We start from the raw sequence: 107090 nt of genomic DNA, 5'->3' as shown, positions 1-107090 counted from the left end.
TTGCCGGGGTTCCGGTGGCTGCAATGGCAACCGGAGGCCTAATACTGGCCTCCCGGTCTGCCTAGCACCGAAGCCGGTCAAGATCCGCCCGGCGGCGGAGCCTGATCGGCTTCCGTAGCTGCCGGCAAGATGGCGCCGGGTCAGGAGCTGATCCGGCGTCATCAGCCGTGGAAGTCAGCTGTACTGTACAGCTGACATCCACCTGTAACGGCAGGAACCGGAGCTAGCTCCGATCCCTGCCATTAACCCCTTCGATGCAGCAATCGAAAGCGATTGCTGCATCGTAGCGGTTACTAGCAGATCGCCAGCCCTGACAGGCAATCAGGACTGGCGACTGCTGTTATGGCAACAGGAGACACAATGGTCTCCTGCTCTGCCATTACGGAAGCCGATTTAGGCCCCGCCGGGAGGCGAAGCCTAATCGGCTTACTGTCAGTGAATGACTGACAGATCTAATACATTGTACTACATAGGTAGTGCAATGTATTAGAAAAAAAAAAATCTGACCGTTGGACCTTCAAGTCCCCTAGTGGGACTTGAGAAAAAGTGTAAAAAAAGTATAAAAAAGTGTAAAAAAAAGTGCAAATAATAAAAGTTTGAAAACAATAAAAGTTTCAAGTAATCAAATAAAACACAATTCCCCTTTTACTCTTATCAAGTCCTTTATTATTGAAAAATAATAATAAACCATATGTATTTGGTATCGCCACGACCGTAACGACCTGAGGTATCAATATTATATTATTTATTGCACGCGGTGAACAGCGTAAAAAAAAACGTAAAAAACGTTACCAGAGTTTCTGTTTTTTAGTCACTTTGCCCTACAAATGTTAGAATAAAAAGTGATCAAAAAGTCGCACGTATCCAAAAATGGTACCTATAAAAACTATAGCTCGTCCCGCAAAAAACAAGCCCTCATACACCTCCGTCGACAAAAAAATTAAAAAGTTATGGTTCTCACAACTTGGCGACAGAAAAAATACATTCTTTTTACAAAAGTAATTTTATTGTGCAAAAAGTTGTAAAACATAAAAAAGTGCTATAAATTAGGTATCGCCGGAATCGTACTGACCCTCAGAATAAAGTTAACATGTAGTTTATAACGCAAGGTGAACGCTGTATAAAAAAAACGAAAAAAGCTGTGCCAGAATTGCGTTTTTTTGTTTACCTGGCATCCCAAAAAATAGGATAAAAGGTGATCAAAAAGTCACATGTACCCCAAAATGGTACCAATAATAACTACAGCTCGTACCGCAACAAACCAGCCCTCATACCACTACGTCTATGAAAAATAAAATTAGTTATGGCTCCAATAAGTCAGGAAATAAAAAAATATGCAGTTATGCCCAAGGGGAACATTTCTTCTGTTTGAAGAGGCGATTTATCAAGGACCTAAAATTAGGGAACCAGGAAAGGGAGGGCCCAAACATATCCGCTGGAAGCGACGGTGCCCGTATTATACCAGGACAACACTTCCTAGCAAAATTCCCCAAACTACAAAGGCGCGGAGTGTGGATCAAAAGGGGGATAATAAAGGACGCCATATATCAGTGCGACACCGGCCTGTGCAGAAAGGATTGCTTCACAGCGTAACACACATCTATGGATTATTTTATTGTTTTTTTTTACCCCATTATTATACCACCTGACTATGCCCCTTATATACTCCGCCCGGCTTACATATGCCCTACATTATAAACGGAAACACCAGTAAGACTCCAAACAAAACTACTACCAAGCAAAATCCACGCTCCAAAAGCCAAATGGCATTTCCTCCCATCTGAACCCTACAGCGTGCCCAAACAGCAGTTTCCTTCCACATATATGGCACCGGGAGAACCCTTTTAGCAATTTTTGGGGTGTGTGTCTCCAGTGGCATAAGCTGGGCACGACATATTTGCCACTGAATGGAATATCTAGGGAAAAATATAAATTTTAAATTTGCACCATCCACCGCGCATTCATTTATGGAAAAGACCTGTGTGGTGAAAATGCTCACTACACCCCTTAATAAATGCCTTGAGGGGTGCAGTTTCCATAATGGGGTCACTTCCCAGGGGTTTATTTTTATTATTTCACATCTGAGCCTCTGCAGTTGTGAACCAATACTTTGTAAATCGCCAAATTAGGCCTCAATTTTACATGGTACGCTTTCACTCCTGAGCCTGGTCGACTGTCCAGGCAAGAGATTAGGGCCACATGTAGGGTGTTTCTAAAACCAGGAAACCCAGCATAATAATTAGAGAGCTGTCTTGTTATGGTGGCACAAGCCGGGCACCACATATTGTCCACATATCTGTGGAAAAAATCCCATTTTCACTCTGCAACATCGAGTTCACACTAATTTCTACAAAACACCTGCAGGGTTAACATGCTCACTACACCCCTAGGTAAATGCATTGAGGGGTGTAGTTTCCAAAATTGGGTCACTTCTGGGGGGTTTCCACTGTTTTGGGCCCACAGGCGCCCAGAAACCAATCCAGCAACATCTGCACTCCAAATGGCGGTCCTTCCCTTCTGAGCCCTGCCGTGTGCCCAAACAGCAGTTTATGACCACATATGGGGTATTGCCGTACTCGGTAGAAATTGCTTTACAAATGTTGGGTTCTTTTTTTTCCTTTATTTGTTGCGAAAATGAAAAAATTGCCATAAAGCTACGTCTTATTGAAGAAAAAGGATTGTTTTTATTTTCACTGCCCAATTCTAATAAATTCTGTGAAACATCTGTGGGGTCAAAATGCTCACTACGCCCCTAGATGAATTCCTCAAGAGGTGTAGTTTCCTAAATGGTGTCACTTTTTGGGCGTTTTCATTGTTTTTTCCCCTCAGGGGCTTTGCAAATGTGACATGGCCGCCGCAAACCATTCCTGCTCAATGTGATCTCCAAAAGCCAAATAGCGCTCTTTCCCTTCTAAGCCAAGCCGTGTCTCCAAACAGCCGTTTATTACCACATGTGGGGTATTGTTTTACTCGGGAGAAATTGCTTTACAAATTTTGTGGTGCTTTTTCTCCTTCAGTCCTTGTGGAAATGAGTAAAAATAAGCTAAACCTACATTTTCTTTGAAAAAATGTTGATTTTTATTTTCAGGGCCTACTTCCAATAATTTCTGCAAAAAACCTGTGGTGTCAAATCGCTCACTATACCCCTAGATAATTTCCTCAATGGGTGTAGTCTCAAAATGGGGTCACTTGTGGGGGGTTTCCACTGTTTTGTCTCCTCAGGGACTTCGTAAATGTGACATGGCCTCCGCAAACCATTCCTGCTAAACTTGAGCTCCAAAAGCCAAATAGCGCTCTTTCCCTTCTCAGCCCTGCCATGTCTCCAAACAACCGTTTATTACCACATGTGGGGTATTGTTTTACTCGGGAGAGATTGGTTTACAAATTTTACGGTGCTTTTTCTCCTTCAGTCCTTGTGGAAATGAGAAAAAATTAGCTAAACCTACATTCTCTTTGAAAAAATTTAGATTGTCATTTTCAGGGCCTATTTCCAATAATTTATGCAAAAAACCTGTTGGGTCAAAACGCTCACTATACCCCTAGATAATTTCCTCAATGGGTGTAGTTTCCAAAATGGGGTCACTTGTGGGGGGTTTCCACTGTTTTGTCCCCTCAGGGGCTTTGTAAATGTGACATGGCCTCCGCAAACCATTCCTGCTAAACTTGAGCTCCAAAAGCCAAATAGCGCTCTTTCCCTTCTCAGCCCTGCCGTGTCTCCAAACAACCGTTTATTACCACATGTGGGGTATTGCTTTACTCGGGAGAAATTGCTTTACAAATTTTTCGGTGCTTTTTCTCCTTTAGTAATTTAGTAATTTCTGTAAAAAACCTGTGAGGTCAAAATGCTCACTGTACCCCTAGATAATTTCCTTGAGGTGTGTAGTTTCCCAGATGGGGTCACTTTTGGGGGATTTTGACTGTTTTGGCACCGCAAGAGCCCTTCAAACCTGACATGGTGCCTAAAATTTATTCTAACAAAAATAAGGCCCCAAAATCCACTAGGTGCTCCTTTGCTTCTGAGGCCGGTGCTTCAGTCCAGTAGCACGCTACGGCCACATGTGGGATATTTCCTAAAACTGCAGAAACTGGGCAACAAATATTGAGCATTTCTCTGGTAAAACCTTCTGTGTTATAAAAAAAATTGTACTAAAAATTTATTTCTGCAAAAAAATATGAAATTTGTAAATTTCACCTCTACTTTGCTTTAATTCCTGTGACATGTGTAAAGGGTTAAGACATTTTCTAAATGCTGTTTTGAATACTTTGAGGGGTGAAGTTTTTAAAATGGGGTGACTTTTTGGGGGTTTCTAATATACAAGGCCCTCAAAGCCACTTCACAACTGAACTGGCCCCTGTAAAAATGGCCTTTTGAAATTTTCTTGAAAATGTGAGAAATTGCTGCTAAAGTTCTAAGCCTTGTAACGTCATAGAAAAATAAAAGGATGTTCAAAAAACGATGCCAATCTAAAGTAGACATATGGGGGATGTTAATTAGCAACAATTTTGTATGTTATAACTGCCTGTCTTACAAGCAGATACATTTAAATTGAGAAAAATGCTATTTTTTGCAATTTTTCGCTAAATTTTGGTGTTTTTCACAAATAAATACTGAACATATCGAGCAAATTTTGCCAGTAACTTAAAGTCCAATGTGTCACGAGAAAACAATCTCAGAATCGCTTGGATAGGTGAAAGCATTCCGGAGTTATTACCACATAAAGTGACACATGTCAGAATTGAAAAATGAGGCTCGGTCAGGAAGGTCAAAAGTGGCTAAAGAGGGAAGGGGTTAAAAAAAAGGCTTTTGAAATTTTTTAAAAAATATGACAATTAAAAGAATGTTCAAAAAACTATACCAATCTAAAGTAGACATATGGGAAATGTGAACTAGTATCTATTTTGGGTGGTATAACCGTCTGTTTTACAAGCAGATGCATTTAAATTCTGAAAAATGCTATTTTTTATAAATTTTCTCTAAATTTTGCAATTTTTCACCAATAAACATTGAATATATCGTCCAAATTTTACCACTAACATAAAGCCCAATGTGTCCCGAGAAAACAATCTCAGAATCGCTTGGATAGGTTTAAGCATTCCGACGTTATTACCACATAAAGTGAAATATGTCACATTTGAAAAATGGGCTGTGAGCCTTAAAGGGTTATTGCCAAGTTGACTCAAATTTTTTTTTTTAGACATTCTAAGCAGGAAATGAATTTTAAAACATTTGCTGTTAAAATGTTTTAAAAATTCATTCCCTAAGTACCTTTTTTTTACACTTGATAACTCAGCAAGTGCTGGTTATCTTTTCTAAAAAGGGGCGTGAGCGGCTCGATGTCAATCAAGCCTCTCTGCTCTACAGTGTGCGCGCTCTCGACGTTGCTAGATACTGTAGTTCTAGCAACATCGGGAGAATGTTCGTCTTTACCGTGAATGTCAAATACGCTACACTTCACTACACTACACTACACTACAGTATATTCACCCCGTTTCGGCAAACAACTTTCCCCCCCCCACCCTGTCACTACATGTAATGTTTGTATCCGCCGCACCGGTGCTGCATCAGCACCCGGCGAACAAAAAATATATAAAAAAAATAAACTCACCTAAGACATTCCTACGGAGCTCTGAACGCTCCCGTCACTTGCCATCTTCCTTCTTCTTGGCGCCGCTCGCATTCATAGTAACAATGCGTTGTGGCGCTGATGATGTAATCATATCAGGCACACGTGATTACGTCATCTGCGCCCACCGCTCTGTTATTGTGAATGGGAGCATTAGAAGAAAAGTGACGGGACCTTTCAGATCTTGGTGGGAACGTCTTAGGTGAGTTTATTTATGTATGTATGTGTATATGTGCGTGTATGTTTGCATGTATGTATGTTTGCATGTATATATGTGCATGCTTGTATATATCTATGTATGTTTGTATGTATGTTTGTTTGTATATATGTCTGTATGGCCATGTATGATACTGTCTGCTGGCGCCCTGTATCTAAGTCAACTTGGCGGCAGGCTTCTATACATGGTATAACAGTCAGTATCACACATGAAACTGAAACTAAGCCTACGACATGTTTTATTTCTTTTTTTTTTATATATTTTTTTTACAGGTTTGGTGTTTGGACTACGTCGGTTTCGAGGACTACGTAGATGACGTGTTTTTTTTTACAATAAAATGGTTAATGAGGGTTGTGTTGGGGGTGCTTTATTTCAATAAAATATTTTATCTATATATTTGTCTTTTCTTTTCAAGTTTTATTACTACCACTTTAGTAATGGCCGCGGTCTGAGTGACAACGTCCATTACTAAGGGGAGGCTTAGTGTTAGCCGGTGCAGAGGCTAACACTAACCACCATTATTACCCCGGTACCCACCACCACCAGGGGTGCCGGGAAGAGCCAGGTACGATCCAGTACCCGACCATCTGTGGTGATGGTCGGGCTCTGGGGCGGCCGCAGGCTGATATTATGAGGCTGGGAAGGGCCAAAAACAGTGGACCTTCCCACCCTTGTAATGCTAGGCTGCTGCTGCTGCTGTGTTGTATCTGGCTGGTTATAAAAGTGGGGGGGACCCCACGTCATTTTTTTTTATTATTTATTTTTTTTTTTTATTAAAAAGACATGGGGTTCTACCCAATTTATCATAACCAGCCACAAACAACACAGTGTTATTAGCCTGGGAATGTACTAAACCAGTGGCCCCTCCCACCCATGTAATGCCAGGCTGCTGCGGCCTTGTATATGGCTGGTTATTAAAAATGTGGGGAACCCGTCTATTGTTAAATGTAAAAAAAAAACGACGTGGGGGTCCCCCCCATTTTTATAACCAGCCCGATACAACACAGCAGCAGCAGCCTAGCATTACAAGGATGGGAAGGTCCACTGTTTTTGGCCCTTCCCAGCCTCATAATACCAGCCTGCGGCCGCCCCAGTTCCCGACCATCACAACAGATGGTCGGGTACTGGATCGTACCAAGCTCTTCCCGGCACCCCTGGTGGTGGTGGGTACCGGGGTAATAATGGGTGGTTAGTGCTAGACTCTGCACCGGCTAACACTAATTACCGCCTTAATAATGGACGCTGTCAATCAGCCAACTGCCATTATCTAGGCACTAATAAAGTTTAAAAAAAAACACAAAGACAATTTTTTTTTATTGAAATAAGAAATCCCCAACAAAACCCTCGTTAACCGTTTTATTACAATTTGCAAAAAACTTAGATCTACGCAGTAGTCCAACGAATCGAAGATGTAGTCCAATCGGTACATCAAAATCTGCAACAACATAAAAAAAAAGTTATCAATGTGAACAATACCGATACTTATACTCACCTACACACACACAAACAACCACACACAAACATATACACAAACACATATAAACACACACCCATATATTACACAAACACACACATAAACACACAAACACATACACACAAACACATACACACAAACATATACACAAACACACACATATACACACCAACACACACATATACACACAAACATATACACAAACAGATGTACACAAACACCCATATATACACAAACACATAAACACATACACACACACACCCACATATACACAAACACACCCATATATACACAAACACACACATATACACAAACACACACATATACAAAAACACACAAACATATACACACAAACATATACACATGCACAAACACACCCATATATACACAAACACACACACAAACACAAAAAAACACACATATACACACAAACATATACACAAACACATGTACACAAACACACCCATATATACACAAATACACATACACAAGCACACACACACACACACACACAAACATATACACAAACACACCCATATATATACAAACACACCCATATATACACAAACACACCCATATATACACAAACACACCCATATATACACAAACACACACACACATATATACACAAACACACACACATATACACAAACACACATATACAAAAACACACAAACATATACACACAAACATATTCACATATGCACAAACACACCCATATATACACAAACACACATATATACAAACACACATATGCATATACAAAAACACACAAACATATACACATATGCACAAACACACCCATATATACACAAACACACACACATAAACACACAAACACACCCACATATACACAAACACACCCATATATTACACAAACACACCCATATATACACAAACACACACATATATACACAAACACACACATATACACAAACACACATATACAAAAACACACAAACATATACACACAAACATATTCACATATGCACAAACACACCCATATATACACAAACACACACACATAAACACACAAACACACCCACATATACACAAACACACACATATACACACAAACATATACACCAACACATGTACACAAACACACCCATATATACACAAACACACACATATATACACAAACACACCCATATATATACAAACACACACATATATACACAAACACACATATACAAAAACACACACAAACATATACACACAAACATATACACACAAACATATACACACAAACATATACACATATGCACAAACCCACCCATATATACACAAACACACACACATAAACACACAAACACACCCACATATACACAAACACACACATATACACACAAACATATACACCAACACATGTACACAAACACACCCATATATACACAAACACACACATATATACACAAACACACCCATATATATACAAACACACACATATATACACAAACACACACATATACACAAACACACATATACAAAAACACACACAAACATATACACACAAACATATACACACAAACATATACAAATATGCACAAACCCACCCATATATACACAAACACACACACACATATACATATACAAAAACACACAAACATATACACACAAACATATACACATATGCACAAACACACCCATATTTACACAAACACACACATAAACACACACACATATACACAAACACACACATATACACACAAACATATACACAAACACATGTACACAAACACACCCATATATACACAAACACACATACGCAAACACACACATATACAAACACACACACAAACATATACACAAACACATGTAAACAAACACCCATATATACACAAACACATAAACACACAAACACATACACACACCCACATATACACAAACACACCCATATATACACAAACACATACACACATATACAAAAACAAACAAACATATACACATGCACAAACACACCCATATATACACAAACACAAAAAAACACACATATACACACAAACACATACACAAACACATGTACACAAACACACCCATATATACACAAACACACATACACAAACACACACATATACAAACACACACACACAAACATACACACAAACACACCCATATATACACAAACACACCCATATATACACAAACACACCCATCTATACACAAACACACACACATACAAAAACATATACACAAACACATATACACAAACACACCCATATATACACAAACACACACACACATAAACATACACATATACACAGACACACAGATATATATATATACACACACACACACACACAATTACCTTTAGCGGAGCGCAGACTTCTCCTCGCGACGGGTGCCTTCCACTGCATCTCCTGCGCATGCGCCGAGATGCGCGTTCACGAGTAAATGACATCCTCTGCTCAGGACGCAGAGGATGTCATTACGCATGCGCGGCCACTGCTAAAGGTAAATAGCGGTGGCCGGGAACCTAGGCAACGAGCAAGATACAAAGAGGGACCGACCGCAACTTCAATCAAGAATATCAAGAAAACGACATCGCTGGACGACGGACAGGTAATTAGAAAAGTTCTTATTTTTACATGGGGGGGCTTTATAGCTCTATTTATCAACTTGGGAATAACCCTTTAAGGCCAAAACAAGGCTGCGTCCTTAAGAGGTTAAGGTGTTAAAAAGGACTTGTCTGTTAAAGTACATACTTATATTCCATGACGTAATGCTGGGTCATTTTTTCTTAGAAATCTGCATTCATCTGTTAGGCCCCATGCACACGAACGTGCTTATGCGGACGCAATTCCCCCGAAAATCCACGGGAGTACTGCGGCCCCATTCATTCCTAAGGGGCCATACACACGACCGTGGTTTCCAGGAGCCCGGACCGCAGAAAGAACGGGCATGTCTTATTACACTCTGCCCCCCGCCGCCCCAAACATCACGGCTGTGCACATGGCTACGGTCATGTGTATGAGGCCTTAGGGTATGTGCACAGGGCCGCCATCAGGAATTTCAGGGCCCCCTACAGCTACATTTTCTGGGCCCCCCTACCGTGGAACCGCCTGTTAACGGTACTCCGTCCAGTACTATATCATGGTACCCAGGGCCGCCATCAGGGGGGGTATTATGGGTACTGATGTGAGAGGCCCGGCCAAACCTAATTGAAAGGGGGGCCCGGCAAACTGCCGCGACTTGCCTTTGGTAGAAAAAAAACAGGCCCCTGCAATGGGGCCCGTTTTTTTCACCAAAAGAATGTCATGAGCTGCGGGCCCCCCTTTCAATTAGGTTTGGCCGGGCCTCTCACATCAGTACCCCTAATACCCCCCTGATGGCGGCCCTGGGTAGCATGGGGGCCGTCAAACACCGCCGCCCGTGCGACCGATCACGCGCACCCGCAAACTCCCAAGCATGCGCACCGGCGACCGCCTGGAACCGCGCACCGAATTTTGAGGCAGATATTGACCTGCCCACACTATCTTGCCGCGTTTTTTGCCTGCGGCGATTGAGGACAGCAGACAGAAAACGCAGCGAAAAATGCATTTTCTGCCTCCCATTGATTTCGATGGGAGGTCAGAGGCAGAACCGCGGCAAGAAAGGACGTGCTGCTTTTTCTTTTTTCCGCGACTGGCTCCCATTGATTTCAGATTAAATCAATGGGAGGCGGTTTTGGAAGTTGTTTGGTGCTGATTCTGACGCAGTGTCCGAGTCAATATCAAGGCCCAAAAACTCTGAACTGGGCCTTATTGTTAGGGCTTATTCAGACGAACGTGTAATACATCCGTGCAACGCGCCTCGCACGGACCTATGTTACTCTATGGGGCCGTGCAGACTGTCAGTGATTTTCACGCGCCTCGCACGGACCTATGTTACTCTATGGGGCCGTGCAGACTGTCAGTGATTTTCACGCAGCTCGAGTCCGCTGCGTAAAACTCACGACATGTCCGATATTTGTGCATTGTTCGCGCATCACGCACCCATTGAAGTCAATGGGTGCGTGAAAATCACGCCCAGCGCTTCCGCAGCCGTATAAACTATGAATGAAAACAGAAAAGCACCACGTGCTACAAACATACAAACAGAGTGTCATAATGATGGCGGCTGCGCGAAAATCACGCAACCGCGCATCATACGCTGCTGACACACGGAGCGGTTATGGACCTTTTGCAAGCGCAAAACGCCACGTTTTTGCGCGCGCAAAAAGCACACGCTTGTGTAAATCCGGCCTTAGGGTAGGAACACACTAGGCATGAACACTGCGGATTTTATGCAACACATTTTATTGTGTAAAATCCGCAGCGTATCACAGTCGCAGCAGAGGGGATGAGATATGAACAAATCTCATCCACACGCTGCAAAAATAATGGACCTGCAGTGTGACTTTTTGGCTTTTTAAGTCGCATGTCAATGTATTCTGTGGAATCGCTGCTCCTCTGTTGTGGAAATGCTGCGGTTCTGCCGCAAAAATCACAAATGAGAAAAAAAAAAAAAGGCACTTTTTTAAATTTATAAAAAAGTTTAGACTTGCCCCGGCCGTAGTCCTGGTGACGCGATCCTCTATTCTTAGCGCAGCTCGGCCTCCTGTCATGACGTTTCATCCCATGTGACTGCTGCAGCGGTCACATGGTCTACAGCGTCATCCCAGGAGGCGGGGCTACGTTCAGAAGAGAGAGATGCGTCACTTAAACTACGGCCGGGGTAAGTCTAAACTTTTTTTTCCCTGCAGGATTCCCGCAGCGGACACGCCTCACGAAACCTGCGCCACTATTTGGTGCGGTTTTGCTGGCGGAATTCCCTGCGGCTCCCGGGATAAGCTGTGTAGTTTTACTCAGCATATCCGCCTAGTGTGTCCCTTATGATGTCGCTCCTGGAGCTGCTGCCGCTCTCTAAATAGGCAGTTGGTCCAGTAGAATTTGGAATTATTTTTTTTTGTGAACCAGCTTAAAAAAATACAAAACTTTTGTGTTAGGGCCTGTTCACATCACCGTTCGCTTCCGCTCCGGGGTTCCTTCTGAGGTTTCTGTCGGGTGAACCCCGCAACGGAAAGTGAAAGTGATAGCACAGCTTCCGTTTCCATCACCATTAGCGCAGTCGACTGCGCTATTAATTCCGTCCGAAAACCAGCCGGAATGGTGACGAACGGAAACCATTAGCGATGTTTCCGTCACCATTGAGATCAATGGTGACTGAAACGGAAGCTGTGCTGTCACTTTCACTTTCCGTTGCGGGGTTCACCCGACAGAAACCTCAAACGGAACCCCGGAGCGGTGGTTCGTCACCATTCCGGCTGGTTTTCGGACGGAATTAATAGCGCAGTCGACTGCGCTAATGGTGATGGAAACGGAAGCTGTGCTATCACTTTCACTTTCCATTGCGGGGTTCACCCGACAGAAACCTCAGACGGAACCCCGGAGCGGAAGCGAACAGTGATGTGAACAGGCCCTAACACAAAAGTTTTGTATTTTTTTAAGCTGGTTCACAAAAAAAAATAATTCCAAATTCTACTGGACCAACTGCCTATTTAGAGAGCGGCAGCAGCTCCAGGAGCGACATCATAAGGGACACACTAGGCGGATATGCTGAGTAAAACGACACAGCTTATCCCGGGAGCCGCAGGGAATTCTGCCAGCAAAACCGCACCAAATAGCGGCGCAGGTTTCGTAAGGCATGTCCGCTGCGGGAATCCTGCAGGGAAAAAAAAGTTTAGACTTGCCCCGGCCGTAGTCCTGGTGACGCATCTCTCTCTTCTGAACGTAGCCCCGCCTCCTGGGATGACGCTGTAGACCATGTGACCGCTGCATCAGTCACATGGGATGAAACGTCATGACAGGAGGCCGGGCTGCGCTAAGAATAGAGGATCGCGTCACCAGGACTACGGCCGGGGTAAGTCTAAACTTTATCAATTTAAAAAAGTACCTTTTTTTTCTTCTCTTGTGTGATTTTTGCGGCAGAACCGCAGCATTTCCGCAACAGAGGAGCGGCGATTCCACAGAATAAATTGACATGCGACTTAAAAAGCCAAAGCCACACTGCAGGTCCATTATTTTTGCAGCGTGTGGATGAGATTTGTTCATATCTCATCCACTCTGCTGCGACTGTGATACGCTGCGGATTTTCCACAATAAAATGTGTTGCATAAAATCCGCAGTGTTCATGCCTAGTGTGTTCCTACCATAAGGCCGGATTTACACAAGCGTGTGCTTTTTGCACGCGCAAAAAACGTGGCGTTTTGCGCATGCAAAAGGTCCATAACAGCTCCGTGTGTCAGCAGCGTATGATGCGCGGCTGCGTGATTTTCGCGCAGCCGCCATCATTACGACACTCTGTTTGTATGTTTGTAGCACGTGGTGCTTTTCTAATTTCATTCATAGTTTATACGGCTGCGGAAGCGCTGGGCGGGATTTTCACGCACCCATTGACTTCAATGGGTGCGTGATGCGCGAACAATGCACAAATATTGGACATGTCGTGAGTTTTACGCAGCGGACACAAGGACACACGCTGCGTGAAAATCACTGACAGTCTGCACGGCCCCATAGAGTAACATAGGTCCGTGCGAGACGCGTGAAAATCACGCGCGTTGCACGGACGTATTACACGTTCGTCTGAATAAGCCCTAACAATAAGGCCCAGTTCACAGAGTTTTTGGGCCTTGATATTGACTCGGACACTGCGTCAGAATCAGCACCAAACAACTTCCAAAACCGCCTCCCATTGATTTAATCTGAAATCAATGGGAGCCAGTCGCGGAAAAAAGAAAAAGCAGCACGTCCTTTCTTGCCGCGGTTCCGCCTCTGACCTCCCATCTAAATCAATGGGAGGCAGAAAATGCATTTTTCGCTGCGTTTTTTGTCTGCTGTCCTCAATCGCCGCGGGCAAAAAACGCAGCAAAAAAACGCGGCAAGATAGTGTGGGCAGGTCAAAATCTGCCTCAAAATTCTTTAAGGAATTTTGAGGCAGATTTTTTTTTTGCCTGCAAAATACTGTGTGAACAGGGCCATACATAAACAACACTTTGAGATAATTTACTCACTGTCAGAAGAGCTGCTCCCACTCCAGTCCTCTTCCGGCGATGTCTTCCAGGGGAGGTCTTCGGTCCAGACGTCCAGTCCTTCACCTCCAGCCAGGTTCCAGGTAAGTTTTGTCCATGTGGGTCCGCGGCTGCGCGCGCTTCGTTCGCGGGTGCGCGGGCGGCCGGTCGCGGGTGCGCGCGCGGTCGATCGCGGGTGCGCGCGCGGGCGGTCTCCAGTGCGGGCGTTCGTGGATGCGCGCTCGCGAGTGCGCACGCGCGGGAGTTTCATTGTGCGCGCGATCGGGTGCGCGCGCGCGGGCGGACGGTTTGACGGCCCCCCATGACGAGGGGAGGGGGCCCGCAGCAGCAGCAGCAGCAGCTCACGACATTCTTTTGGTGAAAAAAACGGGCCCCATTGCAGGGGCCCGTTTTTTCCTACCAAAAGAATGTCGAGGCAGTTGCCGGGCCCCCCTTTCAATTAGGTTTGGCCGGGCCCCTCACACCACTACCCCTAATACCCCCCTGATGGCGGCCCTGTATGTGCACACACACTAATTACGTCCGTAATTGACGGACGTATTTCGGCCGCAAGTCCCGGACCGAACACAGTGCAGGGAGCCGGGCTCCTAGCATCATACTTATGTACGATGCTAGGAGTCCCTGCCTCGCTGCAAGACAACTGTCCTGTACTGAAAACATGATTACAGTACGGGACAGTTGTCCTGCAGCGAGGCAGGGACTCCTAGCATCGTACATAAGTATGATGCTAGGAGCCCGGCTCCCTGCACTATGTTCGGTCCGGGACTTGCGGCCGAAATACGTCCGTCAATTACGGACGTAATTAGTGTGTGTGCACATACCCTTACTCTGTTATTACTTCTGGAAATGTATGAAGAAATTATCATTCCACTTTTGTCAACACTCCACGTGTTGAGCATTTATTGCCAGATATACCATTTTGTAGACTTCACATGTGGATCTGGTGGACAGTTGACGGATATTTGCAACTATCCAATTAACACATTAATGGGCACGGTGCTGTTATTTTAATTTTTTTAATTTGTTGTTTTTTAAAATAGTATTCTTTGTGTCAAAAAGTTGTTGTGTGACAAAATACTATTCTGTGCCACAAAATGACAGCAGTGTCATCGTGTCACATAATTACAGTCACATATAATTTGGGTTTACAAATATATTTTGAGGTAGAAATTGCACTGTTAACAAAGGGCACCCCATACTTTCACATCCATTTGTCATCTTCTCAATTGTTTGGTTATTTTCGTGGGAATGGATGACAAACGTGTAAAAAAGTGATATGACTGATCACGAAGTTGTATCAGTTTTTTCATATGTTGTCTCATTCAAATCAATACATAGAAAAACAATTCCTTTTTTCCATTGAAGTTACGTCAGATGTTACACCAATCAATTTATAATTAAATTAATGAGACGATCAATGAGCTTCTCAAAAATGGCAGCTACTACAGACATGAATCAGACACTCAGTCCTCTAGCGTTTCGAGTGACGTAAGTTCTGAGGAACCGCCCACAAATTCCAATAATGGCCGCGCCGGTCTGAGCTTCACCTGTATTGCTATAACGTGAAAAAGACACGCCCACTGCCAGGTTGATGAGCTCATATCCGCCCCGTGGTAGCTTATAAGCGGCCCCGTAGCAGAAGGAGGTCCTCTTTCCTTGCGGCGTGCTCTCTGAGAAGGTGAGTGGAGTGGGAGTCGCCTGCGGAGGTCATTGTATGTTCCCGCTGATTTGTCTATGCGTAGATATAGCAGGGCTGGATTTATTTAGTTTTTTTTAAAGAAGTGCAGTTCTGAGCTGAATGCGCTGTATAAACAGAACCAGTTTGCTTGCTGCTAAGTGCCATGTAGAAAGTGGCGGTAGATCAGTTGCACATGGGGACTGGTTTTAAGGGAAAAAAAAAATGGTGTTCATTGCTAAATTTGCCCCGTTGTCCTCCAGCATGGTAGTGTTAAATGACAAACTCAGTGCTGCTACATCTCTAGAGCTGAGACCTCCTAAAGGAGGCGTGCTGCTAAATAGAGGGTTATTAGTAAAGAGATTTTGGAATCTCCTCTTCTCCCTCTAAGGCCTCATGCACACGACCGTATTTTTTCCCACCCGTAAATACTGGCGTAAATACGGGTCCGGTGTCACACGTATTCCACCCGTTTTGCACCAGTATTTACGAACCCGTGCCCGTAAATATGGGTCCGGTGTCACCCGTATTCCACCCGTATTTACGGGCACGTTTTTGGTGGCAAAATAGCACTGCACTAATCGGCAGCCCCTTCTCTCTATCAGTGCAGGATAGAGAGAAGGGACAGCCTTTTCTGTAATAAAAGTTAAAGAAATTCATACTTACCCGGCCGTTGTCTTGGTGACGCGTCCCCCTCTTCACATCCAGCCCGACATCCCTGGATGACGCGGCAGTCCATGTGACCGCTGCAGCCTGTGATTGACCTGTGATTGGCTGCAGCGGTCACATGGCCTGAAACGTCATCCAGGACGTCGGGCCGGATGTCGAGAGGGACGCGTCACCAAGGCAACGGGCGGGAGACCGGACTGGAGGAAGTTGTCGGTAAGTATGAACGTCTTTTATTTTTATTTTTTACAGGTTTATACTGATCGGTAGTCACTGTCCAGGGTGCTGAAAGAGTTACTGCCGATCAGTTAACTCTTTCAGCTCCCTGGACAGTGACTATTTACTGACGTCGCTTAGCAGCGCTGCCGTAATGACGGGTGCACACATGTAGCCACCCGTTATTACGAGAGCTCCATGCACTGTCCGTGCCGTTATTACGGCCTGAAATAGGACATGTTCTATCTTTTTCAACGGCACGGGCACCTTCCCGTGAGAAAACGGGAAGGCACCCGTCGCCAATAGAAGTCTATGAGCCCGTTATTACGGGTCGTGATTACGACCCGTAATAACGGGAGTTTTTACGGTCGTGTGCATGAGGCCTATGTGTGAGGGACAGGGCAACATCTTGGTGCTGGTCGGCTCCAGGGCTTGTGCCGCTGGAGGGTGACGTTCCTGCATTTACATAGGTGGGGGCAGGGCTGATGTCATTACTGTATTTAAAACTTATTTTTTTTCTTTAGGATTTTCTGCTTTTTGGCACTATTGATGGAAATGGACCGAAAATCAGAGTGGCCAGCTGCAATGCACAGGTACTGGAAGTTATTGGGTGGGAGATCATGCACAAAGATACTAATGACTCGTGGGTGGGGTGGAAAATCTGCACATGCTGGGCACTGCCATGCAGCTTTGTTCTGTTTGCAGAGTCTGTAGGTCAACTTTTAAAAGTGATAATTTTGTATGAATGATGAGTTCATGCTCACAACACCAGTGACCCTATGAAATGCCTCTGGGGTAGACTTAGTGCTAGAAGGTTCCCAGAAGCAGAGTTGAGTGGGGTCTTTGCCTGGCATGCAGCTGAACCGGACACTTGGTATGAGCTTAGAAGAGAAGTCTGTCTGCTGCCCCACCCTGGGTGACTTGCTGATCTCTCCTCCCAAATGTCATCTTTAGCTGGATGCAAATCAGAGTATAATTACCTGAACTATGATGAGTCTATTCCGAACCTGACTGTCTGATGACACTACTATGGATCTGACTGCTGAGTTCAATCAGGTTAAAGGCGCACTGGGCAAAGTGGTGAAAGTTCAAGCATGTGGCACTCACTTGGGTGTTTAACTATGAAGTGAAGACCTGGTAATGTGGGTGTGTGGATCTCTGGCTAGCTTGGCAAGATACTGGGGTGAAAAAAATTATCTAAGCCCCATCACTGGACAGAACTCTCTTATCCCCCTATATGTGACATGATTCTCATCTTTGTATCCCTCATATACTGCACCACAAGGCGGTATGTTCACAAGCAGTGTTTTCAGATGTAATTTGGGTGTATTACGCCTGAAATGGCTCCATTGCGCCTACAAACATCTGCCCATTGCTTGCAATGGGTTTTACGGTCTTATGATCCTACAAGCCTTAATTTTACACGGCGCTGTCACAATACAGCGCGTAAAATGGCGCCTGCGAAAAAGTGCATGTCACTACTTGGGATTTTTTTGGAAGTGTTTTTCATTGACTCCATTGAAAAACTGCTCCAATAATGGCCGTAAAATATGCCGAAAGAAACGCGAGTTGCTACAAAAACGTCTGAAGATCAGGAGCTGTTCGCCTGAAACCAGCTCTGTATTTTCAGACTGTTTTGGTCACTATGTGTGAACGTACCCTTAGTCTGCAAACTTATCCAGTGTAGCATCCTGCCCCTTCATGTAATGGTGTGGGCTGGAGCTTTGCATGGACCATCATAGCTTGCTGTAACAGCTGTTTGGAGACTCCTCTAATCCAGGCGGTTTAACCCTTTAAGGTGCTCGGATATTCCAGTCAGCCCCATAGACTTTGAATAGGGCAGCAGTGCGCATGTGTGACCAGCGCTCTATTTAAATGCATTTTCACTTGTCCAGGGATGTGGGGCTTTGAGGTCACTGTTCTAGTGATCAGTTGGGGTCCCTGCAGTAGGCCTCCAATAATCAAATGTTTACCTGTTCTGCAGGTGTCCTACATGGGATAACCTCTTTAAAGGGAATGTGTTGCTTGAATTTTTTATTTTGTTGTAGTTTATTATTATTATTATTATTTAAGTGATTACAGTTAACTTTTTATTTTTTCACAAGTCAGGAAATATTATAAATTAGATTCTAATTTATAACATTTCCATGTGCTGGCCACTAGAGGGAGCAGTTCCCAAAATTGCAGCATGGTCAATGTGGTAAAGCAACCTCATTGCTTTATGCTGCAAATTTGGGGTAGACACACTTTCTAGTGTCCTCACACACAATCCCCCCTCCCTTATCCTCTCTAGTGCCAGGAGAAGGAGGGTGTTGAATCTTCAAACCTCCTACACTGTGTGCTGCCATTTTCTGAGCAAATGCAGTGTAGGAGGATTAGATACAGGGCTCAGCAGACAGTATCACATGAACATAATACACACCACATACATGAACATAAATTGCCTGCCTCTGCTGGTCTACACCCCTATTCCGTGCGCCAGAAGCCGTGGCCGGAAGTCATCTTACTGTCCGGCAGCGGCTTCTGGTGCACATGAGAATGGTGCTGGATTTCGCTCTGCTAACTAGCTTCGTTTTGGTCTCTGTGGGAGCAGCGCATGTGCCGTTCCCACACAGACGGCGTACGCTGCAGAGAATGGAACGGCTCCCGTTCGCATTCTCTATGGGGATGTATGTGCCGTATTCCATCTGTATGTGGCGTTAATCGACACATACAGAGATGCCAATCAAATGGCAGCCCCCATAGAAGTAAAAAGTAGAACACAAATAAATAAAATGTGTTTAATATATTAAAAGCAATATGATAAAAAAAAATCATGACGCCTACCCTTTTAAGGGAGTAATAGTACAACATTATATAGCGGTGAAGGACACGTAGTTACATGGGCCGATTAGCAGAACAGTTTACAAATCATTATTGGCCCATGTGAACAGTGCAGCAAGTAGATGACAGATGAGTGAACACTGAGGATCAGTTTATGCAGCCGATATAATCAGTCGTTGTCGGCGCTTGTATGAAGGTTGTGTTGATGTTTTGATCGTTTTCAACAAATGTGTGAATCCAGCTTAACTCCTTAACGCCGAAGGACGGATATATCCGTCCTCAGCAGCTGCTAGTTCGCGCAGGAGGACGGATATATCCGTCCTGTGATGGCGCGGGTACTGACAGTTTACCCACGCGATCAGCGGCAGGAGCACGGCTGTTATACACAGCCTGGCTCCTGCTGCAACTGCCGGAATCGAAGCACGCGCCGATTCCGGCAGTTTAACCCATTAAATGCCGCTGTCAACAGTGACAGCGGCATTTAATGTGTTTGACAGAGGGGGGAACTCCCTCTGTCTCCCGATCGGCGCCCCCGCAAACAAATCGCGGGTCGCCGTCGGGTTTCCATGACAGCCGGGGGTCTAACAAAGACCCCCAGGTCTGTCTTCAGCATCTGCCTGTTAGGCGATGCCAGAGGCATGACCTAACAGGTTGCCTGTCAGTTTTACACTGACAGGCAATAATGCTTTGGTATACGAAGTATACCAAAGCATTATATATGCGATCGGCACATCGCATAGTGAAGTCCCCTGGTGGGACAAAAAAAAAAAAGTAAAACCGTTAAATAAAGTTTGTGAAAAAAAAAATAAAAAAAATTACAGTCAAAGTCAAATAAAACTACTTTTTTGCCCCAAAAAGTGGTTTTATTTAATAAAACGGTCAAAACAAATCACACATACACATATATGGTATCCCCGCGATCGTAACAACTTGACCAATAACATGAACACATTAATTAAACCGCCGGATGAACGGCGTCCAAAGAAAACGCAAAAAACAATGGCAAAATTCTCTCTTTTCTCCCATTCCCCCCATAAAAAATAAAATAAAAGTTCATCTATAAGTCCTATGTACCCCAAAATAGTACTAATGAAAACTACACATTGTCCCGCAAAAATCAAGCCCACGTACGGCCACATCGATGGAAAAATAAAAAAATTACGCCTCTTGGAACGCGGCGATGCAAAAACAAGTAATTTTTTTCTAAAAGGGTTTTTATTGTGCAAACGTAGAAAAAACATATAAAACTTTACACATTTGGTATCCCTGTAATCGTGCCGACCCATAGAATAAAGTTAACATGTTATTTACGCTGCATAGTAAACGGCGTAAATTTATAACGTGAAAATTAATGCTGGAATAGCTGCTTATTTTCAATTCTCTCCTAAAATAAAGTTAATAAAAGTTAATCAATATGTTATAAGCATCTAAAAATGGTACAATTACAAAATACAACTCGTCCCGCAAAAAACAAGCCCTTATACGGCTATGTCGACGGAATAAAAAAAGAGTTACGACTCTTGGAATGCGACCGTGAAAAAACAAAAAATAATCCTTGGTCATTAACGTGCAAAATGGCCCGGTCATTAAGGGGTTAAAGGATCGGCCTGTGTAAAAGGGCCTGTTAATGTGTAAACTGCTGTTGGTTATTGCTTGCATATTTTCTTGCGGTAGTTGCGAACACGAGTCTTGTCTAGGAGTTCCGCTTGGTAACATGATTTTTTTTAATTTATTTTTTTAGGCAAAAACATGGCTGTACAACATGAAGGATCAGAATGTAATCTAAGGTAAGATTTATAACTGCAGATTATTTTACTTGGTGGTTAAAATGCAAATGATGTTCATTCTCACGATGGTCTTCCAAGCCTCATTGACGAGGTTCTGACGACAATGCCAAATGGCTTTGCTGATGCCGTATAGGGCACTGGATAAATCATAGGCAGCAATTCCAAAATCTAACTATAGTTTTTTATGTTGTAGGTTGTCACAAGGTGACCTGAGAAGCTGAAGATGTCGTCATTGAGCCGGGTTGTTGACAGGTATGAAGAGTTCTGATTCCTAAAGGTGTATCCAGCTGCCTCCATAACTCCCATAGTTTGTATGTAGCAATGATGGTGATTGTGGGGACCCAGCGGTCTAACATTGATCACCGGTCCTGGGAAAACCCATTAAGCAATTGAGTAAGGGGCTCAAACTTGGCATATTGTACTTCTGTTGCCACACAACAAGCCACAGGTTTTAGGCTATGTTCACACGAGTTTTTTTCAGGTGGAATTTCTGCCCCAAAATCCAGTCTGGAAGTTTGAGGCAGATTTTCATCTCCCTGCACGCCTATTTTCGCTGCGTTTTTCACCCGCGTGCATAAAACGCTGCGACATATGCTTTCTCTGCCTCCCATTGAAGTCAATGGGAGGTCTTCGGTGTAAACGTCCGAAGATGGGGCATGTCCCTTTCTCCCGCAAGGCGGTTTTACTGCTCGCAGGAGAAAACCGACCCGCCTCCCATTGATATCAATGGGAGGCATTTTCAGGCCATTTTTGACGAGTTTTGCGGTGCGGTTTCCGCATCAAACTTGTCAACTGATTGGATGTCTTGAATTTGCCCCTCGTCTACATAGAACTGTCAGTACAGCTTGAACTATGATGAGTCTATCCCGAACCTGACCTGTCTGATGACACTACTATGGATCTGACTGCTGAGTTCATTGCTAAAAACACCCTGAGCAAAACTGATCCTGTTCTACCTAATGAAGGGACTGGGGCTGGTGTGACAAACCAGCTTAAGTTCTCTTCAAAATCCTGTTATGCACCACCCCGTCAGACCCTGACAAGTCTTGGTTCTGTTATGGAGTATTAATTTTTTTTACACTTATTAGTACCCCTAGGGGACTTGAATCTACTTGGCTACATGTGGAGTTAAGGAAACAGTGTAGTTACGCTGTTTGAGTAACTCTCATAGTGAATGGCAGTTACGGAAGCAGCGTAGCATGCGAGCTACGCTGCTTCCGTAACTACTGTTCAGTTCTATGGGGGTTAAGGAAACAGCGTAGCTCCGCCAGTTACGCTATTTCAGTAACTCCACATGTAAAGTGGCTGGGAGAGCACAAAGCTATATCTGGGTTTAGGGGGCCCCGTTCTAGAGAAATGCAGGTCCCACCTCTGGGACCGGCACCCATCTGCCATTTATGACATCCTGTTATGTCATGTCCTTCGAAAAAAAACTATAAATGCTGTGATCGCTAATGTCCATGGCATTTAACTAGTTAAAGGGGTTTGCCAATAAACACATATCCCCCTATCCACAGAATAGGGACTACATGTGAGCGCTGATAAGAACAGGGGACCAAAAGCCACCCAGAGCGCTACATGATGAGCCTGGACTTCTGGGTTCTGTGTCCATCTTATCTGTTCCACAGCTCCATAGAGATCAATGGAGAGCCGCTCGCACATGCGCAGAAGAATCCCACTGATCTCTATGAAGCTGCTGGACACAGAACGCCGAAGTCACAGCTTCTCATGCAGCGCTCTTGGTTACTTTCGGTCCCCGTTCTCGTCGTTCACACATGTGGATAGGGGATACATGTGTTTTATGGCACAAGCCCTTTAACCCCTTCCCGACATACGCCGTATATATACGGCGCTGTCGGGAGGTGGTTCCCGCAAAGCGCCGTATATATACGGCGCAGTGATGGTGCGGGCTCAGAAGCAGAGCCGGCACTATCACTGCGGGGTGACAGCTGTATTATACAGCTGGCACCCTCCTGTAACTGCCAGGACCGGAGCTACTCCGATCCGGCAGATTAACCCCTCAGATGCTGCGCTCAATAGAGCGCAGCATCTGATAGGTTTTCACCCGATCGGCAACCCAGTGATGCAATCGCTGGGTTGCTGTGGCAATCGGACGCCAGAAAATGGCGTCCGAGTCTGCCTTGTACGGGAGCCGATGAGGACCCGCCTGCGGCGTGTCCTCATAGGCTTGCTGTCAGTGAATAACTGACAGCGCTAATACACTGCACTACGTATGTAGTGCAGTGTATTAGAGTAGCGATCGGGGCATCAGGCCCTCATGTCCCCTAGTGGGACAAGTAAAAAAAGTAAATAAAAATGTGGTAAAACAATAAAAACACACACATTTCAAATAAAAATAAAGCTAAACTGACTTTTTTCCCATAGTAAGTATTTTATTATGGGAAAAACCGTAAAAATAAAAAAACCTATACATAATTGGTATCGCCGCGTCCGTAACGACCCAAACTACAAAACTATTATGTAATTTATCCCGCACGGTGAACGCGGTAAAAAAAAAACATGAAAAACAGCGCCAGAATCTTTGTTTTTAGGTCACATCTCCTTCCAAAAAATGCTATAAAAAGTGATCAAAAAGTCACATTTACTCCAAAATAGTACTAATAAAAAACGCCAATCCGTGCCGCAAAAAATAATCCCTGACACCGCTTTGTGCACGCAAAAATAATAAAGTTATGGGTCTTAGAATATGTCGACAGAGAAAACAAATGATTTTATAAAAAAAGTGATTTTATTGTGCAAAAGCCGCAATACATAAAAAAAACTATATAAATTTGGTATCGCCGTAATCGTATCGACCCGCAGAATAAAGCTAACATGTAATCTAGGGCGCACTGTGGATGCAGAGAAAAAAAAACAATAAAAAACTATTCCAGAATTGCTTGTTTTTGGTAATTTCCTTTACCAAAAAATGAAATAAAAAGTGATCAAAAAGTCGTATGTGTTCTAAAATGGTACCAATAAAATCTACAGCCCGTCTCGCAAAAAACAAGCCCGCACACCGCTCAATCAACTGAAAAATAAAAAAGTTACGGCACTAGTAATGCGGTGATGAAAAAACATCTCAATGCGCAGGCCGGAGGGGAACCTTTCTTCAGTTTCAGGGCCCTAGTATTTAGGAACTAGGAAAGGGCAGGGACATAGCACATCCGCTGGAAGCGAGGGCGCCCGTATTATATCAGCGCAAAACTTTCCCAGTAATATTTCCCAAACTACGAAGGAGAAAAAGTCCCCAAAAGGTGCAGAGCGTTACAAAGGAGGGATAAGAAAGAAAACCGTTTATCAGTGTGACACCGGCCTGCGCATAACGGATTGCTTCACAGCGTAACACACATCTATGGAGAATTGTATTATTTACCCCATGATTATACCCTCCTATTATGCCCTGATATACTCCGCACAGATTACATATACCCCTGATATACTCCGCACAGATTACATATGCCACCACATTATAAGCTGAAATACCAGCAAAACCCCAAACAGAACTACTACCAAGCAAAATCCATGCTCAAAATGGCGGTCTTTCCCTTCTTAGCCCTACAGTGTGCCCAAACAGCAATTTATGGCCACAAGTTAGGCATTACCATGCCCGGGAGAACCCGCTTAACAATTTATGGGGTAAGATTCTCTAGGGGCACAACATCTTGTGCGGTGAATGGGCAGATCAGTGGAGAAATTGCAATTTTCACTTTGCACCATCCACTGCGTATTCATTTCTGAAAAACACCTGTGGAGTCTAAATTGTCACTACATCCCTTGATAAATGCCTTTAGGGGTGTAGTTTCTAAAACGGGGTCACTTTTGTTTGGTACATCAGGGGTTTTGCAAATGCAACATGGCATCCGCAACCCATTCCAGCAAAATCTACGCTCCAAAAGATAAATACCGCTCCTTTTCTTCTGAATGCTCCCATATATGTAAACAGTCGATTCTTAACCACATATGGGGTGTTACCGTACTCGGGAGAAATTACTTTACAAATGTTGGGGTGCTTTTTCTTCTCTATTCCTTGTAAAAATGAAAAATGTGTATCTAAAACGACATCTTGTTGGAAAAAAAAAATTTTTTTCATTTTCATGGCTTAATTCTAATTAATTCAGCAAAAAACCTTTGGGATCAAAATTTTCACTATACCCCTAGATGATTCCTCAGGGGGTGCAGTTTCCCAAATGGTGTCACTTTTGGGGGGTTTCCACTGTTTTAGTTCCACTAGACCTGTTCAAAGCTGACATGGTGCCTAAAATATATTCTAATAAAAAGGAGGCCCAAAATCCACCAGGTGCTCCTTTGCTTCTGAGGCCGGTGCTTCAGTCCAGTAGCACGCTACGGCCACATGTGGGATATTTCCTAAAACTGCAGAACCTGGGCAATAAATATTGAGTTGCATTTCTCTAAAACCTTCTGTGGTACAAAAAAAATGGATTCAAAATGAATTTCTGGAAAAAAATAATGAACTTTGTAAATTTCACCTACTTTGCCTTAATTCCTGCGCAATGTCTAAAGGGTTAAGAAACTTTCTAAATGCTGTTTTGAATACTTTGAGGGGTGCAGTTTTTAAAATGGGGTGACTTATTGGCGGTTTCTAATATCTAAGGACCTCAAAGCCACTTCACAACTGAACTGGCCCCTGTAAAAATAGCATTTTGAAATTTTCTTGAAAATGTGAGAAATTGCTGCTAAAGTTCTAAGCCTTGTAACGTCCTAGAAAAATAAAATGATGATCAAAAAACGATGCCAATCTAAAGTAGACATATGGGGGATGTTAATTAGCAACAATTTTGTGTGGTATAACTGCCTGTCTTACAAGCAGATGCATTTAAATTGAGAAAAATGTTAATTTTTGCAATTTTTCGCTAAATTTTGGTGTTTTTCACAATAAATACTGAATGTATCGGGCAAATTTTGCCAGTAACATAAAGTCCAATGTGTCACGAGAAAACAATCTCAGAATCGCTTGGATAGGTAAAAGCATTCCGGAGTTATTACCACATAAAGTGACACATGTCAGATTTGAAAAATGAGGCTCTGTCAGGAAGGTCAAAAGTGGCCAAAGAGGGAAGGGGTTAAACTGCAAGGAACAGCGAAATTGCTGTTCCTGGCCGTTATAGCAGCGTGTCAGAATCTGACACCTGCAGTGTATGGAGCGGGCTCAGCGCGTGAGCACGCTCCATACATAACCCCCTCCATTTCCATGATTTGCCGGGAAGGGGGTTAAGTAATGAAGCGGTCATGGCGCCTGGCGATGCCGGGTCCCTTGACTGGATTATAAGACAGACTTTTTATCAAGTTTTATTCTTGCTTAAACTGCGTCTTATAGTCCAACAAATATGGTAATATTTATTCCTGGCCAACCCCTCGGGGTGCAACGGCAAAATTCTGTAGTGCAGGAAAGTGTGTATACAAGATACCTGCTCATTCGTTTGTTACTCGCATATTTGCACAAGATAATGGTATGAACATAGTGTGCTGACCAGGCATTCACCTAATTTTTTTTTTATTTATTTTTTTAAGGCAGTCATCGTTGTACGTATGAAGAATCAGAATAGAATGAGGTGAGTGATTATCAGCTTTGCAGATTAAACATCTTTTATAGATATTAATGCAAATGATGCTCATTCTCACGATGGTCTTCCAAGCCTCGAGGCTCTGACGACAATGCCAAATGGCTTTACTGATGCTGTACATGACACTGGATATGTCATAAACATTAAATCCCAATTGTAACCGTTAATTTCATGTTGTAGGTTGTCAACGCAGCCTGAGAAACAGATGTCCTCATTGAACCAGATTCACAGGTATGAAGGAATTTTCAATAGCTATCCACCCCTTTCAATAGTCAGGGCTGGGTGCTGTGTAAAATGCATAATTTGGCACCTGAGCTTCTAGCCGGAACTGACTGCATAAAGTCACTTAAAATTCTTACACGGCCTGTGTGGCCGTCTGATTGGAGCGTTAGTCTTCGTTAACTCCCATTTGCTGAACTATGATGAGTCTATCACAAACCTGAATGTTGATGACACAACTTTATGGATCTGACTGCTGAGTTCACCTTTATCTAACAAAATCCTGATCACCTATCCACCAGAAACAGCCATGTGCTATACTTGGCTAGTAGAAAAGTCACACACTAAAGTGGAAAGAGCAAGGCAGCCCAACAAATTTACTGTCATTTGCATAATAAATTACACTACTCCAGCTCTATACAAGACTGATATGAAGTGCCAGTCTTACTAAATTCCCCGATTGAATGGAGCAGCAGGACCCATGGCTAAAGAGGCTCTGTCACCAGTTTGCGCCCTATCTCCTACATAATCTGATCAGCGCTGTAATGTAGATAACGGTGGTTTTTATTTGGAAACTTTTTTTTAGCAAGTTATGAACAACTTTAGATTTGTTAGTTTGTTTTTTAATACACAACTGGGTGTTTAACTTTTTACTGATTGGGAGTTGTAAAGAAGTGTATGATGCGGACCAATCGGCATCATACACTTCTCTTCATTCATGTTTAGCTGTACTCTCAGCACAGCGTGATCTTGCGAGATCGTGCTGTGAGTAAGTCCCACAAACTTTACTGAAGTGTCAGGAGTGAATAGAATCTCATCCTGGCTGGAGGTGATGTCTAGTCACTCAAGACCCTTCGGTAAAGTTACTGGGAGTATGTGACTGCACAGCGTGATCTGGTGAGATTGGCTGTGAGTACAGCTAAACATAAATGAAGAGAAGTGTGATGCTGATTGGTCAGCGTCATACACTTCTGTTTACAACGCCCACTTGGTAAAAAGTTAAACGCCCAGTTGGGCATTAAGAAACTAGCATAAATCTAAAATTGTTTATAACTTGCTCAAATAGGATTGGTTTTCAAAATAAAAACCACTAATCTACATTACAGCGCCGATCAGATTATGTAGGAGATAGGGCACTTATAATCTGGTGACAGCCTCTAACCACTGCTTGATACTCATTGTCAGGAGAAACCTGGAACTTGGGGTCCCTTAGAGATCAGTAGTGACTCACTCCAGCAGGAAGACCTTTATTACCTAACCTGGTAATTGGCCTTTGCTAACCAACCACCCCCCCCCCCCTTAAATCTTGTACATGTCCACTTTGTAGCCAAGGGACTATTTAATCCGGCTTCTATTTAGAAATGTTGCTTTTTTTAGAGATGCCTTTTAAAGTATATCTGTCGCTAGTTTATTTCCCTACCTTCTCACTAATGGGCACTCTGGATAAAATTACACTAATTGGCATCAAAAACCTTTATTTGCATAGTTATGTGCATTTTTCTAAATATGTTGTACTTGCCGAATGGGAGGTGACTCTTCCTTACTCTGGGCAGTGTAATTTCTGTATAACTGTCCAATCGGCGTCATACAGGTCTGTCGTCATATATTCTACAGCTTCCATTCCTGACTGTTTTGAACTGGTGGTCTCCAGTTTCAAAGCTAAAACTGATCCTGGTGCCATATGAAAGATTAGAATCTCTTTATATTCTAACTATATTCTAGGTGGTCCACAGCTGGAGATATGGCCATTTGAAGTGATCCACCCCTTCCCTCCAGCCTCAGTCTCTCACACTGTGTGAAGCAGCTTCATGCTGATAGGACAGCGTCAGAAGCTGTGAGGTAGCTCCACCTCAGGAGAACCACCGGTGTTGACACCTACTTGGCAAGTATAGCCTCATTTTCATATTTAGACAGGCTTATAACTTAAAGAGGCTCTGTCACCAGATTTTGCAACCCCTATCTGCTATTGCAGCAGATAGGCGCTGCAATGTAGATTACAGTAACGTTTTTATTTTTAAAAAACGAGCATTTTTGGCCAAGTTATGACCATTTTTGTAGTTATGCAAATGAGGCTTGCAAAAGTCCAAGTGGGTGTGTATTATGTGCGTACATCGGGGCGTTTTTAATACTTTTACTAGCTGGGTGCTCTGAAGAGAAGTAACATCCTCTTCTCTTCAGAACGCCCAGCTTCTGACAGTGCAGATCTGTGACGTCACTCACAGGTCCTGCATCGTGACGGCACCAGAGGCTACAGTTGATTCTGCAGCAGCATCAGCGTTTGCAGGTAAGTCGATCTTACCTGCTGATGCTGCTGCAGAATCAACTGTAGCCTCTGGTGCCGATGTGGCCGTCACGATGCAGGACCTGTGAGTGACGTCACAGATCTGCACTGTCACAAGCTGGGCGTTCTGAAGAGAAGAGGATGTTACTTCTCATCAGAGCGCCCAGCTAGTGAAAGTATTAAAAACGCCCCGATGTACGCACATAATACACACCCACTTGGACTTTTGCAAGCCTCATTTGCAGAACTACAAAAATGGTCATAACTTGGCCAAAAATGCTCGTTTTTTAAAAATACAAACGTTACTGTAATCTACATTGCAGCGCCTATCTGCTGCAATAGCAGATAGGGGTTGCAAAATCTGGTGACAGAGCCTCTTTAAGTTTTGGGACACCACTTTCTCTAGCAATATCCGTGACTGCGCCTATTAGAGTAGTTAGGAGATGGGGCATTACTAAACTAGTGACAGATCCTCTAACTGCTTTGATCTCAGAAGTAATGTCTGCTAGATTGTGTACTAATGCTACATCTCCACAAAATAATCACCTTATTTACCTCCCATAGACTCCTGGAAGAGGTTGTGAATGGAAGAGCTTTCAAAGGTAATTCTGGGATGTCTGGTTTATATAAGGGTGCTGTGCTGGGGCAGAACTACGCAGTGCAAATGATGTTTTTCTCACGATGGTCTTCCAAGTCTCACTCAAGAGGCTCTGACGATAATGCCTAATGGCTTTGCTGATGCCTATTCAGTAGCCTAAGGAGTGTTTGAAACTGTAGTTGAATGCTAATTGCGTTTTGACCTCACTTTAGGTACTGGAGCTAGTAAAAGTCCAGCAACTTCTGAGATGGGACTTGTTCCAGAGACAGGTGGCTGCTGGCTGTTCTAGGTATGTTGTACTGTAGTAACTGTTCACTTTAGGTTGTAATGGTAGCGGGGGCCACTGCACAGTAGCTGGTGAGAACTGACTTCATGTGCCTCTTTAATGGGATAGTCCCATCTGGACAACTCTTCTATCCAAATTGGTGTATAGGTATCTCCCTTCATGAGCCAAAGCACTGTGTATGAAGTTTAGTATTGCATGTCAGTTAACTGCACCATATGCCAAAGGATCAAGTGCTTTCTGGGTACCAGACTGTCTGACCCTACAATAAAGTCTAGACAAGAACACTGGCATATTTCTTTATAGCCGGCCATGAATCTGTAATGTAGCTGAACTATGATGAGTCTATACCAAACCTGAGTGTATGATGACACTAATGGATCTGACTGCTGAGTTCATACTTTTCCCTAAGTTTCCTGTTTTGTTTTTTTAGGTTTTTGCATTGGTTACTGATGTCTGTTTTATTTTTCCAGTGTTACAAGGATTGAGCTTTCGCCAGCCTCTTGTCTGGTAAGTTGCAGCTCTTGACTGTCTCCACAATAGAAACCTGTCAATGATGCTTTGTATTTTACCTACATTGTTTGATTTCCAGTGAGAACATTCTTACACACTGAGACAGATGATATTCCTCTGCTAGTAACATCCTGCTGGTGGTAGAATCTTAATTTTTACTTTCTTCCCTAGGGATATGGAATGGAGAATATTCCCAGCTATCTGGTCCCTACCACTAGTCTACAAGGACACTGGCATGTGGATGGTGCAGCGGAATTCCTTGCATGCAGAATATTTTGTTTGATCTGATTTAATAAAACTAATGAAATATCAGATGTCTGGCTTTTCTCAAAAGGAGTGAATCACTCCATATTTGCTGTTCCATAGGCCACAATGGGGAAAAATTGGAATGCTTGTTTAACATGTCTGTCACCAGTTTAATACTTTATCTCCTACCTAATCTAATACACTTTGCTGTAGATAACTACTGGTTTTGAAAAACATTTAGTGACAGCTGATTTGTATACGTTTATGCAATTTTTTTTGTATCTCCACTGACATCTTATTTCTGCAGTTCCTTCATCTGAGTGACCAGACACTGGCTCCAGCTGTGCCAGTGCTGCTGCTGTTGAGGATGGCAGTCCTGCAATTGCTTTAACCAATGTCTGGTCATTCTCTCACTCCGGTGAAGGAACTGGGAGTAAGTGACGTCCCAGCCGTGATCTTGCGGTTGTAGTGGAGATCGCATAACTGCTTGAATGAAGAAGTGTATGATGCTGGTCATACACTTTACAGTGCCCATCTGGTGAAACTCAAAGTATGCCCAGTTGGGCTTTTACAAATAGTTTGCGTAAATGTAAAAATGATCAGAATTGTCACAATGTTTTTCAAATAAAAACCCAGTAGCTATCTACAACAGAGTTTATTAGATTAGCCAGGAGATGGGAAGTATTCAACTGGTGGCAGCCTCTAACTTTGCTAAAAGTCTCAAACCTGGCAATTCCATTAATAATGCAGCCAAATGGTCTGCTGTTCTGGCAAGTGTTTCTCACCTTGTGATTAGTCTCAGGCTCTCTAATGCCTGGTTGAATGGTTTGTTTTTTGTAATGTCAGTAGCTGTTTCTAGCAGTAATTGCTGGTGGCCCTGTAGTGGCATGAACAGCTCTTCACTGGGGTGAAATCGGGTTTGACTGGCCCTGAACATGTTCAAATGTGGTTTAACATGGCTTTGGATTGGCTACCTATAAATGCTCTGGGTCGTCATTATGGCATAAGATTAAAATCCCTCCACCCAACCTCTGGTGGCTAATGATGGTGCTCGTTTAAAAGTGACAGATTAGTAAATAACCAGACTATTGTGGCATTTTAGGCTCTGTTAGGTATGCAAGTCACATTTTTCTATGGTGAGTACTCTGTAAGGCAAAGGGTGATATCTGTGGTGTGAACTCAGCCTGAGGATCAGTGCCTCAAGATTTAAAGGATGGCTGCAATTTAAGGGTGAGGAGGAACCATAAAACTACTGTCCAGTGAGTTTGACATCTGTTGTATGTAAAATCATTTGCAGGTTTGTAGATAAGCTGCAAAGGTGTGTAGTGACTAAAAATAATAGCCATCCATGGATTCATAAACTGGTTTTGTCTAACAAACATGCTCAATTGCTTTGGAGAGTAGTGCAAATCTGATTGTTGGTGATGCAACTGATGTGATATCTGGTAGTGTCACATTATTTTGCAAAATCGAAACTGCCTCGTACTAAAGCTACAGTTGCAGAAAATGAGAATGTAAGCACGTGGGTCGAGAATTGGTGAACTCCAGTGACTTTAAACCAGCAACTCTTCTTCACCCTTAGAGGCTCGGTGTCACCAGTTTAAGTGCCTTATCGCCTACCTAATCTGATTGGTGCTGTAACTGGTCGTTGTTTTTTTAAACTATCATTTTTGAGCAAGTTATGAAATTTTTTTTAGATTTATGCTAACAAGGTGATTACCAACTGGGCATTTAACTTTTTACTAAGTGGGTGTTGTAAAGAAGTGTGTGACTGACCCCTCAGCATCATGCACTTCTCCATTTATGCCGATCACGCTGTGATAGGGCTTCCTCCCACAGGTTCTTCATTGGAGCCATGGAAAACTGAACAGACCTAGCCTCCATCCGCTGCTGATTTGGATAAATGTCCTGGCACAGCTGGAGGTGAGGTCTGTTGGCTCTGCCATTGCTCTGGTGAAGGACCTGTGGGAGGAAGTCCTGTAACAGTCAGATCTCGCTGCAGTGAAAGGCTGGGTTGGAATGATGTGTATGATGCTGATTGGTCAGTGTCCTACACTTTGCAACCCAATTTGTGGAAGTTAAGTGCCCAGTTGGTCATTAAAGGGGTATTCCAGCTTCTAATGACTTATACACCAGAGGTCATCAGTACATTATCTGCAGGAGTTGACACCTGGGCCCCACACAGATCAGCTGGTCTGATGCCGCTGTGCACCGGACCTACAAACCAGAAGCAGTTGGCTCTGGCCACAGAACAGCGGCTGAGCTGCAGCTCTGCTCCTATTCAAGTGAATAGAAGTTCTGCAGCATGGCAGCTATGTAGGGAGCAAACTGCTTCCAGGCTCTGTACATGGCATTATATGCCACATCTGGTGCCCATAGGCCACTGGAGCAGCTTATTGGTGTGGGGTCCGACCTGCACTGATGACCTATCCGGTGGATAGGTCATCAGAAGTTGGACCATCCCTTTAAGTAATCAGCATAAATCTAAAAGGTCAACTTGCTCAATTGATTTTCAAAATAACCACTTACCTACACTAAAACACATCAGATTAGGTAGAGGCTCTCACCAGTTTATGAGCGCCCTTAGGCTGGGTTAACACAAGTTTTTTTTACATGGAAACTGCTGTCAAACGGCCTGAAAATGCCTCCCATTGATTTCAATGGGAGGCGTCTCTTTCCCACGAGCGGTAAAACCGTCTCACGGGAGAAGGGGACATGCCTGGTCTTTGGGCGTTTACCCCTCTGAGCTCCCATTGACATCAATGGGAGGCAGAAAGAGCCTATTTTTATGCCTGTGGTGCTCAATGGCTGCAGGTGAAAATCAGCATGCAGGGAGAGGAAATCTGCCTCAAACTTCCAAATGGAATTTTGAGGCAGAATTTACACCTGCAAAAAAAAAAACTAAACCCAGCCTTAGTCTTTTATTGAAACGAAGCAATACATTCCTATTGCTTCATCAGTAACAACCCAAAACTTTAACTATAACTAGTGAATGCTGTAAAAACACCAGAATTGTGGTTTTGGTCCTAGTCTATAAATCAAAGTTGTGTTACAGAAATAACAGCCCATCTCACAAACAGCCCTCACTGCTTGGGCAACCAGAAAGTAAGTTTGTATTGAGCTGTAGAATAGAGTTGTAATGTAATTTATAGAGCATGGTGGATGCCCCTGAAAAATGGAATAAGTGATAAATGTGGCATGTACCAATAAACAGAGCTCGTCACAAAATAAGCGCTTAAATGGAAACTAGGGATGGGCAGGCCCAAGCACATCTTGAAGTGAGGCAACGCTTTCCCTGCAAAGTTCCCCAAAATAAAGGGAAGGTGCATGGTGTTCCAAAAGGGATAATAGCCACATCAGTGCGACACTGACCTGTGCATAAAGGATTTCTTCAAAGCATATCACACATGGATTGTTTTTGTCCTATCATACCACCCATATTATGCCTTGCAAAAATGTGCCCCAAACAAAGCTACCATGCAAAATATGTTCACACCAAATGTAGCGCCTTCCCTCCTAAGACCTAGTGTGCCCAAACAGCAGTTTACAGCCACATACTACATTTCAATACCTGGGGGAACCTGTATAACTTATAGTGTGTGCCCCCAGAGGCACAAGCTGGGCATAAATTGTGCACTGAAATGGCATAGCCGAAAACCAAAAAAATGCAATGTTCACGTTCTACCATCTGCTGTGCAATATTGAGAAGACACCTGTGGGGTCAAAATGCTCACTCCACCCCTGCATTAAGGAGTGTAGTATCTAAAATGAGGTCACTCATCAGGGGCTTCTATTTGATCTCAGACCCTCTGCCATTGTGATCCAATACTCTGCACATCACCAAATTAGGCCTCAAATGCACATGGTGTTTCACTCGAGCCCTGTCATATGTCCAGACTAAGGCCACAGGGGGTGTTTCTTAAACTGGGAGACATGGTATAATTAGAGAGCGGTCTTTAACCCCTTCCTGACACTCGACATACATAGGTCATAGCCAGGTAGGGGAAATATGGAACGGGCTCACGGAGTGAACCCGTTCCATGCGATGCAGGTGTCGGCTGTATGTTACAGCCGACTCTTCACAGTAACGAGCGGGATCGCACTCGAGCGCAATCCTGCTAGTTTAACCCATTAAATAGCGACCGCAGCATTTAAATTGTTACAAAGAGGGGGGTGACCCCCTCTAGCAGCTCATCGCAACCCCCACAATGCAATTGTGGGCTGGAGATGGTTGCCTGTGGGCCTAATGAAGGCCCCCAGGTCCGCCATCTTTGTGCTTCTATTAAGCGTGGCTTAAGTATTGCAGTATATCGTGCAAGTAAAATAAGTTGTTTTTTTTTATGTAATAGTTTAAACGTTCAAAAAAATAATTTTTCCCCTAGAACATAGTGTACAATTTTTGTTTGTAAAAATACAGTATCGCTGCATCCGTAAAAGCGTAAACTACTACAATATATCATTATTTAACCTGCACGGTGTACACCGTATAAAGAAAAAATTCTAAAGCCCAGAATCGCTATTTGTCACCTGGAGGCACCAAAATCCAGAAGAAGCGTTTTCATTTTTTAAGGCCTGAAGCACATGGTAGTGCCCGTAATCATGGGCCACAATTGCAGACACGGCCACAGACAGCTGCCCAGATTTTCGCCACGTGCTCCCATACAAAAGTATGGGAGCACAGCCTGTAAAACGCAAGAGATGACATGTTCTATCTTTTGCGGTACAGTTCTACGGCACAGATACCTATCCGTAGCGGTACGAAAAAGTGTCAGCGGGCCGATGGATCAGAGTGGGTCTGTAACTATGGACCATATTACAGAGATTTTTTACGGTCATGTGCATATGGCCTAATCCTTTCTTTAACCAGTTAGTGACCACCCATTAGTGTTTTTACAGCGGCCACTAACGGGCTTTATGCCGATGCAATTGTCTTTTTATGGCGCTGCCTCAGAATAAATAAGTAGAGCAGGGAGCTGTTAAATCTCCCTGCTCTCAGGGGTAGCTAAGGACTAGGAGCATCTCTGCTCTAACAGGTGGGATCGATATCAATATCCCCTGTTTAACCACTCAGATGCCACGCTCAATAGCGAGCGCCACGTCTGAGTGGTTTTGGAGAGAGAGAGAGAGAGAGGGAGGGAGGGAGTCTCCTCTCTCACCCCACCGGCACCCTGCGTGTGATCGCAGAGTGTCGGTGTCTTCTATGGCAGCTGGGGGGGCCTAATAAAGGCCCCCAGGTCTGCCACTGGTTATGCCTGCTAGGCCATGGCCTAAGAGATGCCTGTCCGTTTTACACAGACAGGCACTAATACACTGCAATAGTTTTGTATTGCAGTGTATTATAAAATCGATCGGACGATCGCATATTGAAGTCCCCTAGTGGGACTAGTAAAAAAAAAAAGGGGTTAATAAAAAAATAAATAATGAAAAACCCACTTTCTCTCTACAGAATGCTTTATTTGAAAAAAGTAAAAAAGCTACATATATTTGGTATTGCTGCACCTGTAACGACCCCAACTATAAAGTTATTACATTATTTACCCCGCACCGTCATAAAAAAAAAAAAAAACAATGCAAAAATTGCTGTTTTCTGTGAATACTGCCATAAAAAAAATGATAAAGTCGCATCTACTCCAATACGATACCAATAAAAACTACAAGTTGTCCCGCAAAAAGAGCCCTCATACAGCTGCAGACAGAAAAATATGAGATATGGAGACAAAAACAAATTAAAAAAAAAAAGTGTTTTTACTGTGTAAAAGTAATAAAAAAACAACATACAAAAGCTATATAAATTTGGTATCGTATCGTTACAGTCGTAACAATCAAATGAATACACTTAGTGTTATACCACACGGTAAATTTAGGACGCTAAAAGTGTGGCGAAATTGTGGTTCTTCTAATCCCCCGCCAAAAAAAGTTAAGTTAATCAATAAATTATATGAACCCCAAAATGGTGCTAATAAAAAATACAACTTGTCCTGCAAAGAAACAAGATCATATACAGCTACGTCGACGCAAAAATAATTTTTTATAGCTCTTTGAATGAGATGGAAAAACTTAAATAGCTTGGGTCATTAAGGGGTTAAATAGAGTAGCAACTGGGGACACATGGGCTATTTCTAAAAACTGCAGAATCAGGGTTTGTTGTGTTTCTCTAACAACAACTGCAGTGTAAGGCTGGGTTCACACGACCTATTTTCAGGCGTAAACGAGGCGTATTATGCCTCGATTTACGCCTGAAAATAAGGCTCCAATACGTCGGCAAACATATGCCCATTCATTTGAATGGGTTTGCCGACGTACTGTGCCGACAACCTGTCATTTACGCGTCGTCGTTTGACAGCTGTCAAACGGGGATAAATTATATATCTGCTAAACAAAGTATGAATTATTACAGTACGCATTAGTTTGTGTGAAGTACCTATAGGACTAACAAACTTCCAAAAAAACGGTTTTGAAAACTTAAAGGGGTGCAGTTTTTAAAATGGGGTAATTTGTGGGGGCTTACTCATTTATAGGCCAAGAAATTCTGTTTTGGAAATTGGCTTTAAAATTTTAAAAATTGCTGCTTAACTTCTAAGTCTTCTACCACCCTAAACAAAATAAAAAGGACATTTAAAAAATTATGCCAACAAGAAGTAGACACGTGGTAAAATGTTTAATATGGTTAATGAACTATTGTGTGTGATAGGATCATCTGCCTTTGCAAGCAGAGTAATTAAAATCTTCAAAAATGTGCATTTTTCTAAATGTTCAATCCAATTTTTGGTTTTTACAGAGAATATATCGACCAAAATATACCACTAACAAAGTACGATCTCACAAAAAAAAACGCTCAGATAAGTAAAAGCATTACAAACGTATTCCCACAAAGTGGCGTTTATTTTCCCATGAAGGTTATTTGTCACTTATCCACAGCATATGTGATAAATGTATGATCGCTGAGGGGGTCTACCACTGGAACCCCCACAGATTTCTAGAACAGGGTACCCATCCCTCCTCACTGCACAATTGCAGTGGGGAGGCTTTTGAATGAAGCGGTGGTCACGTTTTTTCGCTGCTGCTCATGAAGTGGTAACACGCACGCATGCGTGTGACCTCCATTCAAAATCCTCCTTGCTGCAATCAAGTAGTGATGTGGAACGGGGGTCAGGACCCCTCATTCTAGAGATCGGAGGTGGTCTCGGTAGTAGTAGGGCCCCCAGCAAGCTTACATTTATCACCTATCCTGTGGATAGGTGATAAATGTCCTTAGTGGGAAAACCCCTTTAAGAGACAAAAAAACAGTCATTGTAATTGGTACATATCAAAAATGAGCTGAAGTCAGCAGTGAGGTACCACATGTATCTGTGTTAAGACCAATTCTTTTTAATCTCTTTATTCACGACCTTGTGGATGGGATTTATAACAATGTGTGAGTTTTTGCGGTTGATACAAACCTATGTAGGATTGTAGCTTGATTGTAAAATATTAAAAGGAAGACATAGATAAGCTAGCAGCATGGGCAAAAACATGGCAGATGCATTTTAATGTTGATAAATCTAATGTAATGCACTTAGGACGCAATAATAGCATTTATTCATATACATTAAATGGAATAAAACTGGGGATAACGGAACAAGATAAGGACCTGGGTATTCTGGTTACAGGTAAGCGAAGCAGCAGCACTCAATGTCAATAAAAAACACAGAAAATTGAGTGTAAGGGCTTATTCAGACGAACGTAAAATACGCGCGTGCAACGCGCGTGATTTTCACGTGCGTTGCCCGTAGCTATATTAGACAATGGGGCCGTGCAGACATGGCAGCGTTTTTTGCGCAGCGTTGCTCCGTTGCAAAAAACTCACGACATGTCCGTTGATTCTGCGTTTTCAACGCATCACGCACCCATTGAAGTCAATGGGTGCGTGAAAACCACGCATGTCGCACGGAAGCACTTCCGTGCGAACTGCGTGTTTGCGCAACAGCTGTTAAAAGGATGAATGTAAACAGAAAAGCACCACGTGCTTTTCTGTTTCCGAACATCCGAACGGAGTGTCTTTGCGATTAGCGAACCCCGACAACCGAAGCTAACTTCACCGGGTTCGGCCAAACTCGTTTTGCCCGAACCCGGCAAAAAAAATTCCGGTCCGCGACGTCGGGAGACATTCACTGTGCATGGTGCTGAAAGAGTTAAACTGTTTCAGCACCATGGACAGTGACTTGCGATCCCAAAATACATGAACCTGTAAAAAAAACCGAAGTTCTAACTTACCGATTATTCCTGTCTCCTTCCTGCAGTCCGACCTCCCGGGATGACACTTCAGTTCAAGTGACAGCTCCAGCCAATCACAGGCCAAGCACAGGCTGCAGCCAATCACAGGCTGCAGCGGTCACTTGGACTGCCGCGTCATCCAGGGAGGTGGGGCTCGATGTCAAGAGAGGCGCGTCACCAAGGACGCGTCACCAAGGACGCGTCACCAAGGCAACGGCCGGGAAGTTCTCGGTAAGTAGGAACTTTATCTTTTTTTTAACAGGGTTTTTGCTGTTGTGTTCGGCATTCACTGTCGAGGGTGCTGTAAGATTTTGCTCTTTCAGCACCTTGGACAGTGACGGGCGTCGACAAGCCTCATCTCTATGATGCCGGCTGCGCGAAAATCACGCAGCCGCGCATCAGACACGGATGACACACGCAGCTGTCAAATAGTGTTTGCGCGCGCAAAACGCTGCGTTGTTTGCGCGCGCAAAAACGCAACGCTCGTGTGAATCCGGCCTAAGGCTGGGTTCACACGACCTATTTTCAGACTTAAACGAGGCGTATTATGCCTCGTTTTACGTCTGAAAATAGGGCTACAATACGTCGGCAAACATCTGCCCATTCATTTGAATGGGTTTGCCGACGTACTGTGCAGACAACCTGTCATTTACGTGTCGTCGTTTGACAGCTGTCAAACGATGACGCGTAAAATGACTGCCTCGTCAAAAGAAGTGCAGGACACTTATATATATTATATGCAGGACACTTCTTTCAGACGTAATTTGAGCCGTTCTTCATTGAACTCAATGAAGAGCAGCTCAAAATTTACGGCTGTCAGAGAAGCTTCGCAAAATGCGAGGAGGAGCATTTACGACTGAAACAAGGCAGCTGTTTTCTCCTGAAAACAGGCTGTCTTTTCAGACGTAAAAGCCTGCTACCGTGTGCACATACCCTTAAACGACCAAGAGAGTTCAAGCGTATAAAAAAAAATTCATGATTTTATTGAGACATCTTAAAAGTTACAACACAATCATAAAAAGAAGGGTTATCAAAAATAGTCCACACAGACAGACGTATACTGAGTGGGCTACTGGCAATAACACCTATGCCATGGATTGATACATTGTAAATAGTCTGCAAAAGAGGATCCAAGAGAACATGTACGAGGGTGAAACAAATTTGTACTGGTTACCCCATTGTTCCTCTGCATTTGATCTTACCCGTTTCTCTTTTACCTTTTGCCATTCTGCCTTTACACTGTACCCTTACCTTGCTGGACAAATATATCTGTTTGTCTGTGTGGACTATATGTGATTCCCCTTTTTAATGCTATTGTAACTTTTAAGATATGTCTTAATAAAATCATGGTTTTTGTATGCTTAAACTCTCTTCGTCATTTAACTGTCAATTTTCAGTGTTTTATGATTTTTAGTATAGACTTATATACTTTTAGGGCTCATATTTCTGTGTTTAGTACTCAATGTCAAACAGCAGCTGTAAAAGCACATTTTGAGGGTTTAAAAGGGTTGCAGTCAAACTTGGCAGGTTTTGTTGAAGAAGTTTCTGCGACTGAAAATTAGTTCCATTCCTCTGAATGTTGTTGTTTCAACAGGAGGTGCATGGATGGATGTAACGGATTTTCACTTCCAGAGATTTCTGCAACAAAATCTGCCGCAAGGGACAGCACCCTAAAAAGGGAGATACAAACTTGGGATTCAAATGTAATATTACCCATCTATAAATCCCTTGTAAGACCACATCTAAAATATGGGTGTAACGTCCGTGGTCGCTGACCACGAACTCCTTCCATCCAGTCAATGCCCTTCTCTCCAGAGATGTCTGCACATACGGCCATCCTGTTCCACAGTAACCAGCAGGGTGTGCTCAGGAGCTCAGTCCAGACTTAAGAAGCCAAAGTGCACACAGGTGGGAGATTGAGCTGATTGCTCCCAGAGCACCCTGGGCTATAAGAAGGACTGTACCCCTTCCTCCCATGCCTGAGCATTGTTGTCGTACCCAAAGTTTGTCTATGCAAATGGTCGCCTAGTGTTTTCCAGTTCCCAGTGTTCCCCGTACCTGTATCCCGTGCTATCCTGGTCAAGTGCCGCGCTGAGCTGTAGTCGTGCTGTGCTGTATTCCACGCCTGTCCTGCTGCCTAGTCCCAGCCGAGCCTGCCTTGCTACTGTCCGAGCTGCCACAGGTACACTATATGAACTATAGACTGTGACCTGCGCCCTGTTGGCCAGCTGCCATAACATCAAGGCGGTCCAGCCCAGTGGGTCCACGAACCCAACGTGACAATGGGATTCAGTTTTGAGCTCCACACTGTAAAGCCAGATTTACATGAGCGTGTGCGTTTTTCGTTAACAGCTCCGTGTGTCATCATATGGTGCGCAGCTGCATGATTTTTGTGCAGCCGCCATCATTATGACACTCGGTTTGTATGTTCATTCATACTTTTTACTGCTGTTGCGCGAATCACGCGCGTCCAACGGAAGTCCTTCCGTGCGCTGCGCGTGATTTTTACACACCCATTGACTTCAATGGGTGCATGATGCGCGAACAACGCAGAAATATAGGACATATCGCGAGTTTTACGCAACGGACTCACGCTGCGTGAAACTCACGGACAGTCTGCACGTCCCCATAGACTAACATAGGTCCGTACGAGACGCGTGAAAATCACGCACGTTGCACGGACGTATTACACGTTCATCTAAATAAGTCCTTAAGAAGATATAGGAGAGTTAGACAGGATTCAAAGGCGGGTGATTATTAAATGCAATCGGAGATCTCTCTTCTAATGAGAGGCTAGCAAAATCAGGCTTGTTCAATTTGGGGAAAAAAAAAAAAGAGGCCTTAGAGGTGATCTTATTATCATGCATAAGTATATGTGTGGTCAATATAAAGAACTGGCATTTTTTTTTTTTCCAAGGACTTTACAAAGGACAAGGGGACATTAGTTGCGTGTGGATGAAAGATGTTTCAGACATCAATGTAAGAAAGGGTTCTTTACAGTTAGAGTGTCAAACTATGTTATGCCCTAACCCAAGAGGTAGTAATGGCAGATACTATGTCAGTATTTCAGAAAGGGCTAGATGCTTATCTAATCATGAATGATGGACCAGTGTCTTTTTTTTAAACTTATGTAAAAAAATAAAAAGGGAACTAAAGCGTCCTTTTTTAGGGATCTATGATGTTGTTACTACGGTTCATTAGTTACGCATTTGCAATGGAATTTGCGGAGATAATATGTTTGTCTATGACGGGGTCTGAGGCCAGTTTCTCACAGGCGCATGTCCCAGCCCGACCACAGGCCTAATGATGCAAACTAACAGCATCTTAAGCAGTAATATGAGCGCAGAAATGCACCTGTATTACACTTGTGTGAACCTGGCCTAAGTTAACTCCTTTAATATTCCCTTTTAGGACATATGAAATATCGTAATTGAGGGGATCCACAGCATTGTGCATTACATGGACTGCTTATTGTGTTAAATGGGCACCATATAATGCTTTTGTGACTAGGCAGCAGCTTTCCGTGGTGATAACAATTGATCACAGGGGTCTTAGCTGGAGGTCAAGGGCGCTTGCCTGATCCAGATGTTCGGCCAGAATGAGAGCAAACAGATCTTGAAAATTCAAACACACAGCTGGATATCAGGTTAGCATTCAAATGGGGAAACAGGGACATGGCTATTCCTAGATCTGCATGTTGCAGCCTAAGATGTTAATGTAGCACTTTTTGATTCACCATTCATTCATCGGCCACCAGCTATATTGAAACACAAGGAGAAGAAGCTAGCTACTTCAATCCTATGTACCAGAGAGACGCTTCGGGTCTGTCTCATGTATCCTTGATGGTCAATTTATACCCAGGTATCAGTAAACCAAGGTTATTAAATTAAAGTCAGGAAGACCCAAAACGAAAGAGCGTGGCCGATCTTCTGATTAACTGGGTGACAGAAAAAGCAGCCCTACAAAGAGGTATTATAAGTAACAATGGTAGATGTCAGACAGCTACTTCCTGTCCCAGAATCAGAATACTGATGTATTGAGCTATAAGAAACGGCAATTGCTGCAGTTACTGCACATATGGATTCATCGAAATGTTGATTTCATTTTTGTCTGGAGGTAAACTATACAACAAGCTACCAGTCAAGTCATGGTACAGATGTGGAATGTTTTCCAGTGCTGATGATTACGTCCATCACAGAATTATTCAGTATCTTCTGAAATAAACATTTATTGATGCCTTTTGGACAAAGTCACACTTCAGTCTTTTATTCCTTATTCTTATAGATACCGAGTTGAATATAGACCTCTTCCATGATGCTGGCCAACAGCTCACTCTCCGCTAGACTCATTATTGGGCTTTCTTTCAAACCTGAAACAAAATGGTGATGCACAGCTGAATGTAGGAAGCTACAAATACTATCATCATCATCATAAGTTTTTGAATGAGACATAAGAGATTTTTTTTGTTGCAAGCTTGGATTTTTTTAAGGCCTCATTCACATATGCATTGGAGGCTCCCTTAGGAGCTTCTTTCGCAGATATAGCCAACATAATAGCGCAGCATGCTGCGTTTTGTCTCCAGTAAAGTCACGGACACCCGATAGCACCTATTAAAGTCAATGGGTTCCGTCAGCCGCCGGTCAGTGTCCATTGTGCAACAGAACCTGCTTCTGTTATTCCCCTGTTCTGCGCCTCTGACGGAGCAGACCGGCGCACACACTGACGCAGGTGTAAGCTAAGCCGAATACTTCTAATAATTTCAACAGTTTAAAAATGTTCTCATGAAGACAACTTCTGTCCATCAGACGCCACTTAGGACCCCCTTCTATGAGCCAGAACAGGAGAGACACGTGAACTTAAGTCATCCATGTATTACAAAGACGGACATTTATGTGAATGGTCGCAATGTAATACTAGACTTCCAAATGTCTAGCATGGCTTCACCCAAAGTTGACTAAAAAAAATGGAGCCAAAAACTGCATCAACTGTCCATGTGATCCTGGCCTTAATGGCTCTTTTTGATGAAGTTTTTTTTTTTTAGACAAACACGAGGGCAACCAAAATGAAAAACGTATAAGGGTAACTTCACACGTAGTGTAAATACTGCAGATTTTCTGCATCGTATTTCATAGTGGAAACCCTGCAACATGATACAGTAGCAGCAGAGTGGATGAGAATTTAACAAATCTCATGCACAAGCTGCATTAAAAAAAAACAAAAAAAAAAACAGCCGAACAAACATTCATGAATTGACCTGCTTTTTGGTTTGACCTGTTTTTTTTTTTAATCCGCAGCATCTCGATTTATGCTGCGGAATTACTGGTTTTCTGTTGCAGGTTCTCCTCATTGAATTCAATGGAGAGGTAAATATTGAGATTTTTGCGGCAGAAAAGCTGCGATTCTGTCGCAAAAATTGCAACGCAGAAAAATATTTTTAAAAAAAGGCTATACTTACCCAGATCTCTATGCTTTTCCTTTCAGGCCGGCCTCAAGGAATGACGTTTCATCCCATGTGCTGCTGCAGCCAATCACAGGCTGCAGCGGTCACATGGGATAATAAAATGTCATCTCAGGAGGCCGGGCTGCAGGACATCAAAGGGATGCGTCGCCATGTCTACGGGTAAGTATAAACTTTTTTTTTTTAACCTGCTGTTTTCCACAGCGGACATTCCACCTGAAAAACTGCACCACAATTTGGTGCGGTTTTTCAGCCGGAGTTCCCTGCGTACTTTATATTCGCCCTGTGTGAACTTAGCCTAAAAGGAAAGACGGATATGTCTATGTTTTGTGGCATTACATATCCATATTCTGCTGAACATTTTCCACACAGAAATCCGAGCATGCTCATTCTGTTGTGGATGTCAACTGCAGATTTCACCCTCTCCAATGTAGAAGTGAAATCTGTGGTACAATCTGCAGCAAAATTCACACGCATGGAAAATCCGCAATTAATCTGCTACATACGTGGGTACCCTAAACCTTCGATAGACAGTCACACAGTTTAGCGCTTTAAAATACATATGTGAAAATATTTTTAAGTGTAACATGCGTTTTATCACTTAGTGTCATTTTGTACGTGTTTTTTGAATAGCCTATGGGAAAATCTTAGGGAAAAAAAATACCATACCAAGCTGCGTTTTAAAAATTCTACTGATCCCAAATGCGTCATAAGTCCAAACGCTGTGTATGGTGCCATTTCAAAAAGTCACTATAAAGTAACATCTGGCTGCTGCATTTTTTACCTTAAAATACTAAATATAAGAAAATGCCACAGAAAAACGCTGTCTGTATATCCAGTCTAAGTCCCTGTTCACACAGGGTATTTTGCAGGCAGAAAAAAAATATTGCTTCAGGAATTTGAGGCACATTTTGACCTGCCTGAACTTTCTTTCCGCGGTTCTTGATGCATTTTTGCAGAAACTGCGGCAAGAAAGGACATGCCACCTTTTTTCCCCGGCGAGCGGCTAAAAGGCCTCCGCCTCCCATTGAAAGCAATTGGGGGAGATTTCAGCCATTTTTTACCACTGATGCCAACGCGGTTTCCGCGTAAAAAAAAAAAAAAAACTTTGTGGTAACTGGGCCTGAGGCCTCTTTCACATGCCGGTATTATGGTTCAGTATTTGTAAGCCAAAGCAGCAGTAAGGGTATGTTCACACGCTCAGTAAAAAACATCTGAAAATACGGAGCCGTTTTCAAGGGAATACAGCTCCTGATTTTCAGCATTTTTTAAAGAGGCTCTGTCACCACATTATAAGTGGCCTATCTCCTACATAAGAAGATCGGCGCTATAATGTAGGTGACAGTAATACTTTTTATTTAGAAAAACTATCTATTTTAAACCACTTTGAGCGATTTTTAGCTTTATGCTAATGAGTTTCTTAATGCCCAAGTGGGCGTGTTTTTACGTTAGACCAAGTGGGCGTTGTACAGAGGAGTGTATGACGCTGACCAGTCAGCATCATGCACTTCTCTCCATTCATTTACACTGCACTAGCGATATAGTTATATCGTTATGTGCAGCTACATACACAAGCCCTAACATTACTGCAGTGTCCTGATAATGAATACACATGATCTCCAGCCTGGACGTCATGTTTATTCAGAATCCTGACACTTCTGAATCTTTTCTGTGAGATTCCAGCAAGGCAAGCGTAATCTCAAGATTACGATGTAACCTGTCATTTCAAACGAGATTACGCTTGCCTTGCTGGAATCTCACAGAAAAGATTCAGAAGTGTCAGGATTCTGAATAAACATCACGTCCAGGCTGGTAGTAATGTATATTCATTATCAGGACACTGTAGTAATTTTATAATGTGTGTATGAAGTTGCACATAGCGATATAACTATATCGCTAGTACAGTGTAAATGAATGGAGAGAAGTGTATGACGCTGATTGGTCAGCGTCATACACTCCTCTGTACAATGCCCACTTGGTCTAAATTAAAACACGCCCACTTGGGCATTAAGAAACTAATTAGCATAAAGCTATAAATCGCTCATAAAGTGGATTAAAATAGATCGTTTTTCTAAATAAAAAGCACTGCTTTCACCTACATTACAGCGCCGACCTTATATAGGAGATAGGGCACTTATAATGTGGTGACAGAGTCTCTTTACGCAAACTCGCATTTTTCACGGTTGTTTTTGGAGTGGTTTTTCTATAAAGTCACTAAAAAACGGCTCAAGAAGTGACATGCACTTCTTTTTACGCTCCGTTTTTTTAAAACGGCCGAGTAAAAAAAATGGCCGTCAGAACAGAATGCAGTTTTTCCCATTGAAATCAATGGGCAGATGTTTGGAGGCGTTCTGCGGCCCGAAAAACGGCCGAAAATAAGCAGTGTGTACATACCCTAAGTAATGAATTAGAAACAACTTAGAAGCGCTTTCCATTACCTTTCAGCAGACACTGCCGCACATGTTCTGCTTCATAACTCAGTCCTGTGCTGTTTTTGAAGTGCAGGTGTTTTGTAGTAGTAGGAAGAGTGTATTTAGTTTCTTTTCCGTTAACGATTAGGGACGTTGGTGACCACATATAAGAAGGGATCTGGAGATAAGTAAATTACATTCAGATTATGCATCTATAAATCTTGCCAATGCTATTCACAGAAAACTCTAAAGTCTCACACAATTATGTTTATGAACAACCAGATACAAACTTATTATGAATTACATAATTAAAGGGTCCGGTGACAAGATAACAGGGTGTCCTGCTGCTGAGATCCCCAGCAATCAATTCTTATCTGTAGACGAGCCTTCCAGCAAGTGCTCAATTCCTGTTCAGCGCCACCACAGGAGAAATGATGCATTACACAGTTCCCATTAAAATCAATTTGCTGATTGTGTAATGCTCAAACATGTGGAGTCCTCCAGAATAAGGAATGCCCTTTTCAGCTGTTCTCAGCTCGGACGAATACATTAGGGGCTCCATTTTTTACCTCAGAATTCGCTCATAGGGCATTTAAAGTTGGGGTTTCCAAACCAGAAAACCTCTTTAAATTGAAACCAGATGTTAAATGATAGTAGGTACCCTTTGCCCGCCAATCATTTGCCTTCCAAAATAACACAGTATTATAACTAGCAATGCAGTTCACAACAATCCCTCCCAAGCCCTTACGTTACAAAATAAACTGATACCGTCATTAGAAGAACGATCATTTACCATTGTTCTCTTTATAGTGGCATTTCATACCTGAATCATTCCTTGGGTACCAGAGATAACGGCTTGATTTGGCAATTCAGTCACTATAGTGCTGGTAATTATGGCCTGGCATTTCCCAGGGTACTGCAGAATAATAGTCACCGTCTCATCTACACCTAAGAATTTGATAAGAATATATTGGGTTCAATCTGCATCCCCCATGTTTATATTTTTGTATCAAACTGCCATGTAAAAGAACGCACCAGACAAAACGGATCCACTGTATTACACCTAGTGCAGGGCCTGAGGGGGCAGCGTATGACAGAGAATCAAGGACCACCAAAGAGAAAATCCTTGTGTCATGTCCTGCCCCTCAGACCCTAAACTAGACATGACACAGTGGATCAGTTTTGCCAGTACATTCTGTAAAAAGGATAATCTACTAGCACGTAGTGAGAAAAGCTTACCAGTGTCATGCAGAAATCCATTGGCAGTTACGGACTCTGGGTTTTCTCCATTAAACGCCATTGAGGCAAACTGAATACCGTAACAACCAATGTCCAGCAATGCTCCTCCGCCAAGTTCCTTTTCCACTGCCCGAGGAACACCAACCAGATTTGCACCAAATTCTGCCCGTACAACTTTAACCTCTCCAAGAACCTTCTGATCGAGCAGGGAACGGATCTCTTCATAGACTGGGAAAAAGCGGCTCCAGAATGCCTATACACCATGGAGAGAGGGTAAAGCAATGCAGAATATTAATGATAAACGACACACCTTGATTCATGCATTTTGAGGGCTGTTGGGAGACAGTCACAGTGGACCCCTATCTACCCCACCCTCTTAGATCCACCTACTATGCTTTACTTTAAACAGTGGGGCTGAACTGTGATGGAGAAAAAATTGCATCCGTGTAGGAAATTAGTCAGGATCATATAGAAGGTAGAGAATTTAGAAGGTAGGAAGAACTTACCTCCATGAAGAAGACATTGTGTTTCCTTGCAGCTGACGTGAGCTCCTTAACTTCTGTGAGATTCATAGCCATAGGCTTTTCACACAATACATTTTTTCCATGGTTAAAAAAGAGGAGAACCAGATCCCTATGGGCAGGATGAATGGCCCCAACATAGACAATATCTGAGATAGAAAATGGCCATGTGCAAAGAAAAAACAAATATGTTATCGGTGATCTTAATATGATAATTAACCTTTATGTATATACGTCCCAGACCATTCTAAGAATAACTATTTACTTGTTTCTGTTGTAGCATATTACCTTTGGTAGTCATTTAAAGAATTACACCCAAAATGCTAAATCGTGGTGTATTAGTAAGCCTGAAGTTGGTGCATTTTTGCAAGTGACAACAGGAAGTGCAGCCATATTGGTTGTCACCTTTGAAATAGCCTCTTGTAAACTGATGAAAATAAGGTCACTTTGTAACTGACTGTACATGCTGACAAAGTCATATTAGATATTAATGTTCTACTTGAGACCCCTCTAAACAGTTCCCCCTCTGGGCCCCACCAGATGTAGTCTTATGCAGCAACTGCCATTTTGATTAAAGTTTTCAAGGAATTGTCTGGCGTAGAATATCCATTTTCAAATACCCCATTAGAGAATTCTAAGTTAATAGGGGGGTCCACTTTTAGGACCCTCATGTATTGTTTAGAACTGAAGTTGGCTACATAGAGCATCTCTCGCTCTAGTTAGCCCAGCAAGTCTGGCCAATACACTCGGAGTCTAGGGATTTGAATTGGAACAGTGTAATGCTTGATTTCAACTGTGATGGCGCTGCAGGGTAATTGAAAACTTGCTCTTAGATACCCCACAACATCTAAAATTCATACTAGTCAAAGTGGAAAGACCAAGACCATGCCACAGATTTAGCTTCTTACCAATGTCTGGATCTTCGGCAAGTTCTTCGTATGTACCGTAAGCTTTAGGAATGTTATGGCTTTTGGCAAACTCCTTAGCGCGGCTTAGATATCTGGCAGCCACCGCTACTGCCTGAAAAATTCAGAGCAAAACGTCTTATCCCGTTCACAGCAGATCAAGGTAATGCAGACTTAGGCCACATGCACACGACCGTGTTTGGTCCGTGATATACGAATCGCATGTCGGCCGTATTTCCCGGACCAAACACAGTTCAGAGACCCGGTCTTCTAGCATCATAGTTTCAGTACGGAATAGTATTCCTGCCGGGAGGCCTAGCGTCATACATAACTATGATGCTAGGAGCCCGGCCCCCTAAACGGTGTTCGGTCCGGGAAATGTGGCCAACATATGGTCCATATATCACAGACTGAACACGGTCATGTGCTAGAGGCCTTAGGGAGAAATAGAATTATTAAAGGTGTTGTCTTATAAAATCAGCCCTGTTTTTAACTGAAGACCGCAGAGCGATAAGAGACACCCTTGGGTCCAGATTCTAGAATCTCTAGTGAAAAGCTTATATTGCCAAGGGGAGTTATGGAATCCCATACATTTCCCGCAGCAGCCAGTGTATGGGAAATATCAACAATTCAAACCATGTGTTACAGTGACAGGCCGGGTTCACCAGAGTAAGAGCCGCTATTTGTTGGTGGCCCTCCACTCTAGCTAATAGAGGAGGGTCTCAAGCAGGGGGTGCCTCTTGATTATATCCTTATGCCTTAACAGAGTGGCAGGAGGCAACCCAATTTAAAAAATTTAGAAATCAGGAGCAGTCGCAGCCAAAGTTTGGTTAATATGTTTTATTTACACAGATATTTGCGTTCTTGTGTTCTGAAGTAGCAGCCATATTGGTTGTCATCTTTGAATTACTTTCTCAGTAAATTGCCACTTTGTTTGTTAGAACCCGCTGACATAATGACAGAAGATCTGTTTCTGACGAACCAATACAAAGATAATAAGCCAAGATGGCTGAACTTCCGGTTATCACTTTTGTAAAATAGGCAACAAAACATAAAAAATGTCAATAACACTAAGGCCTTATTCACACGGACATATGCAATTCAATGGGGCCATTCAGACATGCAGGGTTTTTCATGCAGCATGTTTCCGTTACGTGAAACTCACTGCATGTCCTATACTTGTGTGTTTTTTTGCGGATCACGCATCCATTGAAGTCAATGGGTGCGTGAAAATCACGGACAGCACATCCGTCTGCTGTCCGTGATTCACGCAACAGTTCCTTGAAATGCAGAGAAAAAAAAAAAAAAAAAGATAGATATGTGCACCAAGACGGATATCAAAAGCGGATGCCACACGGAACTGCAATGAAAAACGTTTCAGTTTTTTGCGAATGCAAAACGGAAACACTCGTGTGAATATAGCCAAAGTAGAAGAAACATAAAAAAACGACAAGTCGTCCCACAAAACAGAAAGCCCTCATACAACTGCATCGGCGCAAAAATAAAAAAAAAGTTGTGGTTCTTCAAATATGGAGGCACAAAAATAAATAATTTTGAAAAAAAAAAAAAAAAAAAGTGTTTTTACTGTGTAAAAGTAGTAAAACATACAAAATCTATATAAATCTGGTAACATTGCAATCGTAACAACCCGCTGAATAAAGTTATTTATACCACATGGTAAACTACGTCAATTTAGGACGCAAAAAAGTGTTGTGAAATTGCTGTTTTTCTATCCCCCGCCCCAATTTTTTTTTCTATAAAAGTTAATCAATAAATTCTATGTACACCAAAATGGTGCTATTAAAAAATACATATTCTCCTGCAAAAGAAACAAGATCTTATACAGCTATGTCGACGCAAAAAAAAAAAAAAAAGTTATAGCTGATTGAATGAGACGATGGAAAAACTTAAAAAATAGCTTGGTCATGAAGGCCTAAAATAGGCTGGTCATTAAGGGGTTAATGATTTTACCATCATATATAGTTTACAGCTGATGTCGTTGGGTATACACTACATGTATACGCTTTACTACAGGATGAGCTACCGTTGACCTGATCACATATGCGCTACAGTTGTGACCTATGGATTTCAATGGGACGGACTACATCAAGGTCAAAGTTGGAATCATTTTCTGCCCATCTGTATTGAGATTTCGGAGCTGTGCTAAGTGCATTGTTCACATTAGGTCAGGTAAGGACACACTACGTTACTGCTCAGCATGGAGCTGCACCCACCTGGTGGTCCTGAGCCGGCAGCGTCTGCAGAGCTACCACAAAATCATTGCTTATCTTCCCTGCAGAGCAGATGCCCCATTTTGTAGCCATTGTTGACTGACTGAATCCGGGCTCTTTTACAGGAAGGGGAATAGTCTGTGTCTGCATTTATAGGGCGGCCAAAGGGGCGTGACCCACATTCTGCTGATCACTTGCTGAAACCCAGCCAAAATCCTCAAAAGCTTTTGTGTGACGCGTGTAATGCTGCTGGCTCCATGAGCTCGCTGTGTGTTCAGACTACTTAGTTACATTGTGACCGCCCTTTATATAGAAGCGTTTGGAATCCATGGACAGCAGGTTGTGCGTTGTGCAAAACTTATTTAGACGGGGAGGCGAAAGGTGTTAATTAAGCTTAATCACTGCAAAATGAAAAGTTCTGCAACTTTCTTATATACTTTGTGTATCAATTCCCAACCATTTTCCACAGCTCCTATTGCTGTCAGTGAATGGAACCATTCTTGTTTACATCAAGAGGCTAAAAAGCTATACAGACTTAATTCTTCTCACAGCAGAGAGTTTGCTACAATTGTGTCCAACCTGTGAAATCCTCTGCAAGCTTATTCATTGTACGATGAAAAGTTATAGAACTTTCGAATATTTTTTTGGCTTCATTTCCTCCCTTTTGCAGGAAATCTTCCCCTTTGTAGGATATTGCATCTCTCTCTCTTTGTAGGACACCTTTTCTCCACCAACTTGCTGGACATCTCCCTAATAAAAGAGGACATTGCTAATTCTCTGTGTGCAGGATATCTCATCTCTTCCAGTTTACAGACATCTTATCATATTCACACGGCTAGGAGCAAAAGAGTGTGTCTGAGCTGCAATACCAGTAGCATACATGGAACAAGAGTGGCGCTGTTTCTATACAAATGCAGACCCTTTTTTCTAATCTCATACAACCCCTTTAAGTGCTACATTCTTAAGCTGATCATACACATTAAATGTGCCGATTTTGGCGGGACCAGCCGACCATCTAATGTGTAAGGCAGCCTCCCGATTCTCCCCTGATGGCAGATGTCAGGGGAGAGAAGGGACGAGCATATTGAATTTCAACATGCCCGATCCTTTTGTTCGTTTGGGATTAAACCGCCACCAGAGGAGTCTGGCAGCAGCGTTCTACCTTCTCTCTATTGAAAACACATGCACGCTCGGCCGAGCAGGGCTTGCATGTGTATAGAGGAGTAGTTAGGAATAGCTGTCGGCCAACAGTTATCTAAAGTGCGTGGCCAGCCGTAAGGCCCTTTTAAACCGGCCGGCCGCTGAAGCGAGCGCCGATCAACGAGACATCGTTGATCGGCGCTCGTTTGCTCCTGTCACACGGAGCTATGGATGGGGACGAGCGCTCGTTACTCCGATCGCTCGTGCCCATACATTCTTATCATGTCGGCAGCGCGTCTCCCTGTTTACACACCAAGAAATGCTGCCGACAACGATAATATTTTACTTTTTTAAAACGATACGACCAGCAGATGATCGAGCGTTTGCTCTGTCATCTGATGATTGTTCCCCTGTTTACACAGAGCAATTATCGGAAACGAGCGTTATATTGACGCTCGTCTGCCCGATAATCGTCCTGTGTAAAACCCCTTTAGAGCTGACCTAGATGGCATTACCATCAGTAATGGATATCCAGGTAAATAAAAGTGCAGTGCATACATGAACATAAGTATTCAGACCCTTTGCTATGACACTCTATTGTACCCTGTTTCCATCAATCATACTTGAGATTTTTCTACAACTTGAGTCCATCTGTGATAAATTCAATTGATTGAGCATGATTTGGAAAGGGGAACACACACCCGTCTCCCTAGGGTCTCATAGTTTACAGTACGTATCAGAGCAAAAACAAGCTATAAAGTCAAATTAATTGTCTGCAGACCTCCAAGACAGGATTATGTCATGGCACAGATCTGGAGAAGAGTACAGAAATAGTTCTGCAGCACTGAATTTCCCGAAGAACACAGTCACCTCCATCATTCTTCAATTGAAGAAGTTTGGAACCCCTAGGACTGTTCCTAGAGCTGTCCGCCCCACCAAACTGGGCAATCACGGAAGGGGGTCCTTGCTCAGGGTGGTGACCAAGAACCTCATGGTCTTTTTGACAGAGCACTAGAGTTCCGCTGTGGAGATGAATCTTCCAGGACAACTATCTCCACAGTTCTCCGCCAATAAGTCTTCAAATCTATGGTAGAGTGGCCATACAGAAGATACTTCTCAGTAAAAGGCACATGGCAGGCTGTTTGGAGTTTACCAAATGGTGCTAAAAAGACTCTCGGACCATGATAAACAAGGTTCTTTGGTCTGATAAAATTAACTCATTTGATCTCTTTTGCTTTATTGTCAAGCATTATGTCTAGAAGATATCAGGCACTGCTCTTTACCTGTTCAATACCATCTGTACGGGCAAGCATGGTGGTGACAACATCATTTAGCTGGAGAAAATTCAGGATCGACTGAAGGGAGCAAAGTACAGACAACAACCCCTAAGGGTATGTTCACACGCTTAGCAAAAAACGTCTGAATATACGGAACTGTTTTCAAGGGAAAACAGCTCCTGCTTTTCAGGCGTTTTTTTAGCAACTCGCGTTTTTCACAGCGTGTTTTACGGTCGTTTTTTAAGCTGTTTTTCTATAGAGTCAATGAAAAACGGCTCCAAAAATGGCTCAAGAACTGACATGCACTTCTTTTTTGCGGCCTTTTTTTTACACGGCCGTTTTTCAAAACGCCCTGTCGGAACAGAACGCCATTTTTCCCATTGAAATCAATGGGTAGATGTTCGGAGGCGTTCTGCTTCCAATTTTTCGGTCGTTTACGGCCCTGAAAAACGGCAGAAAATAAGCCGTGTGAACATACCCTAACACACAACTTAGGCTGGGTTCACACGACCGTGCTACGTTCGTAATGTACGGAACATATTTTGGCCGGAAGACCCGGACCGAACACACTGCAGGGGGCCGGGCTCCTAGCATCATAGTGATGTACGATGCTAGGAGTCCCTGCCTCGCTGCAGGACAACTGTCCCGTACTGTAATAATGATTACAGTACAGGACAGTTGTCCTGCAGCGAGGCAGGGACTCCTAGCGTCGTACATCACTATGATGCTAGGAGCCCGGCTCCCTGCACTGTGTTCGGTCCGGGTCTTCCGGCCGAAATACGTTCCGTACATTACGGACGTAACATGGTCGTGTGAACCCAGCCTTAGACAATTCAGCAGTGTTTTCGGGACAAGTCTTTGAATGTTCTTAAGTGTCCATAGAATTAAACAGAGCAGGGAATAATGGCTGGCCGGTGGCAATTGACAGGCGTGTGTGTGCGCCCCTTTTTTAAACTCACTTTGCTAAGCACCTGACAGCAGTACCACCTGTTGTGCCCTAAAAGCGGCGCTCCTCTGAAGTATTAACGTCTGACCTTGCTTGTTCCCGGGTATATAATACAGCCAATTCCATATTGTCAGGGATTCCATGAGAGGTATCCTTCAGTGGCATATCCATGGGAGGCTATTTGCTAGGCGACTTCTCTAATGGAGCAGCTCTTGAGACTTGCAGCAGAACAAATCCTCAGCCAAATATCAACAATATTAATATGGAATTGATCGACAACTCCCATGTAATCTTTGCGACATTTGAAGTTAAAAAGTCAATATGATTTCAATAACTGCATTACCTTTTTTTTTATTAAACTTTTAACATTTACACCTATTAAAGAAGGTTTAGGCTTTGTCTTGGGGAAATCTAACTCCAAGTTGTTTGCGAACTTCCTCCATAATGGTGGCCAGTAGTTCACTATCTGCCAAGGTCATTAGTGGACTTTCCTTTAATCCTGTAACACCATAAGAAGCCATTAGAGCAGAAAATATTGGACTCATTGGTAGAATGTAATGACATTTGATCACTGATGTTACCTTTACGCAAACACTGGCGCACGTGTTCAGCTTCATAGCTTAGTCCTGTGCTGTTTGTGAAATGCATAGATTTCGTAGACTGGGGGAGAGGATATTTGGTTTCTTTCCCATTGAAGATTATTGAGGTCGGGCACCACATGCAAGAGGGAACCTGAGGAGACACTTTGGATTCAGACTCGTGACAAAGCTACGATAACAGAATATTAAATAGAGAATGTGATTATTTGAAAGCCCTCTGAAAAGGTCTACAAGCTCCACCCCATAGACTCAAAGGGATTGTCCCCAAAAAAGTTTCCTTACTTGTATGACCTGCCAATTGGACAGGTTATAAAAAGTATGATAGATAGGTGTCTGATATCTTTGATTCCTACCGTTACCTAGGGCCCCAAGTCCCGTTCCCAGGCACAGAGTTGGCTGCGCGTGTGCTGACACTTTTCTGAGAAAAGAATGGGACTGTAGCTAACAGCCCCCTGTTCTCAATGATAGTGGGGGTCCCAGAGCTCACCTATCAAGTCTTAAAAGTGAAAAAGAGTTGTCACGGGACAGCCCCTTTAATGTAGAGAGATTGCCAAACCCTTTAGACCTGTTCTTAAAATTTCCTGGATAAAAGGCACAAGAGGACACTAGAAAGGTAAGAAACACAATTTCATTGAATAATCTTTTTCTGAATCTATCACATAAAACAGATGTTCTGAAATGTAAAAACGTTGAAGAAGAAAAACTTCCAGGTTTTTAGAAGATGAAGAGGAAATATATACATTTTTCAGCCTGTGTTCCATAATTTTCCATAAAGCTACAATGATGCTTTTATCTAGCGACTGGGAAGATTATGGAAGAGGTCAGACATCTACCTGGCCTTCATATACCGTGAAATTCATAGAATTTAAAAAAAATAAGAGACTTATTTTTGAAGATCTTGAATTCTATAGCAGTCCTGTCTTCATTAGCGGCCTCATTGACTGTTTTTTTTTTAAATTCATATATTAATTCAATAACTAAATTGGCAATACCTGAATCATGCCCGTAGAACCACAAATGGCAGCCTGGTTTGGCATTCCAACCATAATAGTGCAGGTGAGGATGGCTTGTCTTTTACCGGGGTATTGAAGAATAATGGTTACGGTTTCATCGACCCCTAGAAGACAAGAAGCAATAATGATTCTCGCAATTTTTTCCTTCTATATTCTTTTGAATTCTTGTTCTATCCAGACGTACCGGTCTCATATAGAAAACCTTTTGCTGTCACAGACTCTGGCTTTTCACCATTGAATGCCATTAATGCAAACTGGATACAGTAACAACCAATATCCAGGAGAGCTCCACCACCCAGCTCCTTGCCCACTGCTCGAGGAACATGATATTGGTTGGAGCCAAATTCTGCACGCACAACTTTGATATCTCCTATTGCTTTTTGTGATAGAAGAGTGCGGATCTCATCATATACAGGGAAGAAGCGACTCCACATTGCCTGGGGTACAATAAGAAATCTTAAAAATAAATAAGTAAAAAGTTTCTGTTTCCCTAAAATCCATGGATGAGTGCAAGTGGTATCCACAAGGTGTTCTGAGGCCAACTCTCCATCTAGTTACTCCGGCTCGCGTCAAACATCATGACTGGCCTAAGTAGAGTCATGCCATGTTTTACCTAATGAACCTGTTCACCCCTTTCTCCTGCCCATCTCCCAATAACGACACGTGACAACCGAGGTTGGATATGAAATTGGCCACAGCAGCCGTTTATTTATTTACATTATTTAAATGAAATTTAATCCGAAACATTCGGATAACTCCACTTCTAATTGACATGACCCAACATGGGCCAGAATCAGAATTAACCATAAACATATTTTAATACTTTAACAGAGCAGGGGAAGTCCTTGAAGCCATTTTAAAACCGAATTTTTCTTTAAATTAGCCATCTGCAAACCACCACCAACTCTTTACCTCCAGCCGTAAACCAGCTCGGAGGCACCGCTCACCTCTGCAGATGGCTCCAACCACAAGAAGACCACTTCAAAGGGATAACACCCGATGAAGTCTTCAAATGATATACTTTCCACCAGAAGACCACTTCAAAGGGGTAACACCCTATGAAGTCTTCAAATGATCTACCGTTTTGGGGGATGCATACCCCCGATGCGACCCCCCCACCATTTTGTTCTGACCAACCTCAAGGACTCCCCCCGCCAGCTGCCATGACATCCGAACCTGCTCCAAAGAAAATGAGAAACACAAGTTATGAAATTATACAACATAAATCAAATAACAAAATCATAGCCACCCCGATCCCCAGGCCAACCCCTAACTTAAGGGCGGGAGGGTGGGAGCTCAGCTAGCTACCTGTTGTTCCTCCCGATGCTTCCGGCTCAATGCCGAAAACAGCGGGAAGAACTGATAACTCCCCCCGTCCCCTCCCCTCTCCGTTCCCTCCCCTTCCCCAACTACCTCTTCCCCTATTGGCTCTCTTCCCTCCTATGGCAGTCATGGAGGCTTCCCCTTAAGCCCTCCGCGCTACCGTCCAGCCTCTTCTGTAGTGGAATGGATTAAACCTTTTCAGGCCAATAAAGTGCGATAGTATAAAACTGTAAGTCACTTCTTATAGGAGCAAGGATAATTTATTATACTCATAAAATGTACTTTTTATGTACTCCACCCCCATTAATTTGAATGGGGGTGGAGAACCCGTGCACGGTTCCCTCTCCACAGCCCTGACAACATTAGCAAACAAGAGTGTGGCGAATCAACCCCCGATCATGGAAAGGAGGTAGGGTTAATCAAGCACCAAGTCTCGGTTGGTTAGGGGTGTAGGAGTGTTACCCAGCACCAGAATGGAGTCCCATTTTAATATTTGCTTTAGGGGTCCCGTTCCTCCTGACAGTCACAACTGAATGTATAGGCTTAGACTGGAGTTAGGCTCTATTTAGGGCACTGTGCAGAACAGCAGGAAATATGTTTTGATTTTTACCAGGCACATGGATTATAAACACAAATTCTCGGAATTCTTTGCAGCAACCAAATTTACTGTGTGCGTAGTATCTTTAGATAAAGCGACAAAAAAATAAAGGATGATACCTCCATGAAAAAGACGTTGTATTTCTTTGCAGCTGCGGTCATCTCTTTAACCTCTGACAAATTAATGGCCAGTGGTTTTTCACACATGACATTTTTCCTGTTCTGCAGGAACATCAACACTACTTCTCGATGGACTATATGCAGGACGCCAACATAGATGATATCTGCAACATATAATAATGATAGGGACTATTCATCTCATGTGATTTGTATAGAATTCTTACCTACTGTAGTTTCTGTAGACTACTCACAATTCAATGGAAACTCCAGCAACGAATGGCATTACCTATTATAATTATTCAGTATATAGATCTTATACAGAATGACAGTGGTTAACAAGCCATCAGTGATTGAGGGAAAGTGTAGCTTTTTGATTTTGAGACCCATTTGCCTTAACCTCTGCCCCTTTCACGCATTTTGATCTTCTGGCCATCACAACTAGGATTCACATAGATGACAGGAAAATGTATGTAGCCTGGATATTGAGACATATGAGCTCATTCATTGCTTCCCAGTAGCCGAGATGGTTAGGAGAAAATGGGATGCTTCCTGGCCGATGTATATATTGTATATATTGCATGCTGTTCTGCAGCCCCTGTTCAGTGTAACAATGCCCAATATTGCATTATTTCATAATCTCTTTACAAATACAATCCCTTACCAATAATTGGGTCCTTGGCAAGTTCCTCATATGAGCCATACACTTTTGGTATATTGTGAATTTGGGCAAATTCCTTGGCACGTTTCAGATCTTTAGCTGACACAGCCACAGCCTAAAGGGAATAATGAAACGGATCATTTAGTCTTAGGCTGTGTTCACATCAGCGTTGTCTCTCCGTCGAGGGGTTCCGTCTGAGCTTTCTATCGGGGGGAACCCCTCAACGGAAGGGCAAACGGAAACCATAGCTTCTGTTGGCATCACTATTGATCTCAATGGTGACGGATACTTTGCTAATGGTTTCCGTTTGTCACCGCTGTGAAAGGGTTCCGTTGTTTGGACGCAATCAATAGCGCAGTCGACTGAACGGAAAGACAACGCTGATGTGAACAGTCCCTTATTTACACACCTGTAAAAAGGTCAGCCATTATATTTGGACATTACGTTCCTGTTCTACTCATCACATACATACAGCATTGTCTACCTCTTGTATTATGTAGACATCCAAGTTCATGTAAAATATTCCAGCACATATTATCTATATTGTATATTCCAGCTAATGTCAAATTCCACTTTTGGTGACAGCACTAGTATTATACATTGGGTTCCTGTAAGATACAATATTACTGCTGTAGGTAAGCTTATACAACCAGCTCATATACGCATAACCAGCGTTGGCTCCTCTCCCTCCGTCAGGCTCTTCTAGTGGGTAGTGGTGGGCGGTACTTGTAGCAGACGTGCGTGCGTCACGTCTGCTACTGGCAAAAGCTATATATTTTTTTTTGCAGTGGCTGAGCAGGGTGTCGCGGCACCCCTGGACGGTTCTCACGGCTCCCCAGTGCCGCGCCACCCTGGTTGGGAACCACTGCTCTATGGTATACAGTAGGCATAACTGACTGCATGGCGTACTCTATGGCGGCATTAGTGTGGAATAGATCTAATAAAAAGTATTGCCGTCAAACCTAAACAAAATCATAGCTTTCCTAAGAGATTGGGGCATATTTATATATGTAATTTTCAGGCACTGTTGCATTATAAAGAGTAGGGTTCAGGCTGGAGAACATATTTATTAAGCCCAAATTATTTTTTTTCCAACAGATGGGAAGTGTAGAAAAAGGGCGAGTGGTTTTATAGTTGCATTCAGTGTAATACATTTAGAAGAAAACGCATCACCTATTTACTCACATAACTTGTGCTGAGCTACGACAGGTAAGACTATGCCATGGGACTGATTAACCCTTTGCAGCTCAGTAGAATAGCACCAGTATTAGTAAATATGACCCAATCTGTCATCAGATTATAGATCTCTTTAAATCAGGATATGTATTAGGCCTCGTTTACACGAGCGTATTATACGCGCGTGCGACGCGCGTGCTTTGCACGCATGTCGTACGCACCTATATTAGTCAATGGGGCTGTTTAGACGATACGTGAATTGCGCTCAGCGCGTGTGCGCAGAAAAAAACTCACGACATGTTCTATAATCGTGCGTTTTTCGCGCACTCACGCACCCATTGAAGTCAATGGGTGCGTGAAAACCACGCATGCCGCACGGAAGCACTTCCGTGCGAACTGCGTGATTCGCGCAAGAGCTGTCAAACTCCTGAATGTAAACAGAAAAGCACCACGTGCTTTTCTGTTTACAAACATCCAAACGGAGTGTCAAATTCGAGATGAGCGCACCGAACTTCACCGGGTTCGGCCAAACTCGTTTTGACCGAAACCGGTAAAAAATGTTCGGGTACGCGACGTCAGGAGACAGTCACTGTCCACGGTGCTGAAAGCGTTAAACTGGTTCAGCACCATGGACAGTGACTTCCGCTCCGAAAATCCATGAACCTGTAAAAAAAAAAAGACGTTCTGACTTACCGATAACTCCGGTCCGACCTCCCGGGATGACAGTTCAGTCCAAATGACAGCTGCAGCCAATCACAGGCCAAGCACAGGCTGCAGCCAATCACAGGCTGCAGCGGTCTCATGGACTGCGGCGTCATCCTGGGAGGTGGGGCCGGATGACAAGAGAGGGACGCGTCACCAAGGCAACGGCCGGGAGCCCGGACTGGGGGAAGCAGGAAGTTCTTGGTAAGTCTGAACGTCTTTTTTTATTCACAGGTTGGTGTATATTGTGATCGGCATTCACTGTCGAGGGTGCTGAAAGAGTTACTGCCGATCAGTTAGCTCTTTCAGCACCTTGGACAGTGACGGGCCTCGACTACCTCATCTCTATGATGGCGGCTGCGTGAAAATCACGCAGCCGCGCATCATGACACACGGAGCTGTCAAATGCCTTTTGCGCGTTTAAAACGCAACAAGGCTGCGTATACGCAGTGCATACGCCATACAAACGCGCGCAAAACGCAGCGTTTTTTGCGCGCGCAAAACGCACACGCTCGTGTAAACGAGGCCTTAGATGACCTAATAACAGTTAGCAAGTGGAGAGCATGTGCTGTACGTAAAACAGTAACTTTCTCAACTAATCGACCGAGACGAATCATGTGACCTGCTCTACAGACGCATAAGAAGGTTTATTCTGTAAAAAAAAATTATTGTACCATGCTACATCAGATACTGTATGTACAGAGGTATTTTCTACAAGAAGCATTGCTTCTAGGGTTTAATATCTCTGTACATGTAGCACGCAACAGAGGCTGTGTGGCAGCACATGGCGGCTGTGCGCTCCGTAGTAAGGAGCTGTACAACCTCAGTGCACTGACACAGGCTCCATGCACAAGGCTCTGCAATGTATTTCACTTTTTAAAGAAAAATATTTGAATGTACGTGTGAGTCTATGTGTGAGTGAGCGCACGAGTGAGTGTGTGAGTGTATGTGTGAGTGAGCGTACGAGTGAGTGAGCGTACGAGTGAGTGAGCGTACGAGTGAGGGAGCGTACGAGTGAAAAATTGTTTTCCAACAGATCAGAAATTAATTTCAACAGACATTAGATATCCATTATTTTTCCTATTGTGAGCACTGGGTATCACAATTATTTCTGCCATAATTGTAGTCACAATTATAACTTCAACAATAATTTCCCAATCTTCAGAAACAATGGCACCAGCTTTATGCGAACCTTGGTAGAACTCACCTGGTGGTCCTGAGCTGGCAGTGTCTGCAGCGCTACCATGAAATCATTGCTTATCTTCCCTGCAGCACAGATGCCCCATTTTGTGGCCATTGTGGTAGGAGAAATCTCAGCAAAGATTCTCTGATCTGTTCGCCAGATAACCTGAGTTTATATTATTCTGAGGGTGGGAGGGTCTAGTTTGCCGCTAGTAACATTTTGCTAATAAGTCACTGACACAACCCAAGACCCCACACAACCTGCATCGAGTGCTGCCAGCAGAGGGCAGTAGGTAGATTGTGAAAGACATTGTTTTACTGTGTTATGAAGTTATAGAGGTACGGCAATAAAACAAAATCAAAACTTTATTTTATTTTGTAGTGAATTTTATATGTCATCAATAATTCATAGAAAAACCATACAGAAGATAAATATATATGTATTGTACAGCAATGTTTTTCCAGGGCTGTACCCTTTGTGCATCGGCTATTGGTGCTGCGTGACTTCTATTCCTGATGTTGTTGCCCTGAGTCATTTCTAAAGCCTGGGAGCGGTGGTTCGTAGATGCCTTCTTACTTCATATGTCTTAGCCTTATCATCAAGTGGTGCAAGGACATAGATGGCGGAGATTTAACATCTCCAAAAAGGTCCCCCTCATGTCACCAACCCAGCTTTGACCCATCGAAGCATGGAGCTCTGAGAGTATTCTGCGGTCAGGGTTGATTGTAGCTTTTCTGCTGCTTAAGCCGAAAATTAAAATGGCGCCCCCCAGATCTTGATTGACATCACCCTGGCTGTTCTACATCACTAGCAGCCTCACAAAAAAAATATCATACCACCCATCATCTCGCTGCAGTTTATACAGTGACTACAGTACTGATTAGAGGCAGAATAAACATTTACATTAAGTGACTCACCGGTGGGGTCTCCATCCGGTCCAGACCTCTATGATGACTTCTCCTGGCCATGGCCCATTTCTGCAGTTTTCCGCCCAGATGTCTTCATCTTCTCACGTTCTGCACTTATAAACTAAAATAAAATTCTCATGGTGCCACATACAATGCCCCTAAATATAATGGCGCCACACACTGCACCTCTAATTATAATAGAACCATACACTGCATCCCTGATTATAATAGCACCATACACTTTGTCTCACACACACAGTGCACCCCATAGAGCCCCCTATATATAGTGCCCCTGTAGACAGTGTCCCTCATAGAGCCTCTGTAGACAGTGCCCCACATAGAGCCCCCTGTAGACAGTGCCATACATAGAGCCCCCTGTAGACAGTGCCCCACATAGAGCCCCCGGTAGACAGTGCCCCACATATAGCCCTCTGTAGACAGTGAACCACATACATAGCGCCCCCTATAGAGCCTCCGGTAAATACTGCCCCCATAGAGCCCCTGTGGATAGTGCCCTCCTGTAGATAGTGCCCTACATAGATCCCGCTGTAGATAGTATCCCTTGTATATAGCGCCCCACATATAGCCCCCTGTAGATAGTGCCCCACATATGGCCCCACTGTTGTGTCCCACATATGGCCAACACTGTAGATATTGCTCCACATATAGCCCCCACATATAGCCCCCACCCCCTGTAGATAGTGCTCCACATATAGCCCCCACCCCTGTAAATAGTGCTCTACATATAGCTCCCACATACAGCCCTCCCTGTAGATAGTGCTCCACATATAGCCCCCACATACAGCCCCGATTGTAACGTCCGTGGTCGCTGACCACGAACTCCTTCCATCCAGTCGACGCCCTTCTCTCAAGAGATGTCTGCACATACGACCGTCCTGCTCCACAATGACCACCAGGGTGCGCTCACGAGCTCAGTCCAGAGCGCACGCATGTTGGAGATTGAGCTAATTGCTCCCAGAGCACCCTGGGCTATAAGAAGGTCTCAGCCCCATCCTCCCACGCTTGAGCTTTGTTGTCATATTCCAAGTTTGTCTTGCAAATGGTCCCCTAGTGTTTCCTGCTCCCAGTGTTCCCTGTTCCTGTAACCTGTATCCTAGTGCCGTTTTGATCTGTAGCTGTGCTGTGCTGTATACCATGCCTGTCCTGCTTCTCCACGCCTGACATCTACCTGCTGCCTAGTTCCTGCCTACCCTGCCTTGCTACTGTCTGAGCTGCCACAGGTACCCTATATGAACTATAAACTCTGACCTGCGCCCTGTTGGCCAGCTCCCATACCGCCAAGGTGGTACGGCCCAGTGAGTCCACGAACCCTACGTGACACCCCTTTAGATAATGCTCCACGTATAGCCCCCAAATACAGCCCCCCTGTAGATAGTGCTCCACGTATAGCCCCCCTGTAGGTAGTGCTCCACATACAGACCCCCGGTAGATAATGCTCTACAAATAGCCCCCACATACAGCCCCCCTGTAGATAATGCTCAACATATAGCCCTCACATGCAGCCACCACTGTAGATAATGCACCACATATAGCCCCCACATACAGCCCCTGTAGATAATGCTCTACATATTGCCTCCACATACAGCCCCCTGTAGATAATGCTCCACAAATAGACCCACCCCCATAGGTAGTGTTCCACATATAGCCCCTAACACTTTTAACAGAAAAAAAAACTTTACACACTCGGTGCTGTCCTCTTGCAATGCAGGCCTGCTGGGGCTGAACAATGCAAGCGGTGCTAAGTGGCAGGGCAAGTCATTCTGCCCGGCTATTCAGCACCTTACAACGTTGATTGGCAGGCTACTTTGCCCTGTCAATCAACGACTCAAGCGGCACGCTGATTGGCAGGCTACCTTGCCCTGTCAATTAACGACTCAAGCGGCACGATGACGACATCGCACCTACATCATTGAAATTCGCTTATGTATGTTCAGTGTCCCACCATTCATGTATGTAATTGTATCTGGGTCCTATAGACGCAGGTAAAATTATAGTGCAGGAGAGGGTGGCGGCGGCCCTGGCTGTGGTATCTGGCAGCAAGACGTTAGCAGCAGATCCTCTAAGCCCTGTAAGTTTCAATTTGGATCTGCGTGGATCAGAATTGTTTTTCCAGCACATCAGACAGATCCTCGATCAGCTTGAGATCTGAGGAATTTGGAGGTCAAGTCAAGATCTTGAACTCTTTGTCATGTACCCCAAACCTTCTCTGAACAATTTTTGCAGCGTGGCAGGGGCATTATGCTGCTGAAACAGGGCACTGCCATTAGGAAATAGCATTACCATGAAGAGATGTACTTGGTCTGCAACAATGTTTTAGGTAGGTGGTACGTGTCAAAGTAACATCCGCATGAATGCCAGGAGGCAAGGTTTCCCAGCAGAACATTACCCAGAACATCACACTGCCTCCGCCGGCTTGTCTTCTTCCCATAGTTCATCCTGGTGCCATCTCTTCCCCAGGTAAAAGATGTACATGCACCTGAACGTCAACATGATGTAACAGTAAATGTGATTCATCAGACCGGACCACCTTCTTCCATTGCTCCATGGTCCAGTTCTGATGCTCACATGCCCGTTGTGGGCGCCTTCGACGATGGACAGGGGGCAGCATGGGCTCTCTGACTGATCTGCGACTACGTAGTCCAATTATCAGATATTTTTCATTACTGGATGGTCATAGATAAACTTAATTGTATGAGTAAACAACCTTCAGGAAGAAATTCTAAAATAAGATGTTAACATAAAATTTAAGAATCTTACTGGTTCTCTGCTCAGTCTTCTGCTTCAGCTCTTGTGAAATTCCACATTATATTGCTGACGTTATGTATTAATTGATGCCGGATTAAAGGAATTTCACTGGATGTATAATTTGTAGACCTTCTCATTTCATCATTTAATGAATATGGATGTATTATTCTTATTATACTATTACTGCTAGTAGTAGTTAGTATGTTTTTTCTCCACAAATTAATGCTAAATGTTGTTCAGCGTGTTTTATACAACTATGAAAATTGCTACTTCCAGTGACTGATTATCAGGGCTGGCCTTAGGTTGGATGGTGGTGCCCGATACATTTCCTTTCTATTGACGCACCCCCCCCCCCTCCCCTCCCATGGTGTACCATATAATGCCCCAAAAATACAATGATACAGTGTACAGATAACATTACCACATGGTGCCGCGATAGCACTGCCAGACAGTTTCCGAAAAAAACCACTGTCCATTTAATAAAGAAGACATTGTAGCTACAAACTGTGCAGCAGCCTTTTCATAGTTGTGGACACCAAGTTTAGGATTGGGGTGCAAGCATCAGCGCCACTGGTGCCCCCCCCCCCTTAGTAGTAATGAGTAATTCACCCTGTGCAACTGCAAATGATGCACACCCCTAAGGCCAGCCCTACTGCTAATGTACAACTTTTGGTAGAAATGCCCACAAATACTAATTTAGCACATGTCCCTGGTACTAGAAAGTATTTCTGCCACCAGGACTGGACATCATTAGGTGAAATTGCATCATGTAACTGCTACTAAAGTCGCAATCACGGCGCAAAATGCAGCACCCCCCCCCCCCCCTCCTAGTAAACTTTCATGGTTCATCACAGGTCTTCGTTTCACTGACGGATTCCCAGGCTGGGGCTCCATGGTGATTTGATGCAACACAATTATTTACTTATTCCAGTGCAATATTGCACAGTGTTGCTGGTAATGTTAACCTATTGGGGGGAGCATGAAAGCCCATGTGTATGTGCTGTTTCATGCCCACATTATTTAGCATTCCTAAAAATTCTATATGGTTAGGTTCTTTATTCAACTCTCAAACGGCAGGCAAATTAAATACACAGAGAATAAGGTTAACATTAATAACGCACAATATCGCACTGTGATCTACTGCAATGATAAAGTGTGACGGTTGTGCCTCATTCGCCATGAAGCCCTGATAAAATATCTGGAATATAAAATAAATATATATATATATATATATAATGTAAAGTAAAATAGAAAAATCCATAAGGCTATGTTCACACCTGCATCATGGGTTGCAGAACGAGGGGAAACCGGAAGAGTCGGTTCCGTTGCACCACTGACTCCACCGGCATCCAACGAAACCCTTTGACTTCAATGGGTTCCGTCGGAGTGTTTGTACCAAACAATAGCAATAGCAATATCTTCCAGTAATCTCGGACGGATCTGAGACGGAGGCCCCTAATGGATGTGAACAAGGCCTAAGGTGCTTTCATCTAGTCTCCATGTTGATGATAAATACATTTACAGAAAAGAGCGGCACAATATTTGGGTAAACTTTATTCCTTTATTTACAAAATTCAATAATTTACAATATTGTATGTGCACATCATATTACTTAAGAAGTTTTTCAACCGCTACCTTTTAACAGGCTCCCAATATAAAAAATATTAACCTTATATTAAATATACCGTTAAAATTAGATGTCGTTCCCACACCACCAGTCACCAGGGTCCCTTTCTGCTTCGTGTTGACATCGCTGAGTAATGATGTGCTGTCTAGTGCTGTTCCACGTAACTGGCATCCAATCACTGACCTTCTTTTTGACATTTTGTCCATAGTGACGTCTCCACGTGACACAGACTACAAGCCATAAAGCAGTAGGTTTGATACCACCAGGTTTAGGGTGTATTTACACATGTCAGCTTTGTGCAGCTTTGTGGCACTTGCTATTGCTAGTAAAAAAAAGTATTTTTTAGTAAATACTTGTATTCATAAAATAACAAATCTGGATCATCTTCTCTTAGAACAATTCGTTGTGCCGCTCCTCTTTTATTCCTCCTGTAAATTTATAAATTGACCACTGACGATTGATCCTTATTGGTTAAATATGATCAGGAATTGAACACCTATCAAACTGTGTAGAGACAGTCATCAATTCATTCATGCATTTCCGGGAGGAATAACAGAGGAATGGCACAATGCAGAAAATGGGCTCCAGAATGGTTATTTTATGAGGAATACAAGTTTTTAATTAAAACAGACATGTCAGGAAAGCAGACTGGTCCTCTTTCATTTCCATGTGCATTGACTGTTTAGTTTCCTCTCAAATCCAAATGCTACTCGCAAGCGAGTTTGCTGTCAAAGCTGGACAGGCAGATGGAAAAAGCTTGTAGGGCGCTCAGTGGATAACTGAAATCCATGGTGAAAACATCCTCTGCAACGCGGCCAAACTGCATGACAATGTGCTCCTCTGCAACAGAAACCACACTCATTAAAAAAGGCTCCTTAGGCCGAATTCAGACAACCGTAGTATACGTCCGTGTGACGGCCGCTAAAACAACGGCCAACACATGGACGCTTGTATTTCAATGGGGCCGTTCACACGGCTGTTGTTTCATGTCCTATTTTCTTCCGTTTTCACGGATCCCTCGATAGACTCAAATCTATGGGGATCCGTGAAAACGGGACCCGCACGGTTGCAACTCGGACGTGGAAAACGTCTGTTAACGTCCAAGTTTGCACTCGTTTGTGTGTATCTGGCCTTACTCTGATGAATGATTTGTCATCACTCGACATTTAGATATGTCCCCTATTGCTACAAATTATTCTAACAGATGTTTCTACACCACAGCTGTTTCCCCCATGACATCAGCTTTGCGGCTGCGCTAGTTCTATCTAGATTGCATATGTGATTTTGTAAGTCCTGCTCATAACATGAGAGGCAATGTGTAATCAGAATTGTACCCCTAAAGGCTTCAGGGAGTAGTCAATATTCCACTTGTCTAAGCATGAACTTACGGTCATCAGCATTTATTATTTGGAAGTTCTTCACAGAGGCCTGGGTGACACGTCCATGGAAGTTCAGAACGTAGGACTGAGTCTCCTCGTTCCATGATGGTGCTTTGTTGTGGAGTACTGAAATATTCTCCATATTACCATTTTGAAATCGAGCTAAAAGGGCCTCATGTTCCTTCACAGAGAAAATTACTTATTACCCATCAAATAAAAAATCACAACAGTATACAAAAACATGAGCTACAAAAAAATCACTGTCCTTAGAAACGTGCATAACTCAACAACCATCTTGAATGTGTTAATCATACTGAGTGGAAGCTTTCAAATAATAAAAACGCAAAATAGCTCTCCTCGAAAAGGAAGAATATTGTCTCTCTAGTGCCACCTATCAGTGACTAACCTGTAAGTCAACGTCCGACCCCTTATAGGGCTTGAAACATGACTCGGGTTAATAGCCAAACCAGTGACAGTGCTGTCTACAGATGGGTGTCTTTGGTTTGGCTATTATCCTTGAAATCAGGGACAAGGACTCTGTCATTTTTGTGATTGGCGAGGGTGCCTTATTGACTTGACACTCATGATGTGTCGGGTAAGTAATAAACGTCAAATTTGAGAAAATTGTGGGTTCACTAAAGGTGACCTCATGCTTTCTCAACCCAGATATATCTTCCACGGATCTATAAATGTAACAACAAAGTCCAAAGGCAACTAGAGCTATCACAATGAGAATAATACAACACCAGTGATTTCTTGTCTAACTCACATTGCGGGGTCTTATGCATACTCTCTCACAGTCTTGGTTCATTCCAGGAATAATGACAGCCATTTTCCGGGGTCCTCTGAACCCCAAAACATTGGTTTCCTGTGTAAAAAGATAAGGAGTAAATACAATTCATATCCAGCTATGAGTGGTCCCTATGTGCAATATGTCACCAGCTTCATGTGTGATCAGCACATTTCAAAGTGTTTTCTCCATTCTCTCCTCAACCTTTGATATGAAGCCTTAATCTGTGGGCACAGTGTAAAGGGCATTTCGAGGTTGATTGAACAATGCTGACAATTATGTTAGAAACCAGTTTATACTGCAGATATTAAGAGAAGGGACAGTGCTGCAGTGTTATTTTAGATCTATAAACCACATGAATTAAAAAAAAGTGCACAATATGTGCACATTGGATATAAGAGGACCATAAATTAGAAGAACAAACCTTTCCAATTCTGGTAAAAATTGCTGGGACCCCTTCATTTGACTAATCCATGGGGAAACTCTGGTTGGGCCACCTCCGCCGATTGGCCATTGGTGGCATACTGTATGCTAACCTAAATGCCACCAATGTCTATAATGAGACAACCCCTTAGAGTACCGATCATTACAAAAAAAATCCCAGTCCCTCTTTAGGAAATTTAAGATTATGGTCAAACAAGATTTTTATTGGAAGAGAATCTTCACAACATATAAGTCAGACATATATAAAATATTAAAGTACAGTATATGAGGTCACAATAGAATTCAGATTAGAATAAAAAAAACATTTCTGCATTAAATGGAAACAAGAATTAAATTAAAGTGAGAAAAATTATCAAAAAAAAAATACGGGTGAAAGGAGGGGAAAGATACTCAAGGAACTTTAGAGTTGAAGGTGGGGATGTTAATATAAACCCCACATCTCCAACCAGGTGGAGAAGCCGAAGCTGCTTATTCCAGTTCAAGGGAGCCACGTTGCATAAAAGACAGAATGCGTGTCATGTTCATCTTCAGATCTCATTATATCATGGAGGGAGTCGACCCACTGAGGGGCGGTGGTGGGATTTCTATAATCTAGGTATAGCCAACCCCATAGCCATAATGAAATGGCATTACAAACCCTTTTTAGAAGTGGCGATGGAGCCTGGGATCATGGGCAGCAATGCCAAATCAGGGGAATTTCGAATAGAGGTGTTAAAGATATAATTGTAAAGGGAGATAGTTTCATCCCTTCCAGGTTTTATAGCTGGACAGCTCCACCAGATATGGAGCATCGAGCTCACTGCTGCACCACATCTCCCGCAGAGATCAGACGCCTCTAGGTAGAAGCGGTGTAACCACTCTGGATTTCTATACCATCGAGACATAAATTTAAAATTTAGTAATAGAAATTCCTCTTGAGGACTTTTATTGCTTCCAATTTTGCCCTGATGTACACCACCAGAAGGACAAGAAGCATAGAGATCAACTGATCAACTTGGATTGATTAATAGAAATTAAATATTAAAATGACCGGCTTATGGACAGGGTGAGCGGTCAAGTACATCTCATAAATTGGAAAAACCCATACAACCTATGTGTGATAGGATAGTAGGATGGGAATGAAGGGAAAATAATGAATACATCAAGTATCAATTTAAAATTTGTCTCCTAGAGTCTGCTGGAGATGGATAATTTGTGGGTAAGAAGATCGGCTTTGTCCCTATCTGCAGACTGGAACTGTTTAATTCTTTCTCTCAGTCTGATATATATATATATGGGGTGGTCAGCGTACGGTCTGGTTCCCTCTAACTGTCCGTATAAGAGAGATTGTGTGTGCCGGATCCACATCTTAAGTACGCAACATCTCAAAACTTGTCAGAAGCAGATGAGGGGTTGGAAGAGCTGTAAATGCCAAGAGAAAGTTTTTAAGTTGCCCGTGAAAGTAACAAGCATCCCCAGGGACAAAAGTCGAAGGGAAGAACTCCTATAAGGATTTCAAACCTCTTTGACATAAAACATGACAAATGTGGGTTTGAAAACCCAAAAAAGTTTACATGCAGGGAACAGGGGTTAGAGAAAAAAGGCGTTAATGGGGTAGGGTACGGGATGGTTCTAGGAGTTCTCTGGCCCTATGCGAGGATTTCAGAAGAGCAGACAGCAGAGGAGACAAGGCAGCTGTAGATTAGATGTATTATAGCCATGTTGAAATGTTGTCAACCGAGTTCTAAAAAATGCTAACAATAGCTTCGCTTTAAAAAAGGACCTGGCAGCTCTCCTGACATGTCTGTTTAGTGAATACTTGTATTCCCTATAAAAACATTATTCTGTAGCATCTTTTCTTCCAATTCTACAGTGTGTAGTTCCTCTGTTATTCCTCCTAGATATTTTAGAATAAATTAACAACTGGGTTTTACCATTCCCCTTGATAAATGGTCAGGGAGGAATACTATGAGTTTTTGGTGTGATGATAAAATAAAAAGGAGAATGTTTTTTTTCATGTATATAAACGTAATGCTGTAATATGGAATTTTTTTCTGAATATAGTAGTTTTAATGGATATTAATGCCTTATAGGTGTATGTATTTATTTTGTTACTAATTTTGAGAAATTGGATGTACATTATATACAATATATGCAAAGTTTTTTATCTGCGCGGCAGTCTAAATTGTAGTGGCTTGTACACACCTAGCATGCCATGGAAGAAGCTGTAAAGGCAAAACCCAGGGTTAGGCTAGACGCTTGTTGTGCCGCCTGGATATTATATACTTTGTTTGATTTTAATCCTGTGAATATAATAAATATTTTACGACATCTAAAAATGTATCTATCTAAAAATTAAAACTGGTTGTTATACTGCTGTATAGGAAAAAATGTATTTTAAAGTTTGTAAATCCCCTCCCCCTTTTTTTTTTTTTAATTATGGTATAGGTGTACATTAAGATATAAGGAAGATTGTATACATGGATACCTGTTCCTTTAAACAAAAAATAATATTTTTTTTCCTCTGTATGTATGTTTTGTATCATTTGTTTTTTGTAAAAGAAAATGAAAAAAAATTATTGAAATCAAATATTTTATACACGTTTTGTGCGGTACAGCTCTGTTATTATCACTTCTGCGTAAAAGTACATATCGTAGCAGTCCAGGAAACCGCAGGGAATTCCGGCTGAAAAACCGCACTAAATTATGATGCAGTTTTTTGGGCAAAATCTCCACTGCGAAAATACTGCAGGAAAAAAAGTTCGAGTTTATACTTGCCATCCAGGGCGTTGTCATAGTGACGCGTCCCTCTGCTCTGAGTACAGCCCGGCCCCTGGGATGACGCTTTAGTCCATGTGACCCCTGCAGCCTTTGATTGACTGCAGCAGATTGAGTGCAGCAGTCACATGAGATGAAATGTCATCCCAGGAAGCCGAGCTACACTCAGAGAATAGGAACGTGTCGCTATGACTACGCCCGCGGGGTAAGTATAAACTTCTTCTCTTTCTTGCCGTATTTCCGCAGAGGAGATGCCGCCAGGAAAACTACACCCCATTTTGGTGCATTTTTTTGTACAGAATTCACTGCAGTTTCCAGGACGGATACACTGTGCTCTTTTACGCAGCGTTTCCGCCTTGTGTGTTCTTACCCTTAAGGTGGAGCTGGAGTGTGACCTGGAGGGAGCGAGCGAGCCCAGCTGTACATATAAACGGGTGGAACCACAGAGTCCAGTCAACCCAGTGGAGCAGTACACGTAGCGTTTATCACCTACTGCCTGCTGTTTAGCGAAGGTTATATCTGGGAAATATCAAACTGAGTCTAGACAATTAGAGCGGTAAAAAAAAATAATAATACTTTTATTGTGCATGGACAAACCCCCAACTAGTAACACCCAGTTGTCAATTTTAAATTTGTAAGAGGAATAACAGATGAATGGTATAATATAATGCACATTTAGTAGACATATCAGGAGAGCTGGAGTCAGTGCTTTGTTCCTTCTGTGCAGACATCGGATAGTCTGGTCCCAGCAATTCTGGCAGCACTTCCCCTACAAGGGGGCACTTTCCATATTTACTACCTATAGAACTTATTTTAATATGAGCAGGAGGAAGCGGCTCCTTATTTTTGAATATGACAATCAGTCTACCATATTTTTGTTTAGATTTCAGTGAATCAAAGCAAATATTCTGTAAATTGATGCATTGAATTTTGTAAATTGACTAAATCTGTAAATGAGGTAGATTGAGTCGCTTATCTCTATTTGTTATGTTGTCATTTTCATTTAAATATTTTAATAATGTATTTATAGTTATACGTTATTCCTATAATTTAGTAAATGAAGACCAGACTTTGTCTAGTTCAGTTTCCTATGCAAAATGTTCCATGGCTTGTCACTTACATAAGACACAGACACCAATTCCTGCCTGAGGGACTCCCTCTCCTGCACGTAGGGCTGCTTCTCTGGGTTTACGCCATTGTCAAACACTGTAAACTTGGTTCCAAGCATGTTTGACCTGGAATCATAGATATAAAAAACAAGAATTATTGATCTGAATTAATCTAGACTATATGCACAGCACTAAGACGAACAAATCAAGGACGAAAGGACCATAACCACAAGTCATTTTATAAAGGCCTTGCTGCACAGAGTTTGCTCTAGTGATTTGCATTCTGGATGCGTAGTCATTACACCTGGCCCTGTACAGTAATCTAATGTAGGAGACACGAACTGTCTGACGACAATCTTGGTGACTGTTTCCAATGACAACCAACGGAACACTAAATGTAGATCTGGGCTATAATACAGTCGGTGACTAATAAATAGAACTACTGGCACCTTATAAAAGATCTTTGCAGACATATTTCATAGAGCTTATCAGTGGCGTCTTGTCAAAATGGGCCCCCTATTATGGTGCCAGGTATTGCTACTCAGGAAAGAAGGGCCTAAGGTTTTAGTTCCGCTCCACATCTTTTCCATGACACTTGCTAACAATGCAGATCCTCTGGAAAGTGGAGTCCTGCACAGGTTCTGACCATCCTTGGGTAAAGGGATGGGTCCAACTGATGGTCCATAGCAGCCACATTGACCTGCCCCTATGGTATGTACATGCCTGGTGGTCATAGAATAGAAACCCTGCATGTACACGGCTTATAGGCCTATAGAGAACACTGGCGTCAGTTCCCCAATGCAGTAATATGGAAACCATAGAAAGTGCCCAACCAACATTGCTCACAGGTGAAGTTATACATATAATAAGTTACCTGACTTTTCCAATCACACTTTCTCCTCCTCGTGAGAGGTCCGTGGGATCCACTGAGATGAGATAATTGGAGGTTTTACTTTTCTTTCTTTTCCTTCCAGCCATGAGGAAAAGCTAATCAAAGTAGACAATAGGGACATACAACTATATTCTGAGTATTGAACGAAAATCTGTTTATTCCAAATGGGGAGGGGATGACAAGTCATCATACACCAAAACGACATAGTGTAGAAACCAGGCAGCTGCCCTAATAACTGCAACAAGTGGAACTTATTTCCTTCTTATGGTTTTTTCCTTCTTCCTGTAACCACAAATGGTACCAGTATGGCCTATCGACATGATATCAGTAGATAGCACTCTATAGTGAGACAGTCACCAGTATATGCAATACAGTGCTTTGAAATATTTTGGATCACAATTTACACCATAACACTTTAGCTGCAACTAAACTCCCTAAACTTACAAGATATTTCGACTAAGTACAACCCGTTCTAAAGTAGTCAAAGTCACTCAACATTCACGTAAAAGGCTATGAATGTGGACAGTATACACCCAAATCCCTTGTGGCCCTTAGGATGTAGGGTTCTTATAAAGAAAAAAAAAAAAAGTTGTGTTGAGTTAGGCTTCTTTCACACTACCGTTAATATACGTTTACCTCTCATCCATCAGAGGAAGAGAGGATCGAAAGATTAAACGGAAAGCAACGGTTCCGTTAGAATTACCATTGATTTCAATGGTAATTCTTTTGTTTCAGTTGCTTTCCGTTTGTCTCCATTCACTAGGTTTTTCAAAAACTTTGCAAACTCTGCAGACTTTCGCATCTGTCAAAAAAAAAAATGGAAACCTAGAGAACGGAGACAAACGGAAAGCAACTGAAACAAAATAATTATCATTGAAATCAATGGTAATTCTAACGGAACCGTTGCTTTCCGTTTCATCTTTCAGTCCTCTCTTCCACTGACGGAAGAGAACTAAACGTATACTACCGGTAGTGTGATCTTAGCCTTACATGTTAAATAGTTATTATATCTAGTTGTTCAAGAACACAAGTTCCCAACGTGATATTCTTGATATTGTATCTATTGTATGATGTACTGCAAATTAAGTTCAATGTGCATAAAAGCATTTGAGATGAGACATTTTTTTTTCAGCTATGTAATATATAGTAAAACACTGGGAAAAACTGCCACCAAAATAGACTTGCTCAACAGTAAACCTAAAGGTAACCTGTCAGCAAAATAGGGGAGGGGGAGGGCATTTGAAACACTTTTTTTTCCTCAGTCATGCAAGTTCCATGACCGAGAAACCGATCTTTAATTCCCCCGGTCGCAAGTGCCAATCTCTGTTCTAAATGACAGCTCTAGCAGCCAATCAGGAGACGGCTGGAGCCGTCACTCAGAGCAGAGGGGCAGGGGCTTGCAGCGTGCAGTGCAGGAGCACTTGCACATCAAGTCTCGCCTTAGTGGCACCTGTGTGCTGGGGATTTAAACATAGTTTTCTCAGTAATGCAAATTGCATAACCGAGGCAAAAGCTATGTTTAAAATGCCCTCGACCTTCCCTATATCGCCCTGTTAGCAATTTTGAGGCATCAAAACTGGTGACAGTTTCCCTTTAATTTTAGTAACCAGTGCCAGTTAGCTGCTGCCAAGACAAATAAAATCATGAGATGCATCAAACTTTACTTACTCTTTTCCCATCATCTCGCTCTAGATGAAGGTAGTAGGTGGGGTAGAGACCTCTGTCTACTCCTTTTTTGTCCCTAGTGATGCGGCACTGAAATATCATACTGCGGGAAGCTGGGCGTAAAGCGAAGTCTTTCAGGTCATCAATTTCAAGGGGGGCAGCAATCTGGGCTTCTTCTTCCTAGTTTTACAATAAGAAATACTCAGTTCCAGGATAGGATTCAATACAATGTTTTTATCAAGTGTGGGTGGATGTATCTTCAAAACGTACCTTACTCAAGGAAGACATTGGTCTTGTATATACAACACTGCTAAGAATATCCGAATCTTCATCAAAATCATTGTCTTCTGTTCCATTGGTATCTCCTTCATGGGAATCTTTTCTTCTTCTGGATTTCACTGAGGTCATCATTAAGAAGAGCAAATAGGACATTGTTAGGCTGGATTTACAGGCCAATTTGATAAATGTCCAGATATTGTTGAGACCTCACACTTTTCTCGAATTTACATGTAGAAGTATTTTGCGAGGATCCTAGCAAGAAATAGATTTCTATATTCCTAATGAGGTTTCCTTTCCACTCACTGTCTACACTTGAACTGTAGCAGCAACAGTGATTGGATGAGGATTATTATTACGCAGGTCAGATATGATCAGATCCAGTAGATCATTATGACCATTTCCACTTGGCAACTATCACTAGAATTTGAGTGTTATGTGAAAACCTATCCTTAGTTGAACTATTCTTTAAAGTTCAGGATCCCTTTATATATATATATTATTTAAGAATTTTAGGATACCCATGTAGTAAAATTTCCAAGTCTTTCTTCAAATAGTCTTCAAAATAGATAATCACACTTCATGAAGCCTTGCTGGCCCGCCCCTGGTAAACTTGTCTTATATGTCGATTAGAAAATGAATGCTTCGAAACACAATTTGACCAAAACTTTTATGCTGTGCACCCATCACACTCATATACCTGCAAATGGAGGGAGAAGCTAGTTTACAAGCAAAGACAATGGTCACCCTGTCAATAGGCTAGGGACTAGTAAACTGACTTAGGCAGAAGCCTAATGTTCTTTATGTCTCTTTGTTGTAAAGTGATCCTGGCAAATGAACTGGAGGCTACAGTTTCATAAATATTGTTTTAGCCTACATAATGGATTTTTTTCCCACTACTATCTTTAGGCGTCTTACCTAGTTTACTTATAATAATGTGCGTACAGACATATGATTTCTTGAATGAATGTAAATCTAAAATTGTTATTAGTCATCTATATACCTGTTTTCTGTGGCTTCTTTTTATGACGTTGTTTGACAGGTGCAGGAGGAACTATTCGATCCCCCACACTCATTGAATTCTCTTCGTCACTTGAATTCTTAAAGGCCACCATCTTATCTGACGTTATTTCTTGAATGACATCTTGGGATTGTATGTCATCACCTGCAAAAAAATTCCAATGTCAAAGTGTTACAACATTATGATGTCTTGGTTTCGAGATGACCATACACATGAGATAGCTGTCGGCAGAACAAGCTTTTACTCTCGACTACACCATAAACAGCTTGGCAGCTTGGCCAAGTATGCATGTTTATGTCAATGGGGATAGGGGAATAAGCATCTGCCAGACGCCCTCTTGAAATCTAACATGCCCGATTCCTCTACCGTAGGGGGACATTTGGGAGGCCCCCATATACATTAGATCATTGGCCAATCCCCCCAAAAATTAGCGGGTGTGGTTAACTTTTATCTCATGTGTATGGCGAGCTTTAATCTCCGGCAGGAATCTGCACCAATTTTCTTGTGAAATTACAACCTTTATTCTGCGGCGTGTTCTCCTTCTCACAATCATGAGCTCGATGGGTCTTTGACACCTTGGGTGATATTTTTTTTGGTTCCCTAACATCATGTTTCCCTGGACACGTTGAAATACAAAAAATATTGATTATAGACATACATTCAGATTAAAAAAAACAACTCATTCTTTAAAAAAAAACGCATCTGTCAATAATAATAGTAATCATTTTCATGCATTGTATTGTGATACAGCAGAATAAGCCATAGAAATGCTATACAAGTGTTCACATCTTATAAAATTGCAGAGACTTTTGCTTCCATTACAAACTTAGTATTTCTTACTCAACTGAGTGCAATAGAAGCTAGGATCTCATCAAAGTGGGCTACCATATTATAGACTTAACAAAAATGCAAAGCCTCAGGACCTGGATGCGCCCTGAAATGTCAGTTTTAGTTATTACTTGTATTGCCTAAAAAATAATCATTCTGGAACATCTTTTCTTTGAAGTCTGCGTTGTATTATTCCTCTGTCAATCCTGTTATTCCTTCTGGAATAAATTCACAACTGGGTGTTACCATTGGCCTTGTCAATGGAGCTTGTCCATAAATGACAGTGTAGGGACACACCCTATTGACAAGGGTGAAATAACAAACAGTTGTCAATTTATTCCTATATTTTCAGGAGGAATAACAGAGGAACGGAAACATTTAGAGATCTAAAATAATGAGCTGTAAGATTGTAATATTATGGGGGAAAAACAAGAATTTATTAAACAGACATGTCAGGAGAGCTGCCAGATCCTCTTAACCTTCTTGAAGTCAGTACAAATGCAGTATAAGAAGACTTTCACTAAACTCGCAGGAGAACGGTCTACCATAACTTAACATATGACGCAAATACTTGATGCTCAAATGATAGTAAGGATTTTATGAGGGGATATTGTCAAATGAATGTAGACTATCATGACCATTTTTTGGGGAAACATACCTGCCTTCGTCTTGGTCTTCTGCTTTGCTTTGGATTGGACTTGTTCTTTCTTACTAGTTAGGGGCCTGGTATCTTCAAGTATTGTCTCCTCCAAATCTTCATCTGAAATCTCTACTAAAAGAAAAAGAAGAAATCCTTCATGATTTTGGTACTGAAATATTGATGAAAATAAAATTGGTCTTGGTCAAAACGGAAGTAATGTATCATTCGGGTTGGTGTCACAGTATACCTCCATGGTGCTCCATCTCCTTCTTCTCTAACTTGGGATAAGCCTTCATATTCCTGGAGCAGACTGTTGGACTGTGGCAGGGGCTTGCATACATTCCTTCTGATATGGTGGGATTGGTAATCCCTGAGAATTTATGTGATAAAAAAAAAATAATAAAAAAAAATAATTAGTAAATTTCCCCATAAAATAAAAATCCAAATTATTGAATCTTTTTGTGATTAAACATGGGAAAACCATTTTAGAAGGGTGGTAGATAGCCTCTTGTAAAATGCCCTGTAAGGGATCATATCAACTTTATATCGATATTGTACTCCTTATGGCACTGACTATATGATCTGTTGTGATTTTTATGATCTATGTCCTTGATAGAGCTAAACAATATGCCTGTTGTGTTCTTCCACCCCAGACCCTTTTTTATCTTCTCTTTCAGCCATGCCAATTGTGTTGAACTTGAATATCTTGTATACCTAAACCAAACTCTCTCTCTCTTTACAGATGGCCATATACAAGAAATAGTCAGCCGACAGCTATTTCACCTGTTTCCACCATAAACATGCATGTTTTACTAAAGAGGGAGAGAGGAATAAACCGCTGCCAGACACCTTTAGCGGCGGCTTATCTACCACTGGAACAAATGATCGGACATGTTAAAATTCAACACGCCCAATCCTATATTCTACTGACATTTGCCCTTGGCAGACAGTTAGGAGTCCCCATGCACAATAGATCACCGGCCAATATTGCTGAAATAATCAGGATAGGACGTAGTTTATCTAACATGTATGGCCAGTTCTAGGCATCTCCTTGGACTGATCAGTTGGTCAGTAATGCTTAATTTTCCAAGCTATAGATCTAAAGTTAACACATGACCCAGTAAATGGTCCTAAAGTGGTGATACCATTTCAATAGAAAAAAAACAATGATATAAATGTACAATCTCTATTACGATGTAGGCTCCGTATTTATTCGAAATATAGAAATAAGTTAATTGTATGGTTAATGTTGTATCTTACTTCCCGTACCCGAATATATGCTGGACATAGTGCACGACTCCACCAGTAGTACTTGTTCCTCAGGCTTTGGAGACCTCCGTGGCTTTACTTTCATATCTGGATTAGCTTGAAGCATTAGAGGATCCAGACGCTTCCTTCTCTGTTTCTTTTCATGGATAGTCCGCTTGCGGGTGGTAAAGAAAACTTCATGTCAACTTTCTTTTAATTAATCTTTTTCTGATATTAAGATCTTTATGGAGGAAAAAAAGACTAAAAGGTGACTATACATTTCAGATAGCTGTCAGCCGAATATCTCTGGCAGCAGCTTATCTCCTTCAAGAACAAAGAATCGCGCACGTTGAAATCCAACGTAACGAATTATTTTTCTAGAGACCCCCATACACATTAGATAATTGTCCTTCCCGGCGATATCAGTGGGCTCGGCCAACCTTTATCAAATGTGTATGGCCACGTTATAAAAAGTGGCTCACCATAACTCAATTTTACGTTACTTTCATATTTTACCTGCATCTCCAATTTTTGTTGCCGTATGTCATGTCCATCATCTTGCATTCTACTACATGAGAAAAAAAAGAGACTGTTCAGAATACATGCTGTTTGTTCTGAAACCCCCCCCCCCCCCCCCTTCAATTTGTAGAAATTTAAAAGATAAGAGCTGGTTAGTTGCACCATCCAGAGGCTAAATGTAAGATGTTTGTAAATAGGAAGATTAAGGCCTCATGCACACGACAGTAGTGGTGTGCACGGCCGTAGTTTGTGGCTCGAGCGACCATGGAGTGTCACCCGCGAGCCGACTGAAAATCTCGGGTCGTGCACATTGCCGCGTGCATTCATTTCTATGAGCCTGGGCCGCAAAATACGACATGTCCGTTTTTTTCCGGTCCAGGCTCCTGGGCCATGCACAGACCGTGGAAGCCACGTTCGTGTGCATGGGCCCATTGATATAAATGGGGCCGCAAAATAAGTTCGTGTGCCTGGGGCCTTAGGGTGGATTCACATGTGGCATAATTTTACGCCACAGATTTCTCTGCAGCAGATCTACTGCAAAATCTGTATTTTCAACATGCAGATTTTGTAGCGGATTTGCAGTGGAATTGCTGTGGATTTCACCTTTTGCATTGAACTCTGGACAAATCTGTGGTATAAAGTTACAGCACATTTGAGTCCACCCTTACCCTTAGGGTCCATGCCCACAGCCACATACACATACCCTGTATGGCGACACACAGAGCAATGCTTCTAGGGGAGAATACCTCCATAATATTACACGCGATGGAGCATTTCACGGTCCATGCGGAAACCATGAGAAAAAACCTCAGAGGGCTTCCATATGAAATCTAAAATTCACAGTACAGAATGGACCTATAGCAGTCTACGGGTGCTCCTATTATGGACCATTACAACATAGATGAGGATGTAGAAGATATCTGCCATAATAGGAATAGTTTTTACCATGTGGAAAATATTTGCCACTGTTGCAAATACATTTCGCACATGTATTTTCATGTATCCGCACATGTATCTGATAATAAACATAGCTGTAATAATGGAATTTAATTAATAAAAACTGAGAAGAATTAGAACCACCCTAATATATAGGCATGACGATTATTCTTAAAGGGGTAATCCAGGACTATAACTTAGGTGGCCTACCCTTAGGGCTAGGACTAGTAAGGGACTTCTTACTGTATAAAATGCTAAATAATGTGATATTGTATTATATGTATAAGTCATATTATTTATTTAATTACCTATTATTAAAAATGCATAAAGATCCAAAATTGTAACTAAACACCAGCCACAGACATTAGATTGTTGTTGGTAAATCCCACCATTTTCTATAGCCAGAGACGGACTGGCCCACCAGAGTACCAGAGGATGCTCCAGTGGCCCAAGGCTCAGACACAATAATTGGCCCCAAAGGCATAGCAAAGAAGAACTATCAGCAAAGCCAAATATTCATATTAAAAGTAGTATGACTGATATAAATTAATGGTGGAAAGATCACTATAGAAGTGTCCCTATATGAGAGTTGTAAATTAGATGTACAGATAGGAAGGATTAAAGGGGTCACACATGTATCCCGTATCCTGTGGATAGGGGATACATGTGTTTTGTGGGAAATTCCCTTTAAGTGGGGAATAAGCCATACATGTTTATTACCTGATCGGTCGGGTTGAGTCAACAGCTGAACAATTTTCTGGCCTGTAAATAAAAAAAAAAAGCATCAATATTTAGAAGGATATTTAAAGGGATTTTCTTGTTTAGAAAACCTATTCTCAAATACTCTATTAGACCACTAAGTGATTAGAGGGAGTCCTTTAATTAGGATCAATAAGCCAGAACAGACAACAGCTATAAAGAACATCTCTCTCACTGAAGGCCCTGGCACATCCGAGCGTGCATGGCCCAATCATTTCAATAGGCACCATGTCATGTATTGTTTCCCTTGTGGTGACGCTGTAGAAGAATTGAATCCTTGCTGCTGTGTTCTCCTGCAGATTACAGGTGATTGATCATATGCAAGTTGAGAGCAAGTTGTATGACTGCATATGGCGCAAATAAATTGTTATTAAAGTAGAATGAAGACTGTGTGTAGTCTCAACCTTAGGGCTTATGCAACGACTCATGAATATATAACGTCCAGCCAGAACATTAAAACCACCTGCCTACTATTGTGTAGGTCCCCCTCGTACCGCCAAAACAGCTCTGTCTCGTCGAGGCATAGACCTCACAAGACCTCTGGAGGTGTCCTGTGGTATCTGGCACAAAGACATTAGCAGCAGATCCTTTAAAGGGGTTATCTGGGATGTGAATTTTTTTTTATTAGGGTCTGGAAATTAAATAAAAAAACCAAAAAAGCAATACTTAAATATCTTTGCCCCTGGCAATTTAGCGCTGACCCTCTGGCGGCACTCCCAGTGGTTGTTTACATGCACATAGCATTTGACCGCTGCAGCCAATCAGATTGCTCAGCGGGGATCACTGGTGACAAATTGTATGACCGCTGAGTCCTCTGATTGGCTGCAGCGGACACATGCTACGTGCATATAAACATCCACTGGGAGTTCTGCTAGAGCGACCGGGGGCAAGGATAGGTAAGTTTTGCTTTTTTGGCTTATTTCATTTCCATTTATATGCCCCTAATAAATAAAAAAATTGCACTCTGCATAACCCCTTTAACTCTTGCAATTTGCAAGGTGGGGCCTCCATGGATATTACTTGTTTGTCCAGCACATCCCACAGATTCTCAATAAAATTGTATCTGGAGACTTTGGAGGCCAAGTCAACACCTTAAACTCTTTGTTCATCAAACCATTCATGGACAAACTTTGCAGTTTGGCATGGTCAGTGGCGGATTAAGTAGACCATGGGCCCTGGGCTGTTACCCAAACTTGGGCCCCCCTTCCTCACCGCCGCCCTGCCGTAACTATTTTTGACACTACTTTTTTGGGCAAGCATTAACAGTGTTACGATTTCCCTTGTCACAGGGCTGTGTCCCTACATACTGACAGGATCACACTGTGCAGGGACACAACCTCCTGACAAGGGGAATTGTCTATCAGTCCTGGACTGCAGAAATACTTTTTGTGAAATACAAGGATTTCCTATAATAAACATGTCAGGAGAGGTGACAGATTCTCTATAAATCTAGTGACTCACAGGTGACGACGTCTCAGATTCTAGTAGTTTTTTTCCTCTTTTCTTCTCCATCCGGTCCAGCGCTCATGACGACTTCTCCCGGCCATGACTCATTTCTGCAGAATTTGCCACTCAGACGTCTCCTCACTTTTCCAACATTTCCACACCTATAAACGAAAATAAAGTTATCATGGTGCCACATACTGTGCCCCTAAATATAATAGCACCAAACACTGCGTGCCTGAATATAATAATACCACACACTGTAAAACACCACATACACACAGCCCCCTGTACATAGTGCCACACACAGCCCTGTAGATATTACACACCCCCATAGATATCGTCATACACAGCCCCCTCTATATATCACACATCCTCCCCGTAGAGAGCGTTACACACAGCCCCATATAGATAGTGCCATACAGCCCCCTGTAGAGAGCGCCACACAACCCTCCCCCTCTTGTAAATAGCACCAAAAAGCCCCCCCCTATAAAGAGCGCCACACACATACCACTGTGGATAGCACTACACAGCCCCCCCCTTGTATATATTGCCACACAGCGCTCCCCTTGTATATAGTGCCACACAGCGCTCCCCCTTGTATATAGTGGCACACAGCGCTCCCCCTTGTATATAGTGGCACACAGCGCTCCCCCTTGTATATAGTGCCACACAGCGCTCCCCCTTGTATATAGTGGCACACAGCGCTCCCCCTTGTATATAGTGGCACACAGCGCTCCCCCTTGTATATAGTGCCACACAGCGCTCCCCCTTGTATATAGTGCCTCACAGCGCTCCCCCTTGTATATAGTGCCACAAGGTTATGTACACATTTAAAAACTTAATATCATAATTTTATATATATATATATATATATATATATATATATATATTACCCAATTACCCTAATATAGACATGTAATATATAACAATTTACGGTAAACAATGACGATTACAAATAAAAGGTCTATTTTAGGGTAAAACTATGTTATTACCAAAAAAAATAGCTGAAACGTAAAAAAGCTTTTTTGTTTACTATTATTTTCAAACTTTATGAATAAAAATTGTAAAATAGCAAAAAAGGTGTGTATAAAAACGATAAAAAACGAAACCTGCATTGTCTACGGAAAAAACGTCGCAAAAATCACGTCGTTTTTATTTCTTTTTTATAAAAATGTGTGTTTGGTGCAACTTTGTAATTACGTTTTATTAAAAAATATTTTCACTTTTTGAGATACAGCTGCTTTGTATCCTGTATCCGTCAGGTCAGCAGGACTGACAGGATCAGTGACACGCAGGATCCACCTCAAATCTATCACATCTAAGATTATAATTTAGCGCAGGGCCCGTTTCACTGATCCCGTCAGTCCTGCTGACCTGACGGATACAGGATACAAAGTAGCTGTTTCTCAAAAAGTGAAAATATTTTTTAATAAAACGTAATTACAAAGTTGCAGCAAACACACATTTTTATAAAAAATAAATAAAAACGACGTGATTTTTGCGACGTTTTTTCCGTAGATAATGCAGGTTTCTTTTTTTTTATCGTTTTTATACGCACCTTTTTGCTATTTTAGAATTTTTATTCATAAAGTTTGAAAATAATAATAAAAAAATAAGCTTTTTTACGTTTCAGCTATTTTTTTTGGTAATAACATAGTTTTACCCTAAAATAGACCTTTTATTTGTAATCGTCATTGTTTTCCGTAAATCTTTTATATATTACATGTCTATATTAGGGTAATTGGGTCAGCGCTAGCGTTACAACAATGATTGGCGGGGGGGGACGACGGTTTTTATTGGGGTGGGTATTTTATGTGTATTTATTATTTCATTTTTTTTTGCACTTTACTTTCCTATTTTTTTATTACTGTGGTCTGTTCCTCAAAGGTCAAAAAAGACCTTTGGGGAACTTTATATATTTTTTTTCTTTCTTTTACACCATGTTTTTCCCCTGTAACTGGAGCTGCACAGCAGCCCCAGTTACAGGGGAAATCAGCCCTCTCATAGTGACGATTGTCACTAATAGGGCTGTGCTGGGTCTTGTTAGACCCAGCAGCAGTCTGCCACTAACGGCACCCGGCGATCATGTGACCAGTCACATGATCACCGGGAGGAATAGAGACAGCGCCGCTGCTGCTGCTGTCTCTATTCCTATACACAGCGTTCATTGAACGCTGTGTAAGAAGACATCGGAGAAGACAGAAGCAGCGAAAGCTGCTTCTGTCTTCTCCTCAGGGTCCCCGGCAGTCACTGACAGCCGGAGACCCGACATTCAGCTGCCCGATCGCGCGGGCAGCAAGTTAAAACCCGAGCCGTAGAAAGTCTATGGCTCGGGTTTTAAGGACCCGTCCCTGACCGCTGGCCGTAAAAATACAGCCAGCGGTCGGGAACCAGTTGGGCAGGAGGATAAGCCTGCTGTACTGACCTGAGCGCCGGTGACCGACCGCCCGGCTCTTGTCTTGCAGATTCGGAGTAACAGAACAGCCGTCCGTCGCTGTTCTGTTACTCAATGGCGGCGGCCCGCACTTGTCAGGGAGGCGTGTCCTACCCCTTTCCCGGCCAATTCCCTGCTCCTCCCCTCCTCATCTTCGTTAGTTAGCAGCGCTAGCGCGCTGAATAGGTGCCTTTGCAAGATGATGTGCGGTTCGGGCTGCCATGGGCCCCCTGGGAGCCTCGGGCCCCGGGCGGCCGCCCGAATCGCCCATATGATAATCCGCCACTGGGCATGGTGCATTATCCTGCGGAAAGAGGCCACTGCGATGAGGGAATATCATTACCATGAAGGGATGTACTTGGTCTGTGGCAATGTTTAGGTAGGTGGTAGGTGTAACATCCAAATAAATGCCAGGACCCAAGGTGGTACTGCAGTTTAGTTAATTTGAGTGGACCAGCTGAGAAGGGCTGAGCTGGTATCAGACAAAGCGCAGTCAAGGCCGGCCTTAGGCGTGTTCGACCTGTGCAAGTGCACAGGGCGCCGCACCCTCCCAGCATGTAGGGGGTGCCACTGGGTTCAGCCTCTACTCTGTCCACTGCTCCTAGTTACACACACGGAGTAATTAAGAGCCGAGGAGCAAGAGCAGAGGAGGAAGCTCTGCCCACAACCCATCCTGCAAGAAGCCTGTGATCCGGTCAGCAAGGAGAGATTGTAATTGTCTATATGTGTGTGTGTGTGTGTGTGTGTATATATATATACAGTATGTGTCTGTGTTTATATGTGTGTGTGTGTGTGTGTGTGTGTGTGTGTGTGTGTGTGTGTGTACATATATATATGTGTCTGCATGTGTTTATGTCTCTTTGTAAAAGTGTGTGTTCAATGTTAAAGTAGAACAGATAAAATAAAGATATCTGTGCTGCCCCCCAATATACCCTGCTGCCCCCTATTTATCCTGCCGCCCCTTATATACCCTGCTGTCCTTAAGGGTAAACACCACATTTTCAGATATAGTAGTCTATATAACTTTAACCAGAGGTTTTCTTCAGTGCACAGTCTGCCATATGTATGCATGACTGGAGCCCGAGTTCCAGGGTGAATACCTCTGTGGCAGATGTGAGCATGTTGGTCACCTGGAAGCTCGCATTAGAGATCTGGAGGAACAGAATGCAACACTGAGGGCGATAGACAATCTTGATCTGAGCTTGCTGCTGACGGAACATGCAGTTAGTGGGGTAGAATTGGAGGGTGAAGACATGGGTCAGCAGGATCAGGCAAGTAGCTGGGTTAATGTAGTCAGGGGCAGTAGAAAGGGGTCCAAGAAAAGGAAGGCCAATCCTGTTTCTGATATTCCAAGCAAAATTGCCAAGTTGGGTGATGATGCGAGGGTGTCGGTCTCAGAAATAGCAGCCCTAGTGGATACTGATCTCCCTAACAGCCGGGAGAACAGCCCAGCTAGTAGTCGGTGGGATGGTAATGCAGGTAAGCCAAGACAATTGATAGTTGTAGGGGATTCTATAATCAGGAAGACTGATAGAATAATTTGTCGCCAAGACCGCCTCAACCGAATGGTTTTCTGTCTCCCTGGTGCCAGGGTTCGGCATGTGGTGGAACGGGTGGACAAATTGCTGGGAGGGGCTGGTGATGATCCAGCTGTTGTGGTCCATGTAGGTACCAACGACAGAATAAATGGTAGGTGGAGGAGCCTTAAGAATAATTTTAAAGAACTAGGCTACAAGCTCAGGGGAAGGACCTCCAAAGTAGTATTCTCAGGAATACTGCCTGTGCCATGCGCATCACAGGAAAGACAGCGGGAGCTCTGGGAGTTAAATGCATGGCTTAAGTCTTGGTGTAGAGGAGAAGGCTTTGGGTTCCTAGAGCACTGGGCTGACTTTTCATTGGGGTACAAACTGTATTCTGCAGATGATTTGCACCTAAATGGAAGGAGGTCCGCTGTGCTGGGGGAGAGAATTCTAGCTGGGGTGGCGGAGTATTTAAACTAGGGCTGAGGAGGGAGGTCAATGTAGAAAATAAAGGGGTAGATAGGTTAGAGAGAGGTCAGACTATATTGGTGGGAGGAGAAACAGACTGTGCTGTGGGGAGAGGACTAGACAACTGGATAAGGAGAACTATTTGTTACAAAACAGCAGTGAAAATAAAAAAGCCCAAATAATGTCAAATAATCACATTTCTGATAATAAAAGTGAAAAACTGAAAGGCAAGTTAAAGTGTATGTTCACAAATGCCAGAAGTCTAGCAAGCAAAATAGGGAAGCTAGAGGCCTTGGTACTGGAGGAACATATAGATATAGTTGGTGTTGCTGAAACATGGCTGGACTCTTCACATGACTGGGCTGTAAATCTACAGGGTTTTACACTTTTTCGGAAAGACAGGACAAATAGGAAAGGTGGTGGTGTATGTCTGTATGTGAGAAGCGATATGAAGGCGAGTGTGAAAGACATTAGAGGGTGAAGATTGTGAGGAGGTTGAAACCTTGTGGGTGGAACTAGAAAGGGAGGTAATCACTGAAAAATTACTTTTGGTGTAATCTATAGACCCCCCAATAGAACTGAGGAGATGGAAGGTCAGCTATATAAACAGATGGAGCAGGATGCACAGACGGGTACTGTAGTGATAATGGAAGATTTTAATTACCGGGATATTAATTGGTGTCATGGTTCGGCTTCAACTGCAAAGGGGAGACATTTCCTCAACCTGTTGCAGGAAAATTTTATGGGCGAGTTTGTGGAAGACCCGACTAGAGGTGAAGCTCTGTTGGATCTGGTCATTTCTAATAATGCAGAGCTTGTTGGCAATGTCAATGTTCGTGAAAACCTCGGTAACAGTGATCACAATATAGTTACATTTTACCTATACTGTAAAAAACAAACGCAGGCTGGGAGGGCAAAAACATTTAATTTTAAGAAGGCCAATTTCCCCAGGAAGAGGGCTGCAATTCAGGATATAGACTGGGAAGAACTAATGTCAAATAATGGAACAAATGATAAATGGGAGATTTTCAAATCTACTTTGGGTAATTATAGTGCAAAATGTATTCCTATAGGTAACAAGTATAAACGACTAAAATTAAATCCCACATGTTATCACTATGTGTGTTATCTGTGGTGTTACCTAGGACTGCAGGTAACATCTACTACATTATCTGTAATCAGAGAGTTATCACTATGTGCGTTATCTGTGATGTTACATAGGACTGCAGGTAACATCTACTACATTATCTGTAATCAGAGAGTTATCACTGTGTTATTTGTGGTGTTACATAGGACTGCAGGTAACATCTACTACATTATCTGTACTCAGATTATCACGGTGTTATCTGTGGTATTACATAGGACTGCAGGTAACACTACTATATTATCTGTACTCAGAGAGTTATTACTGTGTGTTATCTGTGATGTTACATAGGACTGCATGTAACATTTACTGCATTATCTGTACTGTGTATACATGTGCCTGTGTGGGTATACATGGGTCTGTTTGTGAATGTGTCTTTGTGCTTGTATATATGTGCCTTTTATGTATTCGTATATGTCCATCTGTGTATTTTTCTGCTGGTGTGTGTGTGTGTGTGTGTGTTTGTATGTCTATATATTTACCTGTATGTATATATTCCAGAATGTCTGTATGTATATTTGCCTGTATGACTAAATATCTGTCTTTATGTATGTACAGTATAGATGTTCCAGTATGTGCGTGCCAATATGTGTGGTTCATTTTCGGTTTGTGTAGGGGGCGGCAATAAAGAGTCCCGCACAGGGCGCCATCCAACCTAAGGCCGGCCCTGAGCGCAGTGAATAGGCAGCTGTTCTGCTGACTGGCAGGGGTCCAAGGTGTGAGACCCCCACCGATTATGCATTGATGTCCTACTCTAGTAATAGGCCATCAATGTAAAATCACAGAAATACCTTTCAAAGTTACAAAACTTATTTTCCTCCCAGTCCTCTTCTGTAGAAATAGTTCCAGTATCTAAGTTACAGATGATGACTTTTACATTTTAAATATAATGGGATAAAAAAATTGTATTTCGTATATATTGTACGAATAATAATCTGTATATTATTATTGCAAAAGCGTCATTGAATTTGCATATCCTACTTCACTTCTACAACAGTTTGGTCATTTATTTGCGGTGTTAATACTTTCCTATTTACTCTGGAAATGATTTATAGTAATTTCCTCTGGGAGAAGATAATTTATTGCAGCAGATGATCCATCGTCCCATTCATTGCTGCAGATATTAGTATAAATTTATTCTGAATCCAGTTATGTCAATATTTATTGCTGGAGCACCTGCCCCGACGCACTGGATTAAGATGGACACCAAAGCTGCTTATCCATTAGCCGGGGACAGCTCAGCCCCAGTGGACTTAGGCTGTAGATTCTTGTAGATGATGCACAAAATCTACTTCCTAGCTCCAGATATCACGCTGAAGGGACACATAGAAGATTTCAATATAAGCCTTCTTCTATTTGATATGTTTATACATTTTCAAGAATCGCAAGAAATTAAAGGATTTATAAATTAAAGTAAATGATACCCCATGACCAAACAGGGCTCAATAAAAAATATAGGTCTCTGTGCATTGGCAATGTTTAGCTATACAGATACAGATTCAAGGGGCCACTAAGAACCAGAAGGGTTAGGCCTATACCTGGTACAGAGCATTGGGAGGGGGGCTCAGTAAAAGGCCTCAGTGACACAACGAAAAATATGTCTGGAGAACCCTTTAGTGTATATTTGCATATTTTATTTATTTTTTTTGTATAAGGTTGTATTTACCTGTTGCAGTGAATTTGTGTTTTTTTTGCAGTGATGGAAATAGATTTACAAATTGTAAAAATTGCCGCAAAACCGCAACAGAAAATGGAATAAAAATGACTTCTGTAAATATTCTCTTAATGGGCATCTCCTCTTTGGACAATCTCTACTTGTTAGAAGTGTCCCTTGGCAGTTGGCAATAAGCGGATCACAAAATGTCTCTTGCTGGGGCCCCCAGCGATCAGCTATTATATCTGGGGAAACCTCACAATAAGTGTTATATTTCCCTGCAGCACCACCACAGGGGAAATAAAGCATTACACAATGCCCATTCACATCAATGGGTTGCTTGTATAATGCAAGACAGGACAGGTTCTCCAGATAGACACTCTTTGCAACCGTTTTACACTCTGGCCCAGATGAGGATCCCGAACAGAGGACCCCCCCCTCTATTAAAATAACGCCACTAGCAAATGGACCTGGCTACCGTTCAGTCTTTAGGCCTCATGCACACGACAGTATTCTGGTCAGTATTTTGCTTCAGTATTTGGAAGCCAAAACCAGGATTGGGTCCAAAACACAAAAGAGGTGCAAATCTTTCCATTATAGGTTTTCTCTCTTCATATTCCACTACTGGGTTTGGCTTCGAAATACTGAAGCAAAATACTGACCAAAATACTGACGTGTGCATGAGGCCTTAGAAGGCTGAATAACAACTGAACATGAAAGTTATCATCAATTGTACACATTTTTCCAGGATCACATTGTTTGTGATGCATAGATGGTTTGTGTTTTTAGTGATTATCTGTAATGGCAGGGGGTAGGGAGACGGACAAGTGAGCCCTAATCTACCCGCCACTCTGACCCTGCCTACTTGCAACGACCCGCCCTAGGCGACGGGGTACAACTGGGCGGCGGTCCCTGCGCTCAGTAAGTGCACGACAAACACGACAAACATACAAAGGAACACAAGCAAGGAAAAGGGGCCGTTGCCCACGGCAACACCGTGAGCAACCAGAGTGGTGAACGAGCCGAGTCAAGCCAGGAGTGTGCGAGGTACAAAACGAAAAGCAGAAGAGTAGTCGGTAAGCCAGGGTCTGTATGGAGCAGGATCAAAAATAGCAGGAGCTGTAGCTGGGCCAGGAAACCACAAGGAGGGAAACACAAGCAATAACAAGCACCGAGGGACAGGAAGTGCAGGCTTAAATAGACCGAGGGCGGGAGCTAGCTGAGTCTGGCCAGGTTACGATAGGCTCTCCCACTCCTAAGCCTGCCAGCCTGAATGGTGGAAGCAGGAGTCAGTCTCAGGGATGTATTCTCAGGTGCTGACTGATTAGTTCTGGGAGTTAACCCCGAAGCTGTGCCTGGCAGATCCTTTACATTATCTTTTGGTATATTTTGTAGGTTGCTATGACAGTCAAGCAGTTATAAGGGTATGTTCACACGAGGTCATTACGTCCGTAATTGACGGATGAATTTCGGCCGCAAGTACCGGACCGAACACAGTGCAGGGAGCCGGGCTCCTAGCATCATACTTATGTACGACGCTAGGAGTCCCTGCCGGACAACTGTCCCGTACTGTAATCATGTTTTCAGTACGGGACAGTAGTTCCACGGAGAGGCAGGGACTCCTAGCGTCGTACATAACTATGATGCTAGGAGCCCGGCTCCCTACACTGGGTTCGGTCCGGTACTTGTTGCCGAAATACGTCCGTCAATTACGGACATAATGACCTCGTGAGAACATACCCTAACAATTCATATGCCCAAAAATTTCATTATGAATGATACATTTTCTGTCTCCCTGTTTGACTTAAGAGGGAAACCCATTAAAAATTATATTAATGAACGCTTCATAGATATGTCAGACGATGGATTTGGTAATAGTTTGTGAGCCTGAACCTCAGGTGATTCCTGGAACAAATGGGCTATGGCCCTATTTTGGGTGCCTGAACCGCTTTGGTCCTGGTCTTGGATTTCCATCACTGGAACTCTAATACACCACAAATTAAGTTGAGTAACACTAAGACCGATAGTACTCTATTTCAGTTGTTGTACCTGAGATTTCCAGCACTGGTCCAAAAAGGTTTTGGTAATTAAAACAGATAGTAGCTAAACTTTCCTTCACCTATTGCTAAGTTCAGATTTCTGTCCTTGACCGGTAGATAAATACCCTGGCCAAGGCAGATTTGCTTGCTGGCACCCAGCTTCGGGAGCACATGGTACTCTTCCCTGCTTAATAGAGTGTTGTAGTGCTTTCATTTAGAGAATTCATATGGGTTTTAGCCCATGGAAACTACCAGTGTGTCAATATCACTTTGGGTGGTTCTTCCCTTTAGGGAAATCTATTGCCTATAAGAATTAATAAACTCATAATGACACATTAGATAAAAATAAACTGACATCTGTATAAGATGCTTTTTTGCACTATAGGATTTCGGAAGGGTGTGCGTTGTTTCTCCATCTATAGTGTTTTACAATAAAGTCCTCAAAAAACCCCAACAGGTGAAGTCTTAAATAATTCCTTTAGGGTCTGTTCACACAGTGTGGTCAAATTGCTTTTGAATTTCTGCATTTACAAAGTAAATCGTGATTTGACCGCGCCGTGTGAATACAATCTAAGTAAAGAAAAATGTAGACATCCTCCATGAAATGCATGCAATTCTAATTTATCTAATTAAAAATATCAAATCTTACTTACATTTCCATCCTCCACAAAGAATTAGGACATTTAGTATCCTAAGACATCTTCCAGCAACAAACAGATTAATTTCAGCAACATTAATAGTGTAACGTTCAATCTGAGATGAGATCTATACGAGAAAACTCAGGTCGGGGTATAAGTATCTCTGGTACCTGACGGCAGTACAGAGGCAGCAGGCTCGAAAGAACGTTATGTCTTTGTGAAGGCTGGCATAGAGGGAGGGGCACGGTGCATGTATAATCTTCCTATAGGCATGGACATCAGTAAATTGGGATTCTCATAATCCGCTTTGTTAGCTTGGCTTATTAGCCTGGTCACACAACAGACTTCTATGACATGGCATTGTATTAAAGAGTTAACGAGGTCTGACTGGTAAAATGATTGAATCAAAATAGGCAGGGGCTCAATGGTTAATTCAGGAATAGCCCCCCACCATATTGACAGCAACCTGACCTGCAGTAAGTCAGAGTGTTTTGTACCCGAGTGGCCCCCCAGCTCCTATGGCTGCTACAGCTGTAGTTATACCCATGTCACGGGCAAAGGAGAATTCTCAGCGGACTTTTTCAGGTGTAACTTATGTTTTTGGGCCTCCATATACTTAAATCTGTTACATTTCCCATTCTAGGGAACAACTTTATAGCCATTTTTATAAATATAATATACCTTTGGATTTTATGCAATGTATAGAAAATATAAAGAAATATTATAAGCACATATTCCTAATATATTAAAGCTGATCTGACAACTAAATATGCTGTTCTTTGTAAGGACAGTATATTACAGCTACAGGTCCGTACTCCTAGTAGCCTAAGCGGCACACAAAAAATGTTGTGCCGTGTGGCTTATTGGAGCGATCAAAGAATACATCGGACTTAGTTATACATTTGGCGTATTCATGAGGGGAGCGCTCCACTGCCCATCTCTGCAGCGACTAGGGTCACCACCCAGCCGGCAGGCCGCCGATCCAGCTGGTATTCACTTGAGATTGCAAAGTTGAAGTTGAAAGTTTTTCACTGACAATAATATAATGTAATCTACGTACTGAACTTGAATGCTTTATACTTTTCCTCTTCAGACAGAGTCGTTTTCAGGTTAGTGACTTTTACCAGTTTTTCAGGGTGGATTCAGACTGCGTTTGCATTATTCGTTTGCCGTATGCTCCCGGCGCATATGTCAAACATATCCGTAGGCCGCCATTCATCCACCAGATGCCAAAAGATTGTCCTTTTGGCCTCCGTCGGGGTGTTATACATTGATATACTTTTTTTCTGCTGTATAGAATAGCGTAGTCTGCTCATAAATATGGCGGGCACATATCTATGACTCTGCTGTATTCTATAAACACTCCTATTAGCCAAATGTCACAAAATTGCAGAGTACGGACCTGTAGGTGTAATAGGCTGCGATTGCATGGGGCAGCGTATTAATCTGAATGAGAATTGCGCTTTCTGACCACAGGAACTACTTGAAAATACAGCAGAGGAGCTGAGGGAATTAACCCCTTCCCCCTGCTTGCATTCTGAGCCCTAATGACCAGGCTATTTTTTACTTTTTTCCATTGTCACATTCCAAGAGCTATAACTTTTTTATTTTTGCGTCGACATAGCTGTATAAGGTCTTGTTTTTTGCGGGACAAGTTGTACTTTTTAATAGCACCATTTTGAAGTACGTATAATTTATTGATTAACTTTTATTAACTTTTTTTTGGGGGGGGGGAATAGAAGAAAACCTGACATTTCGCCACTCTTTTTTGCGCCCTAAATCTACGTCGGTTACCGTGTGATATAAATAACACAATAACTTTATTCAGCGGGTTGTTACGATTGCAAAGATACCAAATTTGTATAGATTTTGTACGTTTTACTACTTTTACACAGTAAAAACACTTTTTTTTCAAAATTATTTGTTTTTGTGTCTCCATATTTGAAGAGCCATAACTATTTTAATGTTCCGCCGATGTGGTTGTGTGAGGGCTTTTTTTTTGCGGGACGACTTGTAATTTTCATTGGCACCATTTGAGAGTAGCGACTTTTTGATCACTTTTTATCACATTTTTTTTAAGTCAGGATTAGCAGAAAACAGCAATTTTTCCATTTTATTTTATTTTTTACGGAGTTCACTGTGCGGGTTAAATAATGTAACAGCTCTATAGTCGGGGTCGTTACAGACGCGGCGATACCAAATATGTGCAACTTTATTGCTTTATTGTGTTTTTTTAATAGTAAAGCATTTTGGAAGGGGAAAAAGTGGGTTTTTCATTTTTTTTTCAACTTTTTTTTACGTTTTTACGGCAGTCATAAAGGGGTTAAAGTGCACCTTCAGTCTTCTGTTTGTTGAAACCACTAGGGGGTGATCCACATTCATGAGTACAACTGTAAGGGCACATTCACACGTGGCGGAATTGCAGTGGAATTCTCCAGTGGCCGTTTTTTACATTTGTTTGTATACATTTTGAGGCAAGCTATTTCAGACGTTGCGGAAAACTCTGCTGCGGACCATAGGCTGCGGTGTGGAATTTTTAAGTCTGCAGCATGCACTGTCTGTTGCGGAGAAGAAGCGGAATTTAACTGCGTATTTCAGCCTTTGCAATGCAAAAACTTAAATCTGTGGCAAGTCCGCTGTCTTTTCCGCAACGTCTGAATTACCTGTCAAATATGCAAATGTTGGTGCAGATTCGTTGCGTAATTGCCCCAAATCTGCACCAACATTTGCAGCAGAAAAATTCTGCCACGTCTGAACGTGCCCTCAATGGATCAGATCTACTAGTGGTAGCAACAGGATGACAGGATTTTACAATTAAGTTCGTGTTCACAATGTGCAGTTTAAGGCTACATTTACACAAGCGTATCAGATTCACGCGCGTGAAAAACGCACGTGAATCTGGTCCGTTATGCATCAGTGTGCTTTGCGAGGGGCATGCGTTATTCACGCACCCGCAAAGCACATTTTTTTTATTTTTTATTATTATTTTCAATTGAATTGATGCGCCAATCACACACTGCACATTGATGTGCATCCGTGTGCTGTGCGTGATTTTCACCCACCCTTTGACTTAAATGAAAATCACGCACAGCACATGGACAAATTTTACGCTCATCTGAATGAGCCCTTAGGGCTTGTTCACACGTAACGGAATTGCTGCATATTTTCCGTCCGGAATTGCGGTAGAAAAATACGTAGCAGAATTCAGTAGCAGCAAAATTTAACAAAATCTCATCCACGTGCTACGTAAAATTTCCGAGTTGAAATTCACCTGTGGTATTTCTCATACCGCAGCATGTCAATTCCTGTTGCATTTTTCAGATGAGATGTCACCTTATCCCATCATTGAAAAAAAACGCAGAAAAATCAGCACCATTTTCTGCAGTAAAAAACGCAGGAAATGGTGCGGTTTTTCCACAGCGGAATGTCTGCTAGTTTCAACGGAAAAAATTTCTGCATCAATTCCGTTACGTGTGGACAAACCCTTAGGGTGAGTTCACACATCGCGGATTTGACGCAGATTTTCAGCGCAGATTTTACACTTTGCAATGCAAAAGGATGAGATCTGCATCAAAACCGCAACAAAATCTGCGACAAATCCGCAACGTGTGAATTCAGCCTTAGGGTATTTTCACACGACCTATTTTCAGCCGTTTTTCGGGCCGTAAACGTCCCGAAAAACTGCTGAAAATTCGGAAGCAGGACGCCTCCAAACATCTGCCCATTGATTTGAATGGGAAATACGGCGTTCCTTTCCAACGGGGTGCTTTTTATGTGGCCGTTTTCCAAAACGGCCGTAAAAAAAACGCAGTGAAAAATGCCAGTGGCTTAAGAAACATCTGAAAATCAGGAGCCTTTTTCCCTTGAAAACAGCCCCATATTTTCAGATGTTTTTACAGTTAGCGCTCCGTAAATATGAAGCATCTAAGTGCTGCTCAGTTGATGAAGTTCCCCAAAGATGCTAAGGGTATGTTCACACGCTTAAGCAAAAACGTCTGAAAATACGGAGCTGTTTTCAAGGGAAGTCTATAAAGAGTCTATATAAAACGGCTGAAGAAGTGACATGCACTTCTTTTTCGCAGCCGTTTTTTTAAAAACACCCCGTCGGAACAGAACGCCGTTTTTCCCATTGAAATCAATGGGCAGATGTTTGGAGGCGTTCTGCTTCCGATGTTTCAGCCGTTTTTCGGGACATTTACAGCCTGAAAACGCTACGTGTGCACATACCCTGAGGGTTACAGCTAGAGGTCAGATCCATACCATTCATAGTTCAATATTGTTTCTAATTATGTCCAACTGTAATGAACTGAATAAGGATCTAACGCCCTAATGGTGGTACCAAATGTGGAGGATACGCAGCATATAAAACAAACCGACCACTGACGTCTAGAACAATGTCATCTCAAGATGCATATTAAAGAGGATTTGTCACCACCCCTTACATGTCTTTTTTACTAAATACATGTTTTTCCCATGAAACAACAATACTGGATCATTCTGCCATTCCTCTGTTATTCCTCCTGGAAATGTTTTTATTGACAACTATTTTTCATCATTCCCATGGTCAATGGGGTCTACTTGTGCACAATATGACACTGACAACACTGATTGGACAGTGTCAGGGACTCAGCCTCTTGACAAGGGGAAGAGTGACGCCCAGTTTTCAATTTATCCATTTTCAGGAGGAACACCACAATTCTCCGGAATTGTTATTTCATTAGGAATACATGTATTTGTCATGAGAGCTGTCACATCCTGTCATGACCCAAGAATGTCTCTTATAAGGTCCTACTCGCCAATTGTAGATTTCTTTGAGGTAAAGTACCACATTTTTGGTATAAATTCCCTGGTATGCTTTTTACAGTGTTTGATTGGGGGGGAGGGGGGTCACAAACTCGCAGCTTCTCACAACTTCTTCTCTCACAATCTTAACACTTTCAATGCCGGCAAAACAACATACGTATCTGCAATCATTTATCACACCATTGTATAGGAATTATCTACGTTAATGTTTAACCGTACAATCTGACGGCCACCATCTCTATATTATGATGACGTGTTGTTTCATCAGTGAACTAGACTGGAACTTCTGTAAATAGAAAAAAAACACTACAAATGACAAAATTAACAAGGTGATTATTTCATACTGATTTGGTTGGGCCGGGCGTGGCCACATCAGGGGCAGGGGGGGGCAGCCTCTCCCATTGGAAACACAGTACGCAGGGGGTTTCCCACCAACAATGAGGACACACTCAACATGAGGTACGGACGCCATTACCGGGCGTCGGCTGGTCCTGTTTTCTAATACATACAATACATTTCTTATTCCTAACTTCCTCTTCTGCAAATCCCTCTAAAGCACTTTCCATCAACTTTCTACCTTCCAACTTCCCTTTGTTCTCCAGAATACCTTTTGCCCAATCTGCGGCTTGGAGCCGCCCTCCTCTTTTTCCCTCTGCCAGTTTACATGCCTTGATCAGGGCAAGCAACTCTGCACTCTGTGCAGAATGTATGACAGGATCAAGGGTCTCATAATATAAGACAGAGGTGTCTGGTGGTTTGGCTGTGAAGGACTGCTTATACATTATTACATTTATCACTTTTCCTGATTCAATCTACAAAATGACACAAAGTCATACAAAATATCTATATCAGCATTTAATGTTGTGTCCATTCATTTCAAGAACAAGATTACATTTCTTATCTCACTAGCAGCTGTTCTTCACCTCCCCCTTCTCTTATCACACTAGTTGATTCTAAATTATACCATATGGGAATTTACTATAAGGTCATTTGCAACATTAAAACAACTACTACTTCTATAACTTCCTTTGCTTTAAACTTTACTTTATAAAATATGAAATTCCTCTGACAACCTCCTGCACTTTTACTTCAGTGTATTAACATTACATACATTTGTAGGCTCTTTGTTGCTTTCTAAAAGATGCTACAATCCATCTACTCCAATCTGCTTTGTCATTTGACTCTGTGTGGTTCTGGACTATCCAACTGAGCCAAATTACAACCAACTAAACAATAATCCCACAAAGGATCTGCTCATTATATCATCTATATTTTTCCCGATCTAATCTTCCCGCTTTTCCCATTCCACATGCCTTCATTAACTGATTCGTTCCTTGCGTTGCCTTTTTACCTTCTCTTTCTGCTACTGCCTGTTTGGCTGTCAGTCCTTGTGGGTGCTCATCTCGTAATAGGAACACCAAGTTCCCCATTGTTCACTAGTTATAAGTGGTCGCCTATGGGCAGACCCTAAGTTACGTAGGGGGTAATTTTCCTGATAGGTGAATTTCTTTCTCACCTATTTTAGACAGTTACTTATCCCCTCGAAACTTAATTCATCTTCTCCTGTGGGGTCAGAGAAGCCTGATTTACAATCCCCTAGTAAACTTACACCATTTTAACAGGTGCTTGCTCACCCATATGCCATACCTCGGACGACTCTCGTTTGCCGTGACTGTTGCCCATAGCCCTGCTATGATGGAGGGGACTCATACCCTTCTCTCTCAGTTTTTATCTTCACTAACAAACACTATGGCTATTGGCTGTTAGGGAAAGTCCCACACTACTTAAAGGGAATGTGTTGCCAGAAAAACATGTTTTTTTTTTAAAAATTAAACATTTAGTGTGTGGGTGATTAAACATTGTTCAAATTTTTTTTATTTTTTTGCACGAGTCCATGTAATATTATAAATTATTTCTAATTTATAATACTACCCATTTTTGGTCACTAGATGGAGCTGTTCCCAAAATTGCAGCATTGCAACATTGGGTTAAAAGCCCTCGCTCTAGTGAGCTCTCAGCATCCCCCCCTCCTTTATCCTGGCTAGTGCCGGGATAAACGAGGGGTTTGAAAGGTTTAACCTCCTACACTGTGTGTCGCCATTTTTTGAGGTAACCCACAGTGTAGTAGGTTTACATACAGTAGTAAACACACACAAACACTAACATACATTGAAATCTCTTACCTGCTCCTGCCGCCGCGGCTCCCTCCGGCCCGTCCGCTCCCTTTGCTGCCGCTGTTCCATGTGCACAAGTCCGGAAGCCGCGACCGGAAGTAGTAATATTACTGTCCGGCCGCGACTTCCGGTCCACAGGAAAATGGCGCCGGACGGCGCCAATTTCGAATAGGACTGTGTGGGAGCGGCGCATGCGCAGTTCCCACACAGACGCCGTACACGGCAGTCAATGGGACGGGAGCCGTTCGCAGTCCCTATGGGACTGTGGCTGCCGTATTCCATGTCTGTGTGTGCCGTTAATCGACACACACAGAAATGGAACAAAAAATGGCAGCCCCCATAGGGAAGAAAAAGTGTAAAAATAAGAAACAGTAAAACACAAACACACAAATGAAAATAAACGTTTTTATTAAAGCACTAACATCTTTAACATATAAAAAAATTATTTGTGATGACACTGTTCCTTTAATAGGAACACCAAGTTCCTCATCTTGTGACTGTAAGTGGTGGCCTTTTTTGGCACACCCTAAGTAATTCAAGGGGTAATTTTCCTGATAGGCAAATTTCTTTCTTGCCTATTTTCGACAGTTACTTATCCACTTGATACTTCTTATTTTGTTACAGATTTTAGCTACTGACAGATGAATTTCTTTCTCATCTATTTTAGACAGTTCTAGTTTCCGTACTTACTCTTCTACTCTGGCCAGAGAATCTTCCCTTTCACAGTCCTTTTATAACTAGCTTACTTTCCTCGTCTGAGACACCACTCGAGTACGTGCCCTCCGCACCATAAGAATATTCCTAATCCAAATAACAAGGCAAACGTAAAATCAAGCTGTTCTTTTGACATGCCGGATTATCAGATTGCACAAAATTCTGGAATTTTGAGCTGAAAATCAGTGCATGATAATCTCCGCAAGTACCTCAATGCTGTACACACATTTTCGGTATTTTGCCGGATTATCAGATTGCACAAAATTTTCGATTTCCGGGCTTAAATTTAGCCTATCATAATCCCCGTAGTCACCTGAAGCATGTACACATGTTTCTGGTAATTTGCCGGATTATCGGAAGTTTTTTCCAAAAAAAAAACAATTTCCTTATTCTAAAATGCATTTGTGACACAAAACTGGGTTTCTACAACATTCATACTAATACTGTCATGGAGATCAGGCACTTTATCCTGAGGGTAGGATTACATATAGACTTGACCAGATTTTTACACTAAAAATACCCTCATGTGGCCCCTCTATTCCTCAGGAGTACTACCGGGAAGGTGACCTACCAGACAGGAAGGTGCAGAGCAGAGTTTGTAAGAATTAAGTCTTCTTACCTTGCTGCAGCAGTGGTCTGCACGTTCCTTCGTCCGGGTGGTCGCCATTCAAGTCCCGGGAGATCCCCTAGGTGGGGTGCCGTCCTTCTGGTCAAGTCCCTGTTCGGGCGCCAATTTCTGTGATCGCAATGAGGTCACGTTACGCCTTGATCTCCATGCAGGTTCAAATCAGGTGGGGGGGGGGTGCGAGCTCGGAGAAGCAACAGATACACTGAGACGTTTCTCAAAGTAAAAATCCTTCTGACTTTATTTGCAGAGACACAGAGTTTATATAGTAAAAATATCACATGAGTACGTGCAGACACACATTAATCATTTACATTCTTGTGGTTTCTTCCCTTGTGATTTATGTCACAATGTACATTGTTCTTATATCTAGTTGTTAATCTGGTGTCTGGTCCTTATCTATCTTGGCTGTGAAACTCAAACATCATATAAACAGACTCCTTTGTGTCTCGTAAGTCCTTGTAGGGCCCCAATTTCTACTATCTACAGAATGTCTGCAAATCTATTCCATTACCTTTCAATAATACCTAACATATATTCTAATACATGTTCTTCTCTTCAGCATTGCACTCATTGAGGTCCCAGATACATTATACATATATTTATTCCATAACACTTATATACATTATATGCAGGACACTTATATACATTATATGCAGGACACTTATATACATTATATACAGGACACTTCTTTCAGACGTAATTTGAGTCGTTCTTCATTGAACTCAATGAAGCACAGCTCAAAATTTACGGCTGTCAGAGAAGCCCCGCAAAATGCGAGGAGGAGCATTTACGTCTGAAACGAGGCAGCTGTTTTCTCCTGAAAACAGTCTGTCTTTTCAGACGTAAATGCCTGCTATCGTGTGCACATACCCTTATGGACTATAGTATTCAACATGAGAATCTAGTATCCCTCACGATTTAATAGTGCTCTCCTATGGTCACCACCTCGCAATGTTTTTTTTTCATTCAAACAAAACACATGGTTGTCGTCTAAGGGTATGTTCACACGTAGAGTCAAAAACGTCTCAAAATACGGAGCTGTTTTCAAGGGAAAACAGCCCCTGATTTTCAGACGTTTTCTGAGCAACTCGCGTTTTTCGCTGCGTTTTCTACGGCCGTTTTTGGAGCTGTTTTCATTGGAGTCTATGAGAAAACGGCTCCAAAAACGTCCCAAGAAGTGTCCTGCACTTCTTTTGACGAGGCTGTAATTTTACGAGCCGTCTTTTGACAGCGACGCGTAAAATGACAGGTCGTCGGCACAGAACATCGTAAAGCCCATTGAAAGTAATGGGCAGATGTTTGCCGACGTATTGGAGCCTCCATTACGTCTTAAAATAGGTCGTGTGAACCCAGCCTAAAGGTTTTTTCCCTTGTGGAGCAAATATATGTATGTGTTGCAACTATGTACATCAAATTAAAGAAGTAAGTTCGGCCTTTGATGGAACTATACCTAAAATAAAACAATTCATCAACTGCAACACACGACATGTGATATATCAAATAAACTGCACACTCTGTGATTTATCCTACTTTGGGTGCACAAGTCGCCCTCTTATGGTCAGAATAAGAGAACATCACAATGGAGCCACCAATCTTGAAGTTAGAAATCCTTCTAAACACTTTAGCCATATACATCAAGGGAATATCAGCAGCTTTCAGTTTTCAGGAATTGAAAGGGTTAACATACCGGTGCGAGGTGGTGACCATAAGAGAGCACTATAAAATCGTGAGAGCTAGAAACGCGTCAGAGGGGACAGACGCTTTATGTAATTTGTCCACTTCGTCTTTCAGTTTTTCCGCTGGCTATTTAAAATAAAGAAGATTTATTTTCAAATTCCACAAGGAGTGCTGATCTTTTCCTCCTGAATATTGGTCCTGTGGCGTAGAGATCGCTATTTTCTTCGTGCACCTGGGAGGGTGAGCTGACATTCCTACTTTTATTTATTGTGTCATACATACCTCCCAACTTTCAAGTAACGCAAAGAGGGACAACCGATGCAGTATAATGCCCACACAGATGCTCCATACAGTATAATGCCCCCATACAGTATAATGCCCCCATAGCTTCCCCCATACAGTATAATGCCCCATAGCTCCCCATACAGCATAATGCCCCCATAGCTGACCCATACAGTATAATGCCCCCATAGCTGCTCATACAGTATAATGCCCCACAGCTGCCCATACAGTATAATGCCCCTATAGCTTCCCCATACAGCATAATTCCCCCATACAGTATAATGCCCCTTTAGGTTGCCCCATACAGTATAATGCCTTATAGCTGTCCCCATACAGTATAATGCCCCCATAGATGCACCCATACAGTATAAAGCCAACACAGATGCCCCAAAACAGTATGATTCCCACACAGATGCCCCCATGCAGTATAATGCCCATACAGATGCCCCCTTGCAGTATAATGCCCACACAGATGCCACATACAGTATAATGCCCCCATAGCTTTCCCCATACAGTATAATGCCCCCATAGCTGACCCATACAGCATAATGCCCCCATAGTTGACCCAAGTATAGTGCCCTCATAGCTGCCCTCATACTGTATAATGCCCCATTGCTGCCCTCATACAGCATAATGCTCCCTTAGCTGCCACCATACGCTATAATGCCCCCACAGCTGCCCATACAGTATAATGCCGATGTAGCTTCCCCCATACAGTATAATGCCCCCATAGCTGCCTCCATACAGTATAATGCCCCTTTAGCTGCCTCATACAGTATAATGCCCCTTTAGCTGCCCCATACAGTATAATGCCCCTGTAGCTTACCCCATACAGTATAATGCCCCCATAGCTGCCATGATACACTATAATGCCTCCTTAGCTGCCCATACACTATAATGCCCCTATAGCTTCCCCATACAACATAATTCACCCATACAGTATAATGCCCCTTTAGCTGCCCCATACAGTATGATGCACTATAGCTTCCCCCATACAGTATAATGCCGCCTTAGCTGCCCCCATAAAGTATAATGCCCTCTTAGCTGCCCTTAGTTCTAGTGCCCACATGGATAGCGCCGCAGTTCCCATGTAGACCGACAGTGCCATGCCCCCTTAAAGATAGTGTCACCCGCCTTGTAGATAGCGCTATCCCTCCCCCTGTAGCCATTGGTACTTGCTCTGGCTGGGGATTCTGCACCTAGAGCATCGGCCATGCTGTGGCCGGAGATTCCGCCCCAAGAGGAGCCCCTGTTATCACTATATGGACAGTGAGGTCAGGGATTCCCTCTATGAGCGGAATCCCCGGCCATAGCATCTGTCACGCTCTGGCCAGGGATTCCGCTCCAAGAGGAGCCCCTGACTTCACTGTCCATATATGGACAGTGACATCAGGGATTCCCTCTATAGGCGGAGTCCCCGGCCACAGCGTCGGCAACAATCTGGCAGGGATTCCGTTCCAGGAGGAGCAACTGACGTCACTGTCCATATATGGACAGTGATGTCAAGGGCTTCCCCGGGCTCAGCGTTTAAAGTAGCGCTGTGCCCAGGGAGTCCTCCGTACTAATGGAACTGACGGTTCCCTGCTTCAGCATTGTGTGCAACTGTATCTGCGTTCTGAGGACGCAGATACAGTTGACACTGGGAGTGTGGGACATAACACCAGGACAGCAGAGCAACCCCAAAATCTGCGACTGTCCCGCTGAATCCACCAACATTTAGGCTATTTATTATAAAATGTCACTGTAGAATTATAAAAAAAAAAAACAACTATATGGAATAATTTGTTTATTGGAACATTTATCTTTTTAATTGTTCATAGCAAATTACAACAACAGAGAAAACAGAAAACTAAAACGCTTGTAAAAGAAGTTTGTCCTATGAGACTTTTCGTTCAAAG

The 107090-nt window shown here is 42.6% G+C and overlaps 3 protein-coding genes and 8 non-coding genes across 11 annotated transcripts; 8 read left to right on the top strand and 3 right to left on the bottom strand.

Moving 5' to 3' along the window:
• Positions 1-17902: 17902 nt before the first annotated feature.
• On the top strand, positions 17903-17969 carry LOC142662774 (small nucleolar RNA SNORD50). The gene has a single exon (XR_012850988.1). It is a non-coding gene; the product is annotated as a small nucleolar RNA SNORD50 (small nucleolar RNA).
• Positions 17970-21572: 3603 nt separating this feature from the next.
• LOC142662769 (small nucleolar RNA SNORD35) lies at positions 21573-21662 on the top strand. The gene has a single exon (XR_012850984.1). It is a non-coding gene; the product is annotated as a small nucleolar RNA SNORD35 (small nucleolar RNA).
• A 715-nt stretch (positions 21663-22377) lies between these two features.
• On the top strand, positions 22378-22445 carry LOC142662773 (small nucleolar RNA SNORD50). Its single transcript, XR_012850987.1, has one exon. It is a non-coding gene; the product is annotated as a small nucleolar RNA SNORD50 (small nucleolar RNA).
• Positions 22446-27151: 4706 nt separating this feature from the next.
• On the top strand, positions 27152-27235 carry LOC142662772 (small nucleolar RNA SNORD35). The gene has a single exon (XR_012850986.1). It is a non-coding gene; the product is annotated as a small nucleolar RNA SNORD35 (small nucleolar RNA).
• Positions 27236-27529: 294 nt separating this feature from the next.
• Positions 27530-27597, top strand: LOC142662775 (small nucleolar RNA SNORD50). Its single transcript, XR_012850989.1, has one exon. It is a non-coding gene; the product is annotated as a small nucleolar RNA SNORD50 (small nucleolar RNA).
• Positions 27598-30274: 2677 nt separating this feature from the next.
• On the top strand, positions 30275-30363 carry LOC142662770 (small nucleolar RNA SNORD35). Its single transcript, XR_012850985.1, has one exon. It is a non-coding gene; the product is annotated as a small nucleolar RNA SNORD35 (small nucleolar RNA).
• Positions 30364-30827: 464 nt separating this feature from the next.
• LOC142662776 (small nucleolar RNA SNORD50) lies at positions 30828-30892 on the top strand. Its single transcript, XR_012850990.1, has one exon. It is a non-coding gene; the product is annotated as a small nucleolar RNA SNORD50 (small nucleolar RNA).
• A 149-nt stretch (positions 30893-31041) lies between these two features.
• LOC142662768 (small nucleolar RNA SNORD34) lies at positions 31042-31117 on the top strand. Its single transcript, XR_012850983.1, has one exon. It is a non-coding gene; the product is annotated as a small nucleolar RNA SNORD34 (small nucleolar RNA).
• Positions 31118-43590: 12473 nt separating this feature from the next.
• LOC142662034 (trans-1,2-dihydrobenzene-1,2-diol dehydrogenase-like) lies at positions 43591-52405 on the bottom strand. The gene is made up of 7 exons (XM_075839858.1): positions 52277-52405; positions 50046-50157; positions 49123-49286; positions 48617-48869; positions 48201-48325; positions 47405-47555; positions 43591-43877 (listed from the first exon to the last, which is right to left on the bottom strand). Exons 1-7 carry the CDS (start codon positions 52364-52366, stop codon positions 43774-43776), a joined length of 999 nt encoding a protein of 332 aa, XP_075695973.1. The 5' UTR covers positions 52367-52405; the 3' UTR covers positions 43591-43773.
• A 3575-nt stretch (positions 52406-55980) lies between these two features.
• On the bottom strand, positions 55981-63146 carry LOC142661434 (trans-1,2-dihydrobenzene-1,2-diol dehydrogenase-like). Its single transcript, XM_075838830.1, has 7 exons — positions 63032-63146; positions 59950-60061; positions 59289-59452; positions 57433-57685; positions 57228-57352; positions 56218-56368; positions 55981-56135 (listed from the first exon to the last, which is right to left on the bottom strand). Exons 1-7 carry the CDS (start codon positions 63119-63121, stop codon positions 56026-56028), a joined length of 1005 nt encoding a protein of 334 aa, XP_075694945.1. The 5' UTR covers positions 63122-63146; the 3' UTR covers positions 55981-56025.
• A 5097-nt stretch (positions 63147-68243) lies between these two features.
• On the bottom strand, positions 68244-81921 carry LOC142661433 (tubby protein-like). The gene is made up of 13 exons (XM_075838829.1): positions 81874-81921; positions 81379-81532; positions 80357-80479; positions 80128-80241; positions 79159-79257; positions 78624-78785; positions 77615-77742; positions 77348-77524; positions 75662-75774; positions 74799-74913; positions 70457-70555; positions 69697-69868; positions 68244-69148 (listed from the first exon to the last, which is right to left on the bottom strand). The coding sequence occupies exons 1-13, from the start codon at positions 81919-81921 to the stop codon at positions 69015-69017; spliced, it is 1638 nt and encodes a 545-aa protein (XP_075694944.1). The 3' UTR covers positions 68244-69014.
• Positions 81922-107090: the final 25169 nt, after the last annotated feature.

Source organism: Rhinoderma darwinii, chromosome 10 (assembly GCF_050947455.1).
Source record: "Rhinoderma darwinii isolate aRhiDar2 chromosome 10, aRhiDar2.hap1, whole genome shotgun sequence".
NCBI classification, from domain to species: domain Eukaryota; kingdom Metazoa; phylum Chordata; class Amphibia; order Anura; family Rhinodermatidae; genus Rhinoderma; species Rhinoderma darwinii.
Note: the sequence above shows the minus strand (reverse complement) of the source record. Positions and strands in the feature narration are given on the sequence as shown.

Excerpts from the sequence above, each read along its gene's own strand:
- LOC142662034 (XM_075839858.1), bottom strand. The coding sequence starts at position 52,366 with ATGGCTACAAAATGGGGCATCTGCTCTGCAGGGAAGATAAGCAATGAT. Across the intron at positions 48,870-49,122 it reads ACAATGTCTTCTTCATGGAG|GCATTCTGGAGCCGCTTTTT; the intron begins GTAAGTTCTTCC and ends CATGGTGTATAG. Across the intron at positions 43,878-47,404 it reads GCGGCAGTGTCTGCTGAAAG|GTTTGAAAGAAAGCCCAATA; the intron begins GTAATGGAAAGC and ends ATTTTGTTTCAG.
- LOC142661434 (XM_075838830.1), bottom strand. The coding sequence starts at position 63,121 with ATGGCCACAAAATGGGGCATCTGTGCTGCAGGGAAGATAAGCAATGAT. Across the intron at positions 60,062-63,031 it reads TGCCAGCTCAGGACCACCAG|GCTGTGGCTGTGTCAGCTAA; the intron begins GTGAGTTCTACC and ends TATTCCCTTTAG. Across the intron at positions 57,686-59,288 it reads ACAACGTCTTTTTCATGGAG|GCAATGTGGAGTCGCTTCTT; the intron begins GTATCATCCTTT and ends ATTGTACCCCAG.
- LOC142661433 (XM_075838829.1), bottom strand. The coding sequence starts at position 81,921 with ATGCAAGATGATGGACATGACATACGGCAACAAAAATTGGAGATGCAG. Across the intron at positions 77,743-78,623 it reads AAAGAAGCCACAGAAAACAG|TGAAATCCAGAAGAAGAAAA; the intron begins GTATATAGATGA and ends TGATGACCTCAG. Across the intron at positions 69,869-70,456 it reads TATGCATAAGACCCCGCAAT|GAACATGAGGCCCTTTTAGC; the intron begins GTGAGTTAGACA and ends TTCTCTGTGAAG.